The sequence below is a fragment of the Emydura macquarii genome, unplaced genomic scaffold (assembly GCF_026122565.2).
Source record: "Emydura macquarii macquarii isolate MOO-44397 ecotype Brisbane River unplaced genomic scaffold, CSIRO-AGI_Emac_v2 contig_2768, whole genome shotgun sequence".
In the NCBI taxonomy this organism is placed as follows: domain Eukaryota; kingdom Metazoa; phylum Chordata; order Testudines; family Chelidae; genus Emydura; species Emydura macquarii.
Genome location: NW_027132905.1, coordinates 11052764 through 11189318, shown reverse-complemented (window position 1 = coordinate 11189318; position 136555 = coordinate 11052764). Strand labels below are relative to the sequence as shown.

The 136555-nt window shown below is 41.6% G+C and overlaps 1 protein-coding gene across 4 annotated transcripts; it reads left to right on the top strand.

The window, feature by feature from the left end:
• The first annotated feature begins 22761 nt into the window (after positions 1–22761).
• P4HA2 (prolyl 4-hydroxylase subunit alpha 2) lies at positions 22762–99794 on the top strand. Of its 4 annotated transcripts, XM_067567126.1 has the most exons (18): positions 53983–54082; positions 54431–54488; positions 57840–57894; positions 65179–65307; positions 67079–67178; positions 69530–69626; positions 72373–72524; positions 74502–74639; positions 76762–77001; positions 79939–80138; positions 81760–81936; positions 86110–86180; positions 89882–89981; positions 91258–91311; positions 93538–93603; positions 96762–96830; positions 97735–97831; positions 99292–99794. In XM_067567126.1, the coding sequence occupies exons 5-18, from the start codon at positions 67097–67099 to the stop codon at positions 99360–99362; spliced, it is 1614 nt and encodes a 537-aa protein (XP_067423227.1). In that variant the 5' UTR covers positions 53983–54082; positions 54431–54488; positions 57840–57894; positions 65179–65307; positions 67079–67096; the 3' UTR covers positions 99363–99794. The 4 variants fall into 4 exon arrangements, with proteins under 4 accessions (XP_067423226.1, XP_067423227.1, XP_067423225.1 ...); XM_067567125.1 differs by lacking the exons at positions 53983–54082; positions 65179–65307 and adding an exon at positions 22762–22854; XM_067567124.1 differs by lacking the exon at positions 65179–65307.
• The last annotated feature ends 36761 nt before the right edge of the window (positions 99795–136555 follow it).

Below are 136555 nucleotides of genomic sequence, written 5' to 3'. Positions count from 1 at the left end.
TAGAAACAGGAAGATTTCTGGAAGGTTGGGTTAACAAGGGTAGAGGGCAGCACTTTGCCCTGGTTTCTCCCTCATCTCAATGGGAAATAATCAGGTTTTGTAAAAGGAACTTTAGATCTGGTGGAAAAGAGTTAAAAAAAAAAAAAAAAAAAAAAAATTGTAGAGTTGGCAGTTTTCTTACGCCAGGTATTTCCCACTGGCATTCATCATGGCTGTACAGTCTCTAAACCACAAAGCACCCTTGGAGGGGAGGGAACTGCAGTGTGATGTACTGTTGTGATTTTCAGAATAATTCAGAGAGGTCAGAAATAGATGGTTAAACAAAAATACCCACCATTAGAGTACAAGTTTGGGAAGTTTGATTAGAACGCTGCTCCCGGGGATACACTTCTCTTCATGGCCTTTCAAATACTTGGACAAATTCACACTGGTGTAACTATATTGACACAAAAGGACTGACACGGGGTGAACGTGGCCCATTTCTTGACGTTGCTAGGTATCTTTTTAAGCGTTTCAGGAAGGAAGATGTTAGCTGAATGTCCCAAAGATCACTGGCATTCTCGCTTTCTCAAGCTCATATACACCTTTTCACATACATGCTTTATCTGAACATAAAGGAGTGGTTTTCAACCTGGGGGTCTGCAGACTATGTCTAAACATCCACAAAAGGTTGTTGTTACCATAGAACAGTGGTTTTCAACCTGTGGTCTGTAGACCCCTGGCAGTCCCCAGAATATGTCTAATATTTCCAAAAGGGTCTGCACCTCCATTTGAAATTTTTTAGGAGTCTGCAAACAAAAAAAGATTGAAAACTACTGGCATACAGGATAAGGGCTCATCTATGCTTAAAATGCTACAATGGCACCACTCAGCTACGCTGCTGGAATGCTTCAGTGTAGACGCTACCTACGCCAATGAGAGGGGTTGTCCCATCAGCATAGGTAATCCACCTCCTTAAGAGGTGTTAGCTAGGTCAACGGAAAAATTCTTCTGTCAACCTATCCCTGTCTGTACCATGGTTAGGTTGGTATAGCTACATCTCTCAGATGTGTGGATTTTTCAAACCCCTGAAAGATGTAGCTGTATCGATGTAAAATGCTAGTGTAGACCAGTCCTAAGATTTATAGCTAGAAGAGGGCCTGATCTTGCTCCCATTGAAGTTAGTAGGCATGGACTCATTGGCTTCAATGGGGGGTAAGAATAAAGTGGCTGGTCTTCCTCCTCCCCTCCAAAAGTATATCTTGAGAAAGATGTGAAAATGAACTATTAGTAATAGCAATTTGTCTTACCAGAGTGGCTAGGAGCCCTCATCATGAACCAGGACCCCATTGTGCTAGGCACTGTACAAACAAAGAACAAAAAGAGTCTCTGCCCCAGGAAGCATACAAGACAAGAGACAACAGATACATACAGAAAGACTGATGGGGGAGTACAAGGAAATGGTATTGATCAGCATGATAGAAAACATCCGGAATAGCACTTGCAGAATGTGCAACTCTTGGTGTAAGTAACTGAGTGTGGAAACCCTCACATATGTGCAAGTCCACTTATCTGGACTGAGAAGTATTCTATATTCAATACTGGTAAAATGTCAACATGAGGCTCAAGGAAAATTTTGGTACAGAGATTAAATCCCTCTTAAATTTCAGGTTATCAGCTTGGTTAAAAAGAGATGTGAAAAAATTAATTTGTTTTATTACTATAGCAGCCATTCATGGACTGGAGCTACAATGTGCTTAGCACTGTATAAACATACAATGAAACAACAATTACTGCCCCCAAAGAGATTAGATTAGATTAGATTACAATTTAGTCTAATAATGAATTAAATCCTTTTAAAAAGATGACTGGGTAGCAATCAACAGAAGATTAAATGTATGTCTGCTGCAGACCTTAATGAACTCCCTCAAATATAGGAGCAAACAATTTAAGTATGCATTAACATTAAGTTAGTTGGTTCCTGAACATTTTTTATTCCTCCTGTTGTGTAATGTGTGTGATAGACTGCATGGCAAACTCTGTTAATGCTCATGCACATGTCCACAATTTTCTATACAAAGCAAAGGCTAGAATATATCCCAGCTATTCTAGCTAATATTTCTTCATGCCATCTATTTTACTTTTCTTTTTCTAATATGTTGCTCAGTATTTCTTTCTGGTCCTTTCCCTCCCTGATACCTTATCACCTAGATAATGCTTTATTTGAATATTCCATTCTGCCTCTCATTATTCACCACTTATGCTCTCTTTTTCTGACCTATGTTGACAATGGTATCATGGTCAAAATGTAGGATATCCAGCTTTATGTTCTACTTTTAACAAGCATTCAGGATAACTGTTTTCCATTTGCCACCCACACGCTGAGGTAGATGTTCTCTTGTTCGCAGATGTGAAGCTCAGGAATGGCTCTTCACCAGCATTGTCAACCATTTGCCTATCGAGAATGATTTAGTATAGCAGGCAGAGTTGACAGCTATTATCAAAATAGGGGGAATTCACTGCTCAACAAAGGACCTTCCTGTGGAATGATATTGTTTCATCATCCGAGTTATCTCAGCAGGTTTGGAAGTTAGCCAAGAAGCCTGTAGTAACAGACAGAGCTCAAAGGAAGATGAAAACTTCCTGATTTTTGTAACATTTGAGGGTGGCTGTACTGGTCTCACTTAATACATCATGAGGTAGCTGTTCTAGACTGTTTAGACTTCATGGAGTTTCTTTCTAATATTATAGTAGATATTTTTATTGTTGACTATAAGTTTTTTTCCTTCTATATACCAGATTTTATTAGTAGAGTAATGAAAAAATAGCCAAAAATCCTGACTATAAAACATTATTTTTATTACATCAGAGAAATCTCCAAAGTTTACTTAGTTAAAGTTTGTTTGTGTTTCAGGGTCTAAGATAGAATTAGGCCAGTCAGTGGGTTGATATTTGCTTTGTGGGCCTCATACACTTGCTGAACATGAGAAGTAATTTGGCAGCTATACAGTGCATGATAAAAGTTTGGATTCTTCATAGCCTATTTATCCATGGCCGGACTAGCATTTGCTTCACAGCACAGCTAGTTACCCAACAGGGACATGTCACTTTTAACTGGGAATGTACTGAAGCTGCATTAGAATCCTCCTTCATCTGCCAGCCATGCTTAACTTGCCTTCTGGAGCCAGCATGTCTCAAAATGCCAGTGCAGTGCACTGATGGAGCAGCATTTAAAGAAGCTGAAGCTATCCATCATACCTTTCTGGTTAATTACAAGGTGAGGTTAACTTTAAAAAGCAGGGCAGATAAAACATGGGAAACTATTTTTGGTACTAGCAGATTCTCTGGTAACCAAGTTAATAGGCTGCAATGAGTTTCAGGAATGGCTTGCTGTCCATGCAGAGGGGCTATATATCCGGTGATGAAAGGCTTAACTGAATGATACGCTTTGGGTAAATTACTCTATGCATTGTTCCACTAAAACCATGCACCTTTTACTATTTCTATTTACTGCAAGCATTCCTGTAATAGTATTTATATATCATGTAGAGATGACATGTTTGAACTCTCAGCTTTGCAAGATAGGGAATATAATCAATACCTAGTTCCCGTCTCTATTCTTTCTTCGGGTATGTGCACCTTTGGTGATGTGGGTGAGCCAAATTGTACTCCTTAGGTTTGCACAAGGGATCCATGCATGGACCTCTCCATGTTCCGCATAGAAGGAGAGTTTGGTCATCTCTCCCTTCCTCTGGACACTGCAGTGGGGAGTCTTTGTGCTGTCTGGGTGGAGAATAGGATGAGGAGTGGATGAGATGGAGTGGTAGGGAGAATACATATCATCTGGCCTTGTGAAAATTACAACCGCTCCAATGGGATGATGTGGTGGGATGTCAGTTAGGTGGTCATCATCATGTTTTCCTCCCTGTCAGCTCCCACCCAACAGTTTTTGCATGGGAGGGAATGATCTGGCAGGTATTTTTATATCAGAGGTGTAAAATAACTGAGTTAAATGGGTGACTTTTAAGGGGGTCTGAGCTCCTAAGCTACTTAGATGCTTTTGAAAGTCCTACTTGGCATCTAGTTAATGGACATGTAAAATTGCAAGCTAGGCCTTAAGAATACCGCTTTATGGGAAGTGGCAGAACAGCTACCTAAATAATGAATCCAGTTTTACTTTGTGCATTATTTGGGGCCATGTACTGTGCCCTTAATCTGTGACAGAACTCTTCAGTGTTTCCAATGGGAGCTCTGTATGACTTGACTGTAGCTTATGGCCTGTTTATATTTGTAATGTAACGAGACATTTATTTTATATGGATAAAGGATCATCATCTCTTTAAGAGACTATTCCTGGAAAAGATAATTTTTATAATAAAGTACTAGTGTACACTTGCACTCCACTAAGTTGTCTCAAAGGTAAAATCTTATAAAGACTGAAGTTTGGATCAGGTAATGTTTCTGTTGGAAATTTTACAAATCCTTTGGCTTTGACTTAGATCTTACACCATTTAGGGCCATGTCTATAGGTACAGCGCTGCAGTGGCGCAATTATACTGATACTGCTGCACCATTGCAGAATGTCTGGTGAGGACATGCTACGCTGGTGGGAGAGAACTCTCCTGTTTGCATAATAAAACCACCTCCGCAAGTGGCAGAAGCTATGTCGGCGGGAGAAGTTCTCCTGCCGACATAATGCTGTGCACACAAGTGCTTATGTCAATGTAACTTATATCACTCAGGAGGGTGGTTTTTTCACACCCCTGAGCAACATAAGTTATGCCGACACAGTCTGTAGACATACTTAGGTCAAAAGTAGCTCCATTGAAATCAATGGAGTTACACTAGGGTAAAGTAGGTGTAGGTGACATCAGAATCAGGACATTTTATTTCTGAACAATGAAACAAGTTGCAATGTACATGCAAGAAAAATCCAACTGGGCCTGGAACTCGTTCTGTGTCATTATTTTTATTAATAATTTCAGGCTAGAAAACGAAAGATTTTCTACTTCCCTACACAAGTAGGAAAATCCTGAACTGTGAAAAGTTCCTTTTTAAAGGGTCATTCATCATTTCGAACATTACTTATAGTTACTTTACTCAAATGTTCCAGATGAATGGTATCTCTGAAAGAGCTTTTATTGCCCTCAAATCTAATGTAGTAAACATGAACCACTAAACTCCAGTTCATTTTATCACTTGAGAGTTAAAACATTCCTATCATTAACTAAATGGGAGGAAAATATTTGTACAGCCCCCTACTTAACTCTTGACTGTTGACGTAAGTATGTGATTATTCTCTTCCAATGCATGTGTTGCTTGATGTATTTTCAGTTATTGTGTAAAAAGTTGAATTTGATGTGGTGTTTAACATAAATATAATATTTCTCTTTTAGAAGGAGCCTGGAGTCTAATGCAACTATCTGAATTGCAAAATGAAACGGTGCGTGAAACAAAACCTCTGTTTTGTACAGCTCTGTTTATATTGACTACAGAGCTGATGTTCCTTTGCTACATTTGAAATGGGTTTCTGTTACATTTCCAAGATTGGACATACTGTACGGTGATTGTGTTTATCTTTTGCTTTTTGTATTTATAATATTTCAAGCCTTGGAGGTCATGAACTAAAAGACTTGCAATTTTTCTGAAGTTGTGGCTTATGCTTCCAGGCAGGTATAAGTACTGAGCTGTTTTTGTTTTTCTTCTTTGTCGTTTGTTTAGTGCCAGTTTGCTAACTGAAACAGAGTAAATAAGTCACATTAAAGAGTTTATTTGATTAATGTTGCCGTTTTAGCTACACATAAATTATCTGTGAAAAGCTTGTTATTAATTTTTAATGGAAATTCACCACATAATTTTGGTGAATTATCATCTATGGACCATATGTGAACAGCTTCTGGTGCACATTTGATATTCAAAATATGTTGGTCAGTTTTAGCCAACTGCATAGATAAAGTTTTGTTTATCCTTCCTAATTAGTATGAATGCAACTCTTAAAAATAGTTTCTAGTACAACTGTCCAATCTAAGTTTGACATTCATTTTCAATTAATATTCTTTAATAACTGTTTCAAATTGGTTGTTTCCATTAAAGTTTGGTTGAAAATTTTCACAGAAAGTAAATATTGAAGAGATGGAAGCGAATTCAAATGTACTGTTTGAGAAGAAATTCATAAGACCTTTTTGGAGACATTTGTACAGCTGTAGTGCTAACCTTTACATGGTCCGAACCCTCCTACTAATCAGATTTCTCAGAGGATAACCTCTGTTTCTTTCTTAGATTAATCATAACTCCTTGACAGTTTCAATTTACTCTCTGTTTCCACTGACCAAACCAGCCACTTCTTGGTACTTTCCGAATCCCACTGGGACCTTTCCCGTGTTTTGTCACAACGACCTGACTGTAATTCTTTAATTAATAGTCTGTACAAAAAATCTTAGATTCAGTTTTGAATCTCATTACTAGGATTAAGTCCAGGCAAATCTGAACCCTGTGGCAGATTTAACTACATGTTTGAAAAAGTTGACATAATTTATAGGCTTTGCAGAGCCGCTCAGTCCTGAGTTATTTTGGCTTTTGAAAGGTCTTTGGAACATCCCCTACTGTTGGAAGTCATAACTGTAAATTGTATTTAATTCATTTATTTGTCTAAGTCATTTATAAAATGCTTTTCAGAAGGCATCCAAGCCTCAGACAGCAAAAGCCAAGATACAGTACAAAACATTACATCAATCTAAAAGTGCAAGCTGGCCAATTAATATTTCTTGCACTGTAAACAGTAATCTACAAGTGGTAAAACTGGTTGCTAAATTTGAGTGTCAGGGAACTTTGTAGTATAATTACTGTACTAGTGAAAGCTTTACCTTGTGTTCAGCTCTAGTTTAGATTCTGATATACACAATGTTGCAGAAACCAGATAATTCACACTAATGACTAGGAAACCCATTGTGCATTGTGAATGTTGTCAATAAGTGACCTGAGCAAGGCTTAATGCAGAACAAGATGAACTTTTTTCATTCATTTTGACCATTATAAATTCTGTTTTAACTTTTTATAATACTTTGTAATGTCCCAGAAAATGTTCTGTGATCTTTATTGTAAAAATAAGGCGTTTTTTAAATTATGAAGCCTCTTTTCAGCCCTCTGCTATTAAATCTTTGCTGACATGTGAGGTGAAACCATATTCTCCCCATTTCTCTTGCCTTCCCTCCATCTCCAATTATACAGTGTGTGGATTAGCAGATACAGTATAGTTTATTAGTCAAATTCTACTATGTGGGCTAAATCCTATTTTCCTTACTCAGATGGACTGACGAATGAGTGGATCAAATCCTGCTCTCATTTTATTCCTTAGCAAAACTCCCAATGATTTTAAAGGAACCAAAAGGGAGTATGTATTGAAGCTAATAGCCAAGATCTTGCGCTATGATGTGGCCACTTTGCATTCATCACCAGTGCAAAGCAGGTCAATAGCCAGCACCACCCATCACAGGAGTTCCATCCCAACACAGAAGGATCTTCCAATAGTGTGGATCCAGCTTCTACACTACCCCCACCATTATACAAGGTGGGGTACAAGGTGTGGCCACAGGAAAAGGAGAACCCAGGAGGTTCTTGAACTCTAGCAATCCTCCACTGCTTTAAAAGTGATTAGCAGCCATCTCTGGATATAGTGGCATGAGAGAGAAAGAGATAAAACTTCTAGAATAAAGGAGTAAGGGCCAAGAGGTAAATGAACCATAATCTTGGATTCCCATTGTGCGTGTTTGTGACACTGGAGCAGCACAAACAGGAATAACGGGAGTCCAGGAATCTTGCTCGAGTAGCCAGAAAGCTAGCCAAAGTGGCCAACTTGGGATACCCTTGGTGTAGGAGATTCTCCAGCTACTTTAGAGCCACCATAGCTAGCCCTCTGTCTCTGACCAGCTGGAGCAATCAAGTAGGTAGCTTTGTCACCTTTGACCTCTCCCACCAGGTTCTGTGCCCAACAGAGCTTGGCCAGATGCAAGGACCGGGGCCATTGCCTCAGCTGATTGATGACTAAAAGCAATTTGAATTGTTGTGGTGTGAAGAGCAACACTAGAATTAACTATTGCTTTCTTTTTTTAAAAAAAATAATTTTCTTGGATGCACTGTTATGGCCTCCTGTGTGATTGATGAACCTCTGCTGGAAAATACCAAGGAGAATATTGGCACAATACTGAAAGCAGAAGATGTGATTGTATTACTGATCTGTTTTTCCTGTAATGCTAGTTGTTCTCATTATGGGATTTAAATGATCAGTTTCCTGTCAAAAGCAGCAGCTGGGAGAACAAAGTAATTACCCTACCCCCTCCCTCCCCCCCCAGCATGATATGAGTCATTGGCTTGTAGGCCAGGGAACAATTAAACTCTGGTCTTATTTTCTGATATTTTTTCCTTTCAAGATGCATGACAAATGGCTGTTGTCAGTATATTCTGTAAACAAGTGTGTTTCATTTTTTTATTATTTAGTCCAGGAAGAAATCAATTTGTGTACATACACCATTTAGAATGTTTGGAGCTCTGCTTTAAGATCTTAATCTTTTGGGCATGTTTTATCATCTTAAATATGGACCCAGTTGATAGCAATGCTTCCTTTTTGGGGTTCTGTACAGGCACAGAATGCAAACAACTAGAGGAGATTAAGCCAAACATTCCTAATTTTTGCATGTCAAGGAAAGTTTACTTTTTATCATTCAGAGATAAGTGAAGCAACTGTTTTTAAAAGGCTGACTTCTACAAATGTCATTAATTAAATCCCAGTAATTTCAAAAGAGCTATTAAATGGATTTCACAGGAGTGTCCTAATTCATTTCAGAATTTTCATCAGCCTTACATTGATAGATCTTAGATCCCCTAAAGGACGATGGACAAATCATGTGCTGTCCCATGCAGTGGAACAGAACTTTGCTAGCCCAGTTCGCCACTGCTGGACACAGCGTATGGTCATTTACACCTGTGCAAAGGGAGTGTGTCATATTATCACTGGACTTAAGTTTGTTGAGAATTGATTTTGTAACACTTTTGCTCTGCTGCAGCTGTGGATGGCTGCATTTTGCAAAGTGTAAATGAAGTTCAAGTCACTGGCAAGCCAAGCCTGATAAGATTTACACAGGATATAGGTGAGAGCGGAATTTGGCTCATGGTGTTTGGTAGTTATGAAATGTACTTTTTGTTTGTTTGGTCTTTAAAAAACACTTGTACTACCTGTTTCTGATTATTCTGGTCCTAAGCAGAGATAGTAAATCATGACCAGTTGTCACCTTTTTGTGAGTTTTGGGAATTGGGCAAACATTTTCCTCTGAGAATTAGAGGGAGAGCACAAAACAGTTTTGGCGCAATTGATCAGAGTTGAAAAGCTGAAATATCAAGTACACTTTGCCATTACAGTTCTACTTTCTCCCTGAGTTCCTCTAATTATTGCAGGACAAAAGTAGTTTTATTTCCAATTTTGCAGGCTCTGTGTGGTGGGGTACACTCATCCTTGGCCCGCTCCCTTGCATCCAGGCATAACATTGCTGGTATCCTCGTCTCCAGTACCTCTTGCTGGTGGTCTGCCTCTCTCTCCAGTCTCCTTTTCTGGCTCAGCCCTGCAAACAAGTTCCTTTTGGAGTACCACAGACAAGTCCAAATGAACCTGAATAATTTTTCTGCCCTTTTGGGCTACTGAATTGTTCCCTTTCCACTTGCAAACCCTTCGCATATAGGAGCCTACCCTGCAGCATGCTTCTCCCTTTATCTTCCCATTAAACCCTAGCTCTAGGTTCCCCTCTGACAGAGGGTACGTCTACACAGCAAAAAACCCTGCAGCTGGTCAATGCCAGCTGACCTGGGCTTGCGGGGCTCAGGCTGCAGGGCTATTTCATTGCTGTGTAGAATTCCAGGCTCAGAGCCCAGCCCACTCGGGTGGGAGAGTCCCAGAGCCCAGGCTCCTGCCTGAGCCCAGAAGTCTACACAGCAGTTGGCTGGCATGGGCCAGTTATGGGGTTTTCTTTGCTGTGTGGACATACCCAGAGAGAGCCCCATCTTCTCTACAGTCTCACTCCCCAACTCCTTCAATCTACTTATAATGGCCTAGCTTTCACTCTGAGGCCAGGAGCCAATTCCAGGGGCAAAGCATGATTCATTGTGCACGTTTGATAGCATTGCAGGAGATGGAAGGGTGGGGAGGGGTGGGGTGTAAGCCCCATCACACTTTGACACTAGTAGCAATGTATGGATTCTATGAGAATTTTTTAAACTCTCTTACATGAACTTCTTCTTCAGTGTAGAATGCTATGAAAGGCTTATGGTTACTGTTGTAGTATCTTTATTAATGGTATAGCCCATGGATAGTAAATGCCATTAAGAGTGAGTTTCTGTGGATTATAAAATATAAACTTAACTGATGATTGGCAAGAAGAAAGAATCAAAGCTCCCATAAGGAAACGTTTTCAAATCATTGCCTGTTTGACCCCAGATGCAATAAAAGGATGTACAATTTGATCTTGCCATCCTTGCAGTGGCAAAGCTTCCATGGAAAGGAGTAGGAGTTTTAACCAAGTAAGAAAAGCAGGGCCAGTCCCTCCCCGCCACCAATCTAGTGTCCTATCTGCTATTAGGTGGATGAACTCTGAAAAGTGACTCCATGTTTAATACTTTCTATACCAGATTGAACTCCCTTGAAAGCTAAAGTGATGGCTTTTGTAACTGCCAGCCCTACCTGGGATCTGAGTGCCAGATTTGCAACATATTTACAAAGCTGAGTGCATGGTATAAAACTGCCTGAGCACAGCTTTAATTTTTGTGGATTCTACCTTCAATAACAAAGTCTCTCCAACCTGGCCAGAAACGGGTATTTTGTGTGTCTGAAAGGATGAACTGTGCTTGAAAATATCTCTGCTGTATCAGGCACACACAGGATTTCCTTCAATATAAGTCATTCAGGTCTTTTTACTCCAGTAGTCCCCACTCTGTGTTTATATTTGAGTTCCTCTGCAGGACACCCTCCTTTTTACAATATTCCAGTGTCAGCAGAGTACAGGGTCACATCCAGCAGCTTTGTTCTGCTTCTGCAGCTCTAGAAGACGTTAGTATTGCACTTGTACCATAAATTCTGAACCATAAAGCCAAGCAGGGCTCCTTTGTGCTGATGTTTTTGCATTGTTGAACACCATGTGCAATGTTCATTCCCAGTCAGAACTTGTACCCTTTTATAAGCAAATGAACAGACTCTTTGTACAAAGTAGCTGAAATATACAGAAGTACTTAATGGGGCAAAAATGCAGATGTAGAAATAGATACCTGCATTTTCAAATGGCAGGTTTTAAAAATATGTTAGTCAATATATCTGATTGTACAAGAAGGGGGGACAATGTGTGTTAAATGTGGATAAATCTGTTGTAACAAAGCTGCCTGACTCTTTAAGGCTCAGATTCAGTTGGGAAGGGGTCAGGTCATCCCTATAAAGGACTGACAGGGCTCAGGAGAAGAGCTGTGGGAAGTAAATGGGGTGTCATCCCTTGCACTCTCTTTTGATTTGGAGGTGGAAGACGGGTGTGTGAGAATTAATAAATCATAGGCTGAGGGAAGGATTAGAAAGAGATTTGGATGTGGCAGTAGTCCTTCTTGGGCTGGAGAGACAGGCCAGCAGTTTATACTGCTGTAGGTAAAATGTCTCAGAAAGGTGAATTGGCCAGGGAGATCAAGGTATCCTCATGGATAGTCCCAGCTCTGAGTTTAGGCACAGTTGGTGCCCTGCTTGTACCATAAATATAGGAGTTCAGCCTCTTGGACACATTAATCCCAGCAGTGAAACCCTCCTCCCCAAAATGTAATTTTTCAGATTGGTGTGAAAGGAAAGCAAAGTAATTGATCTTTAATGTAGTGTATTAATATACCCATGGTTTAACTTCCTGGCATATTTCTCTGTTAGTCTTCCCTGACTTAATTTTGAAGCTGAAAGAAATCTCACAAGGAACAAACGAATCCTGAAAATGACAACATGGTTAACCTATGCAAGGTGAGAATTGTTCATAAGTTAGTAGACATGTTAGAACATATAGCATTCTTTCCATATAATAGCAAATGGGCAGCCGAAGTTTTGGAGAATTGTCTAAAATGTTTATATTCTCAGTTGAGGCAACAGAGGAAAAGCTTGGGTTTGTTCAGCTGTAGCTCTTTTCCCTGGTGTTCCATACAAGTCCTAATAGTTTAAGCATTTTATATTTTGCATTTGTACATACTGGTTTTCTAAAACTGGAACACCAAATGTAATGTTTTTAAAACAACACTGTAAATCCAGGAACCCTAAAACATAAGTAATATTTGTTGTTGATCAAAAAATTATAAAGTCATTACCTACATTCATACTTAATACTCTCTCAAACAGCATATGAACATAATTTCATAAAGGCTTGCTGGAATGTAATATATCAACTTCCTTAAACAGACGTGTCCTGTTTCTTTTGTTTCCTTTTCTGTCTTTGTGGAGGTTGTTTCTACAACACTATCCATTGATGGTCTCTGCATTTAGTTATTGGTTTCCATTCTAGCACTTACTGCTTCCCCTCTAGCACCTGATTCTTTATGGTATCTGCCTGTTTGGACTGCATACTGCCTTTTCTCCATGTTGTAAAGTGCTGCTAGCCACATTTTTGAAGCTATAGAAATATGAACTACATTCCTATGCAGATTAGTTCAAATACATCCATGCCATCCTCCTTTATAGTACCATCCCGTTCTTGTTACCTAATCTGCAGACTTTGTCAGTGCACAGTATTTGTCCCTCCTGTCTCACTCTGTTTCATTCTCTACAATGCCCAGAGTAACATATCCCTTGAATGAACATGTTCAGCACAAATATGACGTCTGTTCTCTATTTCTCTGGTTCCAAACATGTAGTTGTTAAGACTTGAAAAACTGAACCTGAAACAAAAAGTTTAAATATACTTAAAGATTTTCCATTACTCATAGAAATGTATAAAAACACTTATAAAAACTAGTTCAAAACAGAAGGCATTGTACTAGGAAGATTCTGTACTTGATAAGTTTGCTGAAAAAAACCATTTTGAGAAAAAACTAACTTGGAGAAGAACCTAAAGGGATTTCACTGAAACAAATGTATTTCATATTTCTAAGATATGATACAATAGCATTTGTTTGCCAAGGAATATGGTGTTTTTTATGGTGATTTAGGAATGCAAGGTAAAGTGTCACAAGATCAAGCATATCATAATAATTTTCTCATAAAACACCAAGCAAGAAAGAGTTATTCAAATTTTTAATTCCTGTCTGATGCTTTGAAGATTTAATGTTTGTGCTTGGCTATAAATATTAATGTTGTTCTAAAGATCATGTGACTTTCTCAGGAACATTCATGTCAGTGTATCATGGGCTTCTCTGTCTATTGCCATGTAACTGTTGCTGGGGTTAATTGGCCCTATAATATTGCTGTATTGCTTGTGTTGCACTGCAGCATCAAATTGCTTTGCAATTTCCTGTTGTTCTGGAGGCCCAGAAGTCTGCTTGCATTTTTTAGGTTACCCCAATAAACTACCTTTATTTCTCTCAACAGCTTTAGTTTCATAACTGTTTTCATAGTAATTGGTATTGCTGCCCAGGCAGAGAATGCAAATATTTCACATGGGTTGATATTTACTTCTTTGCTTTAATGATTTGCAGGAGACTGTGCCTCTTCAGAATGTCTCAGGAGAAGAATGAATAGTTTAAACATATGTTCAAGGAAGTTTTTCAATTTACTGATCCCAGGATAGTCTACGCTTACTTTTATAGAACTTCTTAAATAGACATAATAGTGTTGCTTTAAAAGAGATGGAAAAAATAGTTACTGATACCATATATATTTTATAGATTGTAATTTGCAAAGAATATGAATCGATGGGAGTTATGCGTGTGAATCAAGGATGATATAAGGCTCACATGCCAGCCTTATGGGTTTTTCAGCATGAGAGCTTAGAAACTCTGCTATTGAATTCTTCCCCAGTTCTCCTGTAGGAAGGCATAGTTTGGCCCCTAAACCCACTGTTCCATGTGACTCCTGGGACATGCTCAAGGGAAAGAAGTTCCATATGGAGGCCACATCAACACGACACTTTGGGAATCATGCTACTATACAGTCCCCCACTGGCAGACACAAAAAATATCTCTCTCTAGGGCGGGTTTTCAGCCAAGCAGCAAGTAAGAACTTGCAATAACCTCCCGGTGGATTTATGCTTAGATATTCACCCATGTCTGTGAGTGGCTACTGTCATCTGCCACTCCTGTTCCCTCTAGCACCTGGATTTAGAGACTTGTCTAGATTAGGATTTGAAGGTGTGGTATTAGCACATTTTCCAAAACATTCTAAAAGTCTAGTGTAGACAAGGCAGCAGAAGAAACTAGACTTTAACTCCACCCATTTCATACGTGCTATGTCTATATTGCTTTGTCTATACTAGACTTTTAGAACATTTATCAAACAGGCTAACAACACACCTTTAAATCGTAGTCAAGACAGTCCTAAGGGGCTGGGGAAAAAAGAGCAGAGCCAGTGCTCTACAAGCACTGTGGATTTAAGGAACTCTGTTCCTCTCTGACGACATCATAGGCCGAGTGTACACTACAAACTGTGGTCGATGCAAGTTAAGTCAGTGCATGACCACTGAGGTTAGTATATTGCTCAGGGGCATGCATGCATACTTGGCTGCTTGCATCAGCGCTGTGCGTACTCACCAGGAGTACTTGTGTCAATGTAAAGTGCAGGGCACCACGGGGAGTTATCTGGTGTCTGGGCAATATCTTTGGGGAAATTTTCAGTGTGTTGTGGCATAGAAATGACTCATCCAGGGATCTCTGGAAGCTAGGGGTCAATTCCCCAACATATGACTTTCTCCATCCCATTTTTTGTGGGTTTTTTTTTTAAAAAAGAAAGAAAAATCCCATGAACATTTTTAGCACTTTTTGGTCTTTGCCATCTCTGACAGAAGCATGGAGCCCCCAGAACTCTGCGCTATTTTCATGAACATTGCAAATGCAGGACACACGATTTTCCTATATTTGCAGACCTGCAGGAAGTACCGCAACAATGGGGGACATGAGGTTTTCTTTGAGGACAGTTTGCTGAGGGACATAGTGAAAAACAATTCAAGGTTGTTTGTGGTGTCCACAGAGCAGCTGCACGAGGTGGAGCTCTGCTTTTGTGTATGAGAAAAGTGCACTGACTGGTGGGGTCGTATCATAATGCAGGTCTGGGAAGTTGAGCAGTGGCTGCAGAACTTTTGGATGTGAAAGATCACATTCTTGGATCCATGTGCTGAGCTTACTCCAGCATAGGGACACCAGAATAAGAGCTGCATGGACAGCTGTAGCAAGGCGCTGTGGCCTTCCTTGGAGTCTGGGCCCGAGGACAAGCTGCAACCCCCCTGCCGGGCAGATCAAGGCCCTGCAAAACCCTGCTGCTGGGCAGAACAAGGCCCTGCAGGCCCAATACCCCGGGAGAAAAGGGGAGGAACCAGGATAGGAGAGGCCAGTATAAAAGGCCGGACTAGCAGCTCAGTCAGGGGGGAGTTGCCACTAGAGACAGATGTGTCTTCCCCAAGGCTGTGGTCTGGGCCTGACCCAGGCCCTGTGGCTATGCAGAGCAACCGCCCCACCGACCGGAGCCTTCAGGGCATGCTCAGGCCACGAGGCCCGAGCGACTGGAGAGGGTCGCCGGGCCCTAGTAGCTGGGAGGAGTTACCCGAGACCGCTGAGTGGGAGAAACCCCAAGGCCAGCCCTGACCTGGAGGATCTGCCCGACATCGAGGACCCACAAGAGCAGACTGAGCTTGGTGTGCCGGAGGAGCCCCTGGGGCCCTGTGACCTGGAGGAGCTGCCCTCTGCTGACGACCCTGAGGAGTTCCCGGACCTGCCACCGGTCAACGTTGAGGGACTGGTGGGATTCCCGCTCACTGTCTACCCCAGCGACCCAGAGGGAGACACCTGGATGCAAGTACCCGGGGACTAGGTGGGAGGAAGTAGCCCAGGGACAGCTGATTAGAGAGTGGCTGAAGCAGTGGCCAAACAGTCAGTGTGTTGCAGCTGGAGCCCGGCTGACTCAGTGGCAAACCACTTTGCTACTGATAGGGCCCTGAGCTGGGACGCAATGGAGTCAGGTGGGCCTGCGTCCTCCTCCCCCCTTCCCTAACCACCCTGGGAGTGCTTGGCTCCTCTGAACCCGCCTGCCAGAGGATACCAAGCTTACCAGCCCTGCCTGCCTGAAGGCCGGGAGCTACAGACTGCTGTGGCCTGCCCCGCCCTGCTCAAGGGCCGGGAGCTACAGACTACCTTCGCCTGCCCCGCCCTGTCTGAGGGCTGGGGCACCAGACTGCTTACTAGCCCGCCTGTTGGAAGGCCGGGGGCTACAGACTGCTTCGCCTGCCCCGCCCCGCCTGAGGGCAATAGACTGCTTACCAGCCCCACCTGTTGGAAGGCCGGGGCTATAGATTCCTTATCCGCCCTGCCCTACATGAGGGCCAGAGGGCTACAGACTGTGAGGGAAGCCCGCCCCGCCGGGGGCCGTGGCTAAAGACTTGTAATTGGCACTGCTTATTCCCCTTAACCAAGGCGCTGTGGCCTTCCTTGGAGCCTGGGCCTGAGGAAGGGTCGCGACGCCCCGGCTGGACTGTGCCACCAGCCTACAATAGCGGAGAAGTGAGTGTGGATCACACTCTGGAAGCTTGCAATGCGGGATGGTTACCGGTGAGTGGGAAAACATGCTCGAGCTGGAAAATCCACAGTGGGGGCCATTGTCATGTAGAGCTGTCAGTTGTCTCCTGCTACACAGGACTGTGAACCTTGTCTATGTGCAGGACATAGTGGATAGATTTGCAGCAATGGGGTTCCTGAACTGTGGTGGGACAATAGATAGCGCTCATCTCTATTTTGGCACCGGCCCACCTTGCAACGGAGTACATCAACAGAAAGTGTGACTTTTCTATGGTTATGCAAACATTGGTGGATCACCAGGGGTACTTCCCTGCTATCAGTGCATGCTGCTTACATCTTTAAGAACACAGAGAAAGCTGCAAGCAGAGACATTCTTTCCTGGCCAGTCGATTACCATTGGCAATATTGAAATGCCAATAGTGAGTATGGGGGACCCTGCCTACCCCGGCTCATGAAGTCGTACACTGGCCACCTTGACAGCACCAAGGCAAGATTCAACTACTGGCTTAACAGATGCAGCATGTTTGTTGAATGAACTTTTGGTAGATCGAAGGGATGCTGACAGCATCTACTCACTACTTTGGATCTCAGTGAAAAAAATATCCCAATGGTTATAGCTGCCTGTTGTGTCCTGCATAATATCTGAGCGACAAAGAGGAAAAAGCTGTTGCCAAGGTGGAGGGCAGAGGTGCAGCAGCTGTCTGCTGTGTTTGAATAGCCAGACAGAAGAGCTATTGCAAGAGATCTATGTGGAGCTGTGCAGTTGAGGGAGGCTTTGAAAGAGCACCATAACGGTCAGCCACAGTATTGTTCTCTGGGCCAGGAGCGTTGGGTGCCACTTGCTGTACATTTATAAATTTAACAGGGTGTTTTCCTGAACCTATGAATTCTGTGGTGCTTGGTGTGCATTTACAAGTACCATTTGCTTTGACTACCGCTCTGCATCCTGCAATGTTTGTTGTGAACTAAGATAATTTTGTTCTCCAAAATTAGAACTTTAGTGAGTGGGGAAAAACAGTGCAGAAAATCAATGGGCAAGAAAAACTAAGGGCAAAGTTATACAAATTGAACGTAACTTAATAGGGTGATAATTTAAAATTAGGAAGAAAGTAAAGATTTAGGTCTAGTTGAGTGCACACATAGTCTGTTATGGCTGCATTTACACTGATTTCTTAGAACCAGAATTGTTGTGTGCCAATCTGTGGTTTGTTTGCTGTCCCCCATGTGGAGTGGTCAGGGTAAGGATGCAGTTCATGATGCCATATGGTGTGTTCAGGGGTGAAGAGAGCAGCTACCATGGAGTTTTCCAACGACCGCAAAGGGTGAGGAGTGTGGGATTTTGGGACCCGTAGGTCAACCAGGGTCTGCAGCATTTGGGTTTGTTGCCTGAGAAGACTGACTATGCCCTGGTGCATTTTCCTATCTTTGTCTTTTGAGACTCCTGGGCCCTTTTCCTGTTCTCTTTTTCCTTCTCCATGCTGTCGGTCATATTGGCCCTCTACACCCTTTGTTCATGGTCTGATGCAGCATCTTGCAGAACACACATCCTCCCTCATCCTCTTCTGTCTCCTCCGAGTCAGGGTCAGGTGTTCTGTTAGTGTGGAGGGGGCACTCTTTAAGGCTGCCATTCCAGAAGCTGCTGATTAAAAACAGACAGAAGTACCATTGGATTTATGGTCAAATCGGAAAGATTGATTTAAAAACTCCCTTCCGCTATTCCCAAAAACACTAAGACGTGTTTATTGACACTTCAGCTTTGGAGTGCCTTGGCACAGCACCACTCTGTCACCCCAGCCGGGGTGAGAATGGCCTGCCAGGGACAAGGGGGGAAGGATTTTATGTTGCATTAAGCTATACAATTTCAGTTCCTTTTCCATGGATACATGTATAAGGCAATGGCACTGAGTATTGGCACTATTTTCCATGGGCTGTGGAGATTTTATCTGATATCTCACTCCTGAGGGTCACAAAGGCACAGAGAACACAGCTGCTACTGGCAACCCAAAGCTGGGCCCATATGCTGCTAGCCTGTTTACTGCAATGGTGCTAGTCAAAGTCATCACAGAGTGGCATGGCAAAGGGTCCTCCTGTGGCAGAAGAAATAAGGCAGCCATCCCTGGAAATCTATGGGAGAGGGTTGCAGAGTATCTCCATGAAAGTTTCATCAAGATCTCTCAGAAGGATAAAAGAAACATCCCTATATATATATAACCAAAGAGCCCTGAAACCTCCCTCCCTCCCCATGCCTAACCCCACAGGGGATGCCTGTTTTCTGTACCTCTAGCTTTTCTCATATGAGTAAAACAATGAAAAGTCAATACCTTTGTCTTGTTAACTTGACAATGGGCAGGGTGCAATCTTTAATTTTAAACACTGTAAGGAATAATGCATGCACACACTTACCGAGTTCTCTCCCCCTTTATCAGGCTCATCTGTGCTCAGCTGGTGGGACTGGCAAGATTCTGGCAAAGTCTCAATCAGATTCTGACTCCTGGCATGGCTGGGGCATCTTCTATCCCAGCCCCCACCTGGCAGGGGTCTCTGTCTCGACTCCAAGGTATCCACAGTCTGCAGAGTGCTGGTGGGGTCTCTGCCAAGTGCAGCATGCAGTTCTTGCAGACCAGCTGCTTCTACAAAAGTGGCACCAGATCTATTGTTGGGGCCTGCCTGGCCTTCTGGTATCCCTAGTGAAGTATCACCTTCACACAGCACTGCTGCTGATCCTTGTCATATCCCTTTGCCTGCATCCCCTGTGTAATCTATTAATAGATTTCTATGTTTCTATGGCTGATCCAAGCTTTGGTTGAACAGCCTTTTCTCACCACAGACCCAGGAGATCCAATAGGCAGAAGCGCATCTAGTGCGTGGAGCTGCCATGCTTGGTTAGGCAGTTGTACACAACATGGGTGAGTTGCTTGGTGTGCTTGCCAGGGACATCAGGAAATGTATTTCCAAAACACGGCAGCACAAAAATTCCCTGCAGCACAAAACCATCTGCCAAGAGTAGACAAAAAGGAATAGTACGGGGGGGGGGGGGGGGAATGGACGACACCTCATGGTCTATGAGACTGTGAAGTAATTTTATAAGGGAAATGATGGAAGCCCCATTGCTTACCATACAAAACTGACCTGGGCAAAGAACTGGAGAATATAATATAGGGGAAAATCCTTCATTGACGGTGGAGTGGGCTAGGTGACTTAAGTCTTTCCTATGGTTGTATGAATATAGACCTCATGAGTGAGCAGAATCTATAGCTTGCTTCAAAGTAATATTTATAATACATTCAGGGAGGCATATGTTTTTGTAAGGACAAACAATCACAGGATAGTTTTAGCCAATTAACAGAACTGTCCAGGTTTCTTTCTAGCTCATCAGAATGGGTCCTTCCCTAATTTGGTATGAAAAAGACATGACTGTGTGCGCAGTGCTATTGGAGTGGGGGTGCTAAGTTCTGAGCACAAGTTCCCAGTTGTGGAGAGAGGCTTTCTGCTGCTGAATGACACCCAAGCAGTGCAGTAGTCAGGACGCAGAAGCCCAGACAAACTGCCAAACCTGCTTCTGGTCTGTATTGAATCCTGGTTAATTTATCTCCATTTATGGAGTTATTTTATGTCAGGCTGAATATTACATTACTTTTTGGCTGCTTCAAAGAAGACAAAATACTTAACATGATTTAAACAAGTAACAAAATCCATTATAAACCAAAAATTACCCCCAAGTGGTGGGCTTATTGTATTTGTGGTTTGTTTTAAAAACAAACAAACAAACAAAAAAACTTCTTTATGTAATCTTCCTTCTGGGAGAATAATAAAAGGACTAGATCCTCACCTGGTGTAAGTCAGCATAGCTCTGTTGATGTCTATGGAGTTGTGCTGATTTACTCAAGCTGAGAATCTGGCTCCAAATATTTTTAATGTTGTGCTGGGAAAACTTGAAACATTTTTGGTTTAGTGCTGATGTTCATTCACTTTCTGAAAGCAAAGTTATGAAGTTCTTAAGATGATAAAGAAGTGTTTTGATTTCACAGATACACACACATATTTAGAGGACTGGATGGCTCTGGGCTTTTGGCAGTGGGATGCAGAGATTGTGGCCAGTTTAACTCTGGTTGAGCCCAGTGGTAATGGGAAAGTCATTCCCATCTAAAGGCTCTTGAATAACAAAGGAAATTCACACTCCTTGAACTATTAAAACTACAGCAGAACAAAATTCTGGATCAATGGTCCAGTATTTAGTTATATTGTGACATGGGAGACAGAGATTCCTAGTGGCTAGAGCACTGGCCTGGGACTTGGGAGGCTGGGTTCTATTCCTACCTCTGCCACTAGCCTACTGGATGACCTTAAGCAAGTTTGTTTCTCTCCCTTTACCTCCATTTCCCCCAATGTAAAGTGGGGATGAAGATACTGACTTTTGTGTAAAGTGCTTTAACATAAAAATGTAAGAACAGCTATACTGGGTCAGACCAATGGTCCATCTAGCCCAGGATTCTGCCTTCTGACAGTGGCCAATGCTAAGTGCTTCAGAGGGAATGAACAGAACAGGTAATCATCAAGTGATCCATCGCGTTGGCCATTCCCAGCCTCTGGCAAACAGCAATCCTTGCCTATCCTGGCTAATAGCCATTGATGGACCTGTCCTCCATGAATTTATCTAGCTCTTTTTTGAAGGGAGCAAAGGGATATTACCCTGTGACAAAGTGCTGGTGCCCAGCACTCTGATCATTGTATCAATTAAATTGCTCTGGAGTAAACCCAGGGGACAAAACTGTCTCACTGATGGGCTAGGGAGGGTTAAAGCACTAATTAGCCTATTAACTCAGGGAGCAGAAGTAGGCAGGCTGTCTTTAAGAGTCAGAGCCAAGAGAGATCTGGGAGGGAGAGATCTCCTCCCTCTCCTATCTGTGGTCTAAGGGTCTGAGGATTATATGTTGTAGCTAAGGTGCCACACAGTGCTGTACAAGTGATGGGAACACTGTAAATAAACCACCCATGATGTTTACAAGCAGAGAGTCTCCAACCAGTCTGTGTGCATTGAAGAGGACAAGAGTGGAGGGGGCACCCCTGTTACATACCCTGAAAATTTTTTATGTAGTAAACTAAAGTAACCTCTCCCCTGTACATGAACTTGTGAGGTTTGTAAAGAAACCTGGGTCTGTGCAATTATCCTTCCTATTTACTTCCTCTAGTATCTTGAATCTGCTTAGGATCCTAAGTCACTTATGTTTTGTCTACACAGGGATAAAAAAGCTACTGCTGGCTTGAGTCAGCTGACTCCAGCTCCAGGGTGGAGGGTCCCCAGAGCTGGGGCTCCAGCCCGAGCCTGAACGTCTACACTGATTTTTTTTTAACCCCACAGCCTGAGGCTTGTGAGTGGCCAGCCATGGCCGTGCCATGGATCTTTTATGCCTGTGTCGATGTAGCGTTAGGAGCTTTTGAAACCATTACCCACCAGGGCCAAATCCAAAGCCCATTGAAATCACTATGAGTCTTTTCACTTGGTGGGCTTTGAGTCAAGCCCACAGAGAGTGAGACTGTGTGTTATGATGTCCTAGATGTTTGCATTGCAAATGCTGCAGTGAAAAAATATCTGGTCCCTATTGAAATAACAGGGTTTAAAATATAGTGAAAATGAATGTAAATGTCTTTGTTTTGCTAGTAAAATGTATGTGGATTTAATACTAATCCATAACATGACTTATAAAAGCCACCTCCTTGTTGTTCTTTGCCCTTGGAAAAAAAAATTCTCTTATGAGACTACCACAGGGCAGATATTAACAAGGAATTCAGCCTTCCTTATTCACATATCCTGGGTTCACTGGACATCTGTCCTAGGCTCACTTAGACATCTGGAATGCTTTATATTATAGCAATGTATTTCCCTGTGGGTGGTGTGCAGTACTTACACACATGCTGACCTTGGAACTTTCTCCAATGTGTAAATGTATCCTGGACTTCCTAAAATGTTGTATCACTTACAAGCACAGTATCATATCACAGTCATTAGAACTTCACTGGTATGTCCCAGGTGCCCTTTGGACTATCCTTTGTTTGGTTTTTTTTGTATTTTTTCAGACATATCTCATCAGTTCTACACCTTCCAGTGAGATTAGAGCAACAATATATTTAACATGGCTGAGTTTGAACGTATGCCAAAAGCACTGCAAGGTAGGTATATTTTTTGGTAAAAGAATTTAATACTTTCTTCAGAACCCTGTGAGCAACATGTGATTCTACCACATAAAAGTGGATGTCCATACAGTAATGGCTTTGGCTTTCTTCCAGTGTAAAGAAGTATTTGATGGCAATAATTCATACTTCTATAGCATTGTCCATCTGATGATCTGAAAGTGCTTCACAAATGCTAAGGAATTTATCCTTGGAACACTGAAATAGGTAAATACAAACCCCTTTTACAGGAACAGAGACATTCAAGTGATTTGACCAAGGTCACTGCAGAACAGGGAGTTTTGAATTCCAGTCCTGTGACTTAACTATGAAACAATCCTTTCTGTGTCCTCCCTAAAATAATATTAATCTCTGTTCTAGTCATGAGGGAATTTGATGCTCTTTCTGAAAGATCTCCAAAGAATGTCTGTAGGAGAATAGCTAAAGATACAGTAGCATAAGCTGTTCTCAGGAGGGACATTAATTATGTTATGTATGTATGTATGTAATGTTACTACAGTGCCTAGGATTTTCTATATATATAATTTAAAGAATTTGGCAATGCTGTGCTCTCTATAGGTTGAGATTTAAAATATATCTGGAGACTCAAGCGTTCTGCTATGGGCCCTTTCCACTTGACACCTATTTGCCAGATCGAGGGTACAGTATTGGGTCTGTGTTTCCTTTTGTCCTCTGGTAGTCATGTTAGCAAGACCCACTTTGCTTTCTGGGGTATAAATAATGTGCGGTTCTGTATTTCTGTGGCATTTAATGAATAATTTATTCCATAAAGATTTCAGTACCATAATCCATGCTGCTTACAATGTAGTAGTTAAAAATGCATCGGTATCATCTGTACAAACCCCAACTAAGGACCTGATCCAGCTCCCATGAAATCAATGGAAAGATGCCCAATAACTTCAGTATAGCTTGATCGGGCCCTGTATGAAGCTCATAGTTCACTTGAGGATGAAATTTGGGGACCCTGTTTCTTTCTAAAATGTGAAGGAAAACCGGGTTCCACCCATTGCTATATCTAAGCAAGAAATTCACAGGGGATCATTATAGCTTCAGGCTATTTTTGTTTCTCTGGTACAGGACACCATGGGCCAGAGACTCAGCTGGTGTAAGTCCCAGCCACTTCAATTAAGTCAGTGTAGTTATATTGATTTACACCAGTTTAGGACCAGGCCCCATATCCTGAAGGCTAGTCCTGCACGTGGATTTTAATATTTCAACAAATGTATGTTAATATAAGGGAAACCAGGGTTTCCAAAGATACGTATGGTCAAATTCTGCCCACAGTTACATTCGTATAAATCCAGAGTAATTCTAAGATTTATACAAGTGTAACTGAAAGAGGAATTTGATCCCTTTAACAGTTAATAAAGTTCCCTAGCTTTTAATATATCTGAGGCTTGGTCTACACTTACCTCTGCGATTCAGCAGCAGCCGACGGGACTTACGCAAAGTGCGCAAAGAACTTGCATAACTCCTGTCGACTGCTGTGCTTCTCTTCTGTGCGCCGTCTTCACTGCACTGCGCTGCGCCGATGGAAACCACGTTCCGGTCGATGCAGCGCTACGCCACTTGCGGGGGTGGATTAATAACGTCGACTTCTGGATCAACTGAGCAGGTCTTCACTGACTGCTCAGTCGATCCAGATAAGTCGATCTGATGGCGGCGACTTTGCCGCTGTCAGTGTAGACATAGCCTGAGATTTTCAGCTGGAAGTCAATGGACCTGACACTTAGAAATGGAAATGGTCTATTGAAAACACTGAAGCAAAATGTTTTGTTCATTGAAACCGGGGTTTGTTAGTAATGCTCTGTAGAATCTGCATTTTTAATGAATCCAGATTCCAACAAATACTTCATTAAAGTGAATGGGGAAGACCTCTGCCTCCATTACAACTCCTGTGCTGTATAGTCCTCATCAATTTCTAGGATGCAGAAGAAAAATCTCATGTATGTTGGATTTCAACAGAAATTAATTCCAAGAGGCTATTTCAATGAGCGTGAGATTGCTTTGGATTCTTCCACTGCAATCATAGGCGTGCGCATGGGGTGTGCCGGGTGTGCCCAGACACACCCTAATGCAGGGGTGTGAAACATACGGCCGTTTATGATGTGTTCCACGTTGCCATCTGCTGCTGAAAAAGCAGAGGGCACACGATTTTTCGGCCGATGGCAAGACAGGAGGAAGAAGGAACTGAGAGCTTTTGCTGCGATCCACCGCTGAAATATCGTTCCTCGCGATATTTCGCAGCAGAGACTAGAACGCGGCGAGAATTCTGCCGGCGGGTAATTCAAATGTGGCCTGCTGGTGGAATTGAGTTTGCAATGAAATTCAGTGGGTGCACACCCTAATGAAATGTGCTGCGCATGCCTATGACTGCACTCAGTTATAAAGCCTTTCTAATGAATCCAGTTTAGAGGTCAGGTCCATGGATTAGGGATTTCTAATAAATACAAATTTCACAGATACTTGGAACTGATCCATTGCCAATGTGGGAAAAAACCAAATTCCCCAATTCCAGAGTAACATAGGTAACTCACACTCCTTGAACTGCTAAAACTATGGAAGCCCAAAGTTCTGAATCAACCTTTCTCTATCTAGGTAAATTGTGGTATGGGAGGCAGTGTGGCCTAGTGGATAGAGCACTGGGATGGGACTCTGATTCCATTCTTGGCTTTGTCCTTGCCCTGCTGCTGGACCTTGGGAAAGTCACTTCGTCTCCCTGTGCCTCAGTTTCTATAGCTGTAAAATGGGGATAATGAAACTTACCTCCTCTGTAAAGTGCTTTGAGATCTGCTGGCATAAAGGACTATATACAATTATTGCCTGGTGGCATAAACACGTTATCTGAAATACTGCTTTCTTTTGGAATTTCTTTGCCCAGAATATCAGTGATATTCAGAATTACTAACTCATTTAGAAACTCTGTCAAGTACTGTATGTAACAAGGGAAGCTTTGTCCTTGTTTTTACATCTTGAGATTTTTAGGACCCTTATATATTATTATTATTTATTATTTATTTACTATTCAAGTGCAACCTGTAGTTTTCCATCACTTGTCTATGTGCATGCGGCTAAGAAAGCCATTACAGATCTTGGACAGCCTCTTTTTGTGAGTTAGTGTCTGATTTTATAGCAAAATATGGCATAGAATTACTATCAAGGTTGTTTATATCGAATTGTATTAATCATTGAAGATATGCTTCAGGCTTACATCACTTCATTGTTATTAGGCTATGTTCACAGTGTCTAAACACAGTTTATTTTCAGCTGCTGCCCTCTAGTTCTTCTCCAGCTGTTCAGTCGTTCTGGCCTGCTGTCTTGGCTTCCGGGTTAATTCAGCTCTGTAGAGCTAAATCAGATGAGGCCTTTCAAATGGAAAATCTAGAATTCCAGTATGTGCCTTCACGGTCACTGCAGCTGTGAGATCTGGCTTTGGTCCTTTTCCACTGTTATCCAAAGAGGTGCCCAGTCCACACAAGGATTAGGGGAAGGAATAGCCTCTTAAATGCTTCTTGCTGCATTTGGAAGCTGTCATCCAAATTAGTCACTGCCTCATCTACTGTAAAGTTAACAGCGTTCAGTTCCCTATTTACTATGTGTCTGATCCTCTTCTGATGTAAACAGGTCTACTATAGCTCTATTAACCTACTGGTATATGGAGCTGCGCCAATTTACCCAGCTGAATTTCTGGCTCTGTGTATTAATTGTTGAGCAGTATTGATCATCTGTTTGTTAGGCCTAACTGGCTTATTTCTAAATATGGACCAAACTTGTGATAAACCATACAGGAATCTGGATTTCTGAAGGATAATGGCCATTTTATCTGGGAACATGGAACAAGCATACAGAACAGTTGCAGGCAAGCACTCACTGCTAAACAGAATGCTTATTTGATAGGAAAAAAACATAGGTTCCTCAGACTTCCTATGAAACAGAATATTATCTACTATACTAAGATTAGTCCTTTAGTTTAAGCTGTGCAGATTTATGCTTTGAGCTGTGGAGGTTCCAAGTTCAATCCGTAGTGCTCAACAAGATGCTTGTTCTTATACAAACACTGATGTGCCTATCACAACGTTGTTAGTCTTCTGCTCTACGTTTGTTGAGAGCCTACCTCTTTAGCTTTAGCTGTCACTAATTCTGCCATGGGAGGCACTGTTACCTAGTGGTTAGGCCAATGGCAGGCGAGTGAGGAGACCTGGGTTCTATTCCCCAGTCTGCTGGGTCACCACAGGCAAATTACTTCACTTTCCTGTGCGTCAGTTTTTCCTTTTGTGAAATGGGAACAATGAGACTGACCTTCTTTTAAAACCTGTTGAGATCTACTGAGGAAAACTACTACTTAACAGCTCGATATTTGTGTTATGTATTTATTAGCTGGTTAATGGATTTTTGTAGCAGGAAGATCTGAACTATAGCCCCTGTGTGGCCACGGGGTTCTGGTGTGCAGATTACAGCTGTGTTGTTGTTATGTGGCCATGCATTTATTTTAGAACCATGTGTACAAAATTTCAAGCTGGGTGGGCCTCTGGAGAGGCGGGCTCCTAGCTCCATTGTTGCTTTGGTGGGGCATGGGGATCACTTGAAGCTACTTAAGCATACACAGCAGACTCTCTCATTTGGCCTTCCTTCAGGTAGAATGCTCACCCAACTAATCACCATCGAGCTCCTGTTTCCTGCAATTTCTGTATTGGGCTGTCTAGTGCATTTCTGACCATTCTACAAGCCAGTGTTGATTCATAGCTCGGTTGCTCACTTCCTATATGCCCTCAACAACACCAATATGTTCAGGCCCCACTCCCATTTATTGAAGGAAAGAACTACAGAAGCACTATTGAATGTTTTTGGCTGTGGAGTCCTGAAAGGGAACTGTACAACAAGACCTTTCATGGAACTCTAGCCCAGTGGTTCCCAACCTTTCTGTCTCGAGGGCCACAGATATCATTTTTACAACCATGAAGAGCCACCAGTCTCTGCCAGCAGCCCCTCTCCTCCCCCACTGCAGCCGGAGGAAAGGAGTTCAGTGAGGAGGCTACCTCCTCGCTGGTCTCCTATCTCCCTTGCTGCAGCAGGGAAACTGCATGTGTCTTGTAGGCCTGTGTGCTCCACCTGGGTCCCTAGGTAGTGGATCCCTTCTGCAGCCAGGGAGATCAGTGCTCCCATCCCTCGGGTTCCAGCAGGGACCCCAGCACCTAGGGACCCAGGCAGAGCGCTTTGCTCTCTGCTGGAGCCAAGGGAGGTGAGCACTAATTTCCCCTCCCTCTGGCTCCAGAAGGGACCCCAGCACCTATGGACCTAGGTGGAGCTCTTTGCCATGCCCCCTGCTATAGCCAGGGGGAAGGGAGCGCTGATCTCCCATCCCCTTTGCTGCAGCAAGAAGCCTGCATTGGTCTTTTAGCCCCAGGGAAACGCACTCCACCTGGGTCCTTAGACAGTGGCTCCCTTCTGCAGGAAGGGAGCTGCAGGCCTCTTTTAAAGCCCCCATGGGCCACTTTTGGACCGCGGGCCACAGGTTGGGAACCACTGCTCTAGCCTTTATGCCATCAATGTTAGTGAGTAATAATGGAACTTGGACACAAGTGGAGAGTGGAACTTCCCTTGCACTAAGCACAAGATATATTTATTAAGGAAAAATAGATTCAGTAAAAAGAGATGCAGGTCTGGGGAGGAGAGAGCCTACTGCAGCACTATTGTTATTATCTGTATTGTAGTAGCAACTAGGATCCCCAGTCACAAACCAGAGCCCCATTGTGCTAGGTGCTGTACAAACACAGAACAAAGAGACGTTTCAGAGGGGTAGCCGTGTTAGTCTGCATACAGAAAAAACAACCAGAGTCCTGTAGCACTTTCGTGGGCTGCAACCCAAAGCTTATGCCTGCAGAAATTAAAATTGTTAGAACAAAGAGACAATCTCTGCTGCCTCAAGGAGCTTACAATCTAACTATAAGACAAGAGACAATAGGTGGATAAAGACAGTCAGATGGGGGAGTACAAGCAAGCAATGAGACGATATTCGTCAGCGTGATCGGGACCGGTCTCAGCACACCAGCAGCCAAGCTGTGCTCAAGTTGTAAGGGACTAAAATCATTATGTGAATCATGTAACTGCCACATAAGTCCCAGTCTTACCAGTTAAAGCTGCCCCAGGAAATTTCATTTGTATCCCTGACTTCCCCCCAGAACGTTTAAAGTATTTGTTCCATGAATCTGTTTGTTTGAACTTTCCACCCCCGCTTCATTTTTCACTGCCCCCTTTAGACATATGCAGTGTCTTCCCCATGCCTATTCCATCAGTGTTCTGATAATGCTGCAAATAATCAATGATGATGGTCAAATCTACAGGGCCAAATCCTGAGAGAGGCTGAGCACAAGAACTCCCATTGACTCCAGTGAGAGAGTCGGGTACTAAGCACCTCTGAGGATTTGGCTCATATTTTATAAACAGAAGAATCTTATTAGGAACTTCCCCAACTTTTGTTTACGTAAGTATTTGCTCTATGAGTCTCTATTTATGTAAAATTTATCGCATCAGAAGTTCACCTACAAGTCATCTTGGGACAAGGCTCTTATTACTAAGAAGACCTAATTAAGGAAATGCTAGATAAAGGAGGACAATAGAGATGGATCTGGAATAGGGCGCATAAATAAAGAACCACAATAGAAGTCAGACAGTGCAGTGCGAGTAAAAGGTCTGGAACACAGGTTTGAATTATCCCTATTGCTGATCAAAGGTTATTCTCTCGTCATGTATGTGCATGTAACTTCGATTAGCATTCCTGGGAGTTCTGTTTGTGCATGAGGACAGAGAAAGAGCCACTGTACTTCTTACCCTGAGAATCAAGTTGCTTATAAGGCTCACTCTTCACCCCCTTCCCCTCAGTTTTGTACAGGAGGTCTGATTGGGGCACAATTCCTATGTGAGTTCTGCAGAGGAGAGGGGCTGCTCCCAGCTTATGTCCCTGGGACAGGGAATCAGTATTTTGTTTACAAACAGAGGCAGAATGATTAAGATAAGAAAGGGCTGGTGATTAGCTTAAGGATCTGGAAGTCATTAGATGAGCCTGTAAAACAGAAAAACAGGAATCCCTGGGGGTGGGGGGGAAGGTGTTGAAGAGAGAACGCAGGGGACTCAGAAGAAATACATCCAAGCCCTCTGAGCCAAGGTTACCCTCAGAAAAGAGGGGGATAGGTGAAAAGAAGGGGCCAAAACCAAGGGAAGGGATAGCAGTGGTATAAGTTCCCACTCTACCTATGGTACTTATGTGGCTCCATCACCATAGTATCTGAGCACCTCACAATGTCTAACCTATTTCTCCTCACAGCCCCTCTGTGAGGTAGAGCAGTGCTGCTATCCCCATTGTACAGATGGGGCACTGAGGCACAGAGAGACTAAGGACCAGATTTTCAAAGGTGTTTAGGCACCTAGTGTGATTTTCAAAAGTGCTTGCAGGCTCAAGTGCTTTGTAAACCCCACTAGATGCCTAGTTGCATCTTTGGGTGCCTAAAAACCTTTGAGGCACTGGCCTGAGGTCAAACAGGAAGTCCATGGGAGAAGTAGAACCCAAGTCGCTCAGGGCTGGCTCCCTACCCACTGGCCCAGCCTATCTCTCTGCTGCATGATGCAGAAAGAGAGGACTCTGACAGATGGGAGCAAAACCAAGAAGGCTAGTTCTCTGAGACTCCAGCAAATGGTCCCAGGTGATTGGGAAGGATGTCATGGTTGAGAGCATGAAAAGAAGCACAGAGTCCAGGAAGGATGAAGAAAAAGAGAGAGAGAACACTTAACCCCCAAGGGATGGCCTGTTCTGCCCCATGCTGGGTTGTAGAGCAATGGCTGCTGTGAAATTTTACATTTGAACTGAAAAGCATTTTGTTTTGTCATTTTTTTGTTCTGATCTTGAGACAAGGAAGGAATGAGAAAGTGTCATCTGAGTATCAGATGTGTTAATGCCTCAAATTCTTAGGTTTTCAGCTGTATTCAGGCCAACTGCAGAACAAAGAACAGAAATTGCATCCAGAGAGTTCATAAAGTCGATGATTATTGCTGTGTGGTCAGCACTGTTCAGAATATGTCAGAAAATGTAGTCCCTAAGCCAAAGCATATAAAATGTGTAGCCCTGGATAAGATGGCTCAGATATTTAAATATGAAGTGTATAGTTATTCAGCACATGTCAATATCTATTAGTGGGGAGGCACTGATGGCAATAGAAGTTTTTCCTGATTATGGACTGGAAGATTTGACGCTCCAACCTTTTTTTCAAGAGGAAGAGCTGCCCAGAGCTCCTGTGCCTGTTTATTTTCCTTTCCTGCCTGCATTGGCCCTGTTATATCTCAGAAGACTCCATTTTTCCCCTCAACTTTAAAATGTGGAATTTTCTTGGTGTTAGGTTTTAAATATTCTCCTGTGAGAACTGCAATTCAGTCACTGTAGTGTTGTATTAAAGAGCCTTCTGGAAGGTAACTAGCCTTAAAACAGAACCGCCGCCACAGTGTTGCCAACGCTCATGATTTTGTCATGAGTCTCATGATAATTATTATTTTCTTTAAAGCCCCAGCTCCTGGATTCAAGTGGCTATGTGATGATTTCAGCCTTCATTCTTAAAGGAAAAGTAAGTTTCTAGCCCTCATGACTGAGGAGAAAGCTTCAAAATGTGACCCCAGTGCACCCTAAAGGCTCAAGAAGCAGAAGGCAAATAAAAAGGACACCACATCTATTATTTTTACATAATCTCACGATTTTTAAGCCAATCTTATGATTTTTGGTGAGCCTGACCCATGATTTTTGAATATTTGGGGTTGGCAGTACTGTGAAAGTGACTTGAAAGTGTCAGTTTCCCTCCTGTTTAAAGTCACTTATTTGTATCATGGTAACCCTTAGCGCCCCAGGCAGCTGCAGTATAAACTAAGAGGGCCTTGCTTTAGTAGGATGTTTCCAAAAGTTAAATGATCTATTTCAAGCTTGATGAACTGCAAAAAATAAGTAGCCTAAATGATAGAAAGTAATCTTTTTTCTACACAAAAGATTTTTCTACAATTGTTTCAGTTGTTGTACTCAAGAGTTTGTAACAAAGTAAGACTATACATTAAAATTTTAAATCTAACCAGTGTCCCTGACGTGACTTGACACAAGATGTCAGAACATGTTAGTATTAGAGGTGAGTGGGTCTAATATTTATTCAATGTTCTTTCTTTATATATGAATTAGATTAAATGCTCCTGTCAGCTAATTTTGTTATTACCTGCGAAAAAACCCAACGTTTTCAGGTGCCTAAGTAGCCCCATGGAATCACAGTTAAAGTGTCGCCCATTTCCTTCCCCCTCCTGAAATCTGAAATGGCATCCCAGTTAGTCTTTAAATAGCGGGAACATGTTTGCAACTGATCATCCTGCCACCACATCTCTTATTACACTGACTTTCAGACTTAATAGGCTGGTCTACCAACAGTTGTCCTAAGTTGAATATGGGGTGAGATATAAGAGAAGAGTCAGTGTTCTGCCACTTCTTCTGACTGAGATAATGTCTTTAAAGTAGCAAACCTTTTCACACTCATCTCTCTCTGAGCTTGCCAGTGATTAGCATGTCAGTCAGGCTTGGCCTGTGCTTTTCTCTCCCTGATATTTCTAAACAGAATAGGATAGGGATCCAAATCTTTAGCCTGGGTCAGTGTAGCTCTTTTGAATACAATTAGCTATGTCGATTTACACCCACTGGGGAAATGTGTGAACATAAAGAAAACAAACACTCATTTTCATTTACAAAACATAGAGGGGAAGCAGTGAATTTTCTGGCCCCACATTCCTGGAGATTTGGGAGTACTTAGGAATGAAGGTGGTGCATTAGAAATGTCTCGTATAGGTCACATGTGAATGTATTTGTCCTCATGAAAAACTACAACATAGGCCACTGTCACTTTAAAAGTCCAGTTGGACCCAGAGCTATCTGGTTAGCAGTAGAACTGGAGCAGTGAAATTCCACTGGACAGCCACCTAGCAAAATGTCGATGGTGGCTTTTCTATTCAACAGCATGGAAAGAGAACATTTTAACAGAGACAGTGACCCTCCAGCAGAAGGACCTATCCCCACTGCTATAGCAGAAGGGCTGGCTTAGTGATCAATGAAGCAGGCATGGGTCCAGATCAGGACTGTGATACTGAAATGCAGAGCTCAAACCTCAGCTGCACAGAATTTATACTTGTTGTATCTGAGGAGAGAAGTTGGGGGGCATAAAGCCAATCTTGGGCTGACCTCGGGCCCAAAAGGTCTGCAACATAGCTGCCAGCAGCTCATTGGTTGCTCTAACTTATGTCAGCTGTAGTGGGGCTGCACAGGGCCTGCTGGGCCACCTAAGAATTGGGCATATTACTGTGCACAGTACTCCACCCTATCTGCCCCATACCTGACCCTCCACATCCTCTATGTGGATGGGTGAAGTGGGAGGCTATCTCGGCTCTACATCCCTCAATAAATCCCATGTGTCAGGGAAATCCTAAAATGCTCCATTAGGGCTGGTTTTCACTGTTGAAGCCCAAAGAAGCTTTATTCAGAAGACTGTTAATTAATAAAATCAGAATAATTACAAAGGAAGAAGCCTCCACCTTGAGTGCAGATGCCATGAAAACCTGGGAGCGATGGAGATAATTCACTTGTCTCCCAGGTGGGTACCAGATGTGCCAGACGCTGTCACCCCTTCTGATCACACCATTATCATGCTTTTCATTCAGTAATCAGTGCCAGAATGTTAATCTGGGCATAAAACAAACTGTTCACTCTGCCAGCCCATCACAACAAATACCTTCTGGCCAATGAAAACCTATCGGCGTGGAATCAAATCTGATTATTATGGCAAAACAACCATAACATCCTGCGCATATCTATTGCTAACAAGTTTGGCTTTTAGTTTATTCAGTGGGTTGATAAAATATGGCCTCAGCTGCTCTAAACTATTTGGCATATAGTCAAGATAGTTTGGAAAAATGTTCACCCTGCGATTGCTAGTCCACAGTTATTTAGAAAGGGGAGAAAAGAAAAAAAAAATCAGCACGGTATTTTTCACTATACTGTCCTAATTAGACAAGCATGCAATTTGATATATTTTCTGTGATTTTTTTTATTTCCTGGCTCCAGAAATGATCTTCTTAAAAACCTCTCTACTACATTATCTGTTGACCAGCTGTAACCAAAATGACAGATAGATAGACACATGTATTCGCGGTACTGAGGTTTAATGAAAAAATGTCTCATCCCTGTCTGAAAAAGAAAATCCTTTCTGATGTAGAGAGATGTTAGACCAGCAGCTTTGTTTTTGTCACCTAATCCCTTCTCATCTGACTGCTTTGTAGTTTAATGCTGCACTACAGTAGCTGGCTTTAGCTAGACATCATGGGCAGAGGTACAGGTATTCTGGGGGGTTAGGAGAGAGGTAGGGCAATGGAGGCTGGTGGTATAATGCCAGGAGGTAGAGGCAGGTGTAATGGAAGGAAAGTGTCCAATGCAGCATGTCAGACCTTTGATAAGTGTCACATGCACTCTGCTCAATAATGGCGCCCAGGCACTAGTAGCTGTGTGAAGGCTGACAGGCCTTGCTCTTCAAGTCATGCAGCTTCATCCACCTCTTTCAATGTATTCAGGGTACATAGGGAACAGCATTAGCACTGCCCCCTGTGAGAGGACGGGGAACAGTCCCTCTGCACCCTCTAGTGCCCCCATCCTAGGTATCAGTGCTTTGACTCTGGAATAGCAGTTCTCCTGCATTTATAAATATTTGGAATCTGTTTAAGATTTGCTGACAAATCTTTTGGGAATTGAGTATTTTTGGTGCCATTCGTTGTCTCGCCCTTTTTTGTGGATGGTAACTATGATTTCAGGGGTTTCTTTAATTTTAAAAAAAATTTTTTTTATTTCTTTCCTTTTCTTTAAATAAGCAAAAATTAGTATTTACTATCCCAAATGTGTGTTCCTTCAATTATATTGAACACCACCTCCTGTCAAAGCCCTGTCCTTCTAGGATCAGTAAAGTCAGGGGAAAGACTCCTATTTACTGCACTGGACTTTGGATCAGGCCCCTGATGAGACTGTATCAGGGAGTACATTGAATCTTTAGAGCTCCATTTATGGGCATTCATGATGTGTGTTATCTACACATCTAGTTGCAAAGTTTGTTGTGGAGAGTTTTTATTGGATTGACTAAATAACCTAGTGTCAATTCTAATTGGTTCCTGTGCATTTGGAGGATCTCTGAACTGTGGTAGAACAGTGTGGTAATAGTCAAGCAGGGTCCTGATCATTGACACCACTTTTACACTGGATTAACTCCATTGACTTCAGTGCTGTTGCTATTAATGTACAGAGGTGTAAGTGGGAATAGGATCAGGCCCTAGGAATTCAGATTGGATTTTAGCTTTAGAGTTTTTAGGCCAGATCTTCAACTGGTGTAAATTGATGGCGCTCCATGTGCTCTGCCAGTTTACACCAGCTCAGTATCTGGCCCATCATCATCATAATCATGCTGGATTTTCTAAAGATGAGTCTCTAATTTGTTACTCTATTTGCTCACTTGGAAACCACAATTGGAAATGTTTCGCTGCCCACACGTTTGGATTTGCTCAGGGATCACATGGGTTTCTATTTCTGAGCAGAGTGGAAATTGCATGATCATATGGAAAATACCAATAATGCTGCTGAGTTTTGTTTCCATAGAAACTATAGTTCACACCAAAAATACTCAGTCACAACTGAGGAAAGTTGGCATCTCATGGAGGATGCATACTGGTTTTGTTCTTGAGCAATGGCATAACTAAGGAATTAAATCTGAATTGCTAATGGCTGCTCTGAAGTTGGAGATTTGTCTCTTAGTTCTTTCTGACTTTTTATTAAATTTACTAAATTGTCCTTCCCACGACCATCTCGCGTATTGTGGTCTTGTATTGTGTATGTGGCTTCATACACTTACATGAATAAATTGGATGACGTATCTCTGTTATCTTCCCTCCTTTTCTCTATTTGTCGAGTTAGTTGTTCTAAGTAAAACATTTCACCAGAATAAGGAAGCAAAATTGCTAACAGTTCTTTCAGCACAAAACTACAAGGGTTCTATTCTCCTTCATAACTCCCATTGCTTATATGATGGCAAAAGAGCAGTTTTCACCTTTCAGACTTTGTATTAGGCCACTTTTGCCTAGAATTTAACAAGATCCAAAGAGGGTTGAACCTTTAAATGGCTAACCAGAATATTCAGTTGTTATAGTTAATGCTAACCAAGAGAGAGTGTTGAAAGAGAGGTAAAACCTCATGTTTGAAGGCTTGGGCAAATCTCTTAACTATTAGGGATTAGAGTGAAACTTCCATGGGAGTCAGATTACCCCCATTTGCCTGCTGGAATTTCTTACACCTTCCTCTAAAGCATCTGGTGTTGGACACAGTGGAAGACAGGATAATGGATTAGAGGACCATGGGTCTGCTCAAGTATGGCAGCTCCTATGTTCCAATACCTTCCTTGGAAGTCCCACATGTGAAAGGAGTGCAGGTTCAATGCCATCCATTGACTTCAAAGGGGTTACTCCTGATTTATACTGATAGACATGAGGTCAGAATTAGGCTTGCTCCATCTAAATTATGGACATAAAACCAAATTCTGAAGTTCTTGCTCTGAATTTGCTCAGTTTCAACGTCCTGCCCTATCTCTCATACCATTGTCTATTAGGTGTTAATTTACACTGGCATATGATTGGTGTGAGTGTGATCAAAATCAGCATGTTCATTTACATGGGATTTGGACTGATTAAATAGAAATGGGCTGATTCTCCATCACTTTTTTATCGGGTCATATCCATCTGTGCAAAAAAAAGACTGTGAGTCTAGGATCCCACCATTCTTGTTTGGTAGCATTTGTTCACCCGCTTTACATAGGTGTAAATGATGCCACAGGGAAACTCAGGCCACAGGATTGAGCCCCCGGTGAATAGTCAAAGTTTAGAATTTTCGAAGCTGCTTAGGGGATTTGGACTCCTGTGGGAATTGGACATCTGCATCCCTTAGACAGTTTTTAAACTATGAGCCCAATGTCTTATCAAACAGAGGGGAGGAATAAAAAAGCTCAGGCTGACGCTGAGAAATAATTTTCATAGTGTTAGGTGGGGCTCTAGCTCTGACTCCCACTGACTTTAAAGAGAATTTCCTGACTGCAGCCCTATGCAAGAATTCAAAAATGTGACTCAGTCTGAATCTGATCAGGCTGTACAAGAGCAAGGAGAGGCACAGTGGCATGGGTTACAGATGGCTAGGAGCCCAACCTCTACATGGCCTGGCTTTGTTAGTTCATGTCACAGCTTTGGGCTGAGTTCCACAATAGCTTTAAAAAATGCTTTTTTGTAGAGTTTATCAAATGTACTGTATTTAGGGAAGAAACCAGATTGGCTAATATGAATGCATTTGAGGACTGGCAAAATCCACACAGTATGGAGCCATTTTAAAACGTGTTAATTGCCTCTGTAAACTCTGTGCATCTTTCAGGTAGTCTGGTCTCATGCTAATTTTTTAAATAAAGGGAATGACTTTAGGACCAGATCCTGAGGCCTCCTGCCATGCTGTGGAAGGCTCAAAATGCAGTGGAAAGAATGTTGCAATCCCATTGTGCAAGGATGGGAGGCCACACAGGGGTGCTTACCTGGTGGTGGTTCTCTCTGTGGGTCAGCTAGTGGGGGGCATTGACCAACAGTCAGTGAGTTATGTGAATTCACCCTGTGTATGTGCGGGATTGCAGCTGCACAGGTGCTTAACTCCTCCCCCCCTCCTGGATCTCTGAAGATGATTCCATCACTTCAGCCCTTGCATGGCTCTTTCTCGCCTCCCCTTGTAACTCCATTCGTTCGTTTTGTACAGGGACTGTGAGCCCCCTAGTGATACTCAGTGTGTTCTGTGTTTAGAAATCAGCCAGAGCTGGTTATGGAGATAGGGAGGCCTTGCCTACATGTGTGTAAACACAATTTTGTGGAAATCAACTGGGCCCATGTAGTTTCTTCGTATTATTGAGGCTGAGCAAAAGAGACAATGGGGGCCAGGATCTGGCCACAGAGTCTGATGTACCCTTTCACACTTCCAAGTGCTCCCAGTTCAGAACAGGCTCAATCTGCACTGTCCACGCGCCTCCACACTTCCCTGGAGAGGGCACCGTTAAGGCCCAATCTATACACAGAAATGGCACTGATTTAACTCAATGTTTAAATCAATGTAGCTAAATTGGTACCTATCGGAGTGTGGGGGGGGGCTAGTATCAATTTAGTTTTCACTCTGAATTAAGCTAAACTGCTATTAGCCACTGTGACAGGGTGCTGGGCAAGGACTGCTAAGTCAGTCCCTTGTCATGCCAACTCCCATTTAGGGAGGTAAATTCAAGCAGGCTGGAGAAAACCAGCACCTAATTAGAGAACCAGAGACAGCTGCCAGCCCAATTAGCCTGGGCTGCATACAGGGCTGAGAGGAAGGAAGCCAGGGGAGGGAGCCAGGGAGTGGAAGCAGAGTGATGGCTTGCCTCTCCTCGGCGTAGATGCCAAGGGGCAAGCTGAGTATGGGAAAAGGTGGTGGGAGCACAACTTGTAAATAAACCTACACCATTGGTTACTGAGTCCAGGGTCTCTGAGTGACTTTGTGAGCACAGCAGAAGCAGCAGGACAGGCTTGGTAGTGCCCTGTCACAGCCACACTTAAATGATTTCAGAGTGCCTACATACAGTGGTTGTATCAGTTTAAGAACATCAGTTTAGAAACCAGTTTAGTTAAATCTGTGCCATTTCTACATGAGGTCAGGGTCTATGCAAAGGGTAGTTTATTCTCCCTGCCCATTCATTTCTTGGCCTTTTTGCTAGAATTGTAACAAAGGCTCCATTTAGCACTGACTTTGGTAGTGGTTCTTGTGACGGAAACATTTCACGTCTAATGCCCACCATTTCAGAGGCCATCAGATTCTAATTCTCATTTGAGGCCAAGTGGAGGTATGCTTGAACTGACAGTTTAGAAGTAAAACGGCCAGATTTCCCTTTCAATTACCTGGTGTAAATCCAAAATAACTGCACGGAGCTCAGTAGAGTTACCCTGGATTTACGTACACTACAGTAATTGAGAACAGAATTTGTCCCACTAACTCTGGATTCTGAGCCAGTCAGCACCCCGTGTTTTGGTACATTTTATATGTCTAAAAGACTAGTTAAATATAAACTGTAAATGTTCAAGACTCCTATGATCCCTGGGATAAATAAGGATTTGGGTACTCATACTAATTTTAGGAATGAATATTATTTCCCAGATTAGCCATAATGGCGCCACAGGAGCCATTAAGTCTATCTTCTAACTGTCATGCATTTTCCCCACCATGGTTGCTTTATCAGCAATCGGAGACAGGGACGTGCACAAGGGGGAGCAAGTAGGGGCAAAGACTCCCCCAGTAATCATTGGAGAGGGACATAACTCCTCCAGCCATGGGGCTGTGGGGTGGGAGGGAAAGCGAGCTCCTGCCAGGTGGGGGGAGAAGAGTGAGCTCCTCCCAGGGCTGGGGCTGGGGTGGAGGAAGAGGGGAAGGGAAGAGCGAGCCCCACCATGGGGCTGGAATGGGGAGGGGGCACAGAATGTGTCCCTCCAAAAGGGGTCAAATTTAAATTCCGGTGCACGCCCCTGATCAAAGTAATTACTCTGACACTAATATTAATGGTAATACACTATAGCTAAATAAAAAGCTTTTAAATACTAATTTCCATGTATAGTCTGGTACCATATTAATATTAACGTATGTGAAATATACTGCATAGCTATGGAGACACTGAATATGAGCAAAATACAAATAAATCTGAATTATGTTTTAGATTTCATGTGACCTAATAATGGCACCTTCTTACTCAACAGCTCTGCTTCCTGTCTCTTCACTATACTGACAATAATAATTTTACTCCCGCTAGCTGTGGTGAGCCAACACAGCTATTGGAGAGGAGGATAGATTCATTTCCAGCTCCTGTGTTAACTAAGTTCTAGTTGCAGTCGCGTTCCCTGGAAGTAATGCCTGAGATTAAAAAAAGAAAAAAATCCACTTTGACTTTCAGCTCCCAGGCAGAGTGTGCACTGCTGACATTTAGAAAACCCATATTTTTATCCTTAAGCCAGGCACCTGTGCTGTGCAGTCAGAAAGCCACTAAATCAAAACCATCCCCCTTACTTTCTAATACTGGAGTTGGGATTTCCTGCATGAAGTTTTGTGAAATCTCAACTCCAAGCATTGTTTGGTGGGGAGAGAGAGTTCTAGTAAACACTTAAAAAGAGAGTGCATGCTACCCATGTATATGTAGCAGTATGCAGTGTTTGCACTTGCACAGGAGCCTTGTTGAAAGTGGATTTTTTTTTTTTTTTTTTGGGAAGATGAGGGTTTTTCCCTCATCCTCTATGGTTTTTCCATAGAGCTTGTAACCTTCCTGTCACAGTTGATTTGTGAGATCATTTTCAACGGTGGGTACTGCACCATCATTCATTGCTGTGTAATCACAAAACATCTCTTGTGTTGTTCTTCTCCCATGAATGGAAGAGAGAACTTCACTTCACACCGCCTGTTAAGGATGAACTAGTCATCACACCAGTCATTAGATGATCTCAGGACACCCTCTTGTGGCCATGATGCAAACTCTTACAATGTGCATTGGATTTCTATGGGAGCTGACTTAAACCTCTTTAGTGAAGAGGATGGCATAGCGGTTTAAACACCCAGTTGGAAATACAAGAATATTCAGTTCTTAGCATTGGCAGCTCAGTCTTTCATCTTTCTGCATTAGATAAACTAAAATGATTGCTATTGACTGTAGGAGTGGGAAGTGTCTTTTGTACAGGACCTTAAAAAGCAAAGCTCTGTCTACTCTGCATGGATAGTAAACATTACATAGCATTCCTATTAAAAGTAAGAGTTTACACTATTGTTTTGGCCAGAATTTACCTCCCCATCCCTCCTCGTGCTTTATATCTAACTACCATTCATTGCTTCTGAAGACATCTGGAATTATAAAGCAGTGATGCATCTTACCCTAAACCTCTCTCCAGTCAGACCTGACCATATAACATGTCTGAGCTGAACCTTGACCCCTCTTTCTTTAATGGGCCAAGCCAAAACCCTGGATCCAAACACTCCTTGAACTTTAGGATACTTTGGAGCTGGACCTAAACTTTGCAGCTCAGGTTGTGAGGCAATTTGAGATGCAAGATGCTATATTAACGCTATGCAGACACCATGATTGGTGTCAGGAGAAAGAGCACTTTAATTATGACCTCGGTTTAAAAATTTAATTACAGGATATGCCCCATTGTTTCGTGAGAGGAGTGGGGGGAATGGGAACGGTGCAGAGGGGCAGGAAAAGACTGATAGTGTGCAGTTTTCTTGCAGTCAAAGTGCACTGACAGGGTGGACAGGGATTTGATGCCCTCCTGAAGGGGGGATCCAGAAGCCCTGACACACTATGCCCCAGCAGTGCCACTAGGAGGAGGCACTGCTGAGCCAGCCAGTGGCCTGGAGCCTGGGGAGTTAATTCATTGCTGGGGTTCAGAGGTAGCTCAGGGAGGCAATACCAGTTAGGAGCTAATTATGAAACCTATTTTATTCTACACTTTAAGGGCTCGTCTCACGAGGGACAAAGACAGGGTGGGTTGGTTGGTTGCGCTGACCATAAGCTAGGCCAAGGAGTTGTGGGGAAAAAATAGCCACTACGCCGTGTCACTTGTACTTCTTTAGTTCACTGCTTGTATGCATGAAAGGAAATGCAGCTGGAGGCCCTTCCAAGACTGGTGACCTTGGACATTGCCCAGTGGTCATGCAGAGAGCTGGCTCACAGTATCGGGTGCCGTTTGTGCTGATCTTGATTCAGAATAGGCAGTCTGCTCTGAGGAGCCTTCATGCCCAGGAATTTTTGATTCTTATATAATTAACAGGCAGCATTATCGTGATCAAGGAGGAGCAGCCAAGCCAAACTTTTCCCAGGCAAATACCAACTTGGTAACTTGCCAGGAGTCCCAGGGCTGCATCTAATTTTCCTAAAATAGAATAGAGTGCAAGCACCTCAACTCCAGTATGGAGGCACAGCTGTGGAGACTATAGATCCCAGCATGAAGTTCTCTGTCTTGAACTGAGCAGCCATGGCCGTATTCCACAGGGCTGCGTTTGGTTCAAAGGCATCGTTTGGCAACTTGTGATAATGGGCAAAACTCCAGCACTCTTGCTAATGCTGCACCACTTCACAAAGGAGCTGAAAGTGAACATTGGCTTTGTCCAGAACAATTTGATTTATAGTTCCTCAACAGCTCTATAAGGATAGCATGCCAGATAATGGTATTAGAATCTGAGCCAAAGCCCATTGAAGTCAATAGGGATGTTTACTATAAATGTATAAGCAAGATCCTCTGCTGATGTAATTCAGTATAGCTTCACTGAGGTCAATACAGATATGACAGTTTGCCCCAACTTTTCCATAATGTAGTTTTATTGAAATCCTATCCATACATCTCATACAAAGCAGACTGAGCCGATTAGGGAGAAAAAGGAGAAATCGTCACAGCTTTTGAATGTTTTTAGAAATGTGAAGTATTAAAAACTGATTTTATTTATTTATTTATTATTTCAACCAGCTCTATTAATGGCCAAAAACAAGGACAAATTTTTACATAAATGTTGTCAGCATTTTTCTCAATTGGTTATTACTCCAAAATTTCATTTAAAAAATCAGAAAAATGTTGTGCATCTCTACTAACACACATTTTAAAAACATATCCTGTAAGTGCATCAATCGCGAACATTTAGTTTTCTTTTGTCATAATGCCTCAGCTCATATCTTCCAGAAAGAGCTGAAGTAAAAATCCAGAACATCATATAACAAAGCACAAAGCCTGAGAAATGAAATAGCATATCCCATGTCATAATCCCCAGCATGTATGTTAGTAAACAACCATAGAACTGATGAACATGTCATGTAAAACTAATAAATTCTTTACTTTTAAAAAAATATTGAACAAAACTTCTTGCCGTTTCAGGTTAAATTGTCTGCCTATCCTTTTCTCTCTCTCTGCTTGAGGATGTTCTGCTACGTAATTAAGGAGTGGAATCCACCTCCACCCTGCTTTAAAGTTTTTCAGTTTGCTTTAAAAAGGAGAATTTGATTGCTTTGTTTTAACCACATCTTCCATAGCCAGTCATTATAAGAGGGGACAGACTCAGACTTCAAAGCTGTTACGTCCACTCAAACCAAGCAAGCCAACCGACGACCCCGGAAGTTATAGGCCAATCTCACTCCTGTGTACTACCTACAAACTCCTGGAACAAATCATCCTCTGGAGAATCAGTCCTCTCATCGAGTCAGTGATCTCCAAAGAACAAGTGGGATTCTGGTCTAAACGAGTGAATCTGGATTGCACGCTGACCTTTCATGACCACTTTAAGCAGGTAGATGCCAAGACGAAGACAAGCGTCAACCTGGCCCAGAAACTGGCAAGCACAAGCTGGGGAGCATCAGCATCAGTTTTACAGACTTCAGCAAGGGCCCTCGTGTACTCTGGAGCCAAATACTATGCACCGGTATGGAGCAGAAGTAGCCATCCTCAACTTGTTGCTGTCCAACTGAACACTGCAATGCAGTGCAACACTGGAACCCTCAAATCAATCCCAATACCTTGGCTACCAGTGCTGTCGCTCATTGCTCCCCCATCCATTCACCACGATGCCGCACCCATTAGGGAATTCCAGAGGATCATGGAAAATAAATGTCTTCCCATTCACCAGGACAACATCCTTCACCACCGCTTGAAGTCACATGGGCCCACGTGTTTAACCTTCAGCAATACAACTTCAACCCTGATGAAACAGAAAGCTGAATGGAGATCATGAGAAGTTACAAATAAACACCTCATAAAAGACCCAACACAGAAGATCCTTGGCTTCAGTCTCCCACGAAGCTCCTGGGCACAAACCATGGCAGATGCAGATACTTGCTGCACAAATGGAAAATTAAAGACTCTCCAGTGTGTGACTGTGCTCACCCAGAACAGACCATGGAACATATAACAACTCAATGCCTAATTCACAAACACAAAGGAGGCATCACAGCAATACACTCTGCTACTCCAGATGCAATTATCTGGCTTAACCATCTGAATGTAAAATTATAGTTGTTGCTCTACGTTTACCTCAGCTATATGAAGAAGAAGACTTCCACTGTGTTACAGCAGGAATGAATTTGGCTCGTATATCCTATGGCTGGCCGACCAAGAAAAAATATTTCCCTTGAAATAATCCCAGCAAGTTCATAGTGTAAAGGCAAGTGTAAATTTATATATGAAATTCAGATATGGACATACAGAATATGTCCCTTTCTAGCAGCTCAAGTGAAATACATTCACTACCTTACTTAATAGATCCCTGTGAAGAATTTATATGCCCAGGCACTCACTGTTTACTTATGCTGTGTATATAGTGCACACAGTCTTCTACTTCCCAGTAAGGAATAAAAAATTACTGTCTAACTCAGGCAAATATTCTTAAAATCCAGAGACGAACAAGAAAGTGCTCTTGGAACTCCAAAAGTTAATACTTCTCCAAAAGAATCTGCTTCCTCATTTTTCTTTGTTGGTGGAACTGGTCAAGTGATGGATCAAGGCTCACACTTTAAGGCTTGGGATGCTTTCAAAGAATGATCCCTGGTTTTGCATCCAAAGTACTGAAATGGGGATGCTGTAAAGATACCTACCAATGATAGGTACTGATTTTGGGTGTGGAATATTAAAAGGGAAAGTTAGTCTAGGATATCACTGGCTGGAATAATGGTCAAGGATTGTAGATGGGCTGAAGCAAAAATGAAAAGACAATATATGTGTGCTCAAGAAAAAGCTGAAGGGTTAAATACTGGGTTGAAAGAGAAAACAAACTTTCATGAGCAAACTGTCACTGTAGCTTTCTTCATTTATCCATGGCTGGTCCAGAGATGATAGTGTGAATATTTATCTATCAGTATAGATGTGATATCCATGATCTGCTGGATTTAGGAAGGGCTCAGAACATGGAATTGGATTCTTTAAACTGAGCACATTTCTGGTTTGGCTGATTTTCCATTTGAGACTCCTGTGAAATATCTTGTGCAAAAAATGGACTTGGCAAAGCAGCACAGGATGATGCAGCGTGACTAGGAATGTAGACTTAATAGTCAGAGCCATGTCTAGTTAGCAGTAACATATCAGATCCCAGCAGTGTTCCATCAGATCCCATAGCATAGAGGCTGCAGGAGCTACCAATGTGGGATGAGTGACAGGCAGGACCGGGGGGGTGGGGGAGCAGGACTGAACTGAAATCACCTTAGTGCCTCCACCCCCAGACTATTTACTGGATCGCGACAGGCCATAAACATTTACAAATGGGTCCTGAACTTCAAAAGGTTGAGAATCATTGCTTTAGAAAATATCAGCCTATAGGAGTTATCAAAACCGTATTTAGAATACATGAAATAACCATTTCAGTAAGTTATAAGCATGGAGAATAAATAGCTCTTTCCTCTCATATAGGGCTGTCAGACACGCCTGTGTCTGGAAGGATGTATTTTAGACGCTTTAAATAAACGACACTGGCAATTGCTGGAAGTTTCTACATTTCTAGGGGTTGAGCTGGCCTTGTAAACGTGCAGTTGGGCATGGATCAGAGAGCTGCAGGAACCTCCTTATACCATAATTACACTAAATAGGAACATGAGCCATTAAAATTCTTCTCTTGGCTTATTTTACTGTTTTTCCTGTCAATCCCATGTTTAGTTTCTTAAAGTTAGCCCAGAGGCAGGAGGAGTTATTAGATCTTTCCCACCTGATCTTTATTTGATCTTCTTACACCACTTGTCAGTTTCAGTATTTAACAATCCCTCCTTCCATTTCACTTTATTGCACTTTGCTTTTTTTAAGTGTCTTCAAAGGGCCCAATCCTGTAAACTGTTGAAAACCTCTTGTGAAGGGCTCAGCCCCCTCAACTCCCATTGGCCCAGTATCTTGCAGGATTGGTAGGGTGACCATATTTCACTAAACTGAAAATGGGACACCTGGAAGAGATGGTCAGTACTCAGGAGAGTTTGCTTACAGGATGCAAAAAACAGAAGACAGTTTAATCTATTTCTTATATATATGTTAATATATTTCATAGTTTTGGATATTTTACTTAAATTTCAGTAGTTACTGGCATTGTTCCTTATCTTGCTGTTCTTCAGAGTGTGAAGCTGCTTGATACCAGTTGTATTTCTCTGATGATGCTATTTTTCTGAGGGTTTGCTTGTCTTTCAGCAGCTTGTCGTAGAATGCAGTACAGTCGAGAGAAAAGTTAACTCGCACACAAGACAGCTTTCAGGTTGGAGACATTCAAACGTGATTTTTCGGGAGATCGAATATCATTCATAATTGAAAAGACTCGTTCATCAGGCGCTGTAGTACCAGGCAGACACAGCACAAATTCCTCAGCCTTTGCTAGATCTGTGTTGTACTGCATGATAGTCCATCTCTTCAAAAATATTCTGCCACCTTTCAGTGATGGGCGTTCTCTTATGGTTCCAGTCTGAAAGACAACTGGAGACACAATTGATTTTGCCCTAGACCTCTCGTCAAAGAGACATTTCTCATCCAACATATTTGAGGTGGAAATTCTGGTGTGGTTTGCTCCCCCTGCAACACATTTCTCAGCAGAGCCCACTCAAACTTTTCAATGCATTCAAAGGCAGGTCTCCAGTGCTCTAAGTAGGACAGGTATGTTGTGTAAAAATAGTACACTACATCATAAAACTCCTTTTCTTTCCTTTGCTTGCATTCAACCAGCGAGTGCAGTAGGTTCTTCACTTCTGTTGTGACAAATCTTTCTCCAAGCCTCTCCGATAATTTAACATGCAGGGAACATATTTGCAGTGCAACTTCTGTCACCGATAAATCATTTTTCTCTATCGTCTCCATTATGTTGTGGTACATGACAGTTTGTTTGCAATGAGAAGCTACAGTTGAGTGGTAGGATCATCAAAGAGATTCTTTAGCTGTGTCAGGCATTTTCTTGAGAAAGAAAATACGCTTTATGTCCATCGAAAATCAACAAAATCCTGTGTATTGCGGGTCACAATGAGAGGAATCACATGCTGCAATGCTCTTGTAATTTGACATACTTGATTTCAACAAAGACAGAATCACCGTGTAGATATGAAAATATTTGTAAACCTTTAAAGTGAAGCTCTCCACATCTAAAGGAAGACAGTCAACTGCATTTTGGAGCCAGTTATGCACAATATGTGCATCACACCCAGTACCAATGATCTTTTTTCCTAAGTTGGCTTGGAGCTTTCACCACAAATTGTTTTTCCCACAGTGCCTTGCACCCCTAAAGTTAGTATTGGTGTTGAGTGCACAAATTTCAACAATCTTGTCACTAAGAGAGTACTTCTCAGTCACTTGCTGGGTGAATGCACACTGCAAATCTGATGATTCTCCAGGTAGAAACGAAAATACTGTACAAGAACAGGAAATAATTTTTGCTCCTTTTTAATGCATCCACACTAATCATAATAAAGGAACGCTTGTACAATTTAAGCTGCACTTCAGTTGATAAAAAGGCTAAGATGTTGCAAACAATTGCCTCAGATTTTGTGTGAGCAGGTGAAAACTTAGGTTGGTACAGTTTCCTAATTAATTGTGTTGTATAGTCACTAGTACAGTACACACTTGTGTTGTGCTGCACTGAGTGGTAAACAAACACTCCCTCACTGTCAAAAAAAATTTCAGTTTCTGTGTCTTGCCTCAGAAAAAATCCCGAAATGTTTGGTGTTGAACACTTACTTTTATCAGCATCTCTTTATTTCTTGCTTTGAAGGTGCTGGGAAATGTCATTTTGGCCACCGTGGGCAATGGAGAAATGTGCACCACATGTCTCACATACAACTTCACTGCTGTCCAATGCTGAAGTGTCTTTTTTAAAAAACTTGAACTGTTTTTGGAGGTCTTCATTAAAATTAGAGACACATTTCCGAGTCATTTTTGTAGCAAAAAATGACCACACACAAACTACGGATTCTTCTAAGGACACAAGTGTGCACAAGCCCCACCTTCACAAAAGGAACAACAGCATCACCTGGCAACATCATGTAATGATGGGTGGTGGCAGCACTGCCTTCACAGCTGGGCAATGGAGAGCATCTGATGCTTGCTGGGGTGCCTCGCTCTGAAGACAGCACCCCTGCCAGGCGCCAGCAGCAGCGCAGAAGTACCTTACTTCTAACACAACCAGCCCTTGACAAAGGGGAATGTGTGTGAATGAACTGTGTGCTCCTTGCAGGGATTTGGATACATGATGTCAGTCTGCCTCCGGCTGAGACCCTGCTCCTGACAGCCTGTGTTTTGCTAAAACAATTCCTTGCTACTGACCAAGTTAATATCCAAGTGGAAGGGTTTACGCCAGAGATCTGTATGGCCTCGTAAATCTCTGCCATTGAAACACCAGGGTAGAATTCATTTGCAAATGTCCCTTCACAAGCCATTCTCTGAACACTGGCTCAGCCCAGCATCTGAACACAACACTCTTAGTTACCACAAAATGTGCAATTAAAAACCCCTTCTACCTCAAGCTGTCTCGTCACTCATCAGGCTCCCAAACCAGACAAATACTGGAGCTGTGAAGAGACCATCACACTGCTTTTCGCCTGCAGCTGCAACTCAGCTAACCAACAAAAATCAGCGTTTACAAATCAGAGCACTGCCATTAACCCCCATTGGTGACTTGTGTGCAGCATCCTTCAACCCTGATGATGCTGACAATCCATTAAGCCATGCCTGTCACGAATGGGGCTCCTACCTTCTCACTTCTGGCCTTGCGCTGAGCTGATAGGAAAATTAGTTTAGTGCTTCTATTCAGCCTATGGGTCAAGTTGCTCAAAGCCTTCTATATTGAGCCTCGCAGTAATGAAGGCTCAGACTCTGAGGCACCACAGAAGTAAGAGTGGCGATACCATGCCACCCTTACTTCTCTGCTCTGCCTTGCAGCTGGAGAGCAGGGGCTGTTGCCCAGGGTGACAGCTCTGAAGGCAACACTGTCTGCAAATTTCTCTGCTGCTGTGGCGGGCAGCGCTGCCTGCACAAGTCAGGGACAAATGCCCAGTTCTGGTGAAAAAGTAGGGATGGCCGGGACAGAGCTGAAAAAAGGGGACTGTCTCGACCAAAAGGGAACGTATGGTCACCCTAAAGATTGGGCCCTGAAGCCAAAATTTTCCAAAGGCTGTGTAGGCCCAAGTGGCTTTTTGCTTGCTCCCACCTGGGCTCTGTCTATGTGAGACTGCCCGAGTGATTTTCAGAGCAGGTGTTTATTTACAGCCAAGTTCTCGGAATGGTCCAGATGCTCTGAGAGGGTAGAGCCTTGGTGTGGTTAGTGGGATATATGATCAGTCAGAGATCTCCACCCCACCCCGTGCTCAGCCAGCTGCTCCTGGCCTAACAAGTTGTGTTCATAGCAGTGATATGTCCAATCCAGGAGACATAGATTAAGCCAGTTGGGCATTAGCCAATCAATAGTTGTGCTGCACGCCACACCTGAGAACATGACTCTGGACTAATTTAATAACAATCTAAACACACAGGAGGTGTCGCACAAACCAAATAGTAGTTAGGAGGCTTGGGAGACAGGACACAGCCAAAGCGGCTGCCGGGGTAAGTATAGATGGGAGGGTTGGGAAGAGCAGGATGCATCTTGGGTTTGGCAATTCATATAAGAGCTATACAGCCACTTGCTGCAGTACAATGCCTGACCATGCTAGAGTGAGATATGATGAGGCAACAGAGGAGCCAGAGGGCAAGTCTGGCCCTTGTTCAGAGACGGAGAAGACTCTCACACCATCCAAACAGGGTCTATGAACCAAGCAGGAACAGAGGGAGAGGCACAGGCATGGCCTGGAAACCATCATTCATCTTTGTGAGGAGCTGAAGGGGGACCTGTCCAGCAGGAATTGTGTCAGTCAGAGTCCTTACTGCCATGGTTATGCTAACTGCTGTGTCCTTTCAGAGGATCAAAGGGGACAGCACTTGAATAAGCCAATCCACAGCCTCCCATTGCCTTGAGGATTTCCTCAGCATAGCAGAGAGGGCTCAATACATCTCCCCTGACGTGGACTGAAACAAGCTGTTAGCAATAATGTTGGACCTCAAGAAAAGAGCCCACTTCCCTTCCATGACAGGAATACTGAATGGGATACATATGACTCAGAGGGCTCCCGGAACTGACAGAAATAGAAAGAGCACATACTGCATAGACATGATGTGCATTGACCCTGAAATGGTATTTGCAGTTGCAGTGGAAGTGTTGAGCAAATCTCTCTGCAGGTGGCATCCCTGTTTCTTGGGGCTCTGTAACCAGAGGAGAGTGTTCTTAACTGCTGCCCATGTTACAGACAGCATCCCTTGTGTTCCCCCATGCACAGATCTGAACTTCCTGTACTGTGGGTTACCATGTTCCCCGGGCCAGTGTAGCGTTCAGTCCTCAGGAGCGCAGAAGGAAAATGAACTTTCCTGATGGGCCCTTCTGATTTTATACGTAATAATTCATTTGGGGGTGCACGTATGTAGCAGTAGGTTCTTATCCAGGATGCATGCCTTTTATACAACATTCTTCTTGTGCCTTGCCACGGCTGGAATGAGGATGAAATGAGGGCTTGGCCTTACCCAGCCAAGTACCTTTTTCTATTCGATGTCTTATGTTTCCTGGGTGTGTGTGTGAGTTCTTCCTGTTGCTCAATGGTCACCAATAGACTCTGCATGGCCTCCTGATGAGTGCTCAAGGATCAGAGCAGCAGAGGGACTCTGGGATTTGGCAACAAAGGGCTACAATAGCAGCTGAGTACCATAGCCTCAAGTAATGTCTGGCTTCTGAAAAACCCCAGTGGCTGAGCACAGAGCAAGAGCCAGAGCATCCAGACTGGCTGTATGCTTAAGGCAGGGGATTAATTTCTAATACCCCATCAGCACCGACGCTCACTACTGGAAACTTCCCAGTTATTCCATTCATCCAGAACTGAGTATCATATTCCCTGTAGCATGCCCAAATCTCCCCCGCTTGTAAAATCCACCTGCAGACCTTAAAGAATTAATACTAATTAGATGTCACATCAACAGACATGTCTTCCCAGATACAATGTAGTATGATCTTTTAGCTACAGTATTTATTGTAAAGAATCTGGCCAGGTTTTTGGCTGAGCCTTGGGACTGCACAAAGATTATGTTGGGCATGCCTTGATTTTTGGCTTCAGTTCCTGATGATCTTTTCAGATGTGTGTGTGTGATTTTTCCCCCCCTCCATTCACAGGAAACAAGAGAAAAGCCATAGACATGCATCTAAATACAGAAATGCATTTTGCACAGGAGACATGTTATGGATTTAAATTCTAAACTGGGGTAAAATCCTGGTTCCATTGAACTCAGCAGGAGTTTTGCTATTGACTTCAATGGGACCAGCATTTGACTCCCTGGCTCTTTACTGTTAACTCACCTATAATATTTTTGTATGATAAATACTATGTCATATTATGTATTGTTGGATGGTTTCAATATTTCTTCTGTTAAGTTGTCAGGCAAAATCCTTGTAATATGATAGAGGAGAACCAAAAATACTGTGTTTGTGGACCTGGCAACAGATCTCTGTAACGTGTTTTGATGGACATCTCAGCTCTTAGAGAAAGTAATGGCTTAAATGCTGGCTAACCATGGCTTTACATCCAAAGTGAGTAGACCTGAGGATGCAGGAGGCATAGGAGAGGGGAACCCCAAACTAAAGAGGACCAAACCAGCTCTGGGTAAATACTTTTGAAGTCTGTGGTCATGCTGGGTCTAGGCTGAGTGGGGTGTAGTGGCTGGGAGACCAACTAGCAAGAGAGAGGTTATTTTGTATTAGATATTGCCATGGTCAAAGGGCTGGCTGTACTTTTGACCCCTCTTGAGTCTCCCTCAAGTGCACTCTCTGCTGGTATCTGGCCTCTGTGCCTTCCCCTGTCCTACGGTGTAATCCTGTGATTCTCCCAGGCCCCTACACCCTGCATTGTAACAACCATGGTAGATTAGAGGGCCAGACTGTGATCAATTACCCACCAGACTTCCCTCCAGGAGCTGTGACCAAAGTGAGCACAGTCACTAAAACAAAGTCCTTTTTTTATTTTTAACAGTAGGAATGAAGTATAGCAAGAAAAAGGTTGGGGTTTTTTTAATGCAATAAACAGCGTATATGCCACTGTCTTACCTAAAGCTTTTACCCTCTTGCTCAAAGCTTATGCAGAGCAAGCTGCTTTAGACCCATCCCAGAGGGCTTGTTTCTGTGCCAGTCTGTGCACCTCAAGCAGTTTCTTGACAGCTCTTTCCCCCTGTTCTTTTTATCCACTTTAAAGTTCTTTGTTCCTAGTTTCCCACTTGGACTGCCCCTTCCTCCACTTTGTGCCAAACCAGGCTGCTGATCCCAAGCATGGGTGGGGTAAAACTTCAAAGGTATTTACACCTTTATTGCCTACTGGTGACTGGGTTATCTAAAACCATTATCTGGCTTCCTGGAATGTGTAAAACAATCCAGGTCTGAATTAATTCCTTTTTAATCACACAGCAATCCACACAGTAACCATTAGAAACATAGTTAGAATACACAGTATTCATAAAATACCACAGACAGTCCCCATATCCTTCACATAGATTCTGAAAATTCACAGTGAACAGTAGATACTAGAACAGTGCCTCAACTAACAAGTATAAGGAGTACTGCAAATACTTAAGGTAACTTTACCTATATATATATAAGGCAAAACTTTGCTTTTTAAGCATGATCATTGATATAGCACTTAACAAATATTAACTAATTAGAGTCCAATCTTACAATCCCTAACCACGTCATTATTAGCTACCTATAGTCAGTGGACCTTGCATGACTCAGGATTGCTCAAATGAGTAAATGTTGTGGACTGGATTAGAGGGAGACTTAATCCTTCCTCTAAACAGTTGTTGTGAGCCCAATTGTCTCTATAAAAATGTCAACATTTGCCATTGGATAACACCCAGTTATTTTCCTATTCTAAGTGTAGGGGAAAAGTGTCTCTCAGATAAATGTTGTGCTGTCTCTTGACAAATGCTGATGTTTCAATAACTGCCATTACTCTTGTTTTGCTGACAGGGTAAATGAGACACCGAGACATGAAGTGGCTTGCCTAAGGTTGCATAGCAACTCAGTGGCTGATCAACCATTAGAGCTCTGGAGTTTCTTACACTCATGTATGATCTGTTCACTCAACTATGTTGTCTTTTTACTACACCTCTCTAAACGGCTATGTTAGTACTGATGGGGCATCTCACAGATATACTAGTAATAACAGGCTGTGCTATTGATGTTGATAGAATGTTTTGCAAATCTATAATGGAAACCAACAAGTCTCTCAGAAATAAAATAAAGCTTATATGTGCACAACATATTCCATTTCTCTTTGAGATTCTGGTGACAAATCAGTTCTCCATTAGAAACCTCAGTGAAATGATATCCTTATGTTAGGCAGCAATTTTTCTATTTTCTCTTTGGATTCTGTTAGCATGCGTCATCGCCATAAGCCTGGCTCTTCAGTTTCAGCACATCACCAGGTCTCCTGCTGGGAGAGCTGGACTTCTTGTTATTGGTTGGCTGTCTGTGTCTCTTCCGTTATTGATCTAACTTTTGTGTTAGTTCACTAACTGGATCAAGATCGACAACCCTGCTGGGTGGGTGTGTTCATAATTCCATGGAAGGGATGCTCTGCCTCTTTTAAATTCTATGGGGATTGCCCATCAGAAGCACAGGATGGAGGCCGAATAGACCTCCATAGAGTTGCGCTGAGGAGCCCCTTTCCCTACAGCTGCGCCGCAAACCCTACCCATGGGAAGCGGGGCTTGTCGGTACCGCCGCTCAGCCCCGGGGCCCCCACCCACCAGCACGCTCGGCTCTGGGGCTGCAGCTATTCCAAGCATTACGGTCCCGGCTGGAGGCCGTGCGGGGGCGGAGCGGGGAGGGGAGCGAGCGCGAGCAGCCAGTGCCTGGGCAGGGCGGAGGGGGCGCTGCTGCGGCTGGAGTCAGGGAGGGGGTATCGCGCGCGGCTGTTCTCTCAGTGTGTTCTAGAAGGCGGCAGGCAGGCTGCAGGGCGCAGGGGGCGCGTGGCTGGTGAGCCGGCGGCGCCGGGCGCGCGCCAGGCGGGAGTGGAGGGCGGGCGGCCGGCCCTGGCCGGAGGGGACCGTTGCTAACTTTCGGGGCCCGGCCGGGGGCACCTGCCCGCCGGGCGTGGGGCTGCCGGGCGCCGCCTGGGGGCATGACAGCTCTGGCCGGCCTGGCCTGGCAGGCTGGAGAAACGTGGAGCCCCCGGCGAGATCTAGCGGGAAAACAGCGCATGTCCGTGCGGGGTGGGGTGGGGGGGTGACTTCGAGGCTGGGGGAGCCCCACGGCAGCCGGGGGTGGGGGGAGGGGAGCGGAGAGGCGGCCCCGTGCAAACTGCTCTGTGCCGTCTGTTTGTAGGGGCACCAGCGGTAGTGCAGAAGTGACCCGAAGAGGAGACACCCTCCCCCCCCAGCAGGTAAATCCTTCCGCTGTAGTGGGGCGGGGGGGGCAGATACTTGGCTGGAGACACTGCGGGGGGGGACGGGACTTGAAGGGCGGAGACCCCCTGCTCCCTGGGTGTTGACCCTTGCCCAGGAAGCTCAGCCCTTGAGGGGGGGTGGGTGTGTCGGGGGGGGGTTTGATGGGGTAGAGGGGGAAGGGTGGAACTCCCTGTGCAGGAAGCCCAACGGCAGGCTAGGAGGAGCGTTAAAAACCGGAGACGCCTGTCACAGGGCACCTGCCCCATGGGAGGGTGAGGAGGGTGGAAGAATGGTCTCGCTGTGTCCTTGTAGTCGTTGGTCTGGCTTGCTCCCCATCAGGCCGAGGGAACATTCAGGGAAGCAGGTTCATGCCAGCTCCTGCCCAAATGGGACAAACACCCCAGCCAGCAGCCAGCACTAATGCATTGCACTGTAGGAGCATTGGAATTACCTCACTGGCTCAGACCCAGGGTCCCTCTAGTCCAGTGCTGTCTCTGACAACGGCCAGAACCACATGCTTCAAAAGAAGGAATGCCTAATAGTTAGAGATTGGATTAAGTATTGAAGCCTGAAGTTTTGTATTTCTTCCAAAAATGTGTTTGCATCAGCTGTCATATCTTTGGCTATTCTCATTATCCTTGTTGATGTCTAATCTCTCTTTGAATGTTTGGAAGTTCTTGGCCTCAGTGACATCCTGTAGCTGTGAATTACACAGTCTAATTAAGGGTTAAATGAAGTAGTATTTTTCTCTTGACAGACCCCTAGCTCTTGTGAGGTAGCAGGTAGTTGAACAGGACGTCCCAGTTGCCCTTCTCTAGACTATTCATTATTTTATATACTTTGATCATGTCCCCTCTTATCTGTCTTCTTTTTAAGGTAACCACCTACATTTCTCTTCATATAAGAGTGTTGATGGCTCTTACTTGCATCCCTTCTCTCTGTAATATCCTTTTGAGATGGGGTGCCCACCCACTTCTGCATGCAGTATTCCCAATGAAACTGCATCTATGATGTGTGAAGATGCATGTATAATATATGATTTATAATGCCATGATCATATTTTTGTATTATTCTCCATCCCACTCCTTATGCCTTAGGAGTTTTCTCTGAGGCTGATGGATGGGGTTTTTCCAGACGCTGTCCTACAACAGCCAGGTTGGAGCCAGTCCCACTCCTGGGCCCAGGAGGCAGTAGCCTGCATCTGCTTCCTTGAAGGGTTTCTTATGGATGGGGGAGAGACAGACAGAAGCCTTAACTAGCTGGTGCCCAAAGAAAAAAGATGGGGAGCCAGCTGCATTGCTGCCAACTTTCTGTTTACAGGTCAAAAAAAAAAAAAAAAGGTTTTTGTAAATTCCTCAGTATGTTGAATGTCAGACTACAGGATTTTCAGTCCAGCAAACAAAGGGATAACATGAAGCAATGTCTGGAACTTAAAAATGTGCATCTTTTTTTCCAGTGAGTTATTAACCATTAGACTAGCTTCCTAAAGGATGTGGTAAATTCTCCGTCACTTTAAATCATCACTGCTTGTCTTTCTGAAAGATATACTCCAGTTCATCTACGAGCTATTGGCCTTACTAAGGAACTGATGGGTAAATGTCTATGAGCTGTGTTATACAGGAGGTCACTCTGATGGTCATAATAGTACCTTCTGGCATTTCAAATCTGTCACCCCTTGAAGTCCTAAGCCAGGATGATTTTCAGGTTATCTAGGAACAGCCAAACTACTATTAAATCACAGATTCAAAGTGTCATTCAAAACAAAATTTCTTGTAAAACTCCCTCACCACCATAAAGTGCTGGGCTTGATTTTTCCCATGCCTGGCACTTTGTGATACCAGTTACACTTATGCAAAGGCAGTAGGAAACATTTCCAGATCAGAAGAGTAGCACTTTGCACAGGTGTCATTGACACAAAGTGAGAGGCAGTGAAGAATCTGGGATGTCCTTTCTTTCTTAGGTTATGTCTACATACAAGCTTTCACTGGCTTACTTAAACTGGTGCAAACTCCTGTGTGGGCATTTTTATTTTGGTTTAGCCTAATCCGGTTCCTAGTTATAAGTTAATAGAAATAAGTCTAGTTTAAACTAAAATAAGTGTCCACACAGGCATTTGCACTTGTTTTAACTAAATCAGTTCACAAATCAATTTAAGTTCATAGAATCGTAGGACTGGAAGGGACTGCGAGAGGTCTTCAAATTCAAATTCTGTGTGTGACAACACTACAGATTTGTCCTTCTTTCACTATCTATCTTTGCCTTCAGTGATTTTATTCTCTTCTCCTTACCTCTCCCTGTCCTATTTTCTCTCTCTGTCTTGCCCATTCCATTTTCTCTCTTTTGACCTCTGCTGCCCCACCTGTAACTTTTACAATTAGTTCCTTCTTCACTTCTCTTTCTCCCTGCTCCTGTTGGGTTGGAAGCCAGCCAAAGGGTCCAGCTCACTGTCTTGTCTGTAAACCTCCTCGCTCCCCATACTCTGCTGCCAGGGTAGAGCTGAGTGGAAGTTCCTGAGCTGGAACTCCACTTTTATATTTAAAAAAAAAAAAAAGGGGGGGGGGGCAGTTGGCAGGGCCTTTTCTGTGAATACCCCTCAGTTTTGGAACCTGCTCTGAAATGGTCCTCCTTTATCAACCTCCAGGGCTCTGAGAGGGTCTGGTTTCCCAGAATAGCCTGAATCAAATAGCCTGAGCGGATTTGGGAGGATTCTGGTGGGAGTTGATAAAGATATCTGATAACCCAGCAGATGACAAATGTATATGTCCAACTGTAGGTGCTGAGGTGGTTTGGGTGAAAGAGGGACACTGTCAGTGTCATCCTCCAAATAGAAGTTTGTTGCCAGCTCAGCATCTGGCCATAGGGGGAACTGTCCACCCAAATATCTGCATATTCCAAAGAGGATTGGAAGGGGAGAGAGGAGTAATGTGATGGGAGGTTCTCCTACCATACCACTCCGAACACTGAACCACAGCACAGATCTCTGCCACATGAGTTAAAGGAGTAACTCCACTATCTGGTAGCAGTAATAGGCTATGTGGAATAGTGTGTAGAAAACGTTTGAGCAGTGAGAGATGAAAAGCTGCCTGCTGTACAGGCTTAGAAGCAATGATCTGCTCCCCCAGCTGCTGTTGTGAGCAATGATAGCAGTAACAGGCAAATCAAATAGCCTGAATATTTGGATTTCTATATGCAGTGGAGAGTCAAACAGTTCAGGACACTTTTTACTTGGGTTGCACATCATCGCCAGTTAATCCCCCATGTTATCAGATCTGAAGGCTCAGAACTCCAAACAGGTTTTGAGATAAAACATTTACCATAATAAAACTCCTTCTTGTCTCACTTTATAGGTCCACTGGAAGGATAGAAGTAAGCTGAAAAGGACCCCACAGCCACCTCCAACAGGTAATTCCCCAAGCTGTGTGACACTGTTCAATCCAGAAAACTCCCTCATATACACAGTGACTGCTGGCCACAGATAGTACTTGACAGACGGAGGTCCTCTGCTACTATATATCAGCATAGCACTGAAGTTAATGGATGAGGGTCTGGCCTTTTGCTTACTCCTTAACTTCTTTAACTTTGTTTTGCTACAGACCTGACTCAGATACATGCACCATTGAATATTTGGGTCTGTATTTCCCATGTGTATTAAAGGAGTTAACAGTCAAGGGTACATGGGTTATTCATCCAAAGAGTTATCTGTTTCTAGACATGTTTATGTCAGATAGTTGGTACGTTTATCTTTGCCACGCTGTTCATGATGGCAGGTTTCCAAGGAGTAAGATATAAATATGTAGATTGGTTCTATGTACAGGGTTTTATATTTATGGGGAAGTGTGCCATGCCAGAGTAGACTCAGATTCTGTGCTGTCCAAAAAGTGTGTTTCTTTATCTTGCTTTGTTCTGCTGATAGCAGTGAAAAGAAAAATAAACGTTTCCTGGACAACTGATATGTTTTAAATTAACCTTTTCTGAACACTTAATGTGGTTTCAAATAAGCTTTTATTTTGAGTGTTCCAGAGCATTTGGAAGTTAATCTGAGATTTTGATCCATTAAAATTATGGGCTATGTGCAGCAACGCACAGTTACACTTCAGGATTGAAAAGACTTGGCAAGTTCCAATAGGGGTTAACAACATGTAGTTTGGCAAACAACATCTCCACTTATGTACTGTTTGTTTGGGGCATTTGACTCTACAGACTATTGTGTTTAATATGAGATGAGTTTATTTTTACCTAAGGGGAAGAGATGGGCAGGACTACTGCTCCTAAGATTGGTGTGACTTCTCTCTCTTTTTTTTTTTACTGTCAAGAACTAAATATTTTTAAGCTGTGATTTAAAGAAGCTATCAGAACTTAATCCAGATGCTGATGTTTCTTAAAGTTACATAACTAGGGATGTCACAAGGTCTGTTTTACACTGAAGGAAGCCAATGCAAATTTGAATGAAGACACTGCCAGTATCAGTGCATGCAAACAAACAACATTTCTCATCTTTCTTTGGTCTGTTTTGAAAAACAAAGGCAAGCAAGTTACTTTATTGGTTGTTAGGCATCTAGTTTTTAATTATTTGCAGATGCACATTAGATCCTTTGGCAAGGAAGCTGGTGATGCAGGCATGTGGAGATGAGTGCAGTGCCTTTGATGCAAAGAAGAGCAGCCAGAAAATGGTTATCTTGGGATTGGGTGGGGGAAGGATCCATCAGTGCAGAGGCAGATGATGTTGAGAGTCAGCTAGACCCCTTTTGTGTTAAGGAAGTCTTTAGTGTGCAATGAAATGCAGCAGTAGAGGGTTCTTAAGTACAATCTGGTGGCTAGAGTTCTGCACTGCTGTGTGATAAATCCAAACTCCATTTCCATTTCAAGGGGCAAATATACAATTGCCCCAAGCAAGTGTGGGTCTACTGTGTACGTCTGAATTACAGCAGTAATTAATTTGTCCTAGGCTCACTCACTTATAGCCTTACATAAGGGACCAATCCCTGGATGGAGATCATAATAATAATGAGGGTTCCTGTGGTATCTAATCTGCTGGTAACTAGCACATATGGTAGTGAAGTTATAACTTAAAGAAGATGCTTAATATGGTTTGTTCTAGTATGCAAACGCTTTTCAGCTTTCCTCAAGTGCACAGAATTTTGTGATCGCTTTGCTTTTTGAGTTTTCCAAACATAGTGTACTCACCTACCAACATTCCAAAATCCTGACTACAGTTCAGCATAGCTACCAGCGTTTGGCTCCTGAGGTGCGTGGGGCATTTAGATTTTTGTCTGTGTTGTTCATTTAAAAATCATTAACCTTGTAGCCAAAGCCACTGAGATTGACAGCAGTTTGGCATTTAATGGTGTCTGCTTTGGAAGCAGACAAGTCTACTTGTCTGTAGAGGGAGAAAAAACTAATTAACATACCATGTGGTGGGTTTAGTACTCCACTGTTTGTCCTTTCTGTAAGTGACACTGCTGATGCATAGAGGAAGCAGTGGCATGTGGGGAAAGGGTAAACAGACTTAGCTCAGACAGCAGTTTAATCTTAAATTGCTATTTGTACAAGTGTTGACCTCTCTTCATGGCTTTGCATGACCTCTCTTCATGGCTTCATTTGGGCCACACCTCTAAAGTAAATATCAGCAGCCATGCATGCCTTTGAAACAGTTAGTTATTTGTTTGTCAGGCTGGTTAGATTGTACCATGATATTTTAAATTTAGATATATGCTGGAAGTAGCATTTACTTTGGCTTTGGTTTTGAGGTAAATTTCAAGTCTGAGTAAGTACAGAATAAGAACCCAAACAGCAGCCCTAGCTCCCTGTTCAGTGCTGGCCTACTGGAGTTGGGTGAGTCAAATAAGTGGGGTATTAATAGGACTTAGTTTGTTTCTTGTTATATAGTATCCTGTCTTGCAATGCCTTATGCCTTTTGGATCAAATTGTGTATACTGGGACCGAAAGATTGGGACCTAACTAGTAGCAAGAGAACTGCAATCTCTTTTTCAACATAATTAATTTTATATCATTACAGGAAACAAAATCTTGTGTGTTCTAAAATGTAAAAGAAATGAATAGATCATATGTTGTGAATGTCATGCGATTTATTATGAAAACTACTTTAATCAAGGACTGCAATTATCTAGTTTGTGTATATGTACACTATTGCCCTCTGCTGGATAGAATTGGAACTACTCAACTATGACTTTAGCTCTTAGCAGCATAGGGCCTATGCAGATTCTCCTCTAGAAATCTGTGCTTTTTGAAGCAGGAGAATGAGTTCCATCCCTGATGAGTGATGTTGGTGCACAGTTCTTGATGCTTGTACAGTTCATTATTGGCCATAATTTTTTTTATATATAGTTCTCTCTTGTCCCCATCTATCTGGATGTTCTATCTATTTTAGGTACTTATACAGCCACCCCATTCCTCATCTGAGACTCTCAGTCTTCAGTATTTATCTTCCCAACACCCTGTGTGGGAGGGAAGTGCTATTCTCCCTATTTTACAGATGGAAAACTGAGGCACAGAGACTAGGTGACTTTCCCAAAGTCACACAGGAAGTCTATGATGGAGCAGGGAATTGAAACCTGGATTCCTGAATCTGTTGGTAGCTGGTTTTTGAATTCTCAAATGCCCACCTCCTGATTCTTGTGTCATAATTTGAGTAGGACTGTCATGTTCGTGAGACAAAGGAGATAACTGAAAAAAGTTTTCTGTCACATTGTCTAGTTGAAGGAATAAAGTTCTGGGGCCTCATTTTCTGAAGTGCTTCACACACCTACTCCCAATAATTTCAGGTGTTAGAGCTGTGGGTGCCCAAAATTGGTGCTGAAAATTAAGGCAGAGGTAAAACTGAATGTGTTTAAAATATATATATATATATATATATATATATATAAGGGAGACATGTATGGAGTGCACATAGACATTTGTGTTTCTGTAGGTTTCAGAAGATAAGATGATAAAATGGCCTTCTTGAAGAGTCTTGCTCATGAACAGAGTCAGGGTGCAATATTTGAAATATGCAAGATGTATTTCTTTGACTATGTCTACTACCACTTTTTGTCGATATAACTTATGTCACTCGGGGTATGAAAAAAACCATCCCCCTGAATGACATAAGTTACACCAACAGAAGTGCTGGTGTAACTTACGTGGACAGTGCTATGTCAGTGGGAGAGCTTCTGAGAGTTTTATTATGTCTATGAGAGAGCTCTCTCCCATCGGCACAGAGCGGCTACATGAGAGATCTTACAGCGGCGCAGCTGCTTCAGTACAGCTATGCCGCTGTAAACTCTCTAGTGTAGACATGGCCTTAGTGTGAGCAGAGAAAGTATGACCATGGGGAACATTTCAAACTGCAGAAGATTTCACACTCTCATGTTACTTTTTAGTTTGTGGCATGAAGTGAGATTGTGATTTTTAAATCTGATATAAACTGATCTCATTATGGCCCAATTTCAGTATATCTTCATGTAATTTGATAGACAGGTTGACCTCCATGTAAAAGCCACATAAGCTTCTGATTGAAGCAATTAACATTTGGCTAAGCACTAAAATGGGGCTATCTTATCAGGGAAGGGGGAGATTTGCTCCGACTTGCATTTTGTTCATCTGTGCATAATATTTTCTCTGACTGGAAAGAGAAAATTGACACGCAGGAGCCTGAATGATCAACCAAAAGATAATTAATTTGAAAATACAGGATCCCAGCGGTACCGTTAGTATCCCATTGCAGTGTGTTTTGTAATGCGGCTTCAAAAAGCAAAGCAAATGCAGAGTATAATGCAAACCATTTTAAGAAGAATCATTGTAACAACTAAATGGAAGGTGGCTGATGGATCAAGAAAAAAGATCAGGTTTTTTTATTAACTTTCTCCTGTATGTCTAACGTCAGATGCACTTGTGAAATTCATCCTAAAGCTACTTAAACTGTTTTAACTCGGCATCTTAATGTCTGCAGTACTCCAAGGAAGGGCGAGTTGTGCTCTGAGTTGCTGCCTCTTTACTGGGGCAAGGGTCTCTAGTGGTAGAGTTCTGCTGCCTGAGAAGGAGAGAGAGCACGCGAGTTTGAGTTGCAGGCAGGAACAAGACCCTAGAGGAGCATAATGCTTAGCAGCCACTTGATTTTCTTGAGCCCACCTGTGCAGTGGGTGTTGGATTGAGCCTCATGCGGTTATTGGCCCTGAAACTCAGGAGGAATACAGTGCATAGCCCTTCTGGACACCAAAGTGATGTGCCCTTCGCAGGTCAGACCCCCTTGTTGATAGTATTTCTATGTAACGTGGGAAGAATTCAAATTCTGTATCTCAGGGAGAGAAAACTATTCCTGCCTTCTCTATAGCCTTCCTACTCCCTACTGTATACCAGAGCCCCTTTCCTTCTGCCAGTGGTTTCAGAAGTATGACAGAGCATTCTTCTCAGTGGGAGCAGTGATTCACTGAGATTTTGCAATTCTAGAGAAGCCAAGTATTTGCACATCATTTAGGTTTGACTATTTACTGCAGTTATCAAGGGGTGTTTGGCGGGGAAGGAAAAATGCAAGATACTAAGTCCTGACTCTGGTTGCCCCTAAACTGGTGTTGCAGTGCTGCAGTTCCATTGACTTCAGTGGAATTACTTATAATTCTCACCAGTGTGAGATCAGAACCATACCTCAAATGAGGTAGGGGAATAGGCATCAATTGTTGGGTGAGCATGCCTCTCAGAATCCTTGAACCACCAACACTTGCAATGACAGCTGGGCCATTTTCCCAGCTACCACAAGGCCCATGGCAGCATGGATACAATTGCCTTAAACTGCACACAGGACCTAATTCAGTGGTCCCAGCACGGGGGGGAGGGGCGTGCAGGGCAGATACAAGATGCCTCTCCTGTAAAATCCTAACTGTTGAAATCCTTTCTTGGAAATCCTAACTGTTGCCTTAGCTAATGTGACATTTTCTGCTTTCAAAGATAATTTTGATGCAAAGCCAGCCTAAGTGGAAGAATGTACATATGGAAAAGAGTTGCTCTAAATAGCTTTCTCCTTATCTCTGAATTCTAAGCAAGAGTTTTATGTTTCTCTCTTGTCTTGAAATGAACAGGTTAGTTTTATATCCACATGTCTTGGTCTTAGTTACTAGGGTTTCTGAATCCTTAAGATGTTACAGCTACAATAGTGTGTGGGGTGTTCAGTCTTCTCTCCAAAAATACATTTGCAAGAATTGTCTTCAGTCTGTTGTGATTCAGTGTTGGCACTGGTACTTGAGATGCAGCAGCTGTGCAAAGAATGCATGTAAACAGTAACCCCAGGGACCGGTATCTTTCTCTTATTCAAGCAAGAGTTGATTTCTCTGTTGATTGAGAGTTTCTGTTTATTGATTCTTTCTCTGCAATGGCAAAGCTGCTAGATTTGGTAAACTTATTGTCTTGGCCGATGTCCTGAACTATGAGAGAATGTTGGGAGTAGCCAATGGAGAGTTATGCTGTTTTAAGTAGAAAATTCCTTCATAGTCATTTGGCCATGCTGTGTATGATGAATCCAGAAAACCACTCTGGGAAACAAGAACAAGCTATGCAGCTGGACAGCCTGGATTTAATATAACAGAGTATATGTACCTTCTGAGTGCTCTTGACTCATTTTTCTGTTCTGCTATATCACTTATTGTGGCTTTAGTATTGGCAGACCTCTTCATGGCACTATTCATTCAGCTATACTTTGTGCTCATATTACCTGTGTATTAGCTTTGGAATAAAACATGTTTCTGAAACATAGGAGCTCTAAAACATGACGTTGGGGGAAAAAAATTCAGCATGATGCAACTGAGACAATGTTCTCTCACGTACATGTGTGTGCCCTACATACATATTGCAGTAAATATTTCAGATTCTTCCAGTAGATTTGCAATGGGGAGGAAGGTTTATTTTAAAAACTGAACAATGGTTTATGACTGTAATAAAATAAACAGCAGAAAATGGAGTTGGCATGTAAGTGGTTCTGCATGGCAGCTTTATCCCTTACTGTAGTATTAACTCAACCATTTGGCATCAAATCATCTTACTTTGCTGCTTGCCCATTTCTTAGTCTTGGCAGTACAGTGACACTCTGTCCTGGGTTTATTCAGTAATTGTCCAGTCTTAAGTGACTTTGTCTTAGTCATAATTTTTCTATGTATTTTGAAGGGGTATTGTATTTTTAAAGCAGATTGTATTTGCAAACTCTTTCATATCTGGTGTTAACCTTGATCAGATGGGACATAGAAAGGAACAGTTGCAAACGGGATAGTCGATAGCTTATGATGAGCATAAAATACATCCCACCCCACACCTTTTAAGGTAATTTTGAGACTTACTGGGCGTCAGAGTTTTTGCAGTGAGTGTGCTGGCTGGAGTAGGAATTGATGGTCAGAAAGGCTCTGAGAACAGTTAGTCCCAGAGAGACCTTCCTGCAGGATGATCTCCAGATTATGCAAACAGTACAGACTTCCACTGTGTTCAGTGACATGGATTCAACACCAATTTGACTGCAGCTCCTAAAGTGCCTTCCTGCAGGGTATTCTGCCCTCCTAATCCACTTGCCCTCTGCCATTGGCCTTTTGGCCTACTTTGGTTGTTTACTGGCCCCCTCCCATATCCTCTGTTATGCACTTCCTGGGTGACAGTGAGGGTAGGTTGAGACTTGTGCTTGCAGTGAATCCTGCCCTGTTTCTCCACTTCCAGAGGTGGCACTCCCTGTGCAGCTAAACTTCCCCACCACTAGTCCTCAGCCCAGCTCTGCATGGGAGCTCCTGGTGGAGTGGCTGGAAAGCAGCCATACAGCTGGAGCACGAAGACTAGCTGCTGGTAGAGGTTGGTGAAGAGGGGCAGAGCTCCTTTTACGTATTCTCTGAGAGTTAGAATTCCTAGTCTTGGTGAGCAGAAATGCCTGACAAGGAGCTACAATGCAAATCCCCAGTTCTGTAGGGTTAATAGGAATAGAAAGTAATAAAATCTTATTTTTATCAGAAAAGTGAGTAGATATGACTGTGATATACCCCAGAATAGATCTTCTGACTGATATTTTTACACATTCGCTCTTCTGAAATTTTCCCTTTAAGTATTTTACTTTCTTTTGGAAATCTCTGGATATCCCAGATGCTAAAAATGCCAGGAGAACAGTAAGGGATGCTTTGTAGTTTTTATTTTTGTTTTGTTCTTCCATAACTTCAAAAACAAAAGAAAGTGCCCCTGTAACTATGTAGTCTTAATAAAATTTAAGGTAGCAACCAACATGTGCTTTCGTTTGATACTGTTATAACCAATCATCATGGCACTGGAAGAATTAGAAACAAAGGTGGATTTGGGACAGTAGGCCAAAATTATTTATCATTTTCACTGCATCTATTTTAAACTGGAATGCCTGGTGAAAAGTGCTCATTAAATCATCTATAGACAACTCATTTTATATCCTTAGAACTGAGCTTCTTTATTTGTAATAGTTTATTTTTGAGTTGTTAGGAAGAAGGGCTGTGAGTGCTGGTTAATCTCAGCCTGATGCACATACAGTAGTAACTAAATCCAACCAAGGCAGTCACTGAAACTTACTCCTCAACCCCAGTCAGTGGGGTTAGCAAGGATTATTTGTGTGCCGGAAAAGTATTCTGCTCTATGTTCTTGTCTATAAATGTTAAGTGCTACCTGATAGAGACTTGCAGTTTGGGGAAGCCTCACTTATTTATTAAAACTTGGGGCACATATAGTGCTAGATGCATCTTCAAAATTCTGTACGGAGATTGACCAATTCGCTCAACAAGCCTGTGAGGTGCATACTTTACATGGGTGGCAAAGACAGACATGCAGAGGTTAAGAAGTTCACCAGTGAATCAAAGGCAAAACCAATGCTTAAAATCAGACACTGAAATCTAAAGGAGTTTTGCCATTTACTTTAGTGGAAGCAGTATCAGATCTCTGATCCCATGCAGAGGCCATTAGACGGCATCACTGAAGTCAGTGGGGTTTGCTTTTGCTTTCATCAGTGCTAAAATTAGCTCCAGGTGCATAAAAATAAAATATCCTTATTTTAAATACTTGACTTATACCTTTTTTTAAAATGATGCTTTTGCAATTTTGAGTCCCTGTGCACTGGAATATGGGTGAGAGTGACACTCCTTCCCAGGATACCATTCTTCTCCTTGAAATATCTCTCTCCTATTGCTAACCCCCTCCACCCTTTTAACCCGGTTTTTGTTTTAAAAAAATAAAAACTTCTTCCAAGTCTGGAATCTGTGTAACGCTCTCATTTCCCTTCAGAGACAGTGGCATCACTTCTATGTCATGTTTTATCTCTGTCACTATATAAAGCAAACCAGGCCTTGCGTGGGGCAGTGCAGCACATTGCTACTGTTGAGTTTCCAGCAAAGATCATGAGGGGGATGCCAGGTATAATCCTGTTTGGATGTATCTTTTGAATGACAGAGCCTCCAAAATTTGAGGAAGGGATTTTAACCTTTTAATCTTCACTGATTAGATCTAGATCCCGTTTCTATTAGAATTAGGGCTTTTTACTTATTCTCATTAGGGTATCTGAGTGTTATTTGCACACAGGGTATTGAGGTTTTTTTTCTCTCCTAATATCCTGCAGCCCACAGCCTTATTGAAGATGAAGCCCTGGATACCATCACTGCTGTTGACATGCATTAGCTGCACATGGCACACGCAAGCTGAATTTTTCACTTCTATAGGTAAGGAAAGAGTTTGTGCAAAATAACTTGATGTTGGAGCACAATATATAAAATTCTTTAGTGCATATAAAGAAGGTTCTCTTTTGGTAAGCGTCATAATGTAACTTTATCAGACAGGACCTACGTTAGAGAACATTAACACGATTGCAAACCTCTAATGCAATCAGGTATAGCAGGATTTGCACTGGGCCTACTTACTTACCCTAAGCCTCACCAGTGATGAGCAAATTGGAGCAGATTTCTCTTATGCAAACAGTGCCTCAGTTTTGAATAAAACCTGCAAAAGGAAAAGATGCATAATTCTTGATGTTGTTAATTGGCATTGCATCACTGTTCTGCCTTGAACATGACGCTTAAACCTTAGCCCTGGAGGTTTAATGTTAAATCACTGAGTAGCTAGGAAATCTTTTTAATTTAAATTTAAAAAAATCTTTACGTGTAAGAACTTTTTAGAATTTGGGAGTCTAATATGGTAATTTTGAGTACACAAACAATGACAATTTATATCCTTTTCAGATTACTTCACATGAACTTTAACAGTTTGTAGCAAAGCTCATGGTAAAATTTACTAGCATAGCTTGCCAATATCATTGTGATAATTTCTCTCCCTGCCACGTCACACCCCACCCCAGATACAATGACTGGGCCTACACATTTACCACCTTGAATAGATTGTTTTTGAAAAGTCCCATATATGGACAAATGAAAATGAACCATGGAGAGGATTGGTAATTGCTTCTAGTAAATCTATATTCCCTGGTTTGAACTGCATGCAGATGAAAAGTTACATACTATGTGATTAAAGTGGACTTCATATAGCATGGACTTCAATGTAACCTGATTTAAAAGCCTTTCTGCAATGGGAATTACTTATAAAGCTGTTTTGCAACAGATGTAAATTACTTCAGACGATAGGTGCAGAGTGAGGGCAAAAAATAAAATAATGTGATTTTTTTTTCCACTTTAAAACAAGTCTTTTCAAGTCCTCCTGTAAATTGTACAGTAAATTAATCAAAAATGTCACATAGAATATTGCTGGAAACTTTGAAAACTGTCAGACTAGTGATTCTAACCAAAGCTGCTTTAGTTTCTTCTGTTTAATAGCACCATCTCAATATACAAACTCAGAACACCATTGCTTATGGAGGTAGATTTTTCAAAAGCACCTAAGAGATAGAGAAGCACAAGTCCTATTTGCTTTCAATGGGACTTATGCTTCTGTATCTATAATGCTGTACTGCGAATAGTGCTCAGTCTGCAATTGTGATTTTAATGGCTTGGAAAAGATTTACACTCCATTTAAATCATTGGAATTACTCTGGATAGATATCATGTCTTGATTAGACTTCTGCTTTATTTTGTAAAAATTCTCGGTGAAAAGAAAGCATATTGAGTCCCATACAAAACAGATTGCTCTAAGTTCCATTTAAATATCTATTTTCATCATAGATGGAAACCTATTGTATGGTAGTCTTTTTTTTTTCCTTGGCAGTTAGATAACTTTTGATAGGCAGTTGCTGTGAATGGCCTTCTCCTTGTCTTATATTTCCCCATTTCCTAGTCTGAAGCAGGGGGGCTGAATAGAAAACAGAACACATTGCTGGATTTCACCTAGGACTGTTGCTTAATTATGTCTCAGTCATAATGACTTTGGAATGCTGAAAAGAAATCTATAGCTATGTTTGTCAGTCTATCCAAATCACCTATGTGTGTTCAGCTTTGGGTTGCCAAAAATCAAGGGATTCTCATGTGTAAAACACAAAATGAAGTAAGATTTGTATACTAGCAATCTCCATTAGGAGACTGTTTGCACATTAGTTAGTCTGCAAGTGTCAGATTGTCTTTTATATTTGTTGTTTCCACAGTTACCATTTGCAAGGCACATACTGAAGAACTGTAATTCTAACTAGTGCATGTGGCACTGACTAATAAACTAGGACTGTGACCTAATCTGCATCCACATGCAGAACAATTGCCATGGCAACTGTTTTGACCACTAACTGCATTGCTTCTGGCTGTAGTTATTAGATCTATTTTGATTGCACACAGGTGCAGGTAACTAAATTTAAAATAATTCAAAGGCAGGGAAGGAGTCACAGCAAAGTTCCTTCAAGGCTGACATTTTCAAAGCCACCTACATGATTTGGACACCTGGTTTTAATATGAATTCAGTGTCCAAATCTCTTAGGCTTTTCTTATTTTAGCCTCAAAGTTGTAGTTATTTATGAGCCTGAACATCTTGATTCTTTATACTGCCTTACTATCCCTAGAATGTCTGGGATATTTCCCCTCTGTGCCCATGGGAAAGGCTATGTTTTAGTTCTGTAGTAACATTTCTCCTTCCATTATAGGTCAGATGACAGACCTGATTTATGCAGAGAAAGATCTGGTGCAGTCTTTAAAGGAATACATTCAAGCAGAAGAATTCAAGCTCTCTAAGATTAAAAGGTAAGGGGAAGGATTGCATAACAAATCTGCACTTCTCCATATTTTATATGTTGACTGTACATTATCTTGTCTCCATCTCTTGCTGACCTGAGTAGCGCTGCCGCTGCTTTCCCCAGTGCCTGATCAAGGGAGAGGGATAAATAACAGCAAGCTGTCGCAGGCATATTCCAGCAAAAACATGGGTGAGAGCCCCATTTTAGGTGTTCTTTTGGACCTTTGCTTGTACTCTCAAAGACTAGCAATGGCCAAGAGGGCATTTTCCATTAGTTGAGATGTTGGAACTTTTCCTCTTGCATGAAGACTTTGCCATGGTTATCTATGCCTCTCTCAGCTGGAGTGTGTCAACATGTTATGGTTGAGCTACCTTGCAGACCACTCAGAATCAGTGACCTTACAGCAGAACATGGCAGGCTGCTTGTATATCAGGCCCATAATGAACACTTTGCATCCATGTGTTCCATGCTGCACTGACTTTGTATTTACTTCCAATGCAGATCAAGGTGGTGTCTAATCTATAAATTCCTATGTAGTCTGAGCTGTGGCTACCTCAGAAGCCACTTGTCTCCTTATCCACTATCCTGACAGCTGAGATGTTCCTGCCGATTATCCCTGTTTAAAAGTCCCTAAAAGCAGATTATATGAATTTGTTACTATTCATCTATTTAAAAAGAAAAAAGTAAGTTCACCCAAAGCATTGAGTGTTGGCACGTGTTTTGTGGATATAGATTACAGCATCACAGATAAAGAAACAACACTCAGATAGTTCTGAAAAAGTTTTAAGCCATTTTTTCAGAACTAGATTTTAGAAGTGCTATGCACCTATAATTAGGGCCAGATTTTCTAAAGTGCTCAGCATTCAGTGGTTCCACTTATTCTCAGTGGATGCTTCAGGGTGCTGAGAATTCATTAAAATCTTGCCACTTAATTAGGTATCCAAATCACTATTGAGCTCTCTGGAAAATCTGGCCATTAGGGAAAAAGCAATCTACATCCCTTTCAAGTTTTGAAATTCAGTCAATATATTTCATTTTGAAGAGAGATGGTAAGGTAAGTTTATATTGCAAATGTAGGTTTTTGTTGTAACTATCTTTTGCATAAAATCAGCAGAAATGTCGTGTGTGTGTGTGTGTGTGTTTAAATTTCAGTTGAAATTTAATTTCAATAGAAATAGTTAGTTTAAAAAAAAAATTCCCAACAATGTTTACAACCTAAATGTTACCACTTCTGCTAATTAATATATGAGAACTAGAAAACAAAGCTCATTAGATACTAACTATAGGCAAAAATGAAACTGACATTGTGTTAAAATAAGGGCCAGATTCTGCTACCTTTGGTCAGGTAAAGTGGTACTTTACTACTCAGCTGGTCTCGTTGGTTTCACTGGGAACATTTATGAAGTAAGATACTACTCAGTGTGAGTAAGAGTACCAGAATTTGGCCCTCCTTTTGTACAGCAAAATACCCCAAACACTATAAATGGTGAAAATGAAATTAAATTACTAAAATTGAAAGAATTTTAAAAATCTAAAGGATGTTATAGGAGCATGGATAAAGCAATCTGTTTTGAAGAATACATGGATTTTAATCTGACAGGATCCCTTTAAAGTATGTCTGAAGAATTAGCAACTTTGGATTCCATTGCGAGCTGGAACATGGTAATATGCAAAAAAACACATGAAAACTTGGTGATAATTGCATAAATTTATACTAAATTGTCTTTACTTCTGTTGGAACCCTTATTACATTCCTGACCTACTGATTGAGACTGCAAGCTTATAGACCATGCTCAAGGATCTTGCTTAAAACTAAGCGCTTTTATTGTTCACTTGTTAGTTTTGCTTTGGTAGTGTGCTGAGCACACACTGTCTATTGGAGAGAGAAATATGAAGATCTGGTGCATTCGCAGTAGTTCAGATAAGAGATCAAATAAAGAAGGGGCACAACTGTAGCATTAGTGAAATACCATATATCTGACTAAAATAAGAGTTAATCTATGACACTGAAAATAATATAAGGACTTATGACTACCATTTTTTATTTTGCCAACAGACTTCTGTGTGAGTGTATGATGGAACTATGTTCATTAACCTATTGTTAAAAGAGAAGACTCCTAATAACTTGAAAAATTAAGGGGTCTATTTTCCCATCTGTGTGCATGGTCCCATAAGAGCCTAAACAGCTTTTGGAAAAAACAAACTGGTTTTGCATTGTTAGTGAGATGTAAATGAGAATGACCTCTTAAGAATTACAGTGTTGTTCATCTTGCACTGTCTCTTTTTTCAAAATTCAGCATGATAAAAATTGTTGGCTAAAAAGTCTTGTAAATAAGTTCCAGAGGGGTAGCCATGTTAGTCTGTTTTTAACAAAATAGCAAGAATCCTGTGGCACCTTAAAGACTAACAAATTTATTTGGGCATAAGCTTTCGTGGGCAGAAACCCACTTTGTCATGCATCCGACGAAGTGGGTTTCTGTCCACGAAAGCTTATGCCCAAATAAATTTGTTAGTCTTTAGGGTGCCACAGGACTCTCACTGTTCGTGTAAATAAGATAGTAAAACAATAAAATATTTATATTTATTGCAATTAAAAAATCAGTGATGCCATGATTCACCCTTCAGAGTTAAAAGGAATTGGACAGCTGGCTATATAATGCAAGAGGAACAATTAGTTTTTAGATGTGATATTAATAGGGAAGACATGCATTCATAAAATGATCTCAGCCTGAGACATGCTATTCTTTTTCCAGCTGGGCTGAAAAAATGGATGCACTGACTATGAAATCAACTTCCGACCCAGAAGGGTATCTTGCACACCCAGTAAATGCATATAAACTGGTGAAGCGTTTGAACACTGATTGGCAGGAATTAGAGAATCTAGTTCTACAGGACTCAACAAATGGTAAGGCATTTAAAGGAAGAAAATAGTTTCTGCAACTTTGCTGCAAATCCGCTTTCTCCTTCCTCTGCTCATATACTGGAAATTTGCAAACTTAATTGTTGTGGTTTCAAATGCTATTGCCTGAGTTGTGTGAAACTTGCAAATTAATGAATAGCTTCTTGTTTACTAGCTATTATTCACCCCTTCCCAGCCACCGTTGGACATTTCTGATTGGTCAACACCCTGATCTGCCCCAGAAGCAGTGCCATGAGTTTGATTATGGCAGAAGCTGTTCATGCTGTTTTAAAACATCAGACAGAGGAAAGAAGAATATGATAGGACAATTTTTTTTTTTTTTTGCCTTGAGACTTTGGCTTTATGGGGAAGATCTTATTCCACTTAGTCTTCCCAGTCTGTTTTTATTCTTTCTTCCCTGACAAGCAATAGTGCCTCTTGTCTTGGGGCTATCTCGATCTTTAGATCAATTGATAGAAAGACTTAAGAATCAGATTGGATCTCCAGGGGCTTCTGATCTGCTCCAACATAAACAGCTGGCAAACATTGTAGAGTTCATGTCTATATATTTGTCAATTATTCATGAGCTTATCCTTCTAAAAATATTCCATGGGCTAAACCTGCCTCTTACTGCATATTCTTCACAGAGAGTCTATCTTTGTCTTGCTTCCTTAAGCTTATACTTTTTTAATGTCAATTTATTTTTATTGGACTTTCTGAAAGAGAGAGAAGAAAGAGGAAATATTTTTCTTTGAACTCCACTGCATGTTTATTCTTTTCATTCTGCTTATGCTTAAAGTTTAGATGCTTTGAAGTCTGTCTGTTCAGCCAACTATTTTATAGTTGCCCTGGAAGAAATAAAACTGAATTTTTCTGACAAACATCTAGATCACTAATTCCACTGCACACTTACTCCTGTCTTTAATTTAGCTCTAAAGACTTCCCTGTAATACTTTTTAAAATTGATACTATTGTGATTGATGTAATGCTTAAAATGGAAGTCAGAGCTTTTGTTTTCTTCCCTTATTTATTTTACAACCTTTTTATATAATTTTGGATAGCTCAACACTTAAATTTATTTGCATAGTGCACTTGAAATTCTTTTATGCAACCTGTTTTGTTGGTTGCTGTGTTGAAAGAACAGAGACTGTTGAGAGTATCCCTTTAAAATGCACACTGTAGTTCTGCTGTTACAAACTTGTATGATGTTGTTCCAACTCTTGTGTTTATTTTTTGCTAATACGAAAACTTCAACTGAACACTTAACTTGACCTAAGTTCCTTTACTTTCTGATATTCTTACTGTTCGTTAGAGATAGATTGAAGCAGTTTGAAAATACATAATTAGGTGTGAACCTCAGCCCACATACCAAACTAAAGTCAGCTAAGTACTCAGTCTTGCCCCAAACACCCTCTCTGAAATGTCACCAGTGGGATCTGGGAAGGTCTGGCAGCCTCTCTTGGGCCATCTGACGTCTTCACATCTCACAGAGCTCCTATGAATTAGAGATGCTTGAAGTTCACAAAGTTTGGAAGCCTCCCGAGGCTCAGCAGAGAATGCTGAGATCCCGCATCCACCTTGGTGGAGTATTGCCAAAGGAGAAGTGAGGGAGTCTATTAGGAGGGGGAAGGGTTTTAGGAAAAGGCGGTAAGGGAAAATGAAAACTATTAGGTTGAGGCTATAATATCCATAGCCCTACATTGTTAATGGTGCATCACGAGCAAACTGAGCTTCTTCTGTTAATGTCTCTGAGTTCTGAGCTTTGAGGTCGTGAGCTTTGCCTTTAAATCAAGAGACAAAAATACAAGGCATGTATATAAACTGAAGAGTCCAACAAAAGGACTGTTTGTTTAAACCTCAACTGTTGGATTCCTGTAGAGGATGTGTTGCAAAACAAAAGACATGTTCCCAACCCTGGGCCAGTCTGGTGTTGATTATATGCATATGGTTCTGGAATTAACGTTTTTTTCTTTTAACTGAAAGGTTTTATCGCGAACCTCACAGTTCAACGTCAGTTCTTCCCAACTGAGGAAGATGAGACAGGAGCTGCTAAGGCTCTAATGCGTCTACAGGACACATACAGGCTGGATGCTGAGACCATTTCTAAAGGAAAACTACCAGGTAATAGTTCAACAGTCTCCTCTGTTTAAATATTCAATTTGGATCAAAGAGGTGATTTTACATGTTCATGATGGCAACGTTTCAGGAGACGGAGCAAAAACTTCAAAAGGATCTGAGAAGTCCCTTTTCAAAAGTCACTTAGAAGCACTTGCAAGCCTGAATTTCTTTGAAAGTCAATGGGATTTAGGCTCTTAAGTTATTTAGTGCTCTTGAAAATTTTGCTCATTAGCTTGTCCCCATCAGAAAAGGATGGGTAGTGTTATGAAATCTTACGTTGTATTGTCTCCAAAATAATGGAATAAAATTCTGCATCAGTTAGCACATTCTGCACAAACTAAACAAATAAAGTGGTTTTAATGGAGTTTTCATTAAACAGCTCATCAGCAGACATGACAGGAAATCCCTCCAGGAAATGTCTAAACCCTGTCATATCACTTCTGTGTATAGTTAGTTCTCCTTATTATCAGTCAGTCATCGAGTGTCAGTCTCTGAGAATAAAATTAAAATTTTGGGAATTGGGGCTTCTTACTGCCTTTCCACTTTTTAAAGATCTTTAATTATTAATTCTAACCTTAAGGCTCCTTCTTGCATGCAGCTGCTAAATCACACTAAGAGCAGCTAAAAATCATCCTGTATAATTTCCTAATATTGCCTTTCCCTGTAAGCAACTACTGTCTTAGGGATGTTATCTGCTTGGCAATGAGAGTAGATGGCACTCTCACAATTAAGATATGGTCCACACTGTGAAAATGACTAAGAAATCCAGATGGAAGGTCACAAATTCTGTTGCCCTGAAAGGCTCAGGCCATCCAGTCACATCCATAACATTTTGTAAAGAAATTATTTTCACTAAGCCTAGGAATAGTAGTGTAGCTACTGCACTAGTTTCTGTATACATTCCCAGGGCAGCCATTTCCACCAAAGTCACATACATAATCTTTTCCAGCTGATTTCAATAGTATAGTCAATTACAGCAATAAAATTAAACATGCCTTCTTGTGCCAAGTGCTGAGAACGTGAATGACCCTTATTGTGATGTCAGATTTGCACATATGTAGGTGACACAAGATGTTGTGGGCTTTGATTTGTTTATTATGTCTTTTTTTTAACTAATGTCTTCAGTGACTAGTGGACATAGATTTTTTTTTTTGAAGTAATGAAAGAGTTTGTGCCTGCACAAATCCAATTACAGTAATTGGAGCCCCGCCCTGCCATATTTACTATTGCAGTAGCTAAGGACCAGAAACGGGTTAAGTTCTCATTGATGTTGTAGTTGCTGAATGAGCAAATAACACAGAGACAGTCCTTGCCTCAGAGAGCTCAAAACGAGGGGGAGGATGGCCCAGTGGGTAGGATAGGGACTTTGGAAACCTGGTTTAAATTTCCTGCTTTGCTATAGACTTCCTGTGTGACACTGAGCAGGTTACCTAGGATATGTCTACACTGCCTTTTAAAACCCCCGGCAGCAAGTCTCAGAGCCCAAGTCTGCAGATTCAGCCTTGTGCTGCAGCACTAAAAACAGACATTGTAGCTGGGACTGGAGCTCAGGCCCTGAACCCCACCCCTTATCCCAGGATTCAGAGCTAAACTCCAGCCCAGTCCCAAACATCTACACATCTGTTTTTAGCGTTATAGCACGAGCCCAAGTCTCTCAGCTCTGAGACTCACTGCTGCTTGCTTTGTGGTCATACTCTTAATCTCTTTGTGCCACAGTTCCCCATCTGTGAAATTAGAATAATAGCACTTCCCTACCTTGTAGGGGTGTGGTGAGGAGAAACACACAAATGATTATGAAGTGCTCAGATATTATGCTGCTTGGGAGTCAGGTAAGTGTCAGATGGAATGTAGAATAGAGCGCACAATCCTGTTTTTTGTACCAAACTCCCATTGACTTCCATGTGAGATAATCACATGGAGCTATGGTAAGATATGGCCTTTAACTCTTTAAGATAAATGGATTTTGGTGAGTGGTAGAGGATCTGAAATCTTGGCAATGTGTCCACTTTTAAAAGCCTTTTCAAATGAGGTCAGTATTTACAAATATCTCCCAACCTGCTCCAATACAAAAATATTTTCATACAAGATTTGCAAAGAGCACTTACAGTTTTATTTATAAATTTAGGAACAAAATACAGATCATCTTTGACAGTGGACGACTGCTTTGGCATGGGAAAGACAGCTTACAATGAAGGAGATTACTATCATACGGTGCTGTGGATGCAGCAGGCGTTGAAGCAGCACGATGAAGGGGAAGATGCAACCATCACCAAAGTGGAGATCTTGGACTATCTCAGCTATGCTGTCTTCCAGCTTGGTGACTTACACAGGGCCGTGGAGCTCACCAGGCGCCTGATTTCTCTTGGTGAGAAGTACAAAATGATTAATTTTTCTAAAGCCAGGGAGGAATGGGAGGTACCATAGTTGTTTGTGCCAGGAACACCCATGGTCCAGTCAGCACGGTAACATTTATGGAGACATGTCCTGCCTTGTGATACACAAACATTAATATTGGATATTACAGCCTGTTTGTATAGAAAGCCCTCTTCAAAATGTGTCCTACAATTTGTGCAAAGCCAACCCCAAAAGCAAACACATGTGACATGGTGCAGGGTCAGTCCTGTGAACTGTCATGGTTTGTTGTTTGTTTGGCTGACGTTTGTGTGTTCAACTGATTCTCCCAGGATACTGTTTTCTCTAGTAAATCCTACCAACCTGTCAGCTTCTTTACAACATACCTTTATGAAGGTTTTTAATGTTTCTGTCTGCCAAAAAAAAAAAAAAAAAAATCCAGTGCCTGGTTTTCAAGGGATTGGATTTTTCAAATGTTTAAATGCTTGGTCTAATTAAGCTTTGAAAAAAGCATTGCCGTTAGCTCATAGCAAATCAACTTTCATTTCTTTCTTTCTTAGTAAGAGAATGAGCTAATGGTTAAGTCGCATGGAAAGGAATGGTTGTACCTTGTTGTCTGACCAAGCCAATCTAAAATGCAAGATATGTATTCTTCTCCAGGTCATGCCCTGATCCAGCTGCGCTGTGTGGCTATGCACTGGTAAACAGCTGTTGTCTTCCCCCCCAATGTTGGCTACACTCCAGTAGCTGGTTAAGTGATCTTTCTATATGTACACACGCCAGCTTAACTTTGGAAAGCTCTTGAGGATCAAAATCCCCATATAAATGTGAAAGGTTGTTGTTGTTGTTAAATACAATCTTCTGTGCCAGCGGCCAGGGCAGTGTGTGCAAAACACAAATCATTCCTCCTTAGCACCATCACACAATGTGACAGATTTGGCAGTGGCCTCTCGGAGAGGCTCAGTGCCGTTATCAGTATAAGAAGGCTTGGCCAATACTTGCCTACACTCTGTGGCGATATCCATTGTGGTTAGATAAATGCTGTCAGGAAAGCTCAGAATTATTTACATTATAAAATAAAAACTTGAGTGAAGGGGGAATTATTCTTGGTATGTATGTCAAAACTGTTTTAAGCTATTAGTGAGGACCAGAGAGTTATTTCTTTCTTGGTTCAGACAGTTAAAATTTGTGGAAGATGCCTTGTAGACACATCAAATTTGATTTAACCTAAATCCCCAGCTGGCAGAAGAGGTCTAGTGCTGTTAGTATTGGAGGATAACTCCTTTAATAAACCTACTTTATGGCACAATCTTGAAATCTTTGCTAGAGATAGGCTCTTACCAAAAGCCCAGAGATGTGAGCATCCCCAAACTTCTGGAGATATTCTTGTCCAGATCTGAATTTTGCAGCTCTGATATATCTTTAGTCCTCACTCATGGCAAGATTGTGCCTTGCTCCTGGAGCATAGGGGTGCAAAGGGACTGTGTGGTAACTTGACTAACTCAGTCACATCCCTTCTGAGGCGTGCGCATGCTGGAGCTACAAGGAGGTGAACTCTGCTGTCCCTTGGAGAGGATGCAGCATATTGCCAACTTGGCCTGGCTGGAGCAAAGTGGGAGTGAAGGTCATGGCTCTGACCTTACCCCAAGCTTTACCACTCTCTTTGAAACTTGCAATGCGTGTATAGATGCTGGTGCGGACTGTGTTTTCCAACAGGATTACAGCTCAGTCTCTCAGTTCTTTCAGTGATTATGCTCAAGAATTCATGTAGTAGGGGATGATTGGTCTGTTTCAACTCTCACCTCTAGAAGAACATGTTAAGAAATAAGGAAACAAAAGTCCCTTTGTAGGAATTACTTTTAGATGGTTTAATGCTTTGCAGTACCATCTTAATCTCAGTCTTAAAGAAAAACGGGGAAAAGAATTTAGCTTTATTATTACAACAGAAACCTGCCTTACTGGATAGGATATCTGCCTTACCGTGAAAGATGCTTCAGGTTCTTTTTCCTTGCAATTAGTCCAGGACAAGATATTAAACAGGTACTACTGGACTCCAGGACATTAGTTTAATGCTGGATTGGCAGGGCACAGCAAATATTGGTGATGCAAACAGCCACATCCCAACCTTTCACACGTCCTCTATACCAATCAAAAACGACGTGTTCTATAACACCACATTCAGTGTTCTCTCAAAAACTTAAAATATCACTATCTTTTCTTCTCCAAACGTGCATTTTAGGGGTGCTGGTAGAGTTGCTATTACCAGTTAATTTTAAGAAGAAACAGATTGCACTAACTATTCTAGTTGCTAAAAGTTATTTTGAGAAAATGGAAATCTGCAATTCCTCCTTCATACAAAGGACCAGCTTAGTGAGCTCTCTACTACTGCATTAATGGAAAAAATTAATCTGTTTAACAGAAACACTTGGAAAAAATATGAGGCTGTCTTGTCCCACATAAAACATTTGCTGTTTAATATGTATTAACCCCCAATACTCATAGGTTGTTGTTCTCACTTATTTATCTACTTAAACACTTTAATAATTGATGCCCTGCATGACCTCTATAGGTTCAGGGTTTTGTGCAGGGATGGGGAGGTTCTTCAGGTTTGCAAATAATCAACTATGAATGCTTTTATTTATATGCTATTTCCATCTTGTGTGTGTAGTTATATGAAGAAACACCTTGAGCTTTCCCTCTGATTTTTACACTTTTGCAGCAGTCAGCCAGAATCTGACTTTCAGTTCTCACGGATTTCAGAGATCGTGTGGTTTGCTTCTGATCAAAAACAATCTAGATCTAGGGGGAGGCTGGCATGATCAAGATTGTTGGTGCAGTGTCGATGAGCTCAAGACTCTCTGACTAGATTACTGAGTTAGGAGTAATAAATTCCACTGTTGTTGTTTTGTTTCCCCCCCCCCTTCCTTTTCCCATCCCACCCAAAACCAAGATTCTGCTCATGAGAGGGCAGGGAGCAACCTGAGATATTTCGAGAAGTTGTTGGAGAAGGAGAGAGTGGCAATGCTATTAAACAAGACATCGACTATAACAGAATCGGTGATACAAGGTGGGGTTTATGAGAGACCTGCTGACTACCTGCCAGAGCGTGATACCTATGAGGCTCTCTGCAGAGGTGAAGGTGTGAAAATGGTGAGAGACGTACAGAGTGCTGACTTGGGACGTTTTTCCTACAATACATGTTGCAGTAAGACTGCCAAAGCTATATCCTGGTAGTTCCTCTGGCTTATAGTAAAGCCAAATAATTATATACTTCAGTGTTTGCAGTTTGATACAGTGTTTCCTTCCACAGCTACTTTCCAAATACCACACTCCCTGCAAGATACCACTGCTCCAACAAGTATGTATGTGACTGTGCCATCAGTAAGGGGTGTATTTTTAAACGTTGTCCCTTTGTTTTATTCAGAAATATTCTGGGTTGGGGGGAGTTAATAATGGAACAGAAAATGTCTGCCTGTGCGGGGGAAAGGCTCAATAGGTAAATTAAATCAGTGATAGTGGTTGTGGTAGAATTTAGCGATGGAATCCCTTTACCATGATATATTGGAGTTTCTCTAATTCTGCGTTTGGGATTCAGAATAGTGGGAATTCTGAGATTATCCCTAAGTGATGTCTGCTGGCATAGATTGACCACTTAATGGTGGCCTTTGTGTAGAAACAGAATCTATTAACTTTCTAGTTGTTCCATCTCATGTTGGCCACCGAGTAAATGGAAATCATTGTTCCTTTTTAAATTATTTAAGCAATCTGCATTGCATCAATTAAAAAAAAATTCTCCTCTTTCCCTGTCCCTGTCATTCTCCTATGTACTAGCCCAGGTGTTTACTTTTCTCTGCCGGTAGATGGTGGAAGGAATATAGTTTTGATTACTCTGCTTCTCCTGCTGTATGTAGGCTGTGGTTTCATGCCCCCTCTTAGGTAGATGCAGCCCTTTCTGTTTGAGCTTGGTTTCTGTATGTATAAGCAGGCTCACTGATGGTGCTTAGGTTTTTCCCTATGTGGAGTCAGTTAAGATATTGCACTTGGAAGTGTTGAGAGCGTGTTTCTTAATTAAGTCCATACTGGAACTTCTAGCTATTTAACAACTAGGCATTTGGAAATCATAACATAAACCTTCATAGAAAAAAGAGCTCTGCACTGCTTATTCACAGGGTTTTGCAAATGATTGTCCTTCCAGTGCATCTGGTCAGCCATTTTGAACCCTCATAGTGAGGTGTGCTAGAAGCCGTTTTCTGTCACAAAGCATGATAGACTCTTAACTGTTGTTGAATTCAATTGTTTCCATGGGGCAACCATTTTAATTGCCATTATAGAGGGCAGAAGGGAGTAGTGTCTGATACCTGTCTTCAAACATGGCTGTAATTCCTAGATTAGACACACCTTAGGTGTCTTCTGGGTTTTATTTTTCTGTTTCATCAGCCTTGCTGCAAAGCCTTACATATAAGATACAGAATTCTAGTCAATTGGCTACTTGCTTTGTCATTGAGTTTTCATAACCAGTAATTTATTATGATTTAATGTCTCTTAAAGGATAGAGTATCCCAGTTGTTACTTTGTGGGATAGGGGAGAAAAGACGATTGACGATCCTTTACTCACAGAAGATTGTAAAGTAACAATCTAGTCCTTAATTCTTAAGTTTACTAGGCCAGACAGTATAGACATTCGGTTTCCCAATATCTTCTGTAGCACAGTATAGAGAACACTTTGGTTTTGGTCTTAAACATTTAAAGAAAACAAATATTTATATTTCAGACACCTCGGCGACAGAAGAGGCTGTACTGCAGGTACCATGATGGAAACAGAAATCCCCATCTGCTCATAGCTCCTTTTAAGGAAGAAGATGAATGGGACAGCCCTCATATTGTCCGATACTATGATGTCATGTCTGATGAAGAAATAGAGAAAATTAAGGAGCTGGCTAAACCAAAAGTAGGTGTACCCTCTTTTACTATTTCCATCTCACCAATGGTAGTTATTTCAGCACTTTATCTGGAACAAGGAAGATTAAGTGGATTCAGAATGTCTGATTTCACACTCTGTACTATACAGTATACTAAACTATGTGCTGTGAACCTAAGGGTAAAACTTTCAAGAGCAACCCAAGTGATTTAGGAGCCTAAGGCCCAGATTTTAAAAAGGTTTTAGGCATTGCTTTGCTCAGTGTAGCAAAGCCTAAGTTTCATTTTCTGAAGTGATTCATAAGAAGCCTAAGTCCTATTAATTTTCAGTGAGACTTAGGCTCCTGAATTACTTTTGAATACAATGCTTTTGAAGTTTTTACTCCAGGGCATATCAGACAAGAATTGGAGAAATAGTGCTGCTTCAGTTGTTCAACGCTTCTTATTTTCTTTCGTTGGAGGTATATTTTTATTTGGTTTAGTTGGTTTTTTTGATGTAAAAGCAATGGAGTCCACCCTAAATCATAGTATGTCAACCAGGATCTCAGTCTAATCTAGGCTGTGTTTCTATTGATGAACGGAGCTGCAGTATTCTTCTGAAGTCATTGGTATGTTTTATCACAAAATTATTGGATTACATAGAATATAATGAATAGAGCATGCTTTTGTGTGCTCAGCAATAGCTCACAGTTCTGGACACTGGAACCTCTTGCTTTGAAAGAGGGTATTGGTCAAACTAAGGGTATGCCTGCTCCTTTTCCCAAGGTACTTTGGGATCCCTAACTTTTACCTGGACAGCTGGGAGGAAGAGGGTTTGGTTCAACAGCACCTTCTTCTCCATCCATAGGCGCATATCAAATGCAGTGCCAAGATTGATTATGGGCTCAAGTCTTGGAGTGGTAACTTCTAACCCAGACTCGGAGTTGTAGTGACACCATATATCATAAACAATGGTATACTGTGTTGTATAGTTAATATGCACCTGACATTTCTTTACCCTGTGTAGCCTTCTGGTGCTGAAATTGTCTCCCTTTTCTTGCTAAACTGCAAAAAGGAAAATAATGGCAGCTCAAGATCAATAATAGATGTTAAACTTTATTCATTGTGCTTTGCAAAATCTGGCAAGCAACTAAAATTAAAAGCATTTATATTGTTATATAATGAATTATCCATTGTAACAGTTTTCTTCTAGCCATTACTGTAAATTACCAGTCAGGATAACCTTTCTGCATGCATTTCTGAATGAAATATGTTAAGATATAGTTGGGAATAGAGTGAGAAATTGATATCTTTAGGCATATGAATTATATTTATTAAGTTTCTCATGCTCAATTTCTGTGTTTACCAGCCAAGTGTCTTGGCAGAAAACCTTGTCTTTTTGAAGACTCGCACGTCCATGAATTTGGTTTTTTTTTTTTTCTTGATGCTTCACCATCACATCATGCTGTAAACCTCTCCTTGGGACTTCAAAAGCTTCAGATAAAGCAAAAATTCAAACTAGCCTGTATCACTGGATGTTTTTCTTTGTCTGGCCAAGAAAATGGGCTATAAATGTAACAAGACAGTAGTTAACAATTGACTTTTTTAATATCTTTGCTGTTCAGAATTTTATTTGAGGTCACATACACTGATTTTACATCACTGTAACTCCATTAACTTCAGTGAAATTACTCCTGATCCCTCACCAGTACATGTGAGGTCAGGGATCAGGCCAAGTGTATGTAGGTAAATGTAATAGTTTTAGGTGAATTTAGAAATATTTCTACATAGTTGTTCACACATTTAATTTTTCAACATTTGTCTCAGACCTAACTGCTGGAGTTACTTTGTAACCCATGATTTTATGCCCAGAAGGCTGGAAAATATAATATTATGATGGGATAATTCCTAAATAATGTAATTTCATCCAGGAAACTTTTATTTAGTAATCATTTAAGTTTTACAGGCAGAACTCTGTGAGAGTGTGTGTTACTCTCTTGGATTTAGAAAGGTTGAGAGCTCCCATGTTATCCTTAATATTCTAGACTATCTTCTCAAGAAATTTCTCCTCTCCTCCCAGTTCCAAACATTGTATGCAGGTTTAAATGTGCCAAGAGTTTGTTTCCGAAGTAAAGCCAACATCTGTGTTTGAGTGGAGATGGCTGTTCAGAATGACCAGCTGTTCTTTCATGCTCAATTTGCAAAATAGTCATTTTTTAATCTAATGTTAAAATTGCCTTCTAAACTGAACGTATCTGTTTCTAGCATCAACTGTGAACTGATGGGAGCATCAGAAAAACTATTAATTGTACAGGCATGGATTGCCCTGGGACAGGTGTAGCATGGAAGTATATAGAATGTAATCATTGGCTTCTTCATAATACAGATGTGCAAGATTAGGCAAAGATGCATCATTGAGAGGAATGTGCAGAGCATTGCTGAACTCAGATTTTTAATGCACAGTCATCCTGGACTGTAGGAAAAGCTATGCTGTTGAAATACTGAAAAAGCTGGGGTAGGGGTGGAGAGGGAGAAAACTGAAGCTGAACTGAGATGTCTGCTTAAGAAAAGTTGTGCTGTAAAGTAGGAATTAATGGAATATATAATAGAGCAGAATTTTAAGAAAGGTGATATAAAGCCCAGAAACCATATATTGCACACACTACTTCTCTGTCATAGAAATATGTGTTTGATTTAGGAAAGAAATTGGATAGGGATTTGTTTTATTTTATATTGGTTCTTAATACACTGTTTTCAATTATGTGTTGTGGCCATGTTAACTATGAGCAGAATGCAGGTCAAAAAGACAAGATTTTTCTTCAAAATCAAGTATTCTATCACCAAACAAATGAGATACCAGTTAATAAGTTTGTAGCCAGGCATCTTTTAGCTTCTCTTTGTTCAGGTCAATTGGTGGCCATAGCAAGAAACCATGTGGAGAATTCAAAGGAAGTAGAGGGGTAATGAGGAGTTTGGAAAGCTAAATTATATCACAGAAAGCAATGTTTCATTGTGCAAATAAAGAAAAACATGGTCAGCCTGACTTCTCTGCTGTGACTTATAGAGCAAGATTCTGGCACAAAATACCAAATTAGTCAGAATTATGGGGAAAGTTGTGCCAAGAGCTGCGGGTAGAGACAAGAAACCTAACAATCAGATTGGAAGGGAAACAGGAAAACAACACACTTGGGGAAATATACAGGAAAATATGATTATACATGGGGAAAAAAATACAAAAGTGTAGAAAAATTGTGATTTAGTGGGGGTGATCTGTAATTAAGTGGGTTTGGCACTCTTCGTCTTCAAAGTGATGGAACTTATTCATCCTTACAGCATCCCTGTGATGTAGGCAAAAATTATGCATTTTACAGATGGAGAAACCATGTCACAGTGAGATGCAGTCACTTGCCAAGGTCACGCAACAAATCCTTGTTAGAGCTATGCTTAGGAGTTCAATGTTCATTCTGCTAGGCCACAGTGCTGAACTTTTTTTCCAAGAGCAGATACATCAGCAGCCCAACACTCTTGTTTCCAGCAGTTATGCCTAGTAAATCCAACACTAAGAGAAGTAAGATCTGGAAATGAGCCTGTGCACTTCCATCAAGAACACAGGCTGAAGGCTGTCTTGCTCTGATGAGCCTGCTCTCCTATGATTTCAGTGAGCTGGATCTGTGAATTCCTCAGTAGCCTGCCCTATAATGTCTAACCGACTTCATAAAGTCATTGTTTTTTTTCAACTCTTCCTTAAGAATACTGAATGGAATGCTTCTAGTCTAGTCTAACCCACCTTTCAAAATAGTCTTTCTGAATCCATAGAATATCCAAGAATTAACTTTTTCTTCTCTGTCAGTAAGGACATAAACTTTCATGGGTCATTAATTTTCTGTTCTTTCTTCCTATTATTGATCCAAGCCATAATACAGACAACAAGCAACGTCAAATTACAGCTTTAATGGATACCATGGTTTATGCAGCTCCTTAGCCAGATTTTAACCAGGAGGATGACAGCTATATCCCATCCACATCACTCTATGGACTATTCTAGTGTGAAATAAGCTAAGAATTTCACTTAGAAGTATATCTAATCCAGGAATTCAGAGTCTGACAATTGGGGAGGGAAATAGACAGCTGGTAGAATTTTGAAACAGGATTTTTATTTTATTTATTTATTTATTTTACTATTTATTCTTTGATTATTTTGTCCCTGGCATTTCTTTTGACACAGTTGGCACGAGCCACAGTACGTGACCCCAAAACAGGTGTCCTAACAGTGGCCAACTACAGGGTGTCAAAAAGGTAAGATGACTGTGAAAGACGTTGCGTCCTACTGTTCTGTCTTGAAGCTCCACTTAACTTGAATGTAGTGCTGTAGCTGTCATTAGTCTACATGCTCTGTTAACATTCCTCCCTTGTCTGCCTGCTTTCACTGACACAATGTAGCATGAAGAATGCTATCTATCTGAGCAGAAAGCTTTAATTGCATGTACTGTGTTTTATACTATATATAAACTTAGGCAATGAGTTTTATGGCCTTTAATTAGTGCTTTTTATTTTTGTATTCTGGAAGGTGAATGTGTGCAAATTCTGATGCTTGCAGTGTTTTGAGACTGATATAGATAATAGCCTCTATTACTTTAAGTAGCAATAGCACTAATATTAACTCTAAAGATATTTTACTTTAATTCTGGACTTAAGGATTTGTGTGTCTGGATTTAAGGATTTATGAATCCTTATGATAATGTTAATTAGAATAATATAATAATATTTTAATATGCAGGGTTTTTTGTGCAGCGCTTATCCAGCTTTACTGATCTAAAAGCACAAATATTTTTGTCCTTTTCATTTTGGCAACAAGACCACAAGTACCAAATGGTTTTCAAACAAACTTAAAATATACAGTTTGGAATATTGAACAGTATTCTAATACTTTGCACATAAAATCTATTCTAATCTAACAGTATTCTAATACTTTGCACACAATACCCCGCTGCTGATGAAAATTTGCCTCTAGAGATGTTAAATATTCATAGATAAATATATTTTTAAGGTCAGAAGGGACCATTGTGCTCGTTTGGTCTGATCTGTTGCATAAGACACACATTTCCCTGAATTAATTATTGCTTTGCTTTAAGACCAATAACTGTGGTTGAACTAGAGCATATCTTTTTAGAAAAACATCTAATGGTGAATAGAGAGGTTTAGAGACTGTCCAATGTAACCATGTCAAAACTCTTAAAATCCCTCCACTACCTTTGGTCTACTGCATCAAGTTTGAGCTTCTTGCTCTTCTGCCTCCCTACTTATCCAACCTCGTCTCTTGTCATGTGGTCATCCACCCTTTCTGAAATGCCAGCAGTGATGCCCCATCTATCTGATGCTCCCACAACCATCTCCATGCTTGGTGCCCGCCGCCCTCCCTCCCCCCCAGTGCGTGCGCGTCACTACCTACTTGTGAATACTGTTCCTGGACTGATACACCAGGCCATTCTCTCATCCTTGACATCCCTGCACAAGATTCATTTCTCTTGTGACACCTAAAAGGAATTAGCCATCTAATAATGCACACAATATGTATATATTAAAAACTCCGTCACTTTCCTAACTCTGCTTGTCTGTTTCCCTCAGCCCCACCATCTTTCTGTTTTATTTTCATACTTTAAGCTGTTGAGAGCAATGACCGTGTCTTCCTATGTGCATATAAATAGTACCTGGCACATTTTGGGCACTACCACAGCATAAGGGCAGGTCTACACTACAAACTTGCTTCAGCGCAGCTGCACTGCTGTAGCACTTCTGTCGACTTAGAGCGTCTTCACCAGGAGAGAGCTCTCCCATTGGTTTAATAATTTCACCTCCCCAAGTGGCAATTAGCTATGTCAGCAGGAGAAACTCTCCTGCTGACATAGCTATGTCTACACAGGGGTTAAAGTCTGTATAACTATGTTGCCCAGGGTGTGGATTTTTCACACCCCTGAGCAATGGAGTTAACCAAAGTATGTAGTTTCAACCTGGCCGTAATAAATCCTTCTCCAGGGCCAGGTTCAGGGTGGGGCTGTAATCCTCTGCCATCTGTTTCTAAAGGGAAGCATATTGTATTTCCTTTTTAAGGTTAATCAGTTTTATCTCCTGCCCCTCCCTCAAGTTCCTACAAAACAATAATTCAGTTTCTAGATGACTGCTCTGCACTTATCTGCATTGACTTCAATGGGCTTTAAGTCAGAGAGCCCAGATGCTTCTCTCTATTGCAACATTTCACATGTGAAGTTCATCTTCTCAAAGAAAAGGACATTTTGTTATTTCCCTTTGCCTTCCCCCAATATCAGGAGGGCCTTCGCTGTGAGTTTCCTTGGGCCTAAAGACTGGCTGTGCTACATTTCAACTGCATCATGCACATTTTCAATCTCTTAGTCTTCTGACTATTTCCTCTACCCAACTTCCCTGCATGATGATTTCCGTCTTCTTTGCTGACTGTGTTTTATCATTTTTCTCATTCAGGAAAATCACACCTACATATAGTGCTGTAGAATGTTGGATACTCTCTTTCACACAGCATCTTCTGAGGGGAAAGTCTTCCTTGAAAAACAAAATCAATTGGATTTTGCACCTAGACAATTAGATACATGCACCTAGATTTCCAATGCTGAATCTCAAGGTTGAAATGTTCCCTGGAAGTTTTGCTTAAAGGCCGAGATCACAAACTGAGCCATGTGCGAAAAGGAAAATATGATGTTTTGTGGGGGGGTGGGGTTGGAAATCACGATGAAGTCTCCATCTTGTGTTATCATGTGCAAGGTTATCTGATGGATAGAACAGTCTGGGGTTGCAGGACAAGTTTTAGCGGAAGGCACAAAGTTTTTTGGTTTTGGGGTTTGTTTGTTTTTTTTAAACTAGTGAGTAGAACGGATTCCTGTCATCTAGCTGTTAGCAAAATAACTGCACGTTACAGGAACAGCAGACATATTTATATGCTAATCACAACAAGCGTTTGCAGAGCAGCCAGGTCAGTACAGCTTCAGCTGATGGCAATGGGTTGCACCGGCCCAAAAAATCCGTATGCTTGGCTTTGTGTCTGTATCCCTTGGTTACAGACTCTTCAGTTCTCCTTGCCAGTGTATATGAGAGTAACATTTTTCAGAGCAAACCAAGCCCATCAGCATTACAAACCTACAAAGCTGTATTCTTCCAAGTTTGTGGGGGGGGCTTAGATCATCACAGGAGCGATAACTGGTTCCTCTCTACAACTAACTCCATAACTGCCATGGTGGATCTGGATGCACTATAAACACCTATCAGAAGCTTTGAAATCACTATATACCTTGAAAAGCTGCAAATCACTCAGCTTTTTCTTCTGTCAGGATTTCATATAAGGGAGCACCTTTGCTGCTGATTTACTTAAGCCACACAAGCTGGCATTGCTCCAGCTTTTCAAAGGTTATTGCCTTTGACTACTTTTTCACATATATATTCCATCACGCTTTTCAACAAATAATGTCAGCAAGTTGGCAGCACCTCATACAATGGAAGCCTGAGATGTCTCTAGCTGAGCACCTAAACTCAGAGGAAAATGTGAACGTTTTGGCATAAGTGTGTGGATAAGATGTTGATGGTTCTTTGCTGTGCCTGGAAGCTCTTTGCTCTACTCTCAGCTTCTAGCTTAGAGAAAGAACATTCATTTTTGCAATTTTTATTGGTTAAAGTTGTTATTTATATCTACCAAAGCCTTTCACACCTGCCTCTGCTGTCCGTGACCTAAACTAAATTTGAAATACTTTGCAGATGGCAAAACCTTGCAGAAACCACAAAAGCTTCTGGTATAGACAAAAGTGGTAAAGCTGTCTGCCAGAGTGAAGGAGTATGCAGTGTAGTTGTAGCCCTGTTGGTCCCAAGATATTAGAGAAACAAGGTATGTGAGGTAACATAATGAAATAGGGCAGTTCTGAGTTAACTCTGGTTTTTTCCCATCTTTTTTTCTCTTTCCCCTTTGCCTCTGCACCCAGTTCATGGTTAGAAGAATACGATGATCCTGTTGTTGCCAGAGTGAATCACCGAATGCAGCATATCACAGGGTTAACAGTAAAAACAGCGGAACTATTGCAGGTTGGTTCTGATCCTTCCCGGGTTAACGCAGCAATGTTCTGTAAGCAGCTTCCATACCCATCAATCAGTGGCGTACTAAGGGTCTCCAGCACCCGGGGGCCAAGCCTGCATTTGCACCCGCCTCATCCATGTCTCTCCCCACCCCGCTTCCCCAGCGTGCAGAGCAGGAGGGGTCTCAGCGCTGCCCCACAACTGCCCCAGGCGGGATGAATGTAAAGTGAGCCATCTGAGCCAGCACCGGATTGCGGGGCTGGAGCGGCAGGTAAGTGCGCTCCAGGCTGGCCCTTCACAGAGGGCAGGGAGTGCAGGAGGCTTTGCCCCCCTCAGAGCCTCCGGTACTCCCCACCTCCTGCATGTGTGAAGGGCCGGCACACACCCTCCTGCAGGTGTACTCCCCGTCGGTACGCCATTGCTGTCAATCAGGAGGCTCAGGAGTTGGTCTTCCTCCCTTCCTGCACCAACTTCCATGTATTTTCCCATCCATTCACTGGACAGGTATCATGAAGCAGAACTAGCACGTTCCCATGGTGTGGGTGGTCAGGAACCCCATGAAGAGTTTCTGCATGGGCATTCTCCATCCACTTCCTGCTACAGAGCAGTGCAATGGGGCAGCTTGTTCTCCCTGTGGATAGCACATGTGGAAGAGTGTAGGCAGTCAAGGATTAAGACGTGGAGCCAGACAATCCGCAGCGCTGGCAATCCACTAGCCGGTATGCCCATTTAGAGGGAGGTGCAGCAGCTCCACTCTGAGAGGAGGATACTTTTTCTTAGTTTGGCAGCCATGCAGGTCCACTTAAAGAGCTATCGATACTTGGGCTTTGGGTAGGGATATAGGATTTGGCAAAAATAAGTCTTTAAATGAAGATTCCTAGTTGCATCTTGTTCCTAGGGAATGGCCCCTCAGTAAGGGTGCCGTGGATGGCACAGAGCTGCCAGAACAGCTCTATATCCTCCTCGTAGACTGCAGTTTTGGAGAAGTGTTATAGTGACCACGTTTAATTAATTAGGCATTATCCCTTCAATGTAATAAAACTTTGTATTTTTATATATATATATATATATATATATATATATATATATATATATTCATGTATTTATTTTGTGATGTAAAGAATGGTGGACTAAAACTTAACGTGAAAACATAACAGTGAAATGCACTCCTGCCACTTCCTCTCCATGTGTGATTTGGTTTAGGTCTTTGCCTTCAAGAAGAAAATGTGTCTTCCCCAGCTATCTAATTTGCAATTAAATGTGTTTGTTCCCCCCAACATCCTAGGTTGCTAATTATGGAATGGGAGGACAGTATGAGCCACATTTTGATTTCTCAAGGGTAAGATCACAGTGTCAAACTTATTCTACATTAATACTGAACAAAAAGAGTACTTTAAAATAAGGTGCATTTTGAGAGTTGGTATAATGTTTGTTTTAATGAAAAATTTTAATATTAATCTAGGGCCTGATCCTGTGAGGTGACTAGTGACCTCTGCTCCTGTTCACTTGGGCTTTTAACAGCTTCCTGGAAGCACTTGGAACCTTGCAGGATTGGGCCTCTGAGTACCAGGCACAAAAAGTGTAGGAGTCCATGAGTGCCATGTAAACGTAGTCAATGACCATGCCAGCTATACTGGGGAGCTGTGGTTCTCTGTCCTTGCTGAATGTATTCCATTCATTACTGCTTGGTTTAAACCTGTTCTGTTATGTTGTTAAGGTTAAATCCTAATTCAGATTTTGATCCTGCATTTGGATCCACTAGCATGGACTGCTGCACCATCAGTGTCCCACTGATTTCATGAGCACATAGCTCCACAATTAATGTTTCTGAATACAGGATCGGGGCCCTAGTCAGCATGAAAACAAAACTTCAACACTGACAACTCATGTTCATTAGCAAACTTTTACTGCTCCTTAAACAAGTTTTGGCTTGTTAGCTTTACTGAACATCACTTTCCTTTTAACTTGGAGCCTTTATATTCTCTTGATGCAAATAAATGCATTTAAATTCTCTTTAAAGCCTTTGAACTAAAGGAGGTTGATAGAATCTCAATAAAGAAAGGAAATTAACCATCAAATTGGCCAGCATAATCTTTATCTTGGATTAGTAATTAGGGAGGAGCAGTACATGGAATTTATCTGATAATTGCTGCCAAAGTTAAGTCCAGGCAATAATTACTCAGTGTGGGTTTGGACTGGTCCTCTGTTTTCTGTGTATTTCAGAATTCCATATTTTGCAATCTCCATGCAATTTTGCAGCTATTTGTTTCCTCTCAAAACTTTGTACAGTGATATTTTATTTTTTTTAATATCAAAGTATGTCCCACTTTAAGTTCTAATGTCAATCACTCAAAACTTTGAGACTTCTTTTTAGGAACCAAAATCTAAAATCTTCACACAGGCTGGGTTTGGCAGAAACACTGCAAGCCTGTGACAATCCAAGTTTTAAACATTTTCTTATGAATTGTTGATTTCAATTTGATTGTATATGTTTTAAATCACAGTACCTTTTATGAACTCCTTTCAGGGGAAACATGTATTCTTGCATCCAAAATTGATTTGAAACTGTGTATTTTTGAGTGGTTTTTTAAATCCTGATTTCCTTCATTCCCTGTCTAATCTTCAGGACTTTCTTGTTTGTTCCCTTAGTAACAATGCATTTTAACATCTCCTGGCTGAAGTTCCTTGTTGCTTTTGGCACTTGAGCCATTTAAATAAATTGTCACTAGTATCTTGTGTTGGGGGGTGATTGGTGCTTTTTCTGCTCCTAATCTAACTCTAGTATGTGATCTTAAACAATAACAAATGAGGCCCCAAAGCATTTTTTGGGGATAAATGATAAATTGGGATTATGGTTCCATTAATTAATTCTAGACAGTTGGCAGTGCCCTGCTGGGGTCGTTATTGCTATTATAACCCATCACAGTTGGATAAGAAAGGATTTTCTTTTCCTGCCGCACAGTATATTTTATGTGGGAACAATTGGTTAGACCTGCACTGTTGCTGCTGTATTTAGGAGAACCTGGGATCTGATCCAAAGCCCACCGGAAGTGAATGGGAATCTTTCCATTGACTTCAGTGGGCTTTGGATCAAGTCTGGTAAGACCAATACATCTGCCATCCATAATGAATATTTCATAAGGGTTATAATATTTGTTTGCAGAATATTTGTGTTTTATGCCCTAAAATTTCCATTCAGACTCTTCTGATTGCTGAAGAACTGTGTTGACTCAATTCTACGTATGCTTCACCAATGTGCACATTGCATGCATTTGCAAACTTAGTTTGGCTACAAGATGTAATGCCTTTATATTCTACTCCATATAAAGTGCCCACATTTTGTGTCAAGCTATTGGAATTGTTTCTGCAGAGAACAAGCATGTAACGCTAGTGTGAGCCTGTTTGGAACTTGGGTTAAAGTTGTTATCTATTACAGCGACCCTTTGACAGCACACTCAAAACGGAAGGAAATAGGCTAGCAACGTTTCTTAACTATGTAAGTACCTTTGTGTCCTAGTTGTTTGTGTTCTTAAAGTTTGCAGTTGATTCTCATTTAATTTTATAGAAAGATGAACCTGATGCTTTCAAGCGTTTAGGGACTGGAAATCGTGTGGCCACTTTTTTAAATTATGTAAGTATGATAATCCTGTACGTGTCAAGTGATGCTTTCCATAGCATCATATATACAAATAACCTGTTGCACAAGCTGTAGAGACTCACTAAAAAGCTATAGCATCTGAAAATGGGGATTTCCTTGTTCTCACAGCATCTGCTGCTACCACAGATCAGTATCGCTTTACCCCAATACGGAAAACATAATTTGAATAGAGATTAAACGTTTCTCTTGTTTGCACTGGAAGAAATCCATTGGCTTCACTGGATTTGCACTGGTGTGAGAGGAGAATTTGACTCATAAGCTTCAAAGTGAAACTTTGAAAGAGGTTCAGTGACTTCAAACTTGAGCTTCACTCAGCATCCTGGCCATCAGATGTTTGTCAAGGGAACTTCCATATTTTTCACCAATGTCTGATAGCACTTGATGTAGTGGATCATCTGGCATTGTAACTCTCTGCACAAAGCTAGTGTGCTGTAGTGTAGTTATTACCTTTGCAAATGGAGATGTGACTAACAAAATGCTAGTTCAATTAAGAAACTCTGTTACAAATGCAAGTACTGAAAATAAAATGTTTATTTGTTGCATGTGCAGCATGGAACTTAAGGACCTACGCTAGATTCCTCTGTATAATCCCCACTGAAATTAATGGGAGTTCTGCAAGCAAATTCAAAGTTGTATATGGCCCTGTGTATATTTTCATGGTGGTTTTATTCTGACTATGGCATAGAGGTTATCTGATAACTGTAGTATTTCACATCTCATTAGTTTGGGTCTTCAATCCTGTTGTATAGTATAGTTTGTGGGTGATACGGGTTAGGTTTCACCCCACTTGTGAAATGTTTTGAAGGAGCTGATATTTCAGATGTCAAGTGCATCTTACAAAAACAACCAGAAACAACCTGACTGAAACAATGAAACCGTTATCTGAAACAACGGTCCCAAATGTGACAGACAGTCGTAAGATAGTCTGTGAGGATGTTTCTCATGAAAACTCATATTGGGCTTTTCAATTTTTTGACCAACCTTGACTGAGATTAAAAAATAAATAAAAATTACATACATTGTCAGTTCTACATCTACAAAAGCAAATTCCCCTTGTTATAATGCATGCACAGCATGTCTGTATGTCCAAGGTGCCTATTATAAAAGATTGTTTTGTTGCTGAAATGTAGATGTTTAATTTGCAAAGCTGCATGCACTATGCTTTCTAGATAGAGGAGAGAGGGAATTGGCCCCTAATGCCAATGGCACACTGTGCCCTTTTATTGTAGGTACCAAGCTGGACACCCAAAGTAGTAATGATGTTACTCTTTAAACAGAAAACCGAATTAAAATGAGAGAGTGCGATGGTATCTGGTGCGGTTATGTTTACAAAACTCTAGACCCAATCCTGCTCCCATTGATGACCATAGTGGTTTTGCTGTTGACCTCAAAGAGAGCAGAATAAGATCCAGTATTATACCTCTTCACCTAGGGCCTGATCTTAAAACCCAATGGGAATATATAGAGACATGTCTGACCTATCAGTCCTCATCCTCAAAGGAAACCTGCACAATACTTTCAAAAGATGAGCCTGGGAATTTAAATTCATAACTCTGCTAGAACTAAAAATCATGGACTGAACAGATGCTGGATTTCTGTCTTATTACAACAATCTGAGGCTTTGTCTACACTACCACTTATGTCACTGAGAGATATGAACAAACCACCCCCCTTGAGCGACATAAGCTATACTGACGTAAGTGCCACAGCACCCGCTGACATAGCTACAGCCACTCTTTGGGGGTGGAGTAATTATGTCGACAGGAGAGCTTTCTCCCATTGGCATAGAATGGCTGCACTTGGGCCATGTCTGTACTGACAGCGGCAAATTCACCGCTGCCAGATTGATCTTTCTGGATCGATTGAGCGGTCAGTGTAGACCCACTCAATCGATCAGGAAGTAGACGCTGGTAAACCACCCCCTCAAGCAGCGTAGCGCTGCATCAACGGGAACAGTGCAGTGTAGCCAGCATGCAGAAGGGAAGCAGAGCAGTCGACATGAGTTACGCACGCTACCCTGCGTAGTTTGCGTAACTCCCGTCGACTGCCGCCGAATCTCCAGATAAGTGTAGACCAGGGCTGGAGATTTTACAGCAACATAGCTATGCCTCTATAAGCTCTATAGTATAGACATTTTAACCCCCTCCTTTATCTTATGACAACAGCGGTGTTAATGGGCCACTTTACCTTGAATCGTCCCTTAGAATATGTGCTAACTACTTATGCTAAACAATCTGTTCCACCTTGCATTTAACTGTGATGCTCCGAGTACCTTTTCCAGACCTGAAGAAGAGCTCTGTGTGGCTCAAAAGCTTGTCTCTCGCAAACAGAAGTTGGTCCAATAAAAGATATTACCTCACCTATCTTGTCTCTCTAAAGCATAAACGTGTGAAACAAAAATCTTTGGCTGCTTTAAGGGCCTTAAAGGATGGAACAAGTTGTGACAGTCTGAGGATCACTCAGACCACTAAGGGATTCTCTTACTGCCTGCCTTATAACTTTGGGTGCCATACTGCTATGGCTCAAAGCTCTGACACTAGTAGCCAGCCTATAAGCATAAAGGTCTTACCCTGGCTTCCACCAGCCTAGTTACTGTTTGCAGGCCTCAACAACCCTTCCAGTTCCAAGTCTCCCCAAATCCATCTACTCCAAGTTCTTAACTACCTGACTCTCAGATTCTTCCCTTCTGGTCCGTTACCCCCGAAGGAGTGAACCGTGCTCCCCAGTTATCAGCTCACTTTGGGGGACACACTGCACGCAGCTTGCACAACAGAGACCTGTTCAGGGGTAAAAATAAAAGGTTTATTTTAGTGCTTTCAGTTAATCACAGGTAACGCAAGCGATTAATTTGTTTTGAGTTAACTCGTTTAGAAAAATCAATCATGATTAATTGCAGTTTTAATCACACTGTTAAACACGAATAGAATACCAATTTAAATTCTAAATATATTTGCAAGTTTTTCTACATTTTCAAATATATTGATTTCATTTATACAGTATATGAGTTACAACTTTTCGTTACCAGTGGTGCTATTGGCACTTCTGTAACTGTTCAATGGTTGTGGTATAGCATGCTCTAACATTGCATCATAAAGTATTTGTGTTTTGGTGACATTAACTTATTTTCCTAGATGAGTGATGTAGAAGCTGGAGGTGCTACAGTTTTCCCAGACTTTGGGGCTGCAATTTGGCCCCAAAAGGTAACAACTGCTTTATTTGTGTATACTCCCCCTCCTCTTTGCCCACATGCACAGTGAAGTTAGTGAAAACATTATTTCTTACACGTATATGTAAGTGTGGTAATAGTGATTGACTTCACAGTAAACTTAGGGCTGCACTAGATAATGGCCCTGCATATTGCTGTATAGACGCAAAGATTTCTGATTCTGTGTGGCTGTAGGATGGCAAATCATTTTTTACTGTACACAGTCTGTACATAGGACAGCTTTTAATAGGAAGGGAATCCCTCCTCCAAACATAGTATACCCATACTAGATATTTAACACATCATCTGCCCCTTCCTCAGTGTTTTCCTTTGTTAACTTAAATAAGAACAAAAGCAGTCTCATCTTCAGCTTCCTCTTTAGCTTGGAAGTACCTAGGTTTTCTCCTTTCAGAACTCCCTTGTCCCTGTCCCAAGTTCCCTCTGACTTAAGAGTCCCAACCAATTTATATGCATGAGTCTGAGCTCAGACTTGGCTGCCAAGTGAGTCAGCACAGCAGCTGTGACTCTATGCAGAGTTGTAGCACCTGACATCCTGTCATAGGAATAAAACAGGGAAAACTTGGGTCAATTTAAATAAAGATATATATATATAGGCAGTCAGATAAATACACAGTGCACTATGGTAGGGATGAAATGAGAGACTTTTTATTTGATAAAAATAATTAGATATGAAGCTTAGCAGAGCAAAGCGAAAGATGAGATAAATTAATAGTTGGAGTTTAAATTATTTAGTATTGATATACTGTCAGCAGTGAGCCACTGTGAAGTTACTAAGAGTCAGGTTCTTGGTGTTTTTACTTTCTCTCTCTCTCTCTCTCTCTCTCTCTCTGAATAGTTTTATTGGACTTTGTTTAATACAGACTTACTCTCATTTTCAGGGTACAGCAGTGTTTTGGTACAATCTTTTCAGAAGTGGTGAGGGTGATTATAGAACAAGGCATGCAGCCTGCCCAGTATTAGTAGGGTGTAAATGGGGTAAGTAATTGTGCTCAAGTTGCCTCTAGTAACAAAAATTGCAGGCTAACGAATAAATTCTCCTTTCAGTGAAAAGATAATATTGAGCTCTCTTCAGAAAAGATTCTGTAATTTTGGCATTGCCATTTTAACTTTAGGACTCCACTGTGGATCGTAAATACAAATCACTCCACCAGTGTTGCATCAAATAAAAATCACACATTACATCCATTTACTGCATTCTCTGGTTGATGTTAATGTCAGTTTTTTCATGTTGAGAATACAAAAACAAAGGCTGCTGTTGTAATATGGTACATCATCTCTAGACCCAGATGACCTGAAAATCAAGGATGATTAGAGTTCAAAGTGCTGATCATACAAAAACTTACAAATGGACAGAACTTTAAAAGTGCAAGTAGTCCTATTGAGGTCGGCATTACTACTCACATGCTTTAAAGTGTATACACATATATAAGTGTTTGCAAGATAGAGGCCCACATACTTAGAGGGGTCCTTTTGTGGTCGTATCCCCAGGTGACTCACTCAGCCTGGAAGATAGAAGGTGGTGGATTTATTAGCTTAACTGGTGGCCTGGAAAGTGACATACTTTTGACTAAATATTTCCAGAGCACTTAGGAGAAATAACACAATTAGAAGATCAAATGCAACACAGAGAGAAGAGTTCCAGAGGGGTAGCCGTATTAGTCTGTTTTTAGCAAAGCAGCGAGAGTCCTGTGGCACCTTAAAGACTAACACGTTTATTTGGGCATAAGCTTTCGTGGGCAGCGTTCCTCTTGCTGTTCTACAAAGGGAAGAGCTTTTTCTACAATGTATTTAGGAATTGGTTACTTTTAATTCACCCTAAGTAAAGCAATTGGCACCTGTTTGTCTTGCCAGCTAATTCTAACCTTCATGGAATACCTTTTCCATCATCATCTATTCAAAATAGATCAGTTTTACTACGTGTTCTGGAAGTAAATAGATTATGATGTTGTCAGGCAAATGGAAAGTGAATTCTACCTTTTGCGCCTCAGCTGTTCACCTCCACAAACTGTGAACAAAAGGCCACATCCTCTATCTGGCTGTTTGGGCAGCTGGGGATTCATCTGATTTATGGAAATACCCAGCTTGCATAGAGGCCCACACCACCCATTCTCCCACAAAGGGCATTGCAGAGAGGGAATTACCAGAGCAGATTGCACTGCAGGCTGATCCCAACCTGGCAAAATGATACAAATGGGAATGTTGCCACCACCGCTCTAAGTTACTACTGACCCCAGAATTGGGAATTGGAAAGGTATCTTCCACCCTCTCCCCTGAGTTTCTCTAGCTGTTGTGCGGGAGGATGATGAACATAACCATTGAGTTCAATCACCTCATTTTGTTAATCCAAACAAAATTTCACTCGAAGAAACCAAACTTTGAAGGTTACATGCAGGCTCCTTGTACGGTTCTAACTAATTTATCTCTTTGTTTCACAGTTTCAAACAAATGGTTCCACGAAAGAGGGAATGAGTTCTTAAGACCTTGTGGGTCAACAGAGGTCGACTGAAATCCAACCTGCTACTAGCTCTTCCTTTTGTCCCTTTCCTTCTTTCTCTTTCAGTTCATTTCTAAGAAATGATCCATTATTAAAACAGAGCTCTAGCGCAGTTAAAAAAGAATGTAACCTCTATAAGTGAAAAATGCAAAAGGCTTTATACACTTGGTGGTACTTGGTAACTATTTTTTCTCCCACCCCTTCCCCAGTTTGACCTTCTCACCATACCCTCCAAATTTCTTTTGTCATAGCAGTGCAAACAGCACTTTTGGTGATTCAGTGCATTTGAGCATCTGGTCTTGTGCCTTTTGTTCCTCAGATGTTTTAGATGTCAAATATTTCATTGAACCAAAGTTTTGTGTACATGTTAAATTTATTGTATTTTTATGGATTGCAAGTTTTAACAAATAAATGCTGCTTCAAAAAAAATAAAGGTCATCTACTGTGTGCGTACGTCTAATGGCTGTATCAAAGCTTATCTGGCGCTTGGCCATTTGCTTCATTTAGAAATGTTTATGATCAGATTTGGATTAGAACCTCAGGGCTCGATCACACAAGGTGCTGAGCACCCACACCTCCCATTGAAACCAAAGTGAACTCAGGATGCTCACACCCCACAAGACGGAGACCAAAGTGTAAATTGGTGTAGCTCTATTGAAATCTTAAAACATGCCTCAAAAGGAAACAGATTCTGCCTTTGAGAGGCAGTGAGGAATGTGAATTGCAGTGGTGCTAGGCTGATTTTATACTAGCTGAAGAATTGACCTAAAATGTTTAGGGGATCTTTAATGTTGCTTTTATTGTGGTCATGGCTCAGAGCACCAGTCATGGAGTAGAACCCAATGGTGCTTGCCTCAAAGATTTTACAATGTTGTAACTTGGCCTGGGTTTTGCCTTTGTCTGAACTGATTTCAGTGAATGCATTGCTTGAGTAAGAATCTCAGGATTTGGGCCAGAGCTTACTCCAGCTAACAGACTTGTCAATTTCATTTTTAAAATAAGAAATACAAAAATATCTACAACACAATAAACTCCTTTAGTTCCATTATCTTTAGGAAACAATTGTATATAGGAAACACAAAATATTTGGAAAATATGTAGGTGGATTTGACAGTCTCTAGTTATGATTTTAAACATTTTCATTGTTTTTGTGTTGAGCCTTTTGAATTTTTGTTAACTTTTCCTTCCCAAAAGTGCATAATTTCTCTGCTTAGTTCACATAGTACTCTGCCTCTTTGTACAGGAGGGCCCTGATTTTAATAAAGCACTTAAGCACATGCTTAACTTGAAGTCAACGGGGCAACTCACAAGCAAAATTTAAGCACATGCATAAGTGCCAAGATAGACTGGAGAATGTGTTTTTGTGCTCAAGTCATTATGTCCTTTGTACCAGACACACAAGGAGCCAGATTATCAACTGTCTTGCATCTTGTGGTCACACACAAGTGTGAAGGAGTGTAAAGTGCTTCCAAATCACAATGGCGTGATAAAGGGCAAGGACTAGAGGATATAACTACACAAAGTGTAAGACAGTAGAGATTGGGGCCTAATATCTGTATTTATTATCCAAGGTGCTTACAATTACTTCAAAAGGTATGAGGTGATTAATTATGGGGAGTTCATAGCACAAAAAGTCTAGCACAATTAAAAAGAAGAAATAGACATGTTTTGAGGAAAAAAATTAAGAAATACAGAATCAGATTGTGGCTGACTCTTGTGCAGATGTGCATGGGGGATTGACTTCAGTGTGAGTTCTTCTGGCCAGTACTGGTATGAGGGTGAATGTTTTTTAGAGCAGTGGTTTTCAACCTTTTTTCATTTATGGACCCCTAAACATTTTTGACTGAAGGTACGGACCCTTTTCGAAATTTTAAACATACTCTGTGGACCCTTAACGGTCTGCAGACCATAGGTTGAAAACTACTGTTTTAGAGTATCAATGATTTCAAGTGAACTCAGAATGAACAGTAAAAACCTATGTTATTGTTTAAAGAATGCATTGGGGTAATGGCAATGACATTCAGAACAGACGAATGAAAGAAAACGTAATTAACTTGTCATATCTAATTGCACCCATAATGTCATCATAAGGTGAACGTTGATTTCTTCATTGCACATTTTATAAAGTAACTTGAATGAACTAATACTTAAAACAATTCTCTGTCAGTATTCTTTGATTGTGATCTTAGGAAAAGAGTAATTTATCGAGTATTAGATTTATGTGGCAGGGATAATGGACATCACAATCCGTCGTATGATGGTACGATAATGTAGCTCTGATTCAGCACATGCCTAAATTTTGGCATGCAAATATTTCCATATAATTCAATGGAATTACTCATATGCTTAAAATCTGGCACATGCTTAGGCCTGATTCTATAAAGTAAATTTTAATTTCATCGTGAGAGGCAAATACACAGTTGAAGAGAAGGCTGGAATGTTAGATAAACGAATGGCTGATTGAATCATTCATTGTGAACAATATTGAGGGGAGGGGTTGTTCATTGAATAATTATTTGTAGGACAAAGATTTATTCACAAACAGCTGCCTTAGGTAACATGAGATCATAAGCACTTTCACAAAACCTATGGTAATACATGCAATCCGTTACACACTCCATTTGAAAATTTCAAAGTATTTCTCAAAGCTGGGTAAATGTTGTCCCAATTTTATAGATGGAGAAACCAAGATGTAGCAAGGCTATGTAATTTGCCCAAGATCACATAGTGAGTCCAGTAGTAGTCAGGAACAGAACTCCAGTTTACCTGATCCCGAGTGCAATCCCCTTTAATCTACAGTTCCCTTTCCACAGTACTCTTAACTATAACTTGATAGTTCCAGAGGGGTAGCTGTGTTAGTCTGTATTCAGAAAAAAAAACGAGAGTTCTGTGGCACTTTAAAGACTAACAAATTTAATTTTTGTAGGCATAAGCTTTCGTGAGACTCAGCTCACTTCGTCAGATGCAGAGGTAGAATGATACAGTAAATAGGAAACATAGATATACAAGTGCATAGAGAACAATGGGGGAGGTGGATGAAAGCCGGTTACTTGAGGGCTAATGACAGTCATTGAGCAGGACATGAGACTGGGTGAGCAAAGCAATTTATCTCTTGTAATGAGAGAGCCATTCCAAATCTCTGTTTAAACCCAGTTTGAATGTCAAGTTTGCAGATCATTTCTAACTCAGCAGTTTCTCTTTGAAGTCTGTTTTTGGAGTTTTTTTGGAGAAGTACGGTGACTTTCAGGCAGTGACAGTGTGCCCTGAGAGATTGAAGTGTTCTCCCACTGGTTTATGGATGTTATTTTTGATGTCTGATTTGGCTCCATTTATCCTTTTGCGTAGTGATAGTCCAGTTTGGCCAATGTACATTACAGAGTGGCATTGCTGGCACATGATGGCATATATAACATTAGTAGATGTACAGGTGAATGAGCCACTTGTGATGTGATTGATGTGGTTAGGACCAGTGATGTTGTCACTAGAGTCGATGTGTGGGCAGAGCTGACAACGGGGTTTGTTACAGGGATAGGTTCCTGGGTTGGACTTTTTGTAGGGTGTATGGTTGCTGGTGAGTATTTGCTTCAGGTTGGGGGGCTGTCTGTAATAAGCTCGGATGGGTCTGTCGCCCACTGCCTGAGCGAGAGACGGATCATCTGCTAAGATAGGTTGTAGATCTTTAATGATGTGTTGGAGAGATTTTAGTTGGGGACTGTAGGTGATGACCAGTGGGGTTCTGTTGTTTTCTTTGTTGGGTCTGTCCTGTAGTAGATGACATCTGGGTACCCATCTGGCTCTGTCAATTTGTTTCTTTACTTCTCTAGGTGGGTATTATAGTTTTAGGAATGTTTCATAGAGATCCTGTAAGTGTTTGTCTCTGTCTGAGGGATTGGAGCAAATCCGGTTGTATCTTAAGGCTTGGCTGTAAACAATGTATTGTGTAATGTGTCCAAGGTGAAAGCTGGAGGCATGAAGATACGTATTGCGGTCAGTTGGTTTTCGGTATAGGGTGGTATTAATGTGACCATCCTTTATTTTTATTGTAGTGTCCAGGAAGTGGGTTTCTTGTGTGGACTGGTCCAGGCTGAGGGGGGGACTATCTCGGGGACTATCTTTCTGTCCCACCAACCCCACACACGATACAATTCTGTGGTGACCTGGAATCCTACTTTCACCGTCTCCGACTCGAGGAATATTTCCACCACACCAATGAACAACACACTAACCCCCAGATCCCTACCTACCAACGCTACAAGACAAAGAATTCTGCATGGACTCCTCCTGATAGCCAAAACAACAGACTAGACTTTTACATAAGTGTTTCTGCTGACGTGCACTGAGATTGTTTCAGCCGTCAGGAGGAGTCCATGCAGAATTCTGCAACAAACCCCGTTGTCAGCTCTGCCCACACATCGACTCTAGTGACAACATCACTGGTCCTAACCACATCAATCACACCATAAGGGGCTCATTCACCTGCACATCCACTAATGTTATATATGCATCATGTGCCAGCAATGTCCCTCTGCCATGTACAGTGGCCAAACTGGACTATCACTATGCAAAAGGATAAATGAACACAAATCAGACATAAAAAATAACAACATCCATAAACCAGTGGGAGAACACTTCAATCTCTCAGGGCACACTGTCACTGCCTGAAAGTCACCGTACTTCTCCAAAAAAACTCCAAAAACAGACTTCAAAGAGAAACTGCTGAGTTAGAAATGATCTGCAAACTTGACATTCAAACTGGGTTTAAACAGAGATTTGGAATGGCTCTCTCATTACAAGAGATAAATTGCTTTGCTCACCCAGTCTCATGTCCTGCTCAATGACTGTCATTAGCCCTCAAGTACCCGGCTTTCATCCACTTCCCCCATTGTTCTCTATGCACTTGTATATCTATGTTTCCTATTTACTGTATCATTCTATCTCTGCATCTGACGAAGTGAGCTGAGTCTCACGAAAGCTTATGCCTACAAAAATTAAATTTGTTAATCTTTAAAGTGCCACAGAACTCTCGTTGTTATAACTAGATAGTTTTTCTGTAATCTTTCACCCTTCTTGCCCACAAGGGTTGCTATGAATTTTTGTGGTTTCTAGCTGTTTGTTCAGAAAACTCCATTGATGAGCTCTAGCTATGTTAGTAAAATCTCTAAGCACAACAAAAACACAAGAAATAATGTATTTTCTTTTATAATAATGTGTGCATCATATGGCAAACCCACAAATATTTGGATGAAATACAGATGGGCCAAAACCACAACCTCAGATTTGAACTCCTTTTGAATTTCAGGGTGTGGGAGAAGAATCTTATCTATTGTAGCTATAGATTTTAGAATGACCATCATCATGGTATGTAGGCACCAACAAACCAGATCAGAATTCTAGTAAAAAATTGCAGGTCACATCATCTCAACCAACTAGTGGGCTGGGACAGACTATCTGGTAATTTGCACACGAAACTGACTTCTATTCACCTACTCCTGTTTTTCCAGGTAAAGGCCTATAGTGCATGACCGATACTCTCACCTAATCTCCAGCCTCCTGCAGAGAAAAAGGTGTGTGTGTGTATGTGAGAGAGTGTTTGAACGCTCAGGGCATGGCTCTTCATTATACTGTATGCAGTATTCTCTTCTGTCTTATCTAATTGATTTGTAAAGTATTGATCTATTAGGTCTGGAGTGTCTGAGCTTTTCTGCAAAACAATGTCTCTCACTCCTGGATGTGCAGTAAACTTAACTCCCAGATGTGTGCACAGCTTGTTAGATTGCATCCACCATTCTGCTCTCTGGTTTTATAGAAAACAGATTACATGGCAGCAAGCCTAAAAATGAACCTAGACATGGTTTTCAGACCTAAAAGAGAGAAGCTTGGGCACATCTTGGAATTACCAATGCCTTCCACAATGCAGGGAGAGGAGAGTTCCTGTCTGTGTTATAGGTATGGTGATTACTTCATGCAATTGTTTTAACTCGGTAAAATTTCTCTTAAACACACTGCTCATACATCTATATATCACAGATAACACATGACAGCAGCTACTTTTTCCTACTAATCTGACTGATTTACATTTTCAATTTACCAGCATTGCAATTGCTGGATGTTAATACATCAGGCTTGAAAAGGGGTTTTTTAGAGTTACGTTTGTCCAGAAATGCAAAGAACATTTGACAAGAAGTTGTTTGTAATATTAAATTAATACATTTGACACTTAACTGCTTTTTAATAGATTGCATTTTCCCTTGAAATTAACTAATTGCACATTTAGATGGAAATGGCAATGTTCTCTATCTTGTCTGTCTTTGTAAAGCACAGTGGAGATTTACAGTGTTCTATAAAATGATTAATGATATAATTTTTCAATAAAATTCATATCACAAACTTGGTGACATTTCGTGGAGAATATTTGGGGTATGATCCACACAGTTCCAATTATTTACTTCACTTCTGCAAGAATATATTTTAATTCTGGAGTGAAACTGAAAAGCATCATGTTTATGCTGGCAAATACCTTTTGACTCTTCACATTACTACTGATAAATTCATAATGAGAACAGTGATGGCAATTCTTATGAAAGTGGCCTTTTAATAAGAAAAACACATTTTAAAATTAATTCCTTGTCCCACTACTCAATTGACAATATCAGAGCCTGCTGATCATCTTTTCAAACATACATAGTTATTTTCAGGGTTCTCAATAACATCACTACTTGTAATGCTCCAGGCAAACACACTCCACCCTAAGAAGATAAAGGAAAAGATTAGTATTAAAAGTCACGTTTGGTGTATTCATGAACCTGAAGAGATTGAAGATTTGGTAGAAGATAATGGGAGGGGGGGAAAAAAACCTTGACTCAAAAACCTAGTAACACAGAACAGAATTCAATGAAATATATGTGCATTTACTTAAATCTCCCCAACTATCTTCTGTGTCAAACAGGTTTTAACTTTAATCGAAAAGCACAGTATTTGATGTTGGGGTTTGTTTTTTGAACACTTAAAGGGGGAAATTAAAGCAATAATTTCAGCTTTAAGCGTAGCAGAAGCTGGGGGACAGGAAGGAGAAAGATGCTTGAACACCAAAAGGCTGGTATTGGAACCCACAGTCAGCAGCATCATTCGACTGAGTTCTGTTACCTTTGTCAGGAAGGAAGTAGTTGAGGCTTTAAAAGACCAAAGTCCTGGCTGTTCAGGGTGTAATTCAGTGTTCCCATGGCACTCTTTGTAACAGCCCTTCACTTTTAGCCAACATTTCCAGCTGTGTACTGGTTCCCATAGGGTTGCCGCCTCCTGCCCAGATGTGGCTGTATTTCAGTGTTGAAGTGTTTCCAAGAGGTAGATTGTGGCTAGTTGTTGCTCAGGTGCCTTCATGCAGAAGCCAGGCACAGTGCAGTCCTGGCACTCTGCTGAGTATAGGGACCACTCTGTCCTTGAAATTCCCAGCTACTAGGCAACTCAAAGGGAGAGACACGGGGGCATGGGTTGTCCCTCTTCCACGCTCAATGTCAAAGCCGGTCAGTCAGCGGGTTCACACTGCAGCCCCCAAGAGAATGCACACACAATGCCACTTTTTGAGTGCCTAGGTGCTCTGGAAGGAGGCACAATCCCTCCTGGAACTCCCCTTGGGGTGGTGTGACTCCACACTGTCCCTGGGTTGGACAAGTGTCTTGTCAGGCACCTTCTGGCCCTATATACATGGAGTTTGTGAAGAGCTTTGTGGAGCTTTGTCAAACGCTTTCAGACTGAACAGGAAATGTTATTACTTCAGTGAGGCAGCTTTGAACAGCCAGCTCCTGTGCATGATAGATGCTGATGCTGTGTGGGCTATCGCTGGAAAGACATCCTCTTATCTGACAGTGTGGAGTCAGAGGAACACCCCCTTCTCCTCCATGCCAGTAATGTAAAGCAAATGTAAAGGTATCTGATGTGCTAAATTCTGGCCTGAATGTAGTGTGTGGGGAAACACTGCATTAATTACTGTGCAACCAATGCTTCCCTCCAGCTGAATTGGGAAATCACTTAAAAATCCAGATTCATCCATGTACTCTAAATGAAATATTTGTACTTTTCTTTTTTTTTTTTTTTTTTTTTTGTTTATTTCACATTTAACATTTTATTTCCTGTTCTGTTACCAGAGAAAAAGATGTGAAAATATGTCTAATCATTGTAGAGGAAAAGAAAAGCATCTAGTACAAAATCAATTGTATGTGGTTACAGAAAGATCTAACCTTGATAGATGGAAAAAAGGCCATGCAAGTAAGTCTAATTATACTCTGTATGTTACCTCACAAATAATTTGTGACGATACTGTGATGGTATCCCGGGTTGGGAAGCATCTCACCACCATCTGCCCTTAGCATGAAGCAATCTTGTCTGTGCCTGCTCTGGATCAGCTCCTGGAAGCCACCAACCTCTAGTAGCACAAGCACTGCCTTCCAGGCTTCCACTGGCCTTGCTCTTTCTGTACAGGTAGTGCTAGGCACACACCAAGTCCTTGAAGCATTGCTTGCAGTGTCCTGCCCTTTATCTACTGAACATTCACAGAATTACCAGGCCTGCTGTTCCCAAAGAAACAGTACACACCAGCTTATAAGATTCAGGTGGGGATCCGCATGTTGCTTAATACCACAGCACTTAAACTTATTCTTGTTTTCACTATAAATATATCTATCATCAAAGAACAAAGAGTCTAGTGATAATGAGTAAGAGTACTGGAAATAAATGGTTACACGTAAAGCAAAATCATAACATGCTTTCTAGAGAGGACATTTAACTAACAAGTTAACTGCCTGTCTCCCAGCAAAGGGCCAGTTCCTGTGCACCCTCTTCATAAGAATAACCCCACTGACTTCCTCAAGTTGAGTGCAGGCCTCTCCACTCACGTGTACAGTAAAAGCATAAGATGGGTCTTGACTTTCTTTTTAGCCTTGTATATATGTGCATAACATTCCACAACTGGATCCGAGTCTCCTCATTCTCGCTGGCTGTCAGTCGGAAACAAAGCTCCACTTCAGTCTCAAGCGTAATGGAAATGTGAAAATCCCAAAGGGGAGGGGATGGCCACAGCCACAATCCTGGGTGCTAATCCTTCAGGATCTACAGGTTCTGTAACATCACCCACAGCAACAGAAGCCGGACTTCTTTTATGCCTAAGTCTTTTTTGTCAGTGGATGACTGTCTTGCAAATGAACATCTCTGAAGTTCAGCCACTGCCAATACAAGGTGCCAGCCTGAGAGAAATGGAGCTAAAGAACATGCAGAAGCGTTTCCAGTTATCTGACTAAGGGGCAAGTTGCTGAGTCATCTGTGGTTTGTCTATTTCCCGCCATACCATTTCTCTCCCTGCCCCCCCCCCCCCCCCAATGAAAGATATATGGAGAAGGGTAAAGAATCTCAAAATGACTCATTACTTTGGAGTAGGAGAAGTGAGAATAGTGGCTCTGATTCAAGCATTAGCCTATTAGGGAGGATAATTAGTGCCAGTGAGCAACTGTGTATGACTTCCCTTCCAAATCTAGCAGCTGCTGGTTAGCCAGCATGTACAGAATCAATGCCTGTGTTCCAGATGGACAACTGTACATGTGGCATTGCTGATCCCTCCATAAGACATGCCACAGCTTCTTAACCTCCGGTGGCTTGACAGTGGAATTCATTAAAAAAATCTTCCAAAGTGCAATTCACATGCAATGTAATATTTTGTCTTGGTTCAATTTTGATTCTCTTCTCTTTCTCCTATTTCTTACATGGATGGGAATTGCAACTTACAACTCAGCCACAAGTACATACGTATGTAAAGCTTTCATCATCTTAATTAAATATAATACCTGGCTTCTAAGGGTGTGTTTACACTGCACGCTCAGCCTGAGCTATGGCTCAGGTTTTCGTAGATTCCAAAGCCATGTAGGACCATTGTGATCATTCAGTCTGAGCTCCTGTATTCCACAGGCCATAGAACTTCTTTGAAATAATTCCTAGAGCAGCATCTCTTTCAGAAAAACATCTAGTCTTGATTTAGAAATTGTCAGTGATGGAGAATCCACCACAACCCCTGATAAATTGTTCCAATGCTTGATTACTCTCACCATTAAAAATGTATGCTTTATTTCCATTCCGAATTTGTTTGGCTTCAACTTCAAGCCATTGAACTATGTTCTACCTTTCTCTGATACACCGAAAAGCCCATTGTTAAATATTTGTTCCCCAAGTAGATAATTATAGACTGTAATCAACTCACCCCTGAACCTTCTCTTTGTTAAGCTAAATAGGTTGAGCTCTTTGAGTCTATCATTATAAGATATTTTTTCTAATCCTTTATTCATTCTTCTGGCTCCTCTCTGAAACCCTCTCCAATTTATCAACATCCTTCTTGAGTTGTGGGCACCAGAACTGGACATAGCGTTCCAACAGTGCCAAATACAGAGGTAAAATAATCTCTCAACTCCTACTAGAGATTCCCTTGTTTGCATCCCACGACTTCATTTGCTCTTTTGGCTACAGTGTCACACTGGAAGCTTATGTTCCACTGATTATCCACTACGACCCCCAAATCTCTGAGTCACTGCTTTCAAGTCTAGAGTCCCCCATCCTGTAAGTATGGCCTACGTTCTTTGTTCCTAGCTGTTTACATTTAGCCATGCTAAAATGCATGTTTGATTGCTAGGTAAACTGGGTGCAATCTGCATCACTCTGAATCAGTGACCTGTTGTCTTCATTATTTATCACTCCCCCAATTTTTGTGTCAGCTGCAAACTTTATCACTGATGATTTCATGTTTTCTTCCAGGTCATTAATAAAAGTGTTAGATAGTATAGAGCCAAGAACTCATCCCTGAGAGACCCCTATGGAAACACTCACTCAATGACAACTCCCCATTTACAATTACATTTGATCCCAAGTCCCACTTCTGTCCACACACACAGCTGTCTGAAATGGCGCAGCAAGCACTCAGGACCCAGGTCCTAGGACCTTGCTAGGGGGGTGGGTCAGCCCAAATCCCACTGTGGCTCAGGTCCAAGCCCTGTCATTTTGCAGTGTGAATGTGGCCCAACCCACAGTCCCAAGTCCAAAGGTCTGCAAAGTGCAGTATGGAAGCATTACCATGGCTATCAAGCCCAGGTCCAACAATTGTAAGCCCAGGTTTACAACGCAGTGTTGGACACTCAAACATGGACTTGAGAAGCCGAGTCCACAAGTCTGAGTACTACAGACCTGGGTTTACAATGCATTGTAGCCTAAGGCCTTGTCTACAGTAGCACTTATGCTGGCAAAACTGTTGTTGCTCAGGGGTGTGATAGCGCTATGGCTGTGGGAGGGCATTTCCTACCAACATAGCTACCGCCGCTCATTCAGGTGGTTTTATTATGTCAGCGGGAGAACTCTGTCCTGCTGACATAACACGACTACACAAGCGCTCTTACAGCGGCACACCTATACCAATAAAGCTGTGTCATTGTTAGTTTTAAGTGCCTCCTGAGCAAGGTTAATTTGTTTTTGCTGTCCTACTTTGCTTCTCCTCTCCACATGTTTATTTTGATAGCGGAAATGACGCTGCGGCTAGATTTATGAACCAAATACTCAGTATCGCAAATAAGATTTGGGAAGGGGAGGAGATCTAGAGGCTCTGATTCTCTTTGCAGTTACACAGGTGTGAATCAGGATAGACAGGGCTGGGCTCACTGGTTGCACTGGTGTCAAACAGGTGCAAGTGAGAGCTGAACTTGGCTCTCTGTTTTTGGCAGGTCAGGCAATGCTGTCACGCAGAACAGATCTAGTGGTTTGGGAGCAGTATGCAGCCTGTTTCTGGGAGGGACAGTCTCTGCACATGTTTGGGGAATGCAAAATTGTCCATGAAGAGTGAGGGTCTAAAATCCCACATCAGCCTGTGTCTGGTTCACATGACACAAGTCAGAATTCCTCCTTCATCCATATTACAGGCTTGGTTTTTGTCGGTGTTGCTTCAAAAAGAAGGCAGAAAAAACATAGGGCTGGAATGGGATGTTGATTTATCCTGACCAGCAGCTCTGAGTTGAACCCGCTCATGTCTCCCTCTCACATGTGCTCTTCTGTTTCTGAACTAGAAGGGAGTGAACTGTTTCCAATCAGCAGACAAAGGGAATGAGGTCATAGACTCTGGCTTATACAGAGCTTCTATCGTTGCCAAAGTAAACCGTGAAAATCTGTTAGTGATACCATCACCACAGCAGGGACCTTGTTTCACTGTCAACCTCATATACTAATTCTGGGGAGACTCCAATGCCCAGGGCCTCCTGTAGGCCTTGGGTCTGCATCCCTTATTCACGTGGCTAGTCCCAGTGAATTCAGTGGCGCTTCTCACTGCGGGCTAGTTTGGCACAGCCCTTACTTACATGGCTATGCAAGGGAGAAGGCCCTCCTTTAGCCTCCTCCTTGGTCCTGCTAAGATTGTAACACAGGCCCTGGGACAGAGAGAGAGGGACAGTAGAACCGACTTGTATGATAGCTTTCACTATGAGCAAGTGGAAGGAGGCAGATAGGGGCACAGCACTGGGCATATGGCCTGGCTGTCCCTCTACTCCACAGCCAGAGTAGCTGGTTGGTGTAAGAGGGTGCGATAAACTGCTCCACACACACATGGAAGACATGTGACTCTACAATTCATTCTCTGCACTGCAGCTGGCATGAAGCAGCTACATGCTGTCCCTCAGTGAGAACCCGGGATCGAGGAGCCTAAACATGACCTCAGCAGCCTAACTTTAGACCCCTGTTTTTTCGAAATCTTGGGCTCTTGATTTGATGATGAGGGTTTCGGTATTAGGTGGTACTTCGAACTAGTCAGAAAATCCATTTTTTTTCCTGTTAAATTTCAACTAGCTCTAATGGTGATTCCTTAATTACCTGGCTCCAACTGCGTCAGCCTTGTTCAGCTGGATTTCCATTATGGATCTGACTGGCAGTTTGAGCTAAGTCACTTGAGAGTAATGCAGCGTCTGAAGCTGCTGTGGGCATCAGGCAGCAATCCCCATTGTCATCCTCTGTGGGCTGCACTCTGTAATTGTAGCCTGAGGTTCTGCTAGAGGCTGGTTATTTTATTCTCTCCAAAGCCGACTTGTGGTGTGATTGGTGGTCAGTAAATGGTGGCAAACAAGAGAATTGCAATGCGGGGGGAAAATTCCTGATGAAAACTCTAAGACTACAGCTACACTGCAAAGCTTACGGTGGTGCAGCTGCACCAGTGCTCTCCCAGCTACTTAATTACTCCATCCCCCTCGAGCAGTGGTAGCTGTGTTGGTGGGAGAAGTTCTCCCACCGCCATAGCACTATCCACACGGGTGCCCAGGTCAGTGTAACTTATGTCACACAGGGGCAGGGCCAGCCTTACCTAAAATGGCACTCTGGGTGAGATTGGAGGTGGAGCAGTGGTGGGGGGAGTGGAGCTTGGCTGGGGGCGGAGCTATGGGCAGAGCAGGGTGGGTGGGGTGGAATGGGGGGTGGGATGGGCCGGAGCTGAAGGCAGAGCTGGGGATGGAGCTGGGGGGAGGGAGGGAAAGCAGAGATGCCAGCAGAGCGGGACATGGGGGTGGACCGGAGCTGGAGGCAGACCTGGGAAAGGAGCTGGGGATGGGGGAGGAGTTGGGCTGAAGGTGGAGTGGGGCATGGGGGGCAGAGCAGAGGTGCAAGCAGCACAAGGGATGGAGGCAGACCAAGGCTGGAGGCGGATGGCTGCTGTGGGATGAACAGGGCTGGGGGGCGGATCCGAGCAGGGGGCTGTTATTGTGACACTCTCTTGATGGCGGGCCCCCCCCACCCATGGTGCACTGGGCAGTCACCCACGTTTATCACACCTAAGGCCAGCCCTGCTCAGGGGGGTGGCTTATTCACACCCTTGAGTGACATAATATATACTGACTTCAACTGTATTGTGTACATAGCCTAAATGAAATCATTCAGTTTAACCCTGTAATCTTCACTCATCCGAGCAACCCTCACACACATGCCAGAGCCAGATTCTCAAAGAGTAGAATCTGAAGTAATTGACGTCAATGGAGTTCTGCCGTTGGGGTTTCCCCTGTTGCCAGGGAAACTTTGTGTGTAGTTTTTGTAAATAAGATTACACCAAGAATATACCTCACCCATAGCATTGATTTCTCCTTCAGATAGAAACAACGCTGCAAGGCCCTGAATCCCGACTAACTGCTGGGGCCAAAGACACAGCAGTATTGTGTACTTTAATTTGTGGGATGGACACCTGTAGATAACTTTTAAATCTGAAGAAAAGAAAAAGTAATAAATTAGTAATACCATTAAAGTCAGCGGGACTGCTCCTGTGAACAGGAGGTCCAGGGTAGAGAAAGTATCTAGCACATTTTATTTGACACTGAGACAATTTTTTGGGGATCAGGTATATTAATAAAATTCAGAATTAATAAGTCTTCCAGTTTTGCATAGTGCAATATCTGGTTAACTCATGTGTAATGAGTAGGTCTGTCATTGGAATAGACTTTAATATATTCAAACAGCATTGTAAAGTAATAGCTATTTGCACCCTGATTAGCTGAGTTTCCCATCCCATCGAGTCATCTCCAAACAAAGTATGTGTGGTGTATCATGTAAATCAAAAAAAGGAGACAAAATATCCCTAATAAAGTACTGCAGATGATGATCGGTTTTTGCTAATTGAGAAGTGCAAGTTGGTAAGACTTGTAATGTTATGTGATCTGGTAGGTACTCACATTTTCAATAAAGTCCTTTCTATCATTGCCTGCTTATAATTGCATTGCTCATAGTGAAAAGCAGCAGCTTTTAGCTCTTCTTAGTAAGAAGCTTTACAGAGAATATATCATTGTGGTTTATCATGTGTGTGTGGTGTTCTGAGTAAATGATAACTTGGATTTTCTAGATAACCCGCATAATTTTACTAACAGGAAATAGGAAATAACAAGTATTAGGTTCTAAAGAGGCAGCTGAGAAACATTTTAAAAGCTCGAGTGAATTTCAACGTTGGGAAAAGCTGCAATATTGAATGGATCCAGAGGCGATTGCTACTGGTGAGCTTTTTCATCCTTTAACCACCAAACTGAGATGGCTCACACTATTGGAGGGTTCTGTGATCTATTGGAAGTTGTAATTTCAATCACTATCAGTTCTGCTTGTGGCCAAAGCAATCTGCACACACTTAATGCAAGCGACATGGACTATCTGACCAGTGCATTGTACTGATCTGTACCTGTGAGAACATGGATGATTACTATGATCCAGGTGCTAAACCAATGCACATGATGGATTTTTTAATCCACTGATCATTAAATATATATATATCATTAATATGTCCCATCAATGCATGGTATGAAATCTGCTGATTCATTAACTATTGACATAATAATACTCAGCATAGAGCTGTAAAAATACATAAGCTTGGCTCTAATTACTACATGATGTCAGTTTGCCAGGTGGATTTGTATTTTGGGTCATTGCATCACTTCAACATATCACGGTAAAAGGGCCAATGCATTGTATCATGTCATTGTGTAGTTTGGCAATGTTTTCATGTTACTCTACACATAAGAAATGTGTCTAAAAACAGTTTGGTAGCTGATGAACAATGAACAAAAGTATTTCTTTAAAGTGTTTTGATTTAGTTTCAGTCTCTGAGGAATTTACTTGTAACCACGTGATAAAATGGCATTAGTTTTTCTTGATATGCCAATTTATAAACATTAACTGCCCATGAGACAATTCATGCTTCTCACAAGCATGCTAAAATTCATAGTATTTGTTCTTGGTGTCTCTGATCCTGCAAAAACTTACACGAGTAGTAACTGTTTGCAAGATTGAGTCCTAAATCCAAAAATTTAGTTTAATTGATGATGTATTGGTATTATGGTCATGTATAGGAACACTAGTCATGGACCAGGGTCCATTGTGCTAGGTGCTGCACAGACACAGAACAAAAAGACAGTCCCTGCCCCAGGGCATTTACAATCTAAGTGTAAGACAAGAGACAGCAGATGGTTATAGACAGACTGGGGAGTACAAGGAAACCAGACAATATCGGCCAGTATGACAAACCATGGTCTCTGCACAGCAGCAGCCTAAACATTGTCAAATGTTTTGAAGGCCTCAAAACACAGAAGTTTGGAGGAGTGTGGGGGGGGCGGGGTTTGAGGAGGGGGGTGTTTACCTGCACTTGCCTGGAAAGGGCTAATGCAGACTGAGAAGGGGACTAATTAACCCAGCTGGCCACAGCTGAGGGGAATCAGGTGACTAAGCAATCCCCTGATTGAAAAGGAAGCCCACCTGAGGAGGAATGAGCAGGACTGGGGTTATTAAGGCAGGAAATTGGGAGCAAAAGGGGCTGCTAGGAAAGTCTGCAGTCACCCCCTGGGAGAAGGGGGGTGTAATTAGGTTGGGAAACCTAAGAGAGGGGGGAAGCTAGCAAGGTAAGGTCTACAAGACAACAGACTTTGACTGCTGGCTAGAGGATTCCTGAACCAGAACCTGCAGTAGAGGTTGGGCCTGGGTTCTCTTGTCAGCCACTGAGGCAGTGAATAGGAAAACTGCCTGAGCCTCTTCATGGGAAGAGACTTTCCAACCCTGAAGGGAGAAATGCAGATAGTGCTGTGGCTGGAGTGCTGAGTCACAAAGAGGCGGTAGCGGCCCGTGGAGCGAGATAGGTGCTGCAGAGAGAGATGGAGTGACTGTGTGTACCCGTGGGAAAGGGTTTTGACCTGATGCACTATTCCCCAGAATGACCAGGAGGAGGTGCCATCCTAATGGTGAGTGGAGCACCCTGTGACCGCAGGGTTTGAAGATGAATATTGAGGTAGTTTTGTGGGGTACCATGGGAGAAAGCACAAAGGTGCTGGTTTGAAATTTGTCTGTTTCCTTTTAAAGTTGCTTTCCCTGTGCTCTGCTGCAGCTCCTTGTATAGCTGATGCTGTGTTTTAAGGCTTATGTCAACAGCCAGGTTTATCCTTTTAATAAACAAAATTAGTAAATAAAGTTCATGTAGCACTTCATAAAGTTCATGAAGAGTTGCTGGCTCAGTTTGTAGGTCTCACTTTTTACTGGCTGACAGCCAAATTATTTTTAACAAGCTCAGTGTTAGGAAATACAAATTCTGTAATATGAGTCCTAAGACCCCTCCCTTTGGCCAGTTTTGTCCCTTTCTTTGAAGTCCTGTCCCCAGGGATGCAGTAAAGAAAGGTTGGAAGATGCATTCTTTGCATGCAAAAAACAACTTAACTTTGGGTAGAAATGTAGAGCCGAACCTGCAAGGGTTGGAACTCTGCCAACCCCCTCTAAAGTCAATGAAAACTGACTGCGCACAGAATTTTTCAGAATCAGGTTCTATCTGGCCGATTGTCATGAATTAGGCCTTGAAATACTAGAAGTCCCTGTACTAGGGACACAACATGGTATAGCTATTTCTAAAATTATGGGATTTCCTTTTCTGGCAATTTCATATAATATTTTCCCTCATTTGGGCCCCACTCCTGTGAACACGTGTGCTTAACTTTAAGCATATAAGCAGCCCATTGATCTTGATGGCACTATTTGCATGAGTAAAGTTAAGCATTTGCAAGGTAAGGGCCTTACTTTGCTCTGAAATATGGGTCAATGCTATAAAATGTCTAGGCTTTGGGCAGTGGTTAACAGGAAATGAGCTTGATGGTTAAGGCCTTTTTTAGAGTGCACCTTGGAAAATACTAGTTCATAGCCATTTATGGCCTGTGTGTCTCTTACTAACAGCCGTCTCAGAGTGTCTCTCTTTCTACACTTACCACCATGCCCTGCCACTGAACGTTCGTTTCTCAGTCTGTGGTTACGCTGAATGTTTTGATGTTGCTCATGAAACTACAGCACTAAGTTCAAAAAGTCAAAGATTATATACAAATTACTAGGCAGTGGAGACTTCTAACATCTCTCTTTTAGCTCCTGGTTCCAGGCATCCAAATCAACATAGGAATTTGGGAGCAGATTTCAAAGAATTAGGAGCCGTTTACTTCTAGGTCACTGGTTTGAAAGCTGGGTCTGGCCCATAGTGACAGACGGTCCAGTATCAACAGATGGCTCTCAGTAGCCCATCTGAAATGAATAGGTTCACCTCAGTGGAATTCACAGATAGCAATGTCACGAAAACCACTATCACAACTGATTGCTGCCTTTTACCCCTCTCGCTGACAGAGAAGCCACAAGAGTGAAAGTCTGAAATACACTTTCACTTTTTTAAGTGGCCCTTCCATGTCACGGTGCAGATACAGCCGCAATATGATATGGGCACGTTTGTGGTGTTTCTGCATTCCTCTACCTGGGTGTCTGGATAAATTGTTGACTAATGTGAATGAGTAGAGTTTGGCCCATACTAATAGCATTCTGCAAAGTAGGTTCAAAGATTGCTATGAGAGGAATAAGCACAGGAAGAAACTGCCCAGCTTTTAGTTTGCTTTTTTTAAGGTGTTGCTAGAGTATCTTGCAACAGGCCAAACTGGTGAGGAACCTGCCTGTATGAAAATAAGCAAGTTGTTATAATGGAAAAAATGACCTACCATACATTGGAAAACTAAAATACTAACATGTAAAGCTGTCTGTCGCTAGAAAGAGATCACTTGGAACAGAGAGGGCTTAGAACATGGCAAAATCACAATTTTTTTCAGATTGTTTAAAAGACAAATGCTTTGACCTACTTTACAGATCTATTTTTGAAGCAAAGATTTGGCTGATGAACTTTGAGGAATTTTTTGCCATATCATAACTTCTTATGGTCACTTCCCTTAGACGTAGCTCAGGTTGTTTCCCCTGTTGCAATTTTGCATTATTACTATACCAGTGCTCACTTTTTAACAGCTATTTATAAATTACTAGGCCATGGCGTAGGAACTTAATTAAATGACAAAACTAAACAACCAGTCCAAAGAGGAGGAGAGAAAATGTATTGCTCAGCATGCGATGGCCACAAAGTATATACAAATATTCAGAGAGTCCCCTTTCAAACATCTGCACGAGCAGATGCATCCCAACGATGGGTACACTGCCAAGGGCTGTACCTGCTTTATGACTAAGTCAAATATTTCATCCTCCACTGGCACCTTTATCAAGCATTAAAGTCACTGAGACAAATTTTCAAAAGTGGCCTTAATTCTGGGAGCCCAACTTGAGACCCCATGGCCCTGATTTTTCAGAGGTGCTGAGCATGACCGCCCGCAGCTCTCTTTGACATCAGTTGGTATTGGAGGTGCTCAGTACCACTGAAAATCAGGGCCAAGGTGTCTCTAGTTGGGCACTCAAAACCAGAAGCTAATGTTGAATCATGGCCCTTCATTTGTTTTAAAGTAATCACCATCATTCCCGGACCAGCAAAGCCAAAAGCAATGAGACTAAAACCACATAGGCAAACATTTGGAATAGTTATGCTGTCTATAATGATAGCTGTCATTGTGCAGTTTCTGATGAAGAGTCTTTATTCAGTCCTAGCTAGTGACATCTGAATGTGGGTAGGTGAAGATGTCACAAAGATGTGCTCAGAGTCAATTTACAGTAGCAGGTAAAAGCCCCCACCCTGGCTGTCCTTGGGAACCTTCATTGCTCCTATGTCACTGTGTGGCTGGCAATTCTCTGTTCCCTTTATGAGAAATTCCTGTGCTTCACTACCAGACCACTAACTATAGTGTCTGCAATAAAAAGAAACTATCTAGAACTGTAAAACAATTCCCATCTCCAAGTTGCTTTCAAAGCTGATTTCAGTGGTCTTGAAGTATTCTAGCAAAGTAGAAAGTACAGTTTTCTGAAGATTGTGAATCATGTGCTGGCAAAGCAGAACATCCTCCACAGAAGACACATCCCAAGCAAAAGTCACTGAAATATGAAATTTTAACTAAAAACATTCGACACAATGGAAAGTGGTTTTTCTGATCTCACGCATCTGGACTATCTGTCAGCCAAAATCTTACATGCATCTGGGATAGTTCAAAAGTGAAATTTTATAATTGAAGGGAACTAATTATTTCCTGGAAACTGACTTCACTCAAAATACAGAATTTATCTTTTGAAGGAAGATGAGCTTAAAGTTACTGAAATATTGATTTATGTCACCAGACTTGTGATTGGTTTTTCTATCTGTTCCAGAATAAAAAAGGCATTTTTATAGGGTGATGGCTATCGGCAACTCTATCATTTTCCCATTGTTTTATATTCACTGACCACTGTTTTATTTTTGGAGATGGTGAAATAAAGGCTGTGAGTTACACAATAGGAAGAATCATTTTAGATATTCTCAGGTGGTAGAACACTAGCAGAAAATATAAAATTATTCAAGATAGTTATCTGCAAACTTTGCCACCTCCCTGTTGACTCATTTTTTCCAGATCATTTATGAATATGTTGAAAAGCACTAGTCCCAGTACAGATTGGGAGGGGAACCCACTATTTACCTCTCTCCACTGTGAAAACTGTTTATTTCTACCCTTTGTTTCCTACCTTTTAGCCAATCCATCCTTCCCTCTTATCCCATGACTGCTTAGTTTGCCTGAGAGCCTTGTGTGAGCAGCCTTGTCAAAGACTTCTGAAAGCCAAGTATACTATATCACCCTTGACCACATGTCTAACATGCCTTCCCACAAAGAATTCTAAGAGATTGGTGAGATACCATTTCTCTTTACAAAGGCCATGTTGACTCTTTTCCACCATGTCTTCTTTCTGTGTGTCTGCTAATTCTGTTTTTTCCTATAGTTTCAACCCATTTGCCTTGTACTGAAATTAGACTTACCAACCTGTAAATACAGGACCACCTCTGGAGGCTCTTTTAAAAATTGACTTTACATTAGCTAGCCTCTAGTCCTATGGTACAGAGTCTGATTTAAGCAATATGGTTACATATCACAGTTAAAACAACGAGAGTTCTGTGGCACTTTAAAGACTAACACATTTAATTTTAGCAGGCATAAGCTTTCGTGAGGCTCAGCTCACTTCGTCAGATGCAGCCTGCTAAAATTAAATGTGTTAGTCTTTAAAGGGCCACAGAACTCTTGTTGTTTTTGCTCTATACAGACTAACACGGCTATCCCTCTGAAAATATCACAATTAGTAGTTCTGCAATTTCATATTTGAGTCCTTTCAGAACTCTTGGGTGAATACCATCTGGTCCTGGTGACTTATTACTGTTTAATTTATCAACTTGTTCCAAAACCTCCTCTACTGACACCTCATTCTGGGACAGTTCCTCAGCTTTGTTATCTAAAAAGAATGGCTCAGATGTGAAAATCTCCCTCACAACCTCTTTAGTGAAGATTGATGCTAAGAATTCATTTAGCTTCTCTGCAATGGCCTTGTCCTCCTTGAGTGCTGGCTTTAGTCCCTTGATCATCCAGTGACCCCCTGACTGTTTGGCAGGCTTCCTGTTTCTGATGTACTTAAAACATTTTGCTGTTAGTTTTTGTGTCTTTTGCTAGTTGCCTCTTGAAATTCTTTCTTGGCCTGCTGACACTTGACTTGCCAGAATTTATGCTCCTTTTCTATTTTCCTCAGTAGAATTTGACTGCCAGTTTTAAAAAGATGTCTTTTTGTCTCTGCCTCTTTTACTCTATTTAGCCATGGTGGCATTTTTGGTCATGCTACTGTATTAATTGTTTAGTATTATTTGAGGGTATACATAGTATTTTTTTAAAGTTTCCATGCAACTCATAGGCATTTCACTCTCGTGACTGTTCCTTTTAATTTCCATTTAACTAGCCGCCTCGGGGTTTTTTTTTGTTTGTTTTGTTTTTTTAAAGTTAAACGCTACTGTGGTGGTTTTCTTCAGTATTTTTGCCCCCTACAAGCATGTTAAATTTAATTACATTATGGTTGATATCACCATCAGCTACAGTCATCTGTTGGACCAGATCCTGTGTGCCCCTTAGAACTAAATCAAGAATTGCCTCTCCCCTTGTGGGTTCCAGGACTAGTTGCTCCAAGAAACAGTCATTAATGGTGTCCAGAAATGTTATCTTTCTGCATCCCGTCCTGAGGTGATATGTACCCATTGAATATGGGGATTGTGAAATCCCCCATTTTTGGGCTTTCTATTCTTAAAGCCTCTCTATTCACTCTAAGCATTTCAGTCACTGTCACCATCCTGGTCAGGTGGTTGATGTATATTCCTACTGTTCTACTCTTTCGTTCAAGCATGGAACTTCTATCCATAGTGATTCTATGGGACAGTTTGATTCATTTAAGATTTTGACTATAGTTGAAATAGTGCCACTCCCCCACCAGGGTGACCTAATATCATTCATTCCTCTATATTTTGTACACTGGTATTACCATGTCCCATTGAGTATCGTCGTTCTGTAACACTTATGCCATTGCATGTTGAGATCTTAAAAATTTCAGTGTCTCCCACTCCAACCAAAGGAAAGAGGGTGGAAAGGTGCCAAATTCCAGCATTCACGGGATGTATTTTGTCAGGAGCCTCACTTCAGAGGTGCTGCTTCCCAGCTCATTCTTCATAGCCCTCACCCCGCATTACCGCCCGGCCTGAGCATGCTACTAGCATTGAGCAGCAACTCCTGACCTCCCAACAGCAGGGGGATGCTGTGCCCAAGCAACAGAGGATGGGGGGGACTCAGAGACACTCCCCTAAGCAAGAAAACAGAGGATGGGAGACACCCACCCACCCACCCATCAAATGAGATGAGGGAGGATAACATGCAGAGTCCAACCCTGGCGTAGACAACAGACCTCAAAAGCAGGAACTGGATCCTCAGCTGGGAGCATAAGTGAAGACATGGACCCTCTCAGACTCCCAAAGGGGGAGCAGGGAGGACAAGGGAACTGGAGACCTGCTGTAGAGACTTTGACTGATGGAAGGAGCAATTCCCAATGGAGTGGGAGAGGGAAATGGGGAGCAAAAGAGATTCCATTGCAAGAAAGAGACGCATCCCACCACATACACAAGGGGAAACGGAGAGAGGGAGACTCCAGTGTGAAGAGAGAGAGCTCTGAGGAGACAGCAGGAAGAGTGGGGATAGGGAGGGTTGTCCTCAGAGGGAAGGAGAGTGCCACTGCCAAAGAGGTGCGTGTACACAGAGCGCTCTCCAAAGGGAGTGGAGAAACCCACCAAATGAGGCAGGGGAGAGGAGAACTAAATGAGACATCAACTCCTAGAGATAGTGAGTGGAGAGCAAAGAGATACGGGAAGAGGGAGTTGGGGTGAACCCCTGAAGGAAGACGGTTCCTAGGGGGAGAGTGAGCTCTCTGGGAGATTCAAGGATGGGGGGGTCTAGTGGAGATAAGAGTATTGGGAAGCGAGGAGTGGTGGCGTGGAGGTAAATGGGGCGGGAGAGGGGAGGAAGAAATGCAGAAAAAATTAATCCACTGAAAAACAACCACTGAACAAAAGTGAGAGTTCAGTACAGGCAGGGCTAGAAAATGAGAAATGTGGAGTGAAAGCTGACCAAGGACAGAAGAGAAGTCAAGGGAGACCGTAAGTTACTATTACTCTTTATTATTTGCATAGCATTAACAGTGTGCCCAGGTGCTTGGCAGACTGGCATCAGTATCAGGTGCTTGTCTTGCAGAGTTTACAATCTGGAGACATGTACGAATGGATGAGGCTGGAGAGCAATGCAAACAAGTGCAATTCAATCGTGAAACGTTGTATGACATTTGGTTTGTATTTTTAATCAAGGCTTTAATTTTTTGTAGAATGTTTCCTGCCAAAAACCTTTCCCAAATGGCGCACACACGCTAGTTCTCTATAGCAGGGACCCTCAGGTGAAATGATTGTGTAGGGGGATTTGAGTGACCTGGTAATGATAAAAGGTAGGTATGGGAGCTCCATAGTCCTGTGTCTGGGAAAAGATACATCCTGCTTTGATTTATGGGATTTTTTGTCTGTCATGTTGCTGGCTTTTTAGATATTGGTTGGATGTTTCTGGGTGCATCTGATGGGAAATCTGGCAATGTGTTAAGGGCCTTGTTGCTCAGTCTGTTAGATTTTAACAATAAAAATGGCAAGATGCAAGCTAGTCAAATACAGAAGTGTCTGAAAGATCCAGGAAGTCGTACCATCATCGTCAGAATTTTTCAGGGGATGATTCCTTTCCCTCCTTATTTCCCCCCCCCCCCCCCCATTGGTTGGCTTGTTACAGGCCTGTGTTTTGGTTCTTAAGTTTGGCTATGATTGATGTATTGGAACAGACTAGCAGTATTTAACTGAAATACCCCCACTTTCTTAGTAGTTGTTAATCCTGGGGGACGAGGTTATATTGGCTCTGCTGATTCAAAGACAGATGGCTAATTACTACACCTGCCTATAGAGGAGGAGAGGATCTAGGTTATGGGCTGACCAGGCCTGGAGGAATAACCTAAAGGAGCAGCTAAGGCTGGTGAGAATGTTTTAGTAGAACTTTACATTGCATTTGAGGGGGGTGTGTGTGTGTGTGTGTGCGCGCGCGCCTGTTTATGGAATACATCTATCGATAGTGCTAGCACTGACCGACACAATTTGCGATGCTGCTGTATGATTTGTACATGAATTTAAAAGATGCGTTTAAGTTAAAATTCAGCCTCCCTGGTCAGTCTGTGAATGTAGATAGGCAGCATACAACAATGCTGTCATGGACCTGATTTTTTTTTTTTTAAATAGACTTACTCATAGCTATTGCTTCTGAAGGTGTAAGTTGGTGTCTACAAATAATTGTGCTCACAGTTTTGTACCCTCCATTAATTGTACAAATTCTGCCATTTAACATATCAGGTACATACTTGTCTGTTGTTATCACACAGGTGTCTAAATGGTATTATTTGCAAAAACAAAAACTTGCTTTTAAAATGAATGCTGTTGGTGCATATGGGGGAAAAGCTAGTGTTGAGGTTTAATGGGTATTTTCTGCAAATAAAGAGGTGTACCCTCTTAATTGGAATGCAGTAAAAAGAAACAGCTGGTATTTAAGATAATTTGGGGAACTGGGGGGGGTCAGGTGATGAACAGTTGGGTACAGTTTCTGGTTTGAATCCAAGCTAGGTTAGTAGGGCCCAGAAGCACTTTTCATTTGAAGTTTTTGGGTGGTGTGTGTGTGGTTTTTGATTTTGTTTTTTTGTTTTTTTTGGGGGGGCAACTATCTCACACTGCCTAGGCAAGTAATGCCAGTTCACCTATTTGGTAGCCTCACTGTTAGGCTAAGTGGTGAATGAGACTTCTTAGACAGTACTCCTTTCCGCTACTAGAGATAGCTATTCCAAGTGGAGGAACACCAGTGAGAGTATCTGGGCGGGAACTACCTTGTAGTGGCCTGTTGCTAACTTCACTCTCCATGGTGACCAACCCTTCCTTTTTCAACAGCACTAGGTTCACTTGCAGATCTAAGAATGTGTTTCACCAAATCTTCCTAGCACAAAAGCTGGGCCACACAGGAAATGATGAGGCAAAATGATGACCACTGTAAACTTTGCTATGTTTTGTCTCTTGCTTCCCTTCTCGACCACAGTCTTATCTGAAACTTGTATCTGAGGGAGGTCTACATAAGTTTGTCGCAACTTTTCCTGTTTCTAGTTAATACACATAGTCAAACTTCACTTTATCTGCTCAATTAAGGAACTCAAATGTCATTTTTAAGACCTCGTTTAGCACAGAGCATGTTGACATGCAAGCATGCTTGGATTTTTTTATTTTGTTTTTTTGTTTTATTGGTTCATTGAGTCAGAAAAGAGACTTAGTTTTCCATAGCACCTCATGGTTGAAAACAAAGCAAAGAGGTAGGTTTTGTTTCTATAGCTAATTAGGGAGCCTGCTAGGTATATTGAAATAACATTATGAAAAATGGAAACAGGTTTGAATTCCATGGTTGCAGTTGGTTTATATTTTTTAAAAACTAGTTTAGAGTGTGCTTTTTGCAAAGGCAATATTGAAGTAAAGCAAGAGTGACCATTATGCAGAAGCTTGTGCAGTTATATGTAAATATGTCCTGGTGAAACTGTGACTATGGGAGACAAACCCCCCTCATCTGTATCTACTGCAGGGCTATAGCCAGACACAGCAGGTGGGAAAAAGCTGAGTGAGCTTCATAAGTAACTGTGCCAATTAACTCAGTAGGAAGGAAAAAATCCCCTGCCCTCTTCTTGGAAATGGGGGTTGGTTGTAAAAATAGGTCAGAGAGACCACAGGAAGATGCTTGTGCAAATAGTTGTGGATATTCGGGGGATTTTTGTTATTTTTTACTCTTACAATTTTGATGTCCATTAAAATAGCACTCTGTATGAGACCCTCATCAAAGAAGTCATTGTTGAGTTTTGTTTTGTATGGAAGAAAATCTGGGCACAAGGACATACTAGAAGCACTTAATTGTGGGTTTGTTTTTTGTTGTTGTGTTTTCTGTGTGAGAGCTTGTCTGGGTTCAAACATACCCTAGAACTTGAGTGGACAGTACTTGTGGAAATTGCTAGTACTAGGATTGGGCTTCAGCTGGAGAGGCTGGATCCAGACCTGACATTTTTCTAGCTTCTAGGGGTGGTTAGACCACTGTATAAGGAGACCACTTCAAAATCTGTATCCAGATTCATACTGCTGGCAAAGTTTGGTATGGAGAACTGGGGTTTGGCGCAAACTTGTATCTAACCCAAATTTAAACTGGGATCCAAAAAATCTTCAAGCCCTTATGAACTAGGATCAGTTTCACTTTTAGAAAGGGTTCCTAGGTACAGTTTGGTTTTTCTAGGCATTGCTGATTTGCTACTAGATTGACTCAGACTTTAAGGCCAGAAAGGACCATCGTGATGATCTAGTCCAACCTCCTGCACATATCCGGCAAAAACCTCGCCCACCTATCCTGTAACAGATCCATAATCTCTGGCTGAATTATTGAAGTCCTCAAATCATTATTTAAAGTCTTCAAGGTACAAAGAATCCACCATTTACACTAATTTAAACCTGCAAGTGACCTGTGCCCCAATCTGCAAGGGAAGGCAAAAAAAAACACACACACAAAAAAAACCCAGGGTCTCTGCCAATCTGACCTGGGGGGAAAATTCCTTCCCAATCCCAAATATTGCAGTCAGCCAGCCAGGAAAGAATTCTCTGTAATAACTCATGATTTATCCCCTCTTGACTTTCTATTTCATTTCAGCTTATTACTTAGCATGTTGGTTTTCATGCTGTCCTTAAAATAAACTTAAAAATGCATTAATTGGGTATAATAGACGCCCTGTTTTTCTTTGTAAGAAAATGAAGTAAAAACTTCAAATAAATGTTTTCCCCTGGATAAGATGTATGATGCGTTGCTTTTAAATGAATTAGTCTTTACCAATGAATAATATCACTATTAGTCTCCTAACCCCAAATTGGAATAAGACCTTGGCAGAGTGTAGCACATGTCTGTGTTTTTCAACAAATGGGCCAGATCTTGGGGGTGGAAGTGGAACAGACTTCCATATCACCAAAAGTGATACTTAAAAACTTAGATGAATAAATATAGTAACCTCAGTTTCTCCAGCGTTTTTTCATACTTCTCTATAGTTATGGGAACAAATAACTCAAATATTGAGATTCTCTAACTGCATGTACTTTTGAGCCAAATTCTGTGGTCCAGACTCTCAAACTCCCAGTGAAGTAAATAAATTCATTAGGAACGTCTTAAATAATCTTAAAAAATTTATCAAGTTAAATACCACCACTGTCTGTCCAAGATTTGGCCTCTTTTTATTCTTTTTAAGGAAGAGAGAACTTCTTTAAAGGTGACCTGTGTAGGAATCTTTTTATTCAAAAAAGGTGCTGTGTCCAGTGTTGGTGCTTTATGATGACATATTCTCTGAAGGCCTGAAAGGTATTGGTGTGCAGCTGACTGGTTGACTTGGTTTTTAATTTTGGTTGGTTTGGGGTTTTTTTAAGGTTTTTTTTAATTTTTAGAAATATCAGAAATGTTAAGTTTGGTTTTCCTTGGTGTTGCTAGAGGACCTCGTAGATATGTCAGATGTGTAGTGTGAGTTCTCACACCCTCCTTAAAGGGATGGGTGGCAAATATTCAACAAAAATTTCCTTTCTTCAAAATGTTTATATACTGGAATTAAATTACTGTTAACAAAAGCAAAACAAAGTAGAATTCTAAGCAGTCTCAGTAAAAATCTTTCACCCTTGACTGATCATCATTTAGCCTGACTTCAGTGATGTCATAAAGAAGCAGCATTTTGTCTCACTTCAGAAAGAAGCAAAAAAGGAAAAGCCCAATTATCAGCTCCTTTGCAAGTCATCTTTAATTATCAACTTTCCTTTCTAGCTACAGATATTCTTATACACCCTGATCCAGCAAAGCGCCTTAAGCATATGAGTAGTCACCTTGACCTCAATAGCATTACTCAAATGCTTAGACCTAAATGGCTTCCTTAAGTGCTTTTCTGGATTGGGGCCATAGGTGATCCCTGGAAATTATTGAACCAGGTGAATATTATGCAAATATCTTGTGCTGGTGGTTCAGATTTTTAAATCAATTCACTTCAACTGTTTGTTCTTCAGTCAGTTCATTAGCGCGCGTGTGTGTGTGTGTGTGTGTGTGTGTGTGTGTGTGTGTGTGTGTGTGTGTGTATATATATATATATATATATATATAGCTTTCTTTATATATATATATGGAAAGCTAATTTACTAGCCAGAATGTTCATGGGAACATCGACTTTCCAGTAAATATTGGAGATTATGTGCTGAAAGTAGATTTTTTTTAATTCATAATTTACACCAGTGTGACTCAGGAGAGAAAATTAACATGTAACTTGTTTCCAGTCACAACTTGCCGTGAAAGATGTGGGAGCTGTCTGTAATATTTTTATGAATATTATGTTTCCATCTGTTGGTGTTTGCGCGCATATACACATATGCATATACACACAAGAAGGGATTGGCATGATCTTCCTTGCCCATCTCCACAAACGCTTGGTGGATAATGCTGGAGCCATCTGCTGTGATGCTCTTACTCAACCCCCCTGCTGAACTAGGGTGACCAGATGTCCTGATTTTATAGGGACAGTCCCAATATTGGGCCTTTCTTATATACGTGCTATTAACCCCCAGAACACCCCCGTCCTGATTCCCCTCCCCCCTCACTTGCTAACTGGTTACCCTATGCTGGATTTGCTAATCAGGTACCTCCAGGAAGGTGATGGCCCTGTGGAGGGGGGAGGAGAGCAAAGCCTACCTCAGGGTAGGTCTACACTTAAAATGCTGCAACTTGGCCACAAACTCAAGCACTTCTGCAACTGTCTGTAGATGAAAGAATTGGTTGATGACGTGGGATACTGATGTAGTGGACAGTGTTAATGGGTGCCATCTCTGCTCATCCTCCTCGTAGAGTCTAAAAGGTTGACATCCCCTCCAATGACTTCTTTCCCTGACAGAATAATAGTGGGGAGAGAGGGGGAAGGAAAATGGGATATGAACCCAGCCCCTAGCATGGGGGAAGAGAGGAAATAGGAACACAGGCAGAACCCTGGTGAAAGAGGGAAATGGGTCTAAGGAGATTCAGTCAGAGCTCTGTGGTGGTGGGAGAAAGATGCCCCTGTAATGGGGAAATTGGAGGTCACATGGCTCCTCTGACTTGGGCGAAGAAGGGAAATAGGGCACACACAACCCCTGGTTGGGGGGAAGATTGGGAGATCCTGGAATAAGATGCACCCTGCTCCTGCCATGGGGGAGATTGGAGGACCCTGGTATGGGGGGCACACAGAACCCCTAGTGGGAGAGAGATTGGAGAGCCCAGGTATGTGGGAATGGGGGGGGGGTGTCACCCAGAGCTGCTGCTCTTGGGCAGGGGAAGTGGAGAATAGGGCCACAGAATCTCTGGGGGGTGAGGGGGAATTGGGGAGATGCAGGGATTCCCTGAAAAGAGGGGGATGGGAGGGTGGGGAAAAGGAGGGATGCAAAGAGTCTTTGGTCTGTGCAAGAAGCTCAGCTGACAAACTATAAAATGTGCGACCTCCTAGTCTATAAACCTTTGGAAATTTAGCCTACTGAATAAGAGCATCACAGTGGGATCATATTACATCTGTGCTTCATAATCTGGATTAGCAGTTGATTTTCAGGTGCAGTTTAAGGTGCTGGTTTTGATCTGTAGAGCCCTAAATGATCCAGGACCTGGCTGCTTCTTTTTTCCCATGTGAAAGTGTGGCAGTTTTCATCAAGGGAAAGCCTCAGATTGAAGCTGTCTTTATTTAGTCTATTGGTAGAGCATTTTCTATGAAAGTCCCTCAATTTCAGAATAAATTCACAAAGTTTCACAGACCTGCGGAGCCACTTCCTTTAACTCAGCTGTTCAGATTTTTTTCTAATTTCATCCCCCCCCCCTTAATTATCTTGCAATGGAGGGTGAGGTGGTTCTCATCTTTTCTGTTCCTTTATTTAAGAATCTAATTTTATTTTTGAAAATATAAAATGTGTAGGATTAGGTGCTCTTGGAAAGTAAATTTTATTTTTATTTCAGTTTGTACAAGTACCCAATGTGGTTGCCTACAGACTGTAGACTGAATTATCCATTATTTTTATTTGTTTCTCTATATGTAGAGAGAACACACAAGTTGTGGATGTGTAGCTGTTATCACTCACACAGCAAATATCTACACTTGCATTGAAAAGTTTGCAGCAAGCATTAAATATCATGGGCCAAATTCTGCCTCTGATGATCTCGTTGACCTTAGCTTATGTCACTGATTTTAGTGGAAGTCAGTTTTTGAAGTAAGAAAGACATTCTCTGTTAAGCCTACTTGTGAGAAACCACCAATTTATAATAGAAATCTGTGTAATGATTCATGTGTAAGACCTAACATGAACCTTTAAAAACAAGGAAAAACAGAATAAAGCTTAACTCATCCATGTTTCATCTGTTTCTTCCAGGTGCCTGAAATTAATGTGTGTTGAAAATGCACATAGACCCCAAATTAGCCAAGCTCAACTTGGGTGGAGTGGAGGTTGAGTGTAGTTTAACTCTGAATTTTTTTTTCCATTGTGGGCTTAAAGAAAGACGCGTGTGCGCAACATCACTGACGTGGAAAATGGTCCGTTCTGACTAAGGTCAATAATGTCACAGCTAGAAAAGGTGCATGTATGCCTATATCATAACATTTGGGAATTTTCAGTTGTTTAATTTTAGTAGGTTAGAAATTTTGCTAGCATAGAGTGAGTGTGTAATAGGAAACCAGAAGCCAATCATTTTCAACCCCACCACAATAGGTAATGGAAATACAGCCATTCTTCATGATTGCCCTGGCTGCTAATTATACAAAATTCAAGCACACTCTGCCAGACTACATATCTTCATTGACAATGTTCTTTTTTTTTTTTTTTTAAACAAACAGGCATTTGTAATTTTCCCATACAAATAATGAATGCTATACTTGTCCAAGTGTTTTTAATATAGAGAGGTTTTGGACAGGTTTTTTTGGTAGGAGCATAAAGTTAGCTTCTTGTGACCTATACAGAGCACTTGAAAGAAAAAATGAAAGCCTTTTCACAACAGCATCCACCACACCACTGGAGTAAAGTAATAACGGATCAACTGAAATCAGCTTAAAAACTTGGCTTAAAATTTCTAAATTCCTCAGAGTAGAGAGCATGCACATATGTAAGTTTCTGCTTGGATAGATACTCTTTAACCTTTCTTCAGCCTAGCTGGTCTTTATATCAATTCCCTTTCAAACCAGAATGATCTTTGTTAGATTTTTAAATGGTCTTCAAACTTTTGATAAAGCAAACTTAGACAGAATACATAGTTAAATATCTGAATTACATCATTTCATACACAAGTACGTATATCAGTCCTATGACTTATTGGCCATATAATTTTTACCATGACTCTTAGTGAGAATTTGCTTTAATTGAATAATTCACACTTCTGTTTGATACTTGCCATGTGCCACACCTGTCAAAATTGTTCAGAATTAATAGGGACAGAACTGACTTAAGGTGAGATGTAACTCAGAGTAGCAATTAAAGTAAGCAGTGTGTGCATCTGGTGCTTGAATCGAGTTTGCACAAACTTGAAGTTAAAGAAATTAAGGATTTCAGATGAGAACCCTTATAGAAATGGAGAGTTGCAGGAGACCTTGGGAAGTCATCAAGTCGAGCCCCCTGTGATGTGGCAGGACCAAGTAAACCTAGACGGTGTCCAACATTGTTTGTCAAACTGGTTTTTAAAAGCTTCCATTGATAGGGACCCCATAATCTCCTTGGAAGCGTATTCCTGAGCTTACCTACCCTTCTAGTTAGAAAGTTTTTCCACTATTTAACCTAAATCTTCTTTGCTGAGGATTAAGCCCATTACAACTTGCCCTGCCTTCTGTGGACAAGGAGAACAGCTGATCACCATTCTCTTTATAACAAGCCAGAATATATTTGAAGACTGTTATCAGGTCCCCCCCCACCACCCAATCTTCTTTTCTCAAGACCAAACATGCTGAAAGGGGCTCCTCCGCTGCAGCCCCTCTGCTTCGGTTCCCCTTCCGCGAACAAAGGACTCAAAGACCCTCTGGCTTGCATTTATTTTTAGTGCTTTTATCGGGTGCACGTGAACTCCCGACTACCTTACTGTGCCTTGCTTAGGCCAACAGTCTCTGGGGCTGTGCGGCGTCCAGGGAGCGCTACAAAGCCTCTTCACTCCTTCCCCATCTCTGCTCCCCTTCTGGGCTGGCATATAAACCCTCCTGGGTTAGCTGAGCAGCTGCTGCCCCTTGTCTAATCAAGCCTGGGCAACTACTTAGCCAGTGTAAGCTGACAGCTGCCTTCCTGCAGGTAATCAGGCAACAGCCCAGCTAACCTGCTCTGCTATTTAGGCTGGAGTGACAGGGGGCTGGCCAGGGGGTCACCCCACAGCACCCTATGACACATGCCCAGTTTTTTTAACTTTTCCTCATAGGTCAGGTTTCCTAAACCTCTTGTCTTTTTTTTTTTTTTTTTTATTGCTCTCCTCTGTACTCTTTCCAATTAGTCCACATCTTTCCTAAATTGTGGTGCCCAGCAATGGACACAGTATTCCAGCTGGGGCCTCACCAGTGCTGAGTCGAGCAGGACAATTACCACCAACGTTATGTCCAATACTCCTGTTAATACACCCCAGCTCCTTGTTAGACTTTTTTGCAGCTTATCACATTGATGACTTGTATTGAATTTGGGCTGCTATAAAGCACAGATCCTTTTCTGCAGTACTACCACCTAGACGGTTATTTCCCATTTTGTAGTTGTGCATTTGATTTTTTTTTCTCTCTACGTGAAGTACTTTTTGCTTGAATTTCATCTCCTTGAATTCAGACTAATTATCTGATTTTGTCAATGTCACTTTGAATTTTACACCTGTCCTCCAAAGTACTCACAACCCCTCCCCGCTTGGTGTTTATCTGCAAATTTTATAATCCTCTATTCCGTAATCCAAGTCCCCTGTTAAACTCCCCTAAGTACGCCCCCCCAAACTGACAGCAAACCTTTGAGAACCACTCTGAGTATGGTCTGTTAATCAGTTGTGCACCCACCTTATAGTAATTTCAGCTAGACCACATTTCCCTACTTTGTTTATAAGAATATCAAGCAGAACAGCGTCAAAAGCCTTACTAAAAATCAAGGTAGATGATGCTTATTTCTTCCCCCTTATCCACTCACTCAGTAATCCTATCAAAAAAGGAAATTAACTTGGTTTGGCATGATTTGTTCTTGACACATCCCTGCTGACTATTCCTTAACTCTATTAACCTCCAGGTGCTTACAAATCAATTTTGTTTAATGAATTGCTCCAGTATCTTTCCAGATAGTGAAATTCAGCTGACTGGTCTCTAATTCCTTGGGTCCACCTTGTTCCCCTTTTTAATTATAGGTACTATGTTTGCCCTTCTCCAGTTTCCTGGGGTTTCTCCAGCCCTCCAGGTGTTCTCAATGATGATTGCTTCAGCTACTACTTTAATCACCCTAGGATGAATTTCATAAGGCTCTGCTGACTTGAAATCATCTAATTTACCTAAATATTTTTTAATCTTTTGTGATTAGTCTTTAACATTTTTCCTGTGCTTGGCAGGCACTCAACCAGAGCACTCTAACAACCCTCTCTAGTTCCCAGTGCAGAGAGACACAATCATCTTCATTCTAACTGGCTTCTTTTTAAACTGAACTATTCAACGAATCATCCTCCTAAGCATCTGAGAGGTTTAAGGCACAGGGCTGAGATCAGATAAAATCACAGGCTGCTAACATGAAATAGTGGGCTGTCAGTGGAAAAAACCACAATGAAAAAATATCAGTTCTAAATGTGGTTTGTTTCCTGGCAGATGTCTTTTTAATGCTTTTTAGAAGGTAAGATGGCTCAAAGTATATGCAGAAATTTAGCTATTGCTGAACTGACCTCAATGTGTTAATAACTGACTGCATTTACAGTATGCACTGTGACTAGTTTAGTTAGAGCACACTAGCCGGTACATTTGTGCATATGTGTAGGCCCCAGTCCTACAATCAGATCCATGTGAGTAGATGAAAAGAGAAATTTGGGGCCTGTTACATTATTTTCTCTGGGGCTGCATCCCCTCCAATTTCACCCCAGTTGCAGGTCTCCCCGAGTTTAGGGTCCTGGTACATCTGCCCTGCAATTAAAACAAAAAAACCCATAACACTGAGTCTCAGAGTCTGGGTCAGCTGAGTCAAGCTCGCAGACAAATTTTCAGCGTAGACGTTCAGGCTCCACCTCCGATTCAGCTGCCCTGGGCCCAGCAACAACCAGGCATTTTGTTGCAGTATAGGTGCACCCTCGATGTCAAATTATGTGGCTGCAGCTGCGCAGAGAAGCCATTTATGTCAGTGCAATTGAGATTATAACAACACTTGCAGTATAAATAATTTTCACAGGCTTGGAACTTTGTTACCATTCTGAGGGCAGATGCTAAAATTCCAGTGAGTCCAGAGCAAATTTTAAAATATAGGCCAGTTTTGTTTAACTGTTATACAAGTGTGCTTCAGAAAGTTGTCATCTTGGCTATTCTATGCAGCTGTTAGCCTGAATAATGAATACTGTTTAAGACAAAATATAGCAGGAAGGAGTCTGAGGTAGACTATTAGATCTTTTGTATCTGTGTGATGAATCTTTGTGTAACACTGGTTGGCTATTTTCCTTTACTGTCACCTTTCAAAGTATCTTTTTTTTTGTCTTGTAAATTCATGGCTGTAATGTGTATACAGTAAGTACAAGAGTGGTGAATTCTGTTTAGAAGTAGCAGTGATTACAGCAGTGAAATGGCTGTTATAGCTGTAACTTACTATTCTGCTAGATAACTGATCTTCTATACAATTCAGCAATATGATTCATGACAATCTGAAATCTTGTCTTAGCCCTTTATGCTGAAAATAACCACAAATTTTCCTTTACCATACATGACTGTCTTCTTCTTTTAGCTTTATTTAAAAACAAATCACATCTTTCTCTGCATTTAGAGATGTTTTCTATATGGGAGAAAAACCCACAATGGGGAATCATTGCTGCTTAAACCCCGCCAAAACCCATCTTTGGAAAAACAGCCATAATCTAGGCTTTGTTGATGGGATGTTTTACTTTCATCCACACACACAGAAAAAAGTAGTATCGATCAATCAGTCTTTGGAACAAACCTCATCGATCCCTGAATAGAGCTGCTGGCATTGTCGACCTATTGAGTTCAATTGCTAACGTAGCCACTGTAGTCAAGGTCCCATCTCAAGATTTATTGAATCAGATTCATGTTAATTTCCAGAAGTGTCAAATATTTTAATTTAAAAGCTGCTGTTAAAAGTAATGGTTGCAATGTAGTGTGGCTTATCACCAACTACCTGCTTAATGGATCAGGCCAAGGCTTGTTCCAGGGTATCATGGCACCATCCTTCATAGTCAGCCCAATCTCCCCTCCCTTTACAACAGAAATAGCCAGCTATCGCCCCTTCTTCCTCCTCCTCCTCTCAGGGTTGTGGCTCTGTGAGGTGCTGAGCCCCCTTCAACTTCCACTGACTTCATCCTTCGTTGGTTTCATGGGTGTTGAAGGTACTTGACACTGACAGCACCAAGCTGCAGGGAAACTAAACCCCGGCAGCTGGAAACTGTAGACTCGAACAACTTTGTCCTGATTCAGTAAAACATTTGAACGGTCCTATTGATTACTTGTATGCTTCAAGTTCAAAATGTACTTAAATGCTTTGCTGAACTCTTTCCATATTTCTTATTTTAGCCACCTTCCTTCCCCCCCCCCCCCCCCCCAATTTTCAGTGTAAACTCATCCACCTACATATGTAGCCAAAAGTTAAATTTTTCTTTCTGTTAATCTGCAAAACATCACAGCTACCATATCTTGGTTTGCATATATATCTTTATTACACACAACTTAGTTTCATTTTCAATATCTATTGTAATTTGCCATCCACACTTAGCCTCAAATCTCTTTTCTTTAACTTTTTAATTGCTACATATGGAATGTCTATTTTCTTGTTTTCCTTTCTGTGCTTAACACTCAGTGAGGACTCCAATTAGAAATAACTTCTTTCCTTCCTCGTTCCCTGCAATTCTTTGACTAAAATGTGATTTTTTTCTTCCAAAGTGATAACTTTCAATAGTTCTTCAGGGCAGCACATTTTCTTGGTCCAGTTTCCTGAGTTTTGTTGCATATCTTATTCTCGTTGAGCCAATACAGAAAATACCTTAAGTTACTTCTAAACGTAGTAAAATCCGTTGTCATATTCTTGCAGAATGAATGATTGCCTGTGGGTATCTGGGGGAGGGGGAAACCACACATTTTGAAAAGAAAATTATAGGAAATTTCCCTCAAAATATTACATATTTTATTTCCCTCATACCAAATGACCAGTATCACGTATGACATCAGGATAACCATCCTCCCTCCCCACCACACCTACAACAAAGAATTAATGTGAGCCCATGTTCTGACATCCTTTACAACATGCACAGTACCCCATCCCCTCTGCAGCTACTGGAGGAGTAATACCTGGCAGATGGGAGTGAGCACAATCAGTTCAAAGTATACATTAACTTACTCACAGACCATGGACCCTTAAAGCCAGTCTGGGAATGCCTGACATTATCCCAGCCACAGAGGACTAGTACAACCTTATCAATGTTGTTTCTGGAAGAGAGCCATAAGTGCAGCAGACAATTTCTGTCTCACAGATCTCCTGTCAGTTGTCTTTTTGTGTTTGCTTATGCATGAAGTCAGTCAGGCCTTAATGCAATAAAACCAGTCAGAAAAAATGTATCTAC

Bases quoted from the DNA above. Each gene is read 5' to 3' on its own strand.
- P4HA2 (XM_067567125.1), top strand. From the start codon at position 67,097: ATGAAGCCCTGGATACCATCACTGCTGTTGACATGCATTAGCTGCACA. The intron at 93,604-96,761 runs GTAAGTATGATA...TTATTTTCCTAG, and splicing joins TGGCCACTTTTTTAAATTAT to ATGAGTGATGTAGAAGCTGG. The intron at 97,832-99,291 runs GTAAGTAATTGT...TTTGTTTCACAG, and splicing joins ATTAGTAGGGTGTAAATGGG to TTTCAAACAAATGGTTCCAC.